The sequence below is a fragment of the Geotrypetes seraphini genome, chromosome 4 (genome assembly GCF_902459505.1).
Source record: "Geotrypetes seraphini chromosome 4, aGeoSer1.1, whole genome shotgun sequence".
Lineage (NCBI taxonomy): Eukaryota > Metazoa > Chordata > Amphibia > Gymnophiona > Dermophiidae > Geotrypetes > Geotrypetes seraphini.
Genome location: NC_047087.1, coordinates 177,252,798 through 177,396,976, shown reverse-complemented (window position 1 = coordinate 177,396,976; position 144,179 = coordinate 177,252,798). Strand labels below are relative to the sequence as shown.

Sequence of the window (144,179 nt, the reverse complement as noted above, 5' to 3'; positions counted from 1 at the left end):
GGGGGGGGTTTCCCCCCAAACCCCCGCAACACCAGTACCAACACTTCTAAGTAAAATCGTGGGTTCCCCCACACACCCCTCAAAGCGCTTTAAAGTTACCTTTTAATCCGGCACGCTAATGTCCTGCGTGCATTTGTCTTTGCGTCTTTTTCCTTGCGTGATTGTCCCGCACACTTTTGTCTATGAACCTTCTGGCTCAGCCACAGGACATGCATAAGAGCCACTGCCCATGGCTTTGTGCATAGAAATGGCTGTGGCTGGAAAGAGGAAGGAACCGTCCAGAAAAGGTAAACACCCGTGGGAGGGAGGCACGTTCTTGGAGCACAGAATGGAGGGAGGGAGAGAAAGAGAGAGAGTGCGTTGGGACTTGGGAAGGAGGGAAAGGGGCGTGTTGGAATACCAAAGGTAGAAAGAGAACCCCCGTTCTTAAGTAAGAGTCTGAAATAAGTCAGAGATTCGTAAAACGGGAACTGCCTGTATTCTGCTCTAAAATTGCATCTTAAAACTGACCTGTAGTTCCCCTTAATATTTCACCAACTGGACCTGGTCAGCACATGCTATTTATGTAGAGTTTCCCCAAATAGGTCAAATTTGCATGATATCTACCATGATGATGCATGAGATACATTTGACTAAGCTGGAGATGTAGTGGGGCATTTTCACTATATATAAATCTGATTTTGGACTTGTTGTAGGACACCAAAGTTTCCCATTTTCAAAATAATAAAATGTTTATCTTGTTATTTCAAAAAAGCACAGTTACTTACCGTAACAGGTGTTATCCAGGGACAGCAGGCAGATATTCTTTACGCATGGGTGACGTCACCGACGGAGCCCTCGGTACGGACCTTTTTAACTAGAAAGTTCTAGTTGGCCGCACCGCGCGTGCGCGAGTGCCTTCCCGCCCGACGGAGGAGTGCGTGGTCCCCAGTTAGGATAAGCCAGCTAAGAAGCCAACCCGGGGAGGTGGGTGGGACGTAAGAATATCTGCCTGCTGTCCCTGGATAACACCTGTTACGGTAAGTAACTGTGCTTTATCCCAGGACAAGCAGGCAGCATATTCTTTACGCATGGGTGACCTCCAAGCTAACAAAGAGGGAGGAGGGATGGTTGGCCATCAGGAAAATAAATTTTGTAACACAGATTGGCCGAAGTGTCCATCCCGTCTGGAGAAGGCATCCAGACAGTAGTGAGTAGTGAACGTGTGAACTGAGGACCAAGTGGCCGCCTTGCAGATTTCCTCGATGGGCGTGGAACGGAGGAAAGCCACAGACGCAGCCATAGCTCGGACTCTGTGGGCCGTGACAGCACCTTCCAGTGAGAGACCGGCCCGAGCATAACAGAACGCAATACAGGCAGCCAGCCAATTGGAAAGCGTCCGTTTAGAGACAGGACGACCTAGACGGTTAGGGTCGAAAGACAAAAAGAGCTGAGGAGATGAGCGGTGAGCCCTGGTACGGTCAAGGTAGTAGGCCAGGGCACGCTTACAATCCAGCGTGTGCAGTGCCTGTTCCCCAGGATGAGAATGGGGTTTAGGGAAAAAGACGGGCAACACAATGGACTGGTTGAGGTGAAAAGCTGAGACCACCTTCGGAAGGAATTTTGGATGGGTACGCAGGACCACCTTGTCATGGTGAAAAACAGTGAATGGTGGATCGGCAACCAGTGCATGCAGTTCGCTAACCCTCCTGGTAGAGGTGATGGCAATTAGGAAAAGCACCTTCCAGGTAAGAAATTTGAGCGAAGTTGTGGCAAGAGGCTCAAACGGGGGTTTCATGAGCGCTGATAAAACCACATTCAGGTCCCAGACGACAGGAGGAGGCTGCAGAGGTGGTTTGACATTGAAGAGACCTCTCATGAACCGGGAAACCAGTGGATGAGCCGTGAGAGGTTTTCCTAGGATAGGCTCGTGAAACGCAGTGATGGCACTGAGGTGGACTCTGATGGAGGTAGATTTGAGGCCAGCATTGGACAGTGAGAGCAAATAGTCCAGGACAGATTCCACCGCTAAAGAGGTGGGATCATGATGATGTCGTAGACACCACGAGGAGAACCTGGTCCACTTCTGATGGTAACATTGGAGAGTGGCCGGTTTCCTGGAGGCGTCCAAAATGAGACGGACAGGCTGAGAAAGATTCTCTGGAGAGGTCAGCCCGAGAGAAACCAAGCTGTCAGGTGGAGCGAAGACAGATTGGGATGTAGTAGAGATTGATGCTGCTGTGTAAGTAGAGTAGGAAACACAGGAAGAGGAATGGGCTCCCTGGAGCTGAGTTGAAGCAGGAGGGAGAACCAGTGTTGTCGAGGCCACCGAGGGGCGATGAGAATCATGGTGGCCCTGTCTTTGCGGAGTTTGAACAAGGTCCGCAACATCAGAGGAAGTGGAGGGAAGGCATACAGGAACTGATCCGTCCAATCGAGCAGGAATGCATCCGGGGCCAGACGATGAGGAGAGAAGAGTCTGGAACAGAATTGGGGCAGCTGATGATTGTGAGGTGCTGCAAAGAGGTCCACCTGCGGAGTGCCCCAGCGAGCAAAGATGGAGAGGAGTGTTGGAGGATCCAGTGTCCACTCGTGAGGTTGAAGGATGCGGCTGAGATTGTCGGCCTGGGAGTTCTGTTTGCCCTGGATATAGACAGCCTTGAGGAAGAGATTGCGGGCCGTGGCCCAGGTCCAGATGCGTAGAGCCTCCAAACAAAGGAGGCGAGATCCGGTGCCGCCTTGCTTGTTTATGTAGTACATGGCGACTTGATTGTCTGTGCACAGGAGAAGAACCTGAGGGCAGAGAAGATGCTGGAAAGCCTTGAGGGCGTAGAACATGGCTCTGAGTTCCAGGAAATTGATGTGATGTTGACGTTCCTGTGGGGTCCAAAGACCCTGGGTGCGTAGATCTCCTAGGTGGGCTCCCCACGCATAGGGGGAGGCATCTGTGGTGATGATCATGGAGTGAGGGGGCAGATGAAAGAGCAGACCCCTAGAAAGATTTGAGGAGTTCAACCACCATTGGAGAGATTGCTGAAGAGATGATGTCACAGAGATGGGATGAGAAAGAAGATCCGTAGTCTGTGACCATTGGTTGGCGAGAGTCCATTGAGGTGTTCGGAGATGGAGACGTGCCAGAGGAAGGACATGTACTGTCGATGCCATGTGGCCCAGGAGGACCATCATTTGTCGGGCAGGAATGGTGGGATGCATGAGGACCTGACGACAGAGGTGGAGCAGGGTCTGCTGACGATCGGAGGGAAGGAAAGCCCTCATTAGTGTGGTGTCCAGAACTGCTCCGATGAATTGAAGTCGCTGAGTGGGAAGTAGATGCGACTTGGGGTAGTTGATCTCGAACCCCAGGAGGTGGAGGAGAGAGATGGTGTGATGAGTAGCCTGTAGCACAAGTTGAGACGTAGGTGCTTTCACCAACCAATCGTCCAAGTAGGGGAACACCTGGAGGTTGTGAGACCTGAGGAAGGCCGCTACCACTATAAGGCACTTGGTGAATACCCTGGGAGATGAAGCGAGGCCAAAGGGAAGCACCTTGTACTGATAGTGACGGTGGTGCACCTGGAAACGCAGGTAGCGGCGAGAAGTCGGATTGATGGAGATGTGAGTGTAGGCCTCCTTGAGGTCCAGGGAACATAGCCAGTCGTGTTGAGAAAGAAGAGGGTAGAGCGTGGCCAGGGAGAGCATTCTGAACTTCTCCTTGACGAAATGCTTGTTGAGGTCCCTGAGATCAAGAATGGGACGGAGGTCTCCCGTCTTTTTGGGTACCAGGAAGTAGCGGGAGTAGAATCGCTGACCCCTTTGGTCTGGAGGTACTTCTTCGATGGCATTGAGAAGAAGGAGGGATTGAACCTCCCTCAGGAGGAGGGGGATTTGAGATGAGTGAGAAGCAGACTCTACGGGAGGGTTGTCCGGTGGAAGAGTCTGGAAGTTGAGAGAGTAGCCGTGGTGGATGATGTTGAGGACCCACTGGTCCGAAGTGATGACCTCCCAACGGCTGAAGAATATGAGGAGACGACCCCCGATTGGTTGTGGAAGAGGTAGCGAAGGTGGAAGACTGGCTATGCCCTGGAGAGAAGAGTCAAAAGGGCTGAGACGGTTTAGCAGGAGGAAGTTGGGTTGAGTGGATTGAGAACGAGCCTGTGTCTGGTGATGTTGCTGCCGTGGCCGCCGAGGATGTTGGGAAGGCGGATTGAGTGGCCTGGCTGAGAATCTGCGCTGGTATGAGGATTGAGGCCTGTAAGGTCGTGCAGGCGGAGCCTTCTTTTTTGGTTTAATCAGGGTGTCCCACCTGGTTTCATGCGCAGAGAGTTTCTGGGTGGTGGAATCCAGGGACTCTCCAAACAGTTCATCCCCAAGACAGGGGGCGTTGGCCAGACGATCCTGGTGGTTAATGTCCAAGTCTGAGACTCTCAGCCAGGCCAGGCGGCGCATGGCTACAGCCATGGCAGAGGCACGGGAGGTAAGCTCGAAGGAATCATATATCGAGCGGACCATAAACTTTCTCAATTGAAGGAGACCAGAGATCTGTTGTTGAAAAAGTGGAATCTTCCTCTCTGGGAGATACTTTTGGAGGGCGGACAGCTGCTGAACCAAGTGTTTCATGTAGAACGAAAAATGGAAGGAATAGTTGTTTGCCCTGTTGGCCAGCATGGCATTCTGATAGAGCCTCTTGCCAAACTTGTCCATGGTTTTACCCTCTCTGCCAGGAGGGGTGGAGGCATAGACACTGGAGCCCTGAGTCTTCTTTAAGGTGGATTCAACCAGGAGAGACTCATGGGGGAGTTGTGACTTATCGAATCCTGGGATTGGGATAACCCTATAGAGGTTATCTAACTTGCGGGGGGCCCCAGGCACTGTAAGGGGGTTCTCCCAATTTTTATAGAAGGTTTCCCGTAGGATGTCGTGCACGGGTAATTTAAGAAACTCCTTGGGAGGTTGCTCAAAATCCAGAGCCTCTAGAAAGGCTTGGGATTTCTTGGAGTCTGACTCCAGAGGGAGAGATAAGGCTGCAGACATCTCCCTGAGAAATTTTGAGAAGGAGGATTGCTCGGGTTTGGAGGTGGTGTCAGGAGCCGAGGGATCCTCATCGGCGGAGGAGAGGTCCTCCTCGGTACCGGGAGGGGACTCTTCCCACAAGTCTGGGTCCCGGACCTCTGGGTGTGCGTGCCGCGACACCGGGGTGGAAGGTTCGGTATGGTGAGTCTTGGACAAAGATTTCCCAGAGCGTACCGAAACGGTACCGGGAGAAGAGGACCGGTGTCGGTCCCGGTCTCGGGAAGAATGGTGCCCCGCCCGGTCCCGAGGAGGATCCGCAGTGGCCTGGGAGTGAACCACAGGATGGGCCTGAAGTTGCTGGGCCGAAAGAATCGGCATGGAGGTATTAATAGGTACCGATGGGGTGGATACCGGTGGCTCGGTACGGGGCTCGGGCCGGTCTGGTACCGAAATGAGCGGTGCCAGGATAGTAGGCAACAGGTGCTCGAGCTGATGTTTCAGCTGGTCTTGCAGTTGAACCTGGAGGATGGCCGCAATTCGGTCATCCAGGGGAGGCACCGGAACCGCTTTCTTTTTCTTCGGTTCCTTAGGTGCCGCTCCACGCCCCGGCTATGAGGAGGCCGATGACGAGGCACTCACCGAAATCGGGGCGGAGCGCTTTCGGGGTCGGCGCGAGGCCGGCAGGGTCGGTGTCGCCACTGTGGCTGGTGGGCGCTCGAGGGAAGGGGGAGGCTTCTTAGCCGGCTTACCTTGCGCCAGCGGCGCCGATGCGGGGTCGGGCGTCGTCGAAGTAGACGGTGCCGATTTTGATGGTACCGCTGTCGATGCCGAGGAGTCCATCGTCGACCCGGCGCTGAATAAAAGATTTCGTTGGATTTGCCGGTTTTTAAGCGTCCGCTTTTTAAGAGTAGCACAGCGGGTGCAGGAGTCCGCCCGATGCTCCGGACCCAAACACTGCAAACACCAATTGTGTGTGTCAGTGAGGGAGATCGGGCGTGCACACCGCTGGCACTTCTTAAAACCGGCCTGCGGGGGCATGAAGGGGAAAACAGCCTCCGCAAAATCGAACCCCGAGGCCTGGATAATGGCAACAGGCCCCGCCGGGGCAAAAACGAAAAAAGGGTAGAAAAAATCAAAGTTTTTTTTTTTTTTTTTTTTGTAAATTAAGAGAAAGGAACCCGAAGGTAAAAATAAAGAAAATAAGGAAAAATTCGCGAGCGGGAAGGCAAAGAAGTGAGTTCAACGGCCGTTGAAAAAACACACGCGTCTTCTTCGCTCCGCGGAAACGAAGAAACTGGGGACCACGCACTCCTCCGTCGGGCGGGAAGGCACTCGCGCACGCACGGTGCGGCCAACTAAAACTTTCTAGTTAAAAAGGTCCGTACCGAGGGCTCCGTCGGTGACGTCACCCATGCGTAAAGAATATGCTGCCTGCTTGTCCTGGGATAATGGCCATATCATAGATTTGTTTGTGCTAAGTATGGCTATCTTTCTGAACCATTTTTGGAAAAAACCCTAAGTTCAAAAAGTGCACAAAACAGGCCATTGAGATGAGTAGCCATATAGACATCCCAGAAGATCAATGGAACCCTAGGGAGCACTGCAGTGAACTTCACATAAAATTTTCCAGGTATACATCTCACGATTACCTCCTTATATTGTACAGTAAGCCCTCCAAAACCCATCCAAAACTAACTGTAAACCACAACAATAACCCTTATGTAGGTACAGCAGGTTTTTGTTGGGTTTTTGAAGGTTCACATTCTACCACAAATGTAGTAGTTCGAGTAAGATATGGACCTGGGTCCTCATCCTGTAGTCCACTGCACCACCCACTAGGTGACTTCAAGGACCTGCTTGCTGCTCTAATAAAACTGGCTTTAAGATCTGAAACAGTCATACATACTAATATGTATTATTCCTTTCACATACCCTGTTTCCCTGAAAATAAGACCTATCCCAAAAATAAGCCCTAGCATGATTTTTAAAGATGTTCCTAATACAAGCCCTACCCCAAAAATAAACCCTAGTTAAGATCGATGCAGAGGGAAGGCCAGAGTGAGGAAGGCTGTGAAGCAACCCGTTCAGAGCGCTGCCACCACTGCTGTTTTTTGATGCCTTGGAGTGGAGGTATGTCAGTCTAATGGTAGGATTGGTGGGGTTCTGCTGCACAGGGAGATGGGAGGGAGACATAGAAAGATGCTGCACAAGGGGATGGGTGAGAGGGGAAGAATTGGGGTAGAGAAAGGAAGGGAGAGATGATTGTTGTACATGCAAAAAAATAAGACATCCTCCCAAAATAAGACAGTGTTTTATATTAATTTTGGGTCCAAAAAATGCATTAGGGCTTATTTTCGAGGAACACAGTACTTGGTGGGTATAAAGGGAATCAGTGACCAGTAGGGAACTGTGAGAGATCCATATCTTTATCCCTACAGTTAACATCTGTTCAGTTTGGGTACCTTTTTAACAATTATTTATTACTGAAACAGATTTAGCCTCAAATGTCCAAATTGCACCCTGGAGATTATCTGCAATGTTCCATTATCACAGAAAAACATCCAAATCATAAGCGTACCCTAGTCCCACTCAAACTATGCCTCCAGCATTCCCCTCCCCTTGAAACTTAGGAGTCCTTTTATCATGCCACACTAGCGGGGTTAGCGTGTCGGGCATTTCATCACACGCTAACCCCTGCGGCCGGCTAAAAAACTAACGTCTGCTCAATGCAAGCGTTAGCAGCTAGCATGGCAAGCATTTTAATGCGCGGTATTACGCGCGTTAAACCCTTACCGCAACTTGATAAAAGGACCCCATAGATGCACTGCAGACAAACAGCTTAGATATCTGGGTTTCAAAAATAGCCATTTGAACTGTTTGGTGAGATAAACCTTTTTGAAAATAAGTCATATTATATTCAAATTAATGTCATGCATATTTATTATGGATATCATGAAAAGCCAGCTAATTCTGGGGTCCCCTGCATGGGTTTAGGCAGCCTGGTATTTCTGGCTTTGTTTGTTCATCTTTTCCTTTGTTCACATTTTTTTTTTCTTCATAGGAAATTAGGGAAATGATAAGAATCACACTTAAAATAATTGCTGAAGATCATGTACAGGTAGCTGATTATGCCCTAAAATCATCAGGTAGGTAAACCCAGATTCAAAATTATTCCAGTTAATAAATTCAAAATAAAACATTTTTTTTCTACCTTGTTGTCTAGACATTTTGTTTTACCATCATCTTGGTCCCAGTTTCTCTTTCTGTTTTTTTGTCTATCTTCTGCTAACTCTCTCTCCAGTGTCTTCTGTCCATTTATTTCTCCTTCTCTTCCCTCACTATGGGCTCCTTTTACTAAGGTGTGCTAGTGGTTTTAGCACGCACTTAGCGTGCGCTACAATACCGCACACGCTAAAGGCTAATGCCTCCATAGAGCTTGCGTATTTTTCGTTTAGTGAGTGCTAAAAACTCTAGAGCACCTTAGTAAAAGGAGCCCTATGTCTATCTCCAACATATTGATTTTTCCCTTTCAGCTTTCGTCCCTTTTTCTTTTCTTTTCTGCGTCTCTCCACTCAAATCTCACCCTTCTCCTTCTTTTTAACTTTTCAGCTACCTATCAATTTTCCATCTCCTCTCATTCTCTAGCTCAGTGTTTTTCTCAACTTTTTCAAGCCAAGTACCCCCTAAGCCTACCAAATATCAACCAAGTACCCCCGCCCAAGCTCCACCCCCAGACCCGCCCAAACTCCACCCCTGACTCCACCCCCAGAATAATAGTACGGTACTAATTGTAATGTCATTTCTTCTATTTATTTTTATAAACAATCAATCTCAGCCAAGGTCTTGGTTTCTTATAAACTTCTTCCATTTCTTTACTTGTACTGATTAGTCACTATGGGCAAGTTATCTCACACACATCCCCTCCCCCTTCCAGTGGTCTGACATCTCCCCTTCCTCCTTTCTGGCTGCCCTTCCAGTCTAATATTTCTCCCTCTCTCATCCCCCGGATCATGTGCAGCATTTATCACCACTGCCCTCCGGCCCCATGACAATTTCTATCACCCCTCTCCAGCACCATTCCACATCTCTCCCTCCATCACTATGTACAATATTCCACCACCTTGCATCCCCTTCAATCTGTCCCTTTGTTCACTCTCCACCACCATATCCAACTCCTCAATTAATGTGTAGAATTTCTTGTCAAATTATCAATCAATGCCATGTCCCTTAACACAAAAGCCACTTAAACCACAGCATAACCAGGTTTGATTTCCATTATGGCTCCTTTTGACTTTAGGCAAGACACTTAACCCTCTATTTCCCCAGATATAAAACTTGGATTGAAAGTCCACTAATAACATAGGAAGTACCTGTATGTAATATAAATATGCAAACCAATGTGTGCTTGGTAGCCAGATTGAGCAGGGGAGAGCCTGAGAGACAGAGTTTGAAGCAGGAGAAGAAGGCAGGAAGAAGCACAGGGCTCGGGGAAGCGGCGAGAGTAAGCTCCGCCCACCCCCACCGCATCAGAGGCAGCGTCGGACTCCCCCTTGAAAAGGGGGCGGAGCCAACAGCGCGCGGCGAAGGCGAACGGCAAAGGCGCTCGCCTTAGCGAGAGCACCTTTGCGAAGAGCATTTGCGGAGAGACAAGGCACTACTATCAAGAACAAACTGAGTAAGTCAGAGGGGTAAAGAAGCGACAAGCACAAAAGGAAAGCACAGAAGGTAAGAAAGAGACAGACACAAAGGGCCAAGCCATTCACACAAGTATACCAAGAAGGCAGCAAGCAGGCAGAGGGAGAGAGGACACCAGCGGCTGGTAGAGAACGAGAGGACACCAGCAGCAGGTAAAGAGAGATACCAGCACAGAACACCAACACAGAGAGAGAGGACACCAGCACAGAGAGAGAGTCAGGGAAGACACCAGCAGCAGATAGGGAGAGAGAAAGGACACAGGGCAGACACAAGTCACTAGTAATCACAAGTCACAAGTAATCTCAACTGGTATCTTAAATTAGGAACAACAATGGAAGCAGAGAGAAGCCAGAAGATGAGTTTTCCAGTGTTCTGCACAGACTGTTATATGTATGACTATCTCCCCTCGGGGAGACAGTCATATGTATGCAGTCGGTGTCAGGAGCTGAAAAGCTTGAAGAAGGAAGTCAAGCGACTAGAGGACAGGATACAGGAGCTAGAAGGTTTTCACATCACGGAGAGACACATTGAGGAGGAAGTCAGGGAACTCGAGAGATTCATTGAAGAGGCATACAGGACGAAGGTGGAAGAGGACGAACTTCAGATGAAAGAAGAAGCTACACGGATACCAACATGCAAGGGAGAGCAAGAAGAAGATTACCTCAAAGATTACACCCACAGAGGACTACTGCAAGAGGGGGAGATTTTGGCTAGTCGAGGCCCAGAAGTGGAAAGAGCGAAGCACATTGAGGACATTGACCTGAGACCGAAGCGAAACCTGAAGAAGGGAAAGTCAGCGATCCTAGTGGGAGACTCAATCCTTAGGCATGTGGACAGCCACATAGCAGGAGGGAGAGAGGACCGACTGGTGACCTGCCTTCCAGGAGCAAGAACCAAGGACATCGCGGACAAAATTGAAATGATACTGGAAGGGGCGGAGACAGAAGAGACCGCTGTAGTGATCCACATCGGGACGAATGATGTCAGCAGGAGAGACTACAAAAGAAGCACGCTACTAGAACAGTTCAAGATTCTGGGAAGGAAGCTGAGGATGAGGGCCCAGAAGATAATGTTCTCAGAGATCCTACCAGTACCGAGGGCAGATGTGAAAAGACAGGAGGAACTACAATCAATAAATGCGTGGATGAGAAGATGGTGCGAGGAAGGATTCCACTTCGTGAGGAACTGGACGGCGTTTTGGGGCAAGAGCAAACTCTACAGGAAAGATGGACTCCACCTGAGCGCAGTGGGAACTAAACTCCTAGCAAACAACGTCAAAAGAGGAATAGACCTGGCTTTAAACTAAGAAGAAGGGGAAAGCCGACAGTTGACCTAGGGTCGACGATTCGGAAGACGATATCCTGTGAAGATACTGAGGGGAAAAATGGCTGGGAAGAAACAATGGATAAATTGCAGGAATCGACTAACCCAGAAGAGGTTACAATGTTTACAGCAAAAGAAAAGAAATTAAGGACCGAAGCACAGGGAAAGGAAAGGAGGACAACAAAATATCAAGATCTAAATTGCATATATGCTAATGCAAGGAGCCTAAGAAACAAAATGGGGGAACTAGAAGCCGTGGTCGATGCAGAAGACATCGACATCATTGGAATCTCTGAAACATGGTGGAATGAGGAAAGCAAATGGGATACAGCACTGCCGGGATACAAGCTCTATCGCCAGGACAGGGCAGGACAAAAAGGAGGTGGAATAGCCCTGTACATAAAAGAAAGCTTACAATCCACAAGAATGGACACAGCAGAGACGACCAACAAGCTGGAATCTCTATGGGTTAAAATACCGGGAAGGAAAGGGCCTGAAATAAAGATGGGCCTATATTATCGCCCACCCGGGCAAACCGGAGATATCGATGAGGAAATGGAAGCCGAGATGAAGCGAGAATGCAAAAGTGGCAACACGGTTATTATGGGAGACTTCAACTACCCCGGGATAGACTGGAGGCTTGGAAGCTCGAAATGCGCTAGGGAGACAAAATTCCTGGAAGCCACACAAGATTGCTTCATGGAGCAGCTTGTTAGAGAACCGACGAGAGGAAATGCCACTCTAGATCTAATCCTAAATGGGTTAAGAGGACCTGCAAAGGACGTTGAAGTAGTGGGGACGTTGGGAAACAGCGATCATAATATGATCAAGTTCAAGGTTGAGGTAGGAGTATCAAAAGGCAAGAGATCCATAACGACAACCTTTAACTTCAAGAAAGGAAACTACGAAGCAATGAGGGAATTGGTAAGGAAGAAACTTAGGAACACTTCCAAAACATGGCTAACGGTAAATCATGCCTGGTCCTTCTTCAGGGACATGGTGAACGAGGTGCAAAATCTGTATATCCCCAGATTCAGGAAGGGGTGCAAAAAGAATCGAACAAAAGACCCGGCGTGGATAACCAAAACAGTGAAGGAAGCGATAGGCAATAAGAAAAATTCATTCAAGAAATGGAAAAAGGACAAATCTGAGGGGAACTGGAAAGAGCACAAGAAGTATCAAAAAGAATGTCACCGTGAGGTTCGGAAAGCTAAAAGAGAGTATGAAGAAAGGCTAGCCAGGGAAGCAAAAAATTTCAAACCGTTCTTCAGATATGTTAAAGGGAAGCAGCCAGCTAGAGAGGAAGTGGGACCGCTAGACGACGGAGACAGGAAGGGAGTGGTGAAGGAGGAGAAGGTAGTGGCAGAAAGGCTTAACATGTTCTTCTCGTCTGTATTTACTAACGAAAACACGTCCAACATGCCGGAACCTGAGCAATTCTTCAACGGAAGTCAAGCAGAAAAATTAACATTCATAGAAGTGAGCATTGAGGACGTTCGCAGGCAGATAGAAAAACTAAAAACTGACAAATCCCCGGGTCCGGATGGCATACATCCAAGGGTTCTGAAGGAATTAAAGGAGGAGATAGCGGAACTACTGCAGCAAATTTGCAACTTATCCCTGAAAACAGGCGAGATCCCGGAGGATTGGAAGATAGCCAACGTTACGCCCATCTTTAAAAAGGGATCAAGAGGTGATCCGGGAAACTACAGGCCAGTGAGCCTGACTTCAGTTCCTGGGAAAATGGCAGAAGCACTGATAAAAGAAAGCATTGATCAACATTTTGAAAAGCACGAACTTCTGATAGCCAGCCAGCATGGTTTCTGCAAGGGACGATCGTGCCAAACAAACTTATTGCACTTCTTTGAAGGGATTAACAAACAGATGGACAAAGGAGACCCCATTGACATCATATATCTAGATTTCCAAAAAGCCTTTGACAAGGTGCCCCATGAACGCCTACTCCGGAAACTAAAGAGCCATGGGATGGAAGGAGACGTACATAGATGGATCAGAAACTGGTTGGAGGGTAGAAAACAAAGGGTAGGAGTGAAGGGCCACTACTCCGACTGGAGGAGGGTCACGAGTGGTGTCCCGCAGGGCTCGGTGCTCGGGCCGCTACTATTTAATATCTTCATAAATGATCTAGAAACAGGGACGAAGTGCGAGATAATAAAATTTGCGGACGACACTAAACTATTTAATGGAGCTCGGACTACAGAGGAATGTGAAGAATTGCAAAGGGACTTGAACAAACTAGAAGATTGGGCGACGAGATGGCAGATGAAGTTCAACGTTGAGAAATGTAAGGTATTACATGTGGGGAGCAGAAACTCGAGGTACAACTATACAATGGGAGGGATATTATTGAATAAGAGTACCCAGGAAAGGGACTTGGGGGTATTGGTGGACATGACAATGAAGCCGACGGCACAGTGTGCAGCAGCTGCTAAGAGAGCGAATAGAATGCTTGGTATAATCAAAAAGGGTATTACAGCCAGAACGAAAGAGGTTATCCTGCCGTTGTATCGGGCAATGGTGCGCCCGCATTTGGAGTACTGCGTCCAATATTGGTCGCCGTACCTTAAGAAGGATATGGCGTTAGTCGAGAGGGTTCAGAGGAGAGCGACGCGTCTGATAAAAGGGATGGAAAACCTGTCATATGCTGAGAGATTGGAGAAGCTGGGTCTCTTTTCCCTGGAGAAGAGGAGACTTAGAGGGGATATGATAGAGACTTATAAGATCATGAAGGGCATAGAGAGAGTAGAGAGGGACAGATTCTTCAAACTTTCAAATAATAAAAGAACAAGAGGGCACTCGGAAAAGTTGATAGGAGACAGATTCAAAACAAATACTAGGAAGTTCTTTTTTACCCAACGTGTGGTGGACACCTGGAATGCGCTTCCAGAGGACGTGATTGGGCAGAGTACGGTACTGGGGTTCAAGAAAGGATTAGACAAATTCCTACTGGAAAAGAGGATAGAGGGGTATAGATAGATTACTGCACAGGTCCTGGACCTGCTGGGCCACCGCGTGAGCGGACTGCTGGGCACGATGGACCTAGGGTCTGACCCAGCAGAGGCATTTCTTATGTTCTTATGTTCTTAATTCAGCGGCAATGTAACACAAAGCTCTGTTTCTAGTAATACTAAGTTAATTATTATCAAACCCCAAACGGTCGCAAAACATTATGTCCCCCTTACTTGTCTGAACTGCACTTGCTCCTCCTTCGGTCCTCAGCCCCTACCAGCACTCCTGCAATAGATGGTGCAAACAGCAACCCACACGCTGCACGTGGCTGACCCAGAAGCTTTTTCTCCGATGTCAACTCTGATGTCGGAGAGAAGGCTTCTGGGTCAGCCACTTACGTGCAGCACCTGAATCGCTGCATGTACTGCCCACTGCAAGGAGTACTGCTGAAGGCTAAAGACTGAAGGAGCGAGTGCAGCTTCAAGAAGGTTGTTGCGGGAGTGGCAGGAGGGCTGGCAGGAATGCAAGATCCCGAGAGCAGCAGCGGTAGATGGACAGGTGGAAATTGGCAGCCAGGCTCCGTACCCCTAGGGTACGCATACCGCAGATTGAGAAACACTCTCTAGCTCTCCCATTTCACTCCTTTTCCAGCCTCCTATTTCCTTCTATCTACTTCCCATTACCACATTTCTACCACTGTATTCGGTGTTCTCTCTCTCATCTTCTTATCCCCCTTTTGACCTCTTCCACCACTCCAGAATCTCCCTCCCTCTCTCTTCAGGCTATAGTTCCCTATCCCTTTTTCTCCATCCCCTAACATCTTTTTATCCCACCTCTCTTCCCTCTTATGGGTCCATCTTTCATCTTCTCTCCCCATGGTCCAACATCTCTCTCTCTCTCTCTCTCTCTGTTCTCTTGTTTTTCTTCTCTCTCTACTTGATGCTGAACAATGGGAGAGAGAAAGGAAGGAAAAAATGATTCTGCATCTCTCTTTCCCTTCCACAACTAGACCTAACATTTCTCCCTCCCTCCCCTCCTTCCATCCGCAGGTCCAATTTTTCTCTCTTTCTCTTCCTCACTGCCCTCCCATCCCACATCTCTCCCTGCCTCCCCCAAGTCCACCATCTCCCCCTTTCTTTTTCCAGCTACCCTTCTACTATATATCTCTCCCTCCCTCTACACCATCCCCAGGTCCACCATCCTCAACAATGACACCTAGATCCTTTTTCTGGGCAGTGACTCGTAACATAGAACCTAGCATCATGTAGCTATAGTTCAGGTTCCTCTTTTCACATGCATTACTTGCACTTGCTTACATTGTCATCTGCCATTTTGATGCCCAGCCTTCCAGTCTCACAAGGCCCTCTTGGCAATTTTTCACAATCCTCTTGAGATTTAACAACTTTGTGTCATCAGCAAATTTAATTATTTCACTAGTAATTCCTTTCTCTAGATCATTGATAAATATGTTAAAAAGCAATGGTCCCAGCATAGAGCCCTGGGGAACCCCATTATTTAAACAAACATATATAAACTAAAAGCTATGAAAAATCTTAATAGTGGAAAAACAGCTTATAGCAAGTTCATAGGAGTTCAGGAGGAAAAGCCTCAGTGCCCCATTAGGGAAGAAGTTCTCTTCTAACTGGAAAGGGAAAATAACCTCACAGGCATAAAAACCTCCGTTTTTCCACAAGGACAAGTGAAATTGATGCACAGACAGTTAGTAAAGCAATCAAAGGCTTCACAGACACTATTCATTCAAAGCAGTCACTGTGCCAACATTAAAGAAGTAACAACAAATTTATCTTGAAATGTGTGTAAGGCAGCCAGGCTCCTATCCCTACCGACGATGGCCAAGCGTTCCACCTTGCAGTGGCAGCACTTTCCAGTTGCCACTCCTGTGCTCTGTGTTGCCATTGTCAGTGGGGATAGGAGCCTGTCTGCCTTCCACACATTTCAAGATAACTTTATTGTTACTTCTTTAATGTTTGAATCCTAGCTGTGTGGGTTATTTGCTATATGTTTTACTGAATCCCATTATTTATCCTTCTCCACTGAGAATATTGATCATTTAACCAACTCTCTGGTTTTTGTCTTTCTACCAGTTCTTAATCCATAACAGGACATTACCTCCTATCTCATGACTTTCTAATTTTCTCAGAAGTCTTTCATGAGGTACTTTGTCAAATGTCTTTTGAAAATTCAAATACACAATATCAACCGGTTCACCTTTATCCATATGTTCATTCACCCCTTCAAAGAAATGCAGTAGATTGTCGAGGCAAGATTTCCCTTGACTAAAACCATGTTTGCTTTCTTTCATTAATCCATGCTTACATATACGTTCTGACATTTTGTTCTTTATAATAGTCTCTACCATTTTACTTGGTACCAACATCAGATTCACTGGTCTATAATTTCCTGGATCACCTCTAGAATCCTTTTTAAAAATCGGCATCACGTTGGCCACCCTCCAATCTTCTGGCACATGCTGATTTTTAAAATATTACAAATTACAAATAATAGCGTTGCAAGTTTATTTTTCAATTCTATCAGTACTGTGATATGTATACCATCCAGTCCAGGTGATTTGCTACTGTTCAGTTTGTCAAATTGACCCATTACATCATCCAGTATTACAGAAATTTGTATGAGTTTCTCTGATTCATCAGAATTGAATACCATATCTGGCACTGGCAACTCCCCTACTTCTTCCTTAGTGAAGACTGAAGCAAAGAATTCATTTAATCTTTCCACTATGGCCTTGTCTTCCCTGAGAACACCTTTTATCCCTCGGTCGTCTAGCGGTCCAACCGATTCTGTACTCAGCTTCTTGATTTTAATATACCTAAAAAAAGTTTTTACTGAGTATTTTTGCTTCCAGCGCAATTTTCTTTTCAAGGTCTCTCTTTGCCTTCCTTATTAGCTCCTTGCATTTGACTTGACATTCCTTGTGCTGTTTATATTTATTTTCAGACGGGTCTTTCTTCCACTTTATATAGCATTCTCTTTTATCTCTAATAGCTTCCTTCACCTCACTTGTTAACCATGCTGGCTGCCATATGGTCTTTCTTCCTCTTTTTTAATACATGGAATATATCTAGTCTGGGCTTCCAGGATAGTTTTTTAAAATAACATTCACCACGCCTGATATATATTTTTGACCTTTACAACTGTACCTTTAAGTTTCTTTTTTTACCATTCTCCTTATGTTATCATACTCTCCGTTTTTAAAGTTAAGTGGTGTATTGGATTTCCTGTGTAGACTTTTTCTAGGGATTATATCAAATCTGATAATTTTATGATCACTGTTATCAAGCGCCCCAGCTCCATTACCTCCCTCACCAATTCATGCGTTCCACTAAGAACTAGATCTAGAATTGCTTCACCTCTTGTCGGATCCTGAACCAGCTGCTCCATAAAGCAGTCTTTGATTTCATCAAGGAATTTTATCTCCCTAGCATGCTCTGATGATATATTTACCCAGTCAATATTGGGATAGTTGAAATCACCCATTATTATGCAGTTTGATAGCCTCCCTAATTTCTGATAACATTTCAGCATCTGTCCGTTCATCCTGGTCAGGTGGACAGTAGTAAGTTTAAGTTAATAGGTGTTTTATATACCGCCTATCAAGGTTTATCTAAGCACTTTTACGATCAGGTACTCAAGTATTTTCCCTATCTGTCCTGGTGGGCTTATAATCTATCTAACGTACCTGGGACGATGGAGGACTGAGTGACGTGCCCAGGGAAAGAGAGCAGTGACTTGCCCCTATCACTATCCTTCTCCCCCTTACTCAAAGAATTTCTACCCATAGGGATTTCAAATAAATAAAACAATTGGGTGTGCAAATAAATAAAACAATACAGAAATCCTTCGCAGTTATGAGAAACCTAAGACAAGTCTGGAAATTCTTCAAAAGAACACAATTCCAGCTTATAGTACAATCCCTAATCCTAGGTCTACTAGATTACTGCAACATCCTCTACCTCCCCTGCCCTGCTACAATGACTAAACAACTACAAACAATCCAAAATACAACTCTGAGACTCATCTACTCATTGAGAAAACACAACCATATTACAGAAGCATACATCAACTCACACTGGCTACCAATCCAAGAAAGAATACTATTTAAATTCTACTGTATGCTATTTAAAACTTTAAACGGAGACAGCCCAACCTACCTGAACAACCGCCTCATTCAAACCACCTTAGTCGGACATAGAAAAACACATACCCCATTCACTCACTCCTCGATCAAAGAAGTAAAACGGAAAAATGGAATTGCTAGGCTAAAAGATGCTGGGAACCAATATGTGGAAAGTGATGAGGAGAAAGCGAATGTGCTAAACAAATACTTCTGTTCTGTGTTCACAGAAGAAAATCCTGGAGAAGGACTGAGATTGTCTAGCAAAGTTACATGAGAAAATGGAGTAGATTCTGCGCTGTTCACAGAGGAGGGTGTTTATGAGCAACTTGAAAAACTGAAAGTGGACAAAGCGATGGGACCAGACGGGATCCATCCCAGGATACTAAGGGAGCTCACAGAGGTTCTGGCGAGTCCTATTAAAGACTTGTTCAACAAATCTCTGGAGACGGGATTGATTCCTGGGGATTGGAGGAGAGCGGATTTGGTCCCTATTCATAAAAGTGGTCACAGGGATGAAGCAGGAAACTACAGGCTGGTGAGCCTCACTTCAGTTGTTGGAAAAATAATGGAAGTTTTGCTGAAAGAAAGAATAGTGTACTTCCTTGAATCTAATGGGTTACAGGATCCGAGGCAACATGGCTTTACAAAAGGTAAATCATGCAAAACGAACCTGATTTAATTTTTTGATTGGGTGACCAGAGAGCTGGATCGAGGACATATGCTAGATGTAATTTACTTGGATTTCAGCAAAGCCTTTGGTACAGTTCCTCATAGGAGGCGGTTGAACAAACTTGAAGGGCTGAAGTTAGGACCCAAAGTGGTGAACTGGGTCAGAAACTGGCTGTCAGACAGATGCCAGAGGGTGGTGGTTAATGGAAGTCGCTCGAAGGAAGGAAAGGTGAGTAATGGAGTCCCTCAGGGATCAGTGCTGGGGCCAATCCTGTTCAATATGTTTGTGAGTGACATTGATGAAGGGTTAGAAGGAAAAGTGTGCCTTTTTGCAGATGATACCAAGATTTGTAACAGAGTAGACACCGAAGAGGGAGTGGAAAATATGAAAAAGGATCTGCAAAAGTTAGAGGAATGGTCTAATGCAGGGGTGTCCAATGTCGGTCCTCGAGGGCCACAATCCAGTTGGGTTTTCAGGATTTCCCCAATGAATATGCATTGAAAGCAGTGCATGCAAATAGATCTCATGCATATTCATTGGGGAAATCCTGAAAACCCGACTGGATTGCGGCCCTCGAGGACCGACATTGGACACCCCTGGTCTAATGCCTGGCAACTAAAATTCAATGCAGAGTAATGCATTTGGGGATTAATAATAGGAAGGAACCGTATATGCTGGGAGGAGAGAAGCTGATATGCACGGACGGGGAGAGGGACCTTGGGGTGATAGTGTCCGAAGATCTAAAGGTGAAAAAACAGTGTGACAAGGCAGTGGCTGCTGCCAAAAGGATGCTGGGCTGTATAAAGGGAGGCGTGGTCAGTAGAAGGAAGAAGGTGTTGATGCCCCTGTATAGGTCATTGGTAAGGCCCCACTCAGAGTATTGTGTTCAGTTTTGGAGACCGTATCTGGCAAAGGACGTAAGAAGACTTGAGGCGGTCCAGAGGAGGGCGACAAAAATGATAGGAGGCTTGCGCCAGAAGACGTATGAGGAGAGACTGGAAGCCCTGAATATGTATACCCTAGAGGAAAGGAGAGACAGGGGAGATATGATTCAGACGTTCAAATACTTGAAGGGTATTAACGTAGAACAAAATCTTTTTCAGAGAAAGGAAAATGGTAAAACCAGAGGACATAATTTGAGGTTGAGAGGTGATAGATTCAAAGGCAATGTTAGGAAATTCTACTTTACGGAGAGGGTGGTGGATGCCTGGAATGCGCTCCCGAGAGAGGTGGTGGAGAGTAAAACTGTGACTGAGTTCAAAGAAGTGTGGGATGAACACAAAGGATCTAGAATCAGAAAATAAGATTAAATATTGAACTAAGGCCAGTACTGAGCAGACTTGCACGGTCTGTGTCTGTATATGGCCGCTTGGTGGAGGATGGGCTGGGGAGGGCTTCAATGGCTGGGAGAGTGTAGATGTGCTGGAGTAAGTCTTAACAGAGATTTCGGCAGTTGGAACCCAAACACAGTACTGGGTAAAGCTAAGAAGAAAAAATAAAAAAATTTAAATTGAATCAGGTTGGACAGACTGGATGGACCATTCGGGTCTTTATCTGCCATCATCTATTATGTTACTATGTATGTTACTATGGAAAAACTATACGATGGCCTCCTAGCCACTCAAGCAGCTAAACTAGATAACCAGATCTCGAAACTACTGATAACTACCCCAGACTACAAGATGTTCAGAAAAGAAATAAAAACTATACTCTTCAAGAAATTCCTGAAACAGTCCTAACTTCACATTTACCGTTCTTCCTCCCTCCCTCTTCCCACCACACAGAAACTACATGACCTACTCTTTACCTCTCTAGAAATGACAAATGATCTTCCATTGTAACCTACCGTTTATAACTCTTTTGTAATCCGCCTTGAACCGCAAGGTAATGGTGGAATAGAAATCTCTAATGTAATGTAAAGTAATTATTACAAAGCGACAAATCGCCAGGTCCGGACGGCATTCACCCAAGGGTACTCAAGGAACTAAGGAATGAAATAGCTGAGCCACTTCGACAAATATGCAACCTATCCTTAAAAACTGGAGAGATTCCGGAAGACTGGAAAATAGCAAATGTCACGCCCATCTTCAAGAAAGGCTCAAGGGGAGACCCAGGAAACTATAGGCCGGTGAGCTTGACCTCGGTCGCGGGAAAGATGATGGAAGCGCTGATTAAAGACAGCATCTGGGAGCACATCGAAAAAAATGGGCTACTAAAGTCGAGCCAGCATGGCTTCTGCAAGGGCAGATCATGCCTCACGAACTTATTATACTTCTTTGAGGGAATAAACAGTCAGATGGATAAAGGGGAATCCATAGACATCATTTACCTTGACTTCCAAAAAGCCTTCGACAAGGTACCCCATGAACGGCTGCTTAAGAAGCTGTGGAACCACGGGGTGCAAGGGGATATCCACTGATGGATCAAACACTGGCTGGCAGGCAGGAAGCAAAGGGTTGGAGTAAAGGGCCATTACTCATAATGGCAAAGGGTCACGAGTGGAGTCCCACAGGGGTCGGTGCTGGGACCGCTCCTGTTCAATATATTTATTAACGACTTGGAGACAGGGACAAACTGTGAGGTTATTAAATTTGCGGACGACACCAAACTCTACAGCAGGGTTAGAACCAAGGAAGACTGTGAAGACCTGCAAAGGGACTTAATGAAATTGGAAGACTGGGCAAGAAAATGGCAAATGAGTTTTAACACTGAGAAATGCAAAGTCATGCATGTAGAAAAGAAGAACCCGATGTTCAACTATAAAATGGGGGGATCAGTGCTGGGGGTGAGCAACCTTGAAAGAGACCTGGGGGTGATGGTGGACACAACATTGAAAGTATCAGCACAGTGTGCGACAGTCTCAAAGAAAGCGAACAGAATGTTGGGTATCATCAAAAAAGGTATCACGACCAGGACGAAGGAAGTAATTTTGCCGCTGTATCGGGCAATGGTGCGTCCACATCTGGAGTACTGTGTCCAGTACTGGTCGCCATACCTCAAAAAGGACATGGCGGTACTTGAGGGAGTCCAGAGAAGAGCGACAAAACTGATAAAAGGTATGGAAAACTTCTCATACGCTGACAGATTGGAAATGCTGGGGCTATTCTCCCTGGAAAAGCGGAGACTTAGAGGAGACATGATAGAAACCTTCAAGATCATGAAGGGTGTAGAAAAAGTAGGCAGGGACAGATTTTTCAAATTATGGGGAACTACAAGTACAAGGGGGCACTCAGAGAAATTAAAAGGGGAAAGGTTTAGAACAAACGCCAGGAAGTTCTTTTTTCACCCAAAGGGTGGTGGATACATGGAATGCGCTACCAGAGGATGTGATAAGCAGGAGCACGCTACAGGGCTTCAAAGAAGGATTGGATAGGTACCTGGAGGACAAAGGGATTGAGGGGTACAGATAGGAGTAGAGGTAGGTTATAGGGACAGGATTAGAGGATTAGAGGTAAGTTACAAAATTAGTCTGGGACCACTGTTCAGGCAATAGGCCTGATGGGCCGCCGCGGGAGCGGACCGCTGGGCAGGATGGACCTCTGGTCTGTCTCAGCAGAGGCACCTTCTTATGTTCCTATATTCTTCTGAGCTTTATTCAAATAAAGAAATTGAGGGGTTAGAATTTTTTAAATTAATTCATGGGCCAAAAAGTTCCTGAGCATATAAATGGAAATCTTGAAGCGCCTATATCACTTAAGGAACTCCAGACAGCATTGAAGTCCCTCAGAACTGGATCCGCTCCGGGTAGTGATGGATTCTGAAAAGGATTTGGTCCCAATTCCTGCCCCATACTTTCTCTGTCTCTGTCATTTGGAAGTCAGGTGCACCCGGGGATATATCTTAAAAACCAGAAATCATCTTTCAAAACATGTCCAATTTTATTGTAAGCTTTACATCCCTTTTATATCATTCTACATGAATCAGTGTTGTCAACATGTGTCAGCATGTGACGTAAACACAAACCATATATGGACACAGATCACATGAAACTTTAAAGACATCAGCATTTTTACTAGCTAGAGACTGAAGTCCACAGAGGGTGCTGTGGTCAACAGAGCTTTTTGCTTATCTAAAGCTGTTTGCAAATATGGCTTTATGAAAACAATTGAAGTCACTTCACAACAAGATAACACACATCTTATCAAACATAAATGTCCTTGTACTATTTTCAGAGAAGGAAAAACAAACAGGGTCTGGTTTTCTTACAGCTTCACAACATTCTATGGAAAACTACAAGACGTGTCCCTTCAATCCCCTCTTACGTCATGAAAATGACGTCATAAATGCACAGCATGAGCTGGAAGGGAGTGGTACTCTAGATATGTCTCTCGAGGAGGGGTTTTAGGAGCTGTAATACGAATAACACAGTACATGAGCAGTCAAGACAAGAGTGCAGATAATAATAGAGATTATAACAATAAAAAGGTCTTTTACCCAACCCTGCATTCAACTAAAGTGCTGATCCCAAGAATTAGATAAACCAGAGTTACATTTGAGCTCAGCAAAGAGGTCTGCTAATTTCTGAATGGCCATAGTAGGACCTATATTGTCAGAAATAAAAATACAACACCATAAAGTACTGGGAAGAATTTTATAGAATTCTTAACTAGAATCATATCTAGGGCCATACGAATTTGAAAACCATCTGAGAAGTGGAGCCTAATTGATCAGCAATACCTTGCAAGGCGTCCCTAGAGTAGGTCACAAAGCGTTGCTGATTATAATAAATTTAACTAATCCGATCAACATTCTTATTAATAGTAATAAAAGGGAATAAGGGACTCAAACCCAGCCTTAACCTGAGCTCGGGCCTTAAATTCATCTGGGACCCCTCTTGGGACCCCTATAGCATCTATGTATACATGTAGATCAAAACAACCAAGGAGATCAGATTTATATTGAGACAGAAAAGAGGAAAAACCATGTGAATAGGAAGGATGCCTTTCAGAAAGAATATGCAGGAGCATGGTAACCTTAGCTAAAGTGCACTGGCCTATCCACTGGCTGGGTAGCTTAACAGGGAGCCAAAAGTCTCCATAGAGCCAGTAAATATCACCTAGGGTGAAAATCTGATGCTGCAACAATGGGGCATACCTATGAGCCAAGACAGAACAATAACCTGGGGGTAAATTACCTACAAAACTACCCTGTGTCAGATTAGAAACATGACATGTGTAATTACCCTTATAGATGGTAAAATATCAAGCTTTTTCTGTCCAGGCAGCAAAAGGTATTTAGAACACCACAGTGCACAAAGGGGATAGGTAAAATTAGAGGAGGTAGATAGATCCCGTAAGAAAACTAATGGGTCGGATAGCTAGACTCACCCTTAAACCACATATCCATAATGTACATACCTTCATCAGTAGGTCTAGGTTTGTCAATAGTAAGAGAAAGCTTAATAATTTGTGCAGGAACACTTTTCCTATAACAGGTTCCAACCTTATGAAGGGTCATACAAGTAAGCAGTGATTTACCATTTTGGTCCACTTTTTTCAGAGTACTTTCTGGTTTATAAACCCAGTCAGTATCAATATTCCACCCTACCGCTCCCCAGAATGCACACTTATCCCCCCAACGTGAGTCAGTAACACATATATATATACATATGTCTTTAGTTTTAGGAATCTCTGAGAACCAATGGCATAGCCTTGGGATATCAATTGATGAACAGTCCACAATGTCACAATACTCAAAAATGAAGGTGGCAACTTGCACACTGCTGGAAGTGTAGCAAAGGGTACCAAAGGGTAGCATACTGTCTATCTTTCTGGATTCCAATTGAAGGACAGCCTTTTTCGAGGGAGTGGTCCAGCTTGACGTCGTGTTCGCAAAGAGGTGCCGGGGGTGCTGTTTACAGCAGGAGTGTCATTTACAGATGGGTATGGGCAGAAAGTGTCGCAGACCCAGAACACATTATCCCTGTAGACCCAGTTAGAAATGATCCATACAGGAAGAAAAACTAGCAGCAGCGTTGCCAGTAAGAGAATGATAAAGTTGGTAGAATGCTGCAATGAGATCATCATGTTGTTCCACTGGAGGAGGTGAAATCTGCGCAGGGAAGACTTGCTTCTGGGGTTTTAGGTTAACCCTCTTCAAGCGATTTGCGTGGATCCAAACAGGAAACTCCTCAGTGAGTGCAGCGGGCCTGGTCACAGCGATCACAGTAGTGGGAAGGCCAAAGGGGAAATCCGTCTGCTTCCGATCCTTGGAAAGCTTCTGGACAATCATCAGACTGGAAAAAATGGGTAGGAATCTGTGGAGAGAAAGGAGAAGTGCAAGACACGTTTCTTTGAACAAGCCCTAATATTTCAATGAGCTTTCGGACGTATTCCTCATGTATCAAGGGAAGATCACTACTCTCAACTATTGAGGGTTTGTCTACCCATGGGGCGGGGAAAGGTCATCCCGTGAGAATCTCAAAAGGAGAGAAGCCAGATGTCTGTGCATACAGAAAGAGATACTTGAAAAGAGATGCTTGAAAAGCATTCCAAATATCATTCAGCAGCTGTACTCCAATGTGATCCAAATAAGAGATAGAAAACAAGAGAGAAACCATGTTGCCTGTACTGAATGTGGCAACATGTGACGATACCAATTCATTTACTTGATATAACTATGGCAAAAGAGAGACAATACTCAGTTACTTAAGGTTCTTAATTGAACAATCCAAAAAGATATGTTTTTGCGTGCTTCATATAACTATTATGGCACTTCAGAGAGACCATACTGATGTACTGAATGTATTCAGAAATATATACTGAATGAATCATATGTAGGGAACACCACGAAATAAACGCTGTATAAAGTAAAACTTTTTCTTAAACATATAACCCCTAACTAAACTATATTCAGAATATAAAAGCTATAAGTAAAAGAACATTGCGCAGTTAGGCTAGTAAGAAGTGGAAAAAGAGCTCTAGAAATGGTCAATGTTATGTATCCTGGGGTACCCACTAAACTAAAACAAATAGACATGACACAGACAAAACATAAAGTTTTAAGCGTGAAGCTATTATTCCATCTGTCAAGTGTGCAGGGCTGAATTTAACTCTGCAAATAAACACATTGATATAAAAAACCAAAACTACAAATAATGTATATCATAACCATCTCCTATTTGGAAAAAGGCATAAAGCTAATGTCTCTTTGGAGCGTCTCTATCTCTGCAGTGATAAAGAGGACCCTTGGAAAACATTAGAAATATCTATGCCAAAACTGATCTGGGATGGCTATGTATACATCCAAATTACTGCTAAGAAAAAGAAAAAACATTTAAAATTAGCAACATCCTAATTTCAGCTAAAACAATAGAAAGGAATTGTGTTTTCCAATTTGTTTTCAATTCACAAACGTGCCAGCTGTAATTATCAAGCTATATATATCTGTATCAAGGAGCAAAAGGTCAAAAATGAAAATATCACTAGCAAGAAGTTAAAATGTCGAGCGAGCACTTCGATACCATGATATTGGACAATGAATAAGGGAGAGCTAGCAGCTGGTATCCAGGGTTTCCCCTCTTTGCACCAAAGTCCGTCCAAAAGGGCGGCTTTGGGCACTTGCCAAATGCCAGGCATCAAGTTCAGAGGGGGGGGGGTAACAAAGGACTGAAACTGTGAAAAAAAAGAGAGGAAGAGAATCCTGTTCACCCTTGAGACCCAGGAGCCCATTTAAAAGAAGGGCTTGGACATCGTGAAAAGTGTGAAGGGTAGTGGGGTGACCAAGGGTCAGAGGAGTAACCCTCTCTACTACCATAGCACATGCAGCCAGGGAACTTGAACAGGAGTGACTATAAAAAAAAGGCAACAGAGCATAACTTACCGCCATGTTCTCCCTTCATGGTGTTACAATGGTCCCAAGCAAAGAGATAAAACATATGGACATAAGCAGGAAGACCCAAACCTGGGCTAGAAACCAAAGCACATCTCAAATGTCCAACATTTCATGAGTCCATCTGATAAGAGCAGTCATTTCAGAAACCAGGGTCTGTCTCAGAATCTGGTCATAGAAGGAACAATCAGAGATTCATTGGTGGCAGTGACCAATCATATCAAGAAAAGTAAGCATGTCTTTCTTGGTAGCTGGGCGGGGCAGACCCAGAACAGCAGCAATGCGGAAAGTGCAGATTGTCCTTTGACCATGAGACAGGACAAAACCTAGGTATTTCACTTCAGATTTACACCAGTGCAGTTTATTTCGTGACACCTTGTGACCACACACAGACAACCATTGTAAAAAGTGCAAACTATCAGCCTGACAGGTCTCCTGAATTATGGAACACAAAAAGAGGTACAGAATGAGGACAGAACCATGAGGGGCAGAACATGACTGTAGAATAGTCCGGAGGACAATGAAGAACACCACAGGGGGGTCAACATAGCCCTGGGGCATTCCACACCAGGTATACTGTTGCTTAAAGGTGAAGGCAAAAAAAGGGCTGAAAAGCCTCACCAACAGGGACAAAAAAAAAAACATTCTTTAGGACAATGACAGAAAAAAATTGGCTGCCGATGGAATGGAGGAGAGGAAGAAACTTCTCAAAGAAGCACTATAGGGGGTACATGAAATACAACATTGTCAGTGAAAGCCCAAAAACCGGGAAGTCTGGGGGGAGGGGCAAAAGCATTCATGCACGGACCCTGATAATGAAAGCAAAGAACAGCATCTGGCAGTCAAAGTGCATTTGTACATTATAGGATTCAGACTGTCAAAATAGAAAAATAGGGCTTTCAGTCAGAAAGAGAAAACCAGAATCGCATTCCTGAAGGTCAGTAACTAGATATCCAAATAAGCACAGAAAAAATTCACAACTGGCTAATCTTCTAAAAACAAAACAAAACAAAACAAAATTTTGCCAGCACAGAACACAAAGGAAGCAGCCGTAGAAGAAACGCACAGAATAAATCAGGATCAAACTATTGTATGTTCAAAAGGAAGACAAGAAATAGTGCTTGTGTACAAGCTGCGAAGGAAAGATCTTAGACTGATTTAAACAGCGCTTGCAATTCATTCCACATAACAGCATGTCCTACCTCAGTGTTAAACATATAAACAGTGCAAACGTATACGGGAAAGGATTGGTGACACAGAGAGATGTGAGCTGAAGGAAGAATGTCATACACACACAGCCGTACGAGTCTCATCTGTCTAGGAGGGGGAGAATCCTAAGTGCCATTATGACTCATTACAAAAACAATATAACAATGCAAAAATATTCGCTTATCTTACCTTATAAGCGAGGTACAGTAATAAGAGACAATAAAATCTTATACTCTATAAAATTTTTAACTTCACAAATGACAGAGTGGGCAAGGGTTTTTTATAAATAATTCCATTCTTCCCGAAAGAATGGCAGCTGCTTATATTCATGAGGGGCGCTTACCGAAAGTACCCCGAGATTTTTCCCAAAAAACTCCATAATAGAACCCAAAGCTTGATCTTAAAATAAAGGGTGGGTACAGGTCACCAATACGAGTGAGTATTAAAGAACAGAAAAAATTCAGAAATACTCACAAAATACTGGTGATATCATCTGCCCATCCCGGGCGTGTCCCCAACTGAAAAGGATTTGGTCCCAATTCCTGCCCCATACTTTCTCTGTCTCTGTCATTTGGAAGTCAGGTGCACCCGGGGACATATCTTAAAGACCAGAAATCATCTTTCAATACATGTCCAATTTTATTGTAAGCTTTACATCCCTTTTATATCATTCTACATGAATCAGTGTTGTCAGCATGTGTCAGCATGTGACGTAAACACAAACCATATATGGACACAGGTCACATGAAACTTTAAAGACATCAGCATTTTTACTAGCTAGAGACTGAAGTCCACAGAGAGTGCTGTGGTCAACATAGCTTTTTGCTTATCTAAAGCTGTTTGCAAATATGGCTTTATGAAAACAATTGAAGTCACTTCACAACAAGATAACACACATCTTATCAAACATAAATGTCCTTGTACTATTTTCAGAGAAGGAAAAACAAACAGGGTCTGGTTTTCTTACAGCTTCAAAACATTCTATGGAAAACTACAAGACGTGTCCCTTCAGATTCACAGTGGAGTTTTTCAAATCATTTCAAATTGTACTATTACCTCATCTTCTAAATTTATATCAATCACAACTAACTAAAGGAAACTACAGGCCGGTGAGTTTGACCTCGGTTCCGGGAAAGATGATGGAAGCACTGATTAAGGACACCATCTGCGATCACATAGAAAACAATGGGCAGCTGAAGGCAAGCCAGCATGGCTTCTGCAAGGGAAGGTCATGCCTCACGAACTTGCTGTACTTCTTTGAGGGAATAAACAGTCAGATGGATAAAGGGGAATCCATAGACATCATTTACCTTGACTTCCAAAAAGCCTTCGACAAGGTACCCCATGAACGGCTGCTTAAGAAGCTGTGGAACCACGGGGTGCAAGGGGATATCCACTGATGGATCAAACACTGGCTGGCAGGCAGGAAGCAAAGGGTTGGAGTAAAGGGCCATTACTCATAATGGCAAAGGGTCACGAGTGGAGTCCCACAGGGGTCGGTGCTGGGACCGCTCCTGTTCAATATATTTATTAACGACTTGGAGACAGGGACAAACTGTGAGGTTATTAAATTTGCGGACGACACCAAACTCTACAGCAGGGTTAGAACCAAGGAAGACTGTGAAGACCTGCAAAGGGACTTAATGAAATTGGAAGACTGGGCAAGAAAATGGCAAATGAGTTTTAACACTGAGAAATGCAAAGTCATGCATGTAGAAAAGAAGAACCCGATGTTCAACTATAAAATGGGGGGATCAGTGCTGGGGGTGAGCAACCTTGAAAGAGACCTGGGGGTGATGGTGGACACAACATTGAAAGTATCAGCACAGTGTGCGACAGTCTCAAAGAAAGCGAACAGAATGTTGGGTATCATCAAAAAAGGTATCACGACCAGGACGAAGGAAGTAATTTTGCCGCTGTATCGGGCAATGGTGCGTCCACATCTGGAGTATTGTGTCCAGTACTGGTCGCCATACCTCAAAAAGGACATGGCGGTACTTGAGGGAGTCCAGAGAAGAGCGACAAAACTGATAAAAGGTATGGAAAACTTCTCATACGCTGACAGATTGGAAATGCTGGGGCTATTCTCCCTGGAAAAGCGGAGACTTAGAGGAGACATGATAGAAACCTTCAAAATCATGAAGGGCATAGAGAAGGTAGACAGGGACAAATTCTTCAGGCTGTGGGGAGCCACAAGTACAAGGGGGCACTCGGAGAAATTGAAAAAGGACAGGTTTAGAACAAATGCTAGGAAGTTCTTTTTCACTCAGAGGGTGGTGGACACATGGAACGCGCTCCCGGAGGCTGTGATAGGCCAGAGCACGCTACAGGGGTTCAAGGAGGGTCTAGATAGGTTCCTAAAAGAAAAGGGGATTGAGGGGTACAGATAGAAGTAGAGGTAGGTTATAGGAATAGTCAGAAACCATGTCGCAGGTCATGGACCTGATGGGCCGCCGCAGGAGCGGACCGCTGGGCACGATGGACCTCTGGTCTGACCCAGTGGAGGCAACTTCTTATGTTCTTAAGGTTGTATTTTAGGTACTATGGCAGAATCTTTAACCATTGTTTTGCCAAAGCAAAATAAAGATCCCATGTTGGTTTCAAACTACAGGCTTATTTCTTTAATAAATGTAGATGGAAAACTCCTGATTAAGCTATTGGCTCTGCGATTAGCCAAGGCTCTCCCTTATATGATCGGTATGCACCAAACGGGTTTCATTGCTCAAAGACATTCTTCAAATAATACCAGATTGGCATTTCATATGCAAAATGTATCTAAATCAATGGAAGATCCGGCCTTCTCTGTTTCTTTGGATGCAGAGAAGGCCTTTGATCGTGTAGAATGAACTTTCATGTATTGGATCCTTCCTGAAGTCTTGGAGCATCTTCCGGACTGGCTGATTTTAGAATATCAACTCATGTCCTCTTTACAATTGTATAGTAAAAACAAGTGGAATTATCCAATAAGAAAAGGTGCAACAAATAAAGATGTCTTTCAACTCATCTGGACAATCAGGTTATCCTTTATTCTTCCAAAAATACTCGACCCGACATGTACATGTTTCGGCCCTACGGCCTGCGTCAGGAGTCTATAGATAATGTATAAAATCATATAAACACATATAGAAACATACAAACACTGTAATGATAAAATATATAGTAATAAAAACATTAGACACATTCGAAATGTTAAAAATATTAAAAAGAAAACAGCAATATGCATATAAAAGTTTCTTTAACCAATGTAGAACAACATATACTTTAATAAAACGATACATAAATGCAAATATATAATAACTAATATCGTATAAATTTATCATATAAATATCATATAGATTTAAAATCAACCATATCAACAAAAATATCATATAAATTTAAAATCAAACGTAATTTAGATATCACAACAAAGCAATCTGAATATTTTGTATATTATTAATAGAAATCAATATATTATTGCTAAAAAGATTATATATTGATAACGAATCAACATGTAAAATAAGGTGATTAAAAATCAATCAATGTATCATCCCTAGGAGTCAATGTATTGTTAACAAAAGTGTAAAAAATGAGAGCAAAAAAATATATATATATATATTGCCACTAGGAAAAAATATATATATTAATAAAAAAAATTTTTTCAAAAAACAGACAATCAATATATTTAGACATCATATAATCAATAAGCAAAAGATAATAAGTATATCTAAACACTGAAAACAACATATAGTATAAATTTTAAAAAATATATAATATGGAAATGTTGAACCAATGTACCAGAGTATATCTAAAAATAAGCCAATAACAAATAAAAAAACAGATATCAATGAACAAAAGGATATTAAATAACTAAAGCATATTGGATAAAATAAGAGCACTGCAATACCTTGAGGATCTTTGGGTATTAATAACCACGAGTGTGGACCACTCTAAAATGCTGTATATATCTAAAAAAAGAAGAAATAGTACACCTGCTGAATAATGTATAACAAAAAGAAATAGGAAAAACTAATAGAATTGAGCCAGTAAAAAAGTGCCACAAGTTGAAATGTACCATGAGATCTAGCATGAAAATGTTATAAAATCTAACATAAGCCCGTTATGCCCCTACTGAACAATGTAAAACAAAAAGACACAGGGAAAGCTAGTAAAAATTGAACCGGTAGAAAAGTGCCACAAGTGGAAACGTACCATGAAATCTAACATGAAACTATTATAAAATCAAACTAAAACCTGTTGTGTCACGAAATTTGACATGGAACTACTGTAAAATCAAACTAAAACCTATTGTGCCACAACCCGATGGACACTAAGCATAAAAAGCAAAAATAGAGAACGCTTACCAAAACGCCGTCGTCTGAATGCTTGCTGTAAAATAATCGGAAAGTGAAGAAGTCGCAAAAAACGCAGTAAATAAAAATGGTGGGGAACGTGATGACGTGAGTGACGTGATGACGTCATCAGTATCTATAGTGGAACGGAAAAAACGTAAAAGCAAAACCATATAGAAAATTAAAGCCATCTGGAAAAATACAAAAAAAGAAATACAAAAAAGACCCAAAAAATGAACAAAATACTCAAAAAGTGACAAAAGGAGTAAAGATAAACAAAAGTAATAATGAAAAAATAAAACAAAGAAGGTATAAAAGTATGTATAAAATGAAAAAGAAAAAAGAACCAAAAAGAAAAAATATAAAAAATATATATGAAAAAATATATATAAAAAAATATATAAAAAAAATATAAAAATATATACAAAATATATATATATAAAAAATATAAAAATACATATTCTTCATCAAAAAAATATAAAGGCTCACATACAAGATCTCAAGTCTAGATCTATGTTAAGACCTTGTGGACTGATGGTGTTGAAATTATGTATAAACCGTTGTTCCTCCTTTATAAGGAAATTATCAGGATTACCACCTCTCCACCTGGTCTTAACGACTTTTAAGACAAAAAACTTCAAATCAGCAATGCAGTGTCCTTTATCATACCAATGTTCAACGATCGGAGCAGATTGTACATTTCTACTAATACAACTTCTATGTTCAATTAATCTAGTTTTAATCATACGTTTTGTTTTCCCAATGTACCATTTATTACAAGGACAAATGATAGCATAAATCACTTGTGATGTCTGACAGTCACTATATTCTTTTAAATTTATTTTAATCCCAGTCACTGGATGTTCATAACTAGTCACCGTCATACTGTGCTTACATACAGAACAATGTCCGCACGGTATGTGTCCAACGGGACCATTACTGACAACTGGAAATTCTGGTAATGCAGATGGTACTAAAATATCCCTTAGATTTCTATTTCGTGAATATGCTATTACTGGTTTAATCCTTTCAAAACAAGCATGAGGCTGTAGAATATGCCAATTTTTCTTGATGATGTGCTGTATATCACTAGAAAGGTATGAAAATCTCAAAGTACATACCAGATCAGGTTTTGGTCTGACTGCAACTTGGTGTAATAGGTCATCTCTATGTTTCATAAGTGCTTTACGATAACATTCGTCAACACACTTTTCCGGATATCCCCTGGATATAAAATTGCATCGCATTGCCGGAGCCTGTTTCTCAAATTCTTCAATATCTGTACAGAGTCTGCGTAATCTTAAAAATTGTGAAAAAGGAAGGTTCTTTTTGAGATTTCTGTTGTGGAAGCTTGTAAAATGCAGATATGAATTCCTATCAGTATCTTTTCTAAATATGGTAGTTTTTAATCCATATGCCGTTTTAAAAATTCTCATGTCTAAAAAAGAGATGGATTCACTATTATGTTCCATCTTAAATCTCAGATTTTCATCACACGTATTCAACCATTGGTGAAAATTATTAAGTTCTTCATTTGTTCCTCTCCACAATATAAAAATGTCATCGATATATCTTTTATACAACACCACATTATTCTGAAAAGGATGTGTTTGTAAAAAGACTTCCTCAAAATCCGCAACATAGAGGTTTGCAATGTCCGGAGCCATGGATGATCCCATGGCCGTACCTTTAATCTGTTGAAAAAATTGGCCTTGAAAACAGAAATAGTTGTTCGTCAACGCTATACTTGCTAATGTGAGTATAAAATGATTGGGTATCCTTTTATGTGTCTCTCTTTTTCTAAGTGTCCTTTCAATAATTTCTAATGCAGATAGTTGTGGAATATTAGTATACAGTGATTCAATATCCATAGTCACTAATATAATATCACTCAACAAACCTTCATATTCATCAATGATATTGATCATATGTGAAGAATCTCTAATATATGACGTAATACATGGAATAAATGGTCTTAGAAAAAAATCTACAAATTTTGACAAAGGTTCTAAGATGGAACCGTTTCCAGAAATGATAGGGCGACCTGGAGGATTAGTGTTAGATTTGTGTATCTTTGGTAACATATAAATGGTGGGAATAGTAGGATAATCAACATTATTATTACTATATATTTTATCATTACAGTGTTTGTATGTTTCTATATGTGTTTATATGATTTTATACATTATCTATAGACTCCTGACGCAGGCCGTAGGGCCGAAACATGTACATGTCGGGTCGAGTATTTTTGGAAGAATAAAGGATAACCTGATTGTCCAGATGAGTTGAAAGACATCTTTATTTGTTGCACCTTTTCTTATTGGACAATTCCACTTGTTTTTACTATTCTGTGTTCTGTGGATTTGTTTCCCCTGTGTTTTGCGCTCTTTACAATTGTGCCATATGTTGAGTATCAAGCTGCCAAGGTTTTATAAGGACAATAGTATTCTTTGTGCCACATGGAAAACATTAAAATTCATTAACAATTTAACATCTATACCAGTACAACAATCCACGTGTCAATCCTTATGGTTGAGCTCCAAGATTCAAATTGGCGAGTCTAAGATCCTCTGGAAGCATTGGCTGTAGGCAGGTATACGTAACGTAACCATTTATTTTTTCATCAAAATGGGACATCTATTAATTGACAGTACCGCCCCCAATCCCGCCCTAGCCCCACCCCAATCCCGCCCCCAATTTATTCCATTCATTTTCCATGTACACATAATATCTTATTAATTCATAATGGTAACCATAAAATTTTTTTAAAAAACACAAAGCACACTAGACATAGAGAAAATGTTAATTATTTATATTTGGGGGGTTCTCAAAGATGTCAAGGTAGATGACTTTAAAATATGCAATGTCACCTCAGTAACTATAGAAAAATAGACAAATATAGTGCAAAATATAGACAGCAAATATAAATTCTCAAAACTGACACATTTTGATCACTAAATTGAAAATAAAATCATTTTTCCTACCTTTGCTGTCTGGTGATTTCATGAGTCTCTGGTTGCGTTTCCTTCTGACTGTGCATCCTTTCTTTCATTTCTGTCTTTCTTTCTGCACTCAGGCCCAATTGTCCCTTTCTATTCCCTCCCTCCTTCCTTCCTATGTCCTTAGTGCCCCCAGTGCTTCCTTCCTATGTCCTTAGTGCCCCTTCCTGTGTCCTTAGTGCCCCCAGTGCCTCCTTCCTATGTCCTTAGTGCCCCTTCCTGTGTCCTTAGTGCCCCTTCCTGTGTCCTTAGTGCCCCTTCCTATGTCCTTAGGGTCCTCAGTGCCTCCTTCCTATGTCCCCCTCACTGCCTTCCAGCCTTTGTCCCACCCCCTCCCCCGAAGCCAGCCAGCCTGCCTACCTTCCTCCCTGCCTCGCCAAAGCCTGCCTGCCTCCAGCGCCTGATTTTAAAAAAAACCTTGTTCGCCGCCACTGCTGCCTGCCTGCTAGCCTCCCTCCTTCTCTCGCTCCAGCGGCGATTCAAACCCCCGCCCGCTGACGCTGCACTTTCTTGTTGCCGCCCAGAAGCCTTCTTCCCGACGTCAATTCTGACGTCGGAGAGGAAGTTCGGCAAGAAGGCTTATGGGCAGCAAGAAGAAGGTGCAGCAACAGTGGGCAGACGGGGGTTTGAATCAGCGCTGGAGGGATGGGAAGCGATTGCCTGTCCTGTTGTCCCGCGCACAGCTTCAGGACACTGTCCCTGAAAACGGGACATTTTGGCATCCCGAAGCAGTGGGTCGGGTCAATGGGACAGTCGGTCCAATAACAGGACGGTCCTATTGAAAACGGGACTTATGGTAACCTTAGTTATACGTACTTTAGATGATGTATTATCAAATGGGAAAATGCTTGATTTTTCACAACTGCAACAATCATTTGGTATTTCAAAGTCTCAAGCATATAAGTGGTTGCAGTTGAAGCAGGCCATTCAGAAGGGGTTCACTGATTGGCAAAATTTACAAAATTTGTATAGCTTGCCAGGTCTATGCTTCCAGACAGATTTGCTAGGGCATCAGGCAGCCAAGTGATATAAATTAATATCTGAATATTTGTACAAGAAACTTAAAACTAGCCTAAAAGATATTTGGAGCATTGAGATTAAGCAGCAGATTTCTGCTACTCAATGGCCACGGATTTGGACTTGGAGGATGAGATGTACAGTGTCAGCATCTATGAGACAAACTTGCTTTTTTTCTGTTACATAGGGCTCCTTTTACTAAGGTGCGCTAGCGCTAAAGATTAGCGCATGCTAACCCCACGCTACACGGAAAATACTAACGCAAGCTCTATGGAGGCGTTAGCGTGTAGCGCGCGCGTGCTAAAACCACTAGCGCACCTTAGTAAAAGGAGCCCAGAGAGTTTGCAGAAGTTAGACAGTTCAAAATCTAATTAATGCTGGCACTGTCATCTTGAAATAGGGACACTGGATCATTTATTGTTCTATTGTCCTTTGATACTCATCTTTTGGAAATCAATATGGGGACAAATTAATTTGATTTTGGAGTCTTTGATTCTGTTATCTTATGAAGTGGTTATCTGTAGTACATTTTTATCACCTAAACCTCCATTAGATAGATATAAAAGTAGACTCTGTACCATAATGACTGGGATAGCCATGCAAATGGTTACTAAAAACTGGAAAAATTGGGATAGACTTAATTTCTCCTTTTGGTGGAATTCTTTATGCTTATGCTATAAATATGAAAAAATGAATGCAGAAACTTCGTGTAATAATAAGATATTTAAATTAATGTGGGGTCCATTGACAAATTTTGTTAACACTGATTAGCTGGATTATCCCCTTATTTCCTATTTGTTTTGCACATCCAGGGAGGGTGGGTGGAAGGTAGGGGGGGTACTAATAGATCAAATGAAAGAGTTTGGGTTCTTGAATAGGGTGGAAGAGGGGGAGGGAAATGTTTTGTAATATTTCTTTGAACGATTATAAGTGCTTTCTTGAAGTTAATGTATGTATAATTCAATGCACTGTTTTTGTATGGAAAAATTAATAAAGATTAAAAAAAAAGGGTGATGAGGTAGAGGAATTGAAAGAAATCTCGGTGAACCTGGAAGACATACTAAGCCAAAATGACAAGTTAAAAGAGTGATAAATTGCCTTGATCAGATGGCATACATCCCAGGGTACTGATTGAAGTCAAACATGAAATTGCTGATCTGTTGTTAGTGATCTGTAACTTGTCGTTAAAATCATCTGTAGTACCTGAAGATTGGAGGGTGGCCAATATTACACCAATTTTTAAAAAAGGTTTCTAGGGGAGATCTGGGAAATTACAGGCCGGTAAGCCTGACCTCAGTGCCTTGAAAAAATAGTGGAAATGATTATAAAAAATAAAATTATTGAGCATGTAGACAAACATGATTTAATGAGACAGAGTCAGCATGGGTTCAGTTGAGGGAGGTCTTGCCTCACCAATTTGCTTGACTACTCTGAAGGTGTGAATAAACATGTGGACAAATGCGAGCTGGTTGATGTAGTGTATCTAGATTTCCAGAAGGCTTTTGACAAGGTTCCTCATGAGAGTCTCGTGAGAAAATTAAAGAGTCTTCGGATTGAAGGCAATGTTCAATTTTGAATTAAGAACTGGTTATCATTCAGAAAACAAAGGGTAGTGTTGAATGGCCATTTTTCACAGTGATGGAGGGTAAATAGTGGCATGCCGCAGGAATCTGTGCTAGGACCGATGCTATTTAACTTATTTATAAATGATCTTGAAATTGGAACGATGAGTGAGGTGATTAAATTTGCAAATGACAATAAACTGTTCAAAGTTGTTAAAATGCATGCAGACTTTGAAAAATTGTAGGAAACCCTTAGGAAATTGGAAAACCAGGCATTCAAATGACATGAAATTTAATGTGTACAAATTGCAAAGTGATACACATTGGGAAGAATAATCCAAATCTTAGTTATCGGATGCTAGGTACAACCTTATGGGTCAGTGCTCAAGGAAAGGATCTTGGTGTCATAGACAATACGCTGAAGCCTTCAACCCGGCGGTGGCCAAGAAGGCAAACAGGATGCTAGGAATTATTAGAAAAGGGATGGTTAACAAGACTAAGAATGTTATAATGTTACAACTCCAAACAATCCAAAATACAGCTTTGAGACTCATCTACTCATTGAAAAAACATGACCACATCACTGAAGCCTTCATCAACTCACATTGGCTTCCAATCCAAGAAAGAATCCAATTCAAATTCTACTGCATATTATTTAAAACCCTACACGGAGACAGCCCATCATACTTGAACAATCGCCTCATCCAAGCACCCACTACCAGACACAGAAAAACGCACTCCCCATTCATACCCCCCCCAATCAAGGAAGTAAAAAGAACAAAACTACACGACGGCCTCCTAGCCACTCAAGCCGCAAGGCTGGACAACCAGATCTCCAACCTTCTAATGACCACCCCAGACTATAGGACGTTCAGAAAAGAAAAAAAAACCACACTTTTCAAGAAATTCCTGAAGCAGCAATAACACCACGACCTCTTAGTAACTCTAAAACTGACATTTGATCTACCCATTACTGCACTAATAATAACAAAAGAACCTCCACTATGACCACCTATTAACTCTTTTACAAACCACCTCTCCCTCAACAACCCGCTAAATGTTTATAAGATCTACAACTTACCTCTCTAGCTAATCATTGTAACTCTGTTTTTTTTTTAAATTAACCTTTTGTAATCCGCCTTGAACCGCAAGGTAATGGCGGAATAGAAATCCCTAATGTAATGTAATGTAATAATTCCTCTCTATTGCTCAATGATGTGACCTCACCTTGAGTACTGCATTCAGTTCTGGTCTCCTTATCTCAAAAAATATATATATAGCGGTACTAGGAAAGGTTAAAAAAGAGCGACCAAGATGATAAAGGGGATGGAACTCCTCTTGTATGAGGAAAGACTAAAGAGGTTAGGGCTCTTCGGATTGGAAATGAGACAACTGAGTGAAGCTATGCTTGAAGTCTACAAAATCCTGTGTGGTGTAGAATGGGTACAAGTGGGTCGATTTTATACTGCATCAAGATTTACAAAGACTAGGGGATACTTGATGAAGTTAGAGTAATACTTTTAAAACCAATAGGAGGAAATATTTTTTCACTCAGAGAATAGTTAAGCTCTGGAACACATTGCCAGAAGATGTGGTAAGAACAGTTAATGAAGCTGGTTTAAAAAAAAAAAAAGGTTTAGACAAGTTCCTGGAAGAAAAGTCCAGAATCTGTGTTTGAGACAGACATGGATCAGTAGCATGGAATGCTGCTACTTTTGGGTTTTTTTGCCAGGTACTTGTAATTTGGATTGGCCTCAACAAAGACAGGATACTGGGCTACATGGACCATTGGTCTGACCCAGTAAAGCTATTCTTATGTTCTTAAAACATATAAGGATATCTTGACATCTCCTGTGGTTGTTAGTGCCTTAGACTGTCTCACTGTTTCCAATTGGAGTGCTGTGTTTGTTGCCAGAACCGTTGCTTTGGCCCTTGGTCATGGTATTACTGATATAACATTATCTAGAAGTTAGATCAGACAATCTTGAATGCAAGTTAGGAGAGAACTTGAATCAGCAGAAGAAAATTAAATTTCCTTTGAAGGTCCTTTTCTTTTGCACTGGGATGGGAAAATGTTACCCAATATTGATGGATCCAAGACAAGTGTTAACCGACTTGCTATTATTGTCACTAGAAATGGACAGGCATTCCAGGCATTCCAAAGACAGAGAAAGAAACAGGAGAACCACAAGCAAAGGCATGTGTTGATGCTATCCAGAAATGGAACCTTAGTTCCAAAATTAAAGGACTTGCCTTTGATATGACAGCAAGCAATACCGGACTTCATAAAGGAGCTTGCGTTCAAATTGAAAAAGCTTTGGTGTACACCCCTAGATTCACACAACTAACCTATTAGGCATCTAACTTAATTAATTTGCTTAATCAGCACCGATAATTAACAATTAACTTGTAATTGACATTAATCGAACTTAATTGAAAGTTAGGTTCACAACTCAGTAGGCATATAATACAAAGTGGTACGCACCTAGTCCAAAGCACCTACCTACAAGTGGACATAGTTAGGGATGGGTTGTGGGCATGTTTTCAGTGTATGTGCTTCTTTTGACTTAGGGGTCTTTGTGCACACAATTTAGGTGAAGGCATCTAGGCCAAGAAACCCCTAGTATAAATAGGGTCTGCCTAAAAGTTAGTATTCATAATGATACCTAATGCCACTTAGGTGGCACTAAGCATGATTCTATATTGTGTGCCTAACTTCTAAAGAATCATGCTTAGTGTCGCACTAGTTGGCACCAAGTATTTAGGCAACATATATGGAATTGGGCCCTAAGTGTCTCACACATAACCAAAAAGGTAAATTGGCTATGGGAGGGGCATTGGCAGATTGGCACAGAATTTACATCAGGTTTTAGCAGGCATTAGCCCTCATGCCCAAAACTGAGCAACAATAATATATGCAAAGCGCTATTCTATAACAGATGCTTAGCCTGTATAGAAAAGAACTTGGCATGGATTTTCCAAGGCACCTATGTTTGCCATTTATAGAATCCACCCCCACCCCCCTTAGCATGCAACATTGCACAAGCAGTTTATAAAATAAAGTCAGTATTTATTCACTCTAATTGATATGCATTGCTGGTAGTATTTATAAGGCTAACTGACCTTAGTCAGCATTTTAGAACAGTGTTCATCAACCTTTTTACACCTATGGACCGGCAGGAAAAAAAATTATTTTGTGGACCGGCAAACTACTAGGACTGAAATTAAAAAAAACCCATTTCTGCCAGCTTGGTCCTCGCAAACCATCTGATCCCATCCGCACAATCCTCAGTTATGATTTTATATTGAATGTATTTTATTAAAGTATAAAAAGAAACAATATTCTGTACAATTGTCATTTTATAAATACAAATAATACAGAGCAAGGATCAACAAAACCCCTGTCTCCCCTCCCCTTCACATATATTCCCTCTACTATCAAGAAAACTGAATAAGCCAAATTATTCAGAATGCTACACAGAAATATCATGCTAACAGAATACCGCAGTCACACATAGCAAGAATAGTGTTAGGGGAGTGCAACTAGGGCAACTGCCCCCTGGTCAAAGAGAGCCCTAAGCCACAGCCTGGGCTTTGCAGTCCCGTTATGTCTAACACCAGCTCTAGCAGGATATATATTTCAAATCTGATATATTCTAATCACAAAATAGAAATAAAATTATTTTTTTCTACATTTTGTTGTCTCTGGTTTCTGCTTTCATCTTCTTTTCACTCTCTTCCTTCCAGCATCTGCCCTCTGTCTCTTCAATCCAGCATCTGCCCCTTCCATCCACTGTCTGCCTTCTCCACCTTCCATATGGTATCTGTCTTCTTTCTATGCCCTCCCCTTTCCATCCAGCCTGTACACCCTCTCCTTTTTATATGACTCATTCCAGCTTCACTGCTCTCTTCATTTTTATCTCTCCTATACCAGATCTAGCATCTTTGTCCCTCTCTATTTCTCTGCTGACCCCCTTCCCATCTCTCTACTTTCTCATGCCTGTCTCTCCCCTTCCCCTTCTCTAATCTCCCTGCCAGCTGTTTCTTTCCTATTTCCTTCTCCCTTCCCTCCTCCCCCTGTCTTCCCTTCCTTCTCTCCCAGCAGCATCTATCCTCCTTCCCTCCAGGTCCAGTAGCAGCTGTCCCTTTATTTTCTCTTGTCCTGCAGCTTCCCAGACTCCTTTCCCTCCTCCCCTCCCAGCAGCATCTCTTCTTCTCCCTCTCTCCAGGTCCAGTAGCTGCTGTCACTTTTTTATTCCCTTGCCCAGCAGCTTCCCAGCCTCCTACAGTGGCTTTCTCTTCTCCCAGCAGCTCTCTGTACTTGCCAGCATAGTGATTCACTAAGGCAGCCTTGGGTCCTTTGATGGGTCGCGCCGCCTCTGAGGAAAGAGTAAGTTGCATCAGAGGCGGCTTCGACTCAGCAAAAGCCCCAAGGCTGCCTTAGTGAATCGCTGAGCTGGTAAATATCGACAGCTGCTGGGAGGGGAGAAAGCCACTGTTGGATGCTCCCCGGCCGATCTCACCGGCCCTGCGCGGACCTGCAGCTCGTCGATCTTGCCGGCCCTGCGTGGACTGGCAGGAAATTGCAGCTGTTGATCTCGCCAGCCCTGTGCGGACTGGCAGGAATTTTCTGTGGACAGGCAAGGATCCACGGACTGGCGGTTGAAGAACAATGTTTTAGAAGATGTGCTTGCAAAATTCATAGTTAATTGCAAGGGGGTGTGGACTGAGAAAGGGCATTGTGGGAGTCAGAGGCAGTAACACGTGTCTTGTGTAACACGTGTTGTAGAATGCATGCAGTTATGTTTGAACTGGCTTAAATGTTTATGCCTAAAATTGTATGCGTTAATACAGACTTACTGTATGTTAGTATTCTTTAATGCCAATTCCAGAAATTCATGTTTTTCCTTTCATTTTGAGATACAAATGACATGAATTGGCATGGGAAATTTTGCTTTGAAATGATTTCACTTCCCTAGTATTTAGAGAAGAATTTTTCTATCCTAAACTTTAATAGAAAGCTGTTCTATAAGGTAGAAACTTTGACTAGCATGTATAGTCCCGTAATAAAGTCGTGGTCATTGTGTCAAGAACTTGGTATCCAAATACCTTCTGCTCAGTTCAGGTCTTTAGATCTAATCTAATCTAAATCTCAGACTTATATATCAAATCATCTCCTAAATTTAGCTTGATTCAGTTTACATAATTAGATTACAGAAAAAGATCAATTAGTATGATTTGGAATACAAAAAGACTTATTAGTACTCTTTGGAACTATTAGCTAAAACAGTGGTCTCAAACTCAAACCCTTTGCAGGGCCACATTTTGGATTTGAAGGTACTTGGAGGGCTCAGAAAAAAATAGTTAATGTCTTATTAAAGAAATGACAATTTTGGGAGCACTTATTGGAGGCAGAGCTTGACTAAGATGGAGGCCTGAGCTGTTCGGGGAGACACCGTCATTGAAGATCTAATAGTCCTTATTGCCTACCTGATGATCAAAAGGAAATCGAAGTTCCAGGATGAATCTTCTTTGCAGATCGGCTCGATGGATGTCTTCGTCGTGCGGGGCTCAACAACACCGCAGCCGGGGTTCTCCTTCGAGGGCGCCACTCTGTCCACAGATGAGCGCATTCCACCGCCCCGCCCCGAGGCAGCGGAAGAAGCGTTGACCCGGGACGTTCCCATGCTGGCTGTACAGAGCGGAGGTTCCAGCTCTGGCTTGAGACAGAAGCTGTCTGGTTTGTTATCGCAGCGCTCGATGGAGGGGAGCCCAGCTGGATCATGAATTTTCAACGGTAGCTGCTCTGGATACAGGTATAATGGTGGCTACAGGGGTTTCAGGAACTGAATTTTTGCCCCTACAGAGATCTGAGGTAATCAATATGGAATCAATCTGGAATGCTATCACTAATTTGCAAGTCTCACTGGGAAACCAAATACAGCAACTTTCTATACAATGTACTAAAGCAATTTCAGAGAATTTAGAATTTAAAAATAAAGTGACTTCTTTGGAAAATAAGACTGACGATTTGGAAATCCGGACAAAATATTTGAAAGCGCAAGCTTAAACTTGGGTTAAAGACAGTGCGAGTCTACATTTCAATCAAGAAATATTGGAAAATTCCATCAGGAGGTGTAATCTGCGGATGATCAATTTTCCCAAAGTTTACCCAATAACTGCTTTAGGATGTCCCATAGAAGGAACTATGGACAACTACTCAGACACAGGAGGGGACGACCACAAAGCATTTAAGAGAGACAATACAGGAGCAAGGAAGGATACCGTGAAGGAACCAGGGAAGACTGCTAAGCTTAAGGAGTCTAAGAAGGCAACACAAAGGGAACTCAAATGTATGTATACGAACGCTAGAAGTTTGAGAAACAAAATGGGAGAATTAGAAGCAATAGCAAAGAACGAAGAACTGGAAATCATTGGCATAACAGAAACCTGGTGGAATGACGAAAACAAATGGGATACAGTACTTCAGGGATACAAACTGTACAGAAGAGATAGAGTGGGGCAGAAAGGTGGAGGTGTTGCACTATATGTTCGTGAAGAAATAGAATCTGTGAGAGAGACTATGACAGAAGAGAAAGAGAAGCTGGAATCCCTCTGGATAAAGATTCCCAGACACAACGGAGTTGACATAAAGATTGGCCTTTACTATCGACCGCCAGGCCAAATGGAAGAAACAGACGTGGAAATGATAGAGGAAATTAAACACGAATGTAAGACAGGTAATGTCATAATCTTGGGGGATTTCAATTTTCCTGGAATAGACTGGAACCTGGGAATTTCAAATTGTGGCAAGGAGGCAATGTTCCTGGAAGTGCTAGGGGACTGCTTTCTGGAACAATTGGTGGGAGAGCCGACAAGAGGAAACGTCACTTTGGACTTGGTCCTAAACGGCATTACGGGGCCAGCAAAGGAAGTAGAAGTCACGGTCCCGCTGGGGACAAGCGATCACAACATGATCAACTTCAGACTCGATGTCGGGAAGGGGAAAAGTACCAAAACCTCAATCACAACTTTAAACTTCAAAAGGGGAAGATATGATAGCATGAGAGCCATGGTGAAACAACGGATCAAGAAAAAAATGGGCAAAGTCAAAACGGTAGAACAGGCATGGTCCCTTTTCAAAAATACTATCACGGAAGCACAAAGCCTCTACATTCTGAGGATATCCAAAGCAAAGAAAACCAAAGGCAAAAGAGAGCCAGAGTGGCTTACTAAAGAGGTGAAGGAATCCATAAAAGAAAAGAAGGACTCCTTCAAAGCATGGAAACGCACGAAAACAATCGAAACTTGGAACAAACACAAGGGTGATCAGAAGAAGTGTCACAGGGCGGTGAGGGATGCCAAAAAGGACGAGGAGAAAATAGCGCAGGAGGCCAAAAACTTCAAGCCCTTCTTCAAGTACGTGAAAGGGAGAAAACCCACAAATGAGGCGGTGGGACCACTGGACGACCAGGGAAGGAAAGGGTACATCAAGGAAGACAAACAAATCGCAGACAGACTAAATTCATTCTTTGCGTCTGTCTTTACAAAGGAAGACACTGCAACAATTCCAGAAGCAGTGAAAGTGTTCAAAGGAGTAACAGAGGACAGCCTTACCACAGCAGACGTGGACTTGGACCAGATATACTGACAGATCGACAAACTCAAAAGCGACAAATCCCCTGGACCGGATGGAATTCATCCGAGAGTCTTGAAAGAGCTAAAAGTGGAAATCGGAGAACTATTCCAAAAACTTGCCAATCTGTCAATCAAAACAGGGCAGATACCAGACGACTGGAAGATAGCAAACGTCACGCCGATATTCAAAAAAGGATCAAGAGGAGTACCGGGCAACTATAGACCTGTGAGTCTCACGTCGGTCCCTGGGAAGATGGTTGAGGCGCTGATCAAGGATAGCATAACCCGGCACCTAGACACACACGACCTGATGAAAGCCAGCCAACATGGATTCAGGAAACGGAAGTCATGCTTGACGAACCTACTTCAATTTTTTGAGACAGTGAACAGACAAATTGATAATGGAGAACCGGTGGATATTATATACTTGGATTTTCAGAAAGCGTTCAACAAAGTTCCACATGTAAGACTCCTCAGGAAACTGCATGACCATGGAATAGAAGGAGATATACTAAAATGGATAGGCAAATGGCTGGAGAACAGAAGGCAGAGAGTGGGCATAAATGGGAAGTTCTCGGACTGGGAAAATGTGACTAGCGGTGTGCCCCAGGGCTCGGTACTTGGGCCCATCTTATTTAATATCTTCATCAATGACCTAGAGGATGGAACATCCAGTGAGATCATCAAGTTTGCAGATGACACAAAGCTATGCCGGGCCATCAAATCGCAGAAGGACAGTGAAGAACTCCAGAGTGACTTGAGCCGATTGGAGAATTGGGCAGATAAATGGCAGATGAAGTTTAATGTAGAAAAATGCAAAGTGATGCACTTAGGCAGAAAAAATAAAGAACACAAGTATAGTATGTCAGGTGCAACTCTGGGAAAATCTGAACAGGAAAAGGACCTGGGAGTATTAATCGATAGGACACTGAAGCTGTCGGTGCAATGTGCGGCGGCAGCGAAGAACGCGAATAGAATGCTAGGCATGATAAAGAAGGGAATCATGAGTAGATCGGAGAAAGTCATAATGCCGCTTTATAGAGCGATGGTCAGACCACACTTGGAATACTGCGTCCAGCATTGGTCTCCATACCTAAAGAAGGATATCATACTGCTAGAGAGGGTGCAGAGACGAGCAACAAAGCTGGTGAAAGGTATGGAGAACCTGGATTACGAGGAAAGACTTAAGAGACTGGGGTTGTTCTCCCTTGAGAAAAGGAGACTACGAGGGGATATGATCGAGACATTCAAAAAACTGAAAGGAATCGACAAGATAGAGCAGAAAAAAACGTTATTTACAATGTCCAATGTGGCACGGACAAGAGGACATGGGCTGAAGCTAAGGGGGGGACAAGTTCAAGACAAATATTAGGAAGTTCTGCTTCACACAACGAGTGGTGGACACCTGGAATGCTCTCCCAGAAGAGGTAATTGCGGAATCCACCATTCTAGGATTTAAGGGTAAGTTAGATGTACATCTCCTTATGAGTTTTAGTCCAATACCAGTGTGTTAATTATTAATTCTAACACCAACCCTCTTCAATGGTAACAAGGTTTAACAAAACTAGGTTGGTATGTTCAAAGGTAAATGGTTTTTTTTGAAATACCTCAGCCCCACCACTCCACCGCTATGTTTACTTCAAAACAGCGGGAGATTTACGTGGTAACTCATCATAGGTATTAGTTTTCTAAATGCTGTGGCAATTTTACGATATTATTATCATTTTTGTAAACTAAAGTAATATATTTATATAAACTAAAATATGTACTTAGCTTTTACACACAGCTGGACCTGGGAGTCTGACCCGACATGTTTCGCACAAACAGTGCTGTTTCAAGGGTCTCCCTATGTGAAAGCAAAAAGAACAATCCTTAGGGAACCGGCAGTAAAGTCTTTCCCTACATACCTCCCCCCCATATGAATTGATTAAAGATCATTTAGTCAAACGCTTACCGAGGCCGCCGTTGTCATCCGACTCACAAGTACAACTTCTGTGAAAGATGGCGCCGGCATTCTCAGGCTGCCTTTAAATTCAAGCCCGGTGGTGACCACTCCCCCCCGGAAATCCCATTGGGTCATTCATCCACCAATCAACGTAACCCAGTCAATCTCTCCATTCAGTCCCCCTGGTTCTACTGTATCTAGAGTGAAAATCAGCCTTTGTTCTGCCTCATTCAGCCTCCGTAAATCCTTCCCACCATCCCTCCCCGTAATCCTTTTGATCACTCGCCATCTGATCTGATCAACCCCATGGTTATATCTCTGCCAGTGGGAAACTAAAGGTGCCTGAATAACATTATTAACAATACGTGATTTATGTTCAGTAAGTCTAGTTCTAATCTTACGATTAGTCCTGCCTATATACACCAATTCACATGGGCATATGATCGCATATATTACGTCCTGTGAAGCGCAGTCAGTAACCGCATTAGAGTAAAGACTCACTGATCTTGCCGGAACCCTCCATGATTACAAAAATGATAATAATATCGTAAAATTACCACATCATTTAGAAAACTAATACCTATGATGAGTTACCACGTACATCTCCCGCTGTTTTGAAGTAAACATAGCGGTGGAGTGGTGGGGCTGAGGTATTTAAAAAAAAACCATTTACCTTTGAACATACCATCTCCTTATGAGTGGCATGAAGTGACATGGGTAGGGGTAGGCTAGATGCACTTCTCTTTACGAGAAGCTTGGAGCGATATGGGGACCAAAACTATGCCAGGGTACACCTGGCGGGGCCTCCGCGTGCGCGGATCGCCGGACTTGATGGACCTGGGGTCTGTTCCGGAGATGGCGCTTCTTATGTTTAAGAGATATATGAATGGAATTTTGAAGGTGCCAGAAACCTCTTATCCACCTCTCTCTAAGATATATTACCTTTCAAAGAGAGTTAAGTCTCAAAGTCCACACCAGCAGAATCTATCTGCTGATAGTTTGGACTTAACTAATTTCCTTGAGAAGTCGGAGATTGAGGTTCAGGCTTCTGCAACATTGTTGGTCCAGTTTGCTATTGATTCTGATAGAGAATGGATGTTAAAGTTGTTTTTTCAATATAAAGATGTTCCATTTTTGACTAATACTATCAGAATGTTTCTAGATGTATCTCGGAGTACCCAGAAAAGACGAAAACAATTTCTTATTTTGAGATCACAGGTCATTCAGATGGGGGCAACTTTTGTTCTATGATTCCCCTGTAAATGTGTATTGGTTTATAAGGAAGGCAGGTATGTCTTTTATGATCCATAGCAGTTATCTAAATTTATAGCTAGTAAAAGTAATTCTTGATTATGAGTAAAGCAGGCTCTTGGATAGCTCAGAAAAAAAGAATAGCTTAAGAGCAATCACACTGCATCTTTATTTTCCTTTTTACCATTTGCATATTACTTCTAAAAATTTTCAGCTTATCACCAGCTTCGCCTTCATTTAAATCAGGGTAGGGAACTCCGGTCCTCGAGAGCCGTATTCCAGTCGGGTTTTCAGGATTTCCCCAATGAATATGCATTGAAAGCATGCAAATAGATCTCATGCATATTCATTGGGAAATCCTAAAAACCCGACTGGAATATGGCTCTCGAGGACCGGAGTTCCCTACCCCTGATTTAAATGGTGGACTTTGTAATATTTTGTTTAAATTCCTATATTTTGATCCTATGCTGATGGTGATTACATTGTATTTTTCTTCATTTGAAATTGTAAAATTCTCAAATGTTAAAACTAATAAAAATTCAAATTACAAAAAAAAAAAGAAATTACAATTTTGCATGTGGTAAAACTCTTTATAGTTTATAAAACTTTCCTTTTGGCTGTTTTAATAATAATATTGTAATTTATAGCTAAAGAGACAAATGATCAAGAAACTGTGATTATGATAAACATACCGAGGGCCTCAAAATGGGCCATATGTGGCCGCGAGTTTGAGACCACTGACTTAAAAGATATTGAAACAAATCAGTTTTTAAAGCTTTATAGAAAATCTGCAAAGACAGGTTCTTATATAAGATATATTTCTAACTGTATTTTGGCTCTCAGGTGCAAGTATTGTTTTAGCTAGAACAAGTGAAAGTTTCATAAGAAAATTCTCATCATTTCCGTGGCACTATTTCAACTTTAGAAACTATGGATCAAACCCTGATTCCATTTTGCAGGTAATAATGTGCTGTAATACATAGGACATCTTAAGGAATGAAATTTTTATTTTACAGATAATTGATAAATCTTTTGATAATTCATAAATCAACACTCACAAATTCCTATTTCCAATTACTCATAATCTATTAGGAAATAGTCTTGTGCTACAATAGGAAATGCTTTTTTCCCTTTGTATGATATTTGTGAAACAGACTTAGATTTCTTATAATACATTTCCCCAATTTTATAATTTCAGTACCTACATTTAAGCAGTTTTGTAGTAAGGATAGGAGACACCCGGGGCGGTGGCAATCCCCCCCATGCCCTCCTCTCTGCCCTTCCCACTCCTTACCCCTCATGCTCCTTTCCCGCTCCCCATACACACTATGCTCGCCTTTCTTCCCCGTACCTCTTTAAATTTTCACCAGTGCGAGCAGCTTCTCCAGCCTGCGGTGTTGGCTTTCCCTCTGATGTCACTCCCTGGCCCCACAAGTAGGAAGTGATTTCAGAAGGGAGCTAGGCTGAAACAGCAAATGTTGCACACCTGTAACAGGTGTTCTCCGTGGACAGCAGGATAGAACAGACACACATGTGGGTGACGTCACAGCTGACGTTGCCTAGTGGCCCTTGTCAAAGAGCTCAAAATGAACTTAAAGTTCTGAGCTCATGCACTAGTTCCCTACCCACCTGTAGTCAATAGTAACAGAACACTCAGAATACCTTCAGTTATATATCATAGCTTATAATAAAAAATAAATTCAGAAAGGGTAGGGTTGGGAGGGCTCGAGTGGCTGTTGTATCCTGCTAAAATGGGTTTGTTAGTTGGGTGGCCATAGGAATGTAGCTTTGCCACTCAGCAACACTATCACTGCATAAAGTTTGGGAGCATCTAACATAACCCATATATGTTGGAATGAGTATAGACCAACATAAATGTATATAAGGATTGTTTCTGCCCATTCACAGGGTGATAGATAGCAGTGCTAGTCTCCTAAAGCTTCCTTAAGTTTTTATCAGCATGCCTTTAGATAGAATTATTCTCTTTGACTAATGTCCCTTTGGATCATCCTAAAATGACAATTTGAGCTGATACTTTCTTGTGTAATGTTCTGCTGTTGGAACTAATGTAAATTTGTTTTGTGTCATGTTCTGATTTCAGCCAGATGTCCACCCAGGCAATTGTTGGTCCTTCCCAGGGTATCAGGGTGAGACGGTAATTAAATTGGCAACAACAATAGAACCAAAGGCCTTCACAGTACAGCACATCCCAAAATCAATTTCACCAACAGACAACCTGAGTGCTCCCCGTGAATTTGCTATCTATGTAAGTAATGAGGAGAAGGATGAAATCAATGTATTACTATTTCTATTTTGCACAACTGCTCACTCTACATGTTTTGACACAAATTTTGTTATGTATGATTCACTTTTGCCACCTGTGAATATCCATACAACTGTCTTGCATAGATTAAAAAGAAATGCCATGTAACCCATTTATGTTATATTTTATTGGTTCTTTACCCTAAGGGACTGACAGACCAAAATGACCCCAAGGGAACCCTTCTGGGCAGCTTCACTTATGACATCAATGAAGACCCCATACAGACATTCAATCTGAAGGTACCATTACAGCAAAAAGGGGGGAGAACAGTAATTTAATCTATAGACATAATTTTCTTTTCAACCAAAAGCAGTATAAAGTAGATCAGAGTATTACAATAGCTAACAGCTGCAGCTGAAAAAGAATCAACATTGCAGAGGAAATGTGACTATTGTACACTGTGGCGGGGCTGTATGAGGCCACCAGGCATTCCTTGTCTCCCGTCACAGGCGCTGGATCCTGCGTCTCTATGGTGTTCCTGTGGTAGGAGTTTTCTCAGTTAAGTTCAGCAACACTCTTGACACTATAAGTTGCAAAAAGAAAAGTGATTTATTTCAGCCCCAAATCTTCTTTTCACAAGTTCACATTTCAGACAGTATTGCTCAAACAGTTCCTGCATTATCTTTATCTGGGCCACATGGCCCAAGAAAGAAAAACAAACTTTCTAACACAAATAGTCCAGTTCTCACCTGAATGAGGCAACTGCCTATAGTGGGCCTGGTCCAAGTATCTCAGTCCTGGCAGCATCTCTACTCTGGGCTGTACTTCACATCCAGGCTTCTGGGCTGGCAGCAAGGCCACCCAGTGCTAGAACCACCTCAAGCGTTCACTTAAACTGGTCACCACTCAGGTCAATACAGCAGTGTTATTCCAGATAGCATTTGAGCCTCTCCTGGCTGCTTTAATACCTGGCCAGAGTGCAGGGAACATTCTTTCCAATTGTTTAGTCGGTTCTTAATTCTCTTATCCAGTGCAGTGGGAAACATAAGATAAAGGCAGGATTTCCCAGCTTTACATTCCCTTTTCCTGTCCTCTGGTACTGTTTCCCTTTAAGCAATAACCCACTACTAAACCCCTTGTGGACTCTCAGGGAACTCTGTTAACATCATACGTCATAGCTGTTTTTACTTTCATACAGCTATTCACATGATACAGAACTTTATTCACTCATACCTCCATATTGTCACCAGCAGCCTCAGGGTAATGGGTCATAGGGCACCAGTGGCAAGAGAAAACTCTTGTGAGCCGCTGTGGGCAGCACAAGGAAGAAAAAAAAAAGTTAATAGAAGTGAACACCGCACACTAGGTAGGTATTGTATCAAGCAATTACTGGGTTTATTCTTCAAACAAAACATTCAAACCAGCTTGCTTGTTTCAAGTTCAATCAGATTCATATTGATAGAAAAAACACAATCTTGTCAGGATGTTCCAGATATCAAATATAACATAGAGTATGACGGCAGAAAAGGGCCGTCGGCCCAACAAGTCTGCCCACTCAAAAGAATCCTCCCCTTACGAGAACACTCTCTCTAAGCAATTCCCTTAAGTGAGCCCACATGTTTATCCCATCGTTTCTTGAAGTCGAGCACGTTGCTGGCCTCAATTACCTGGCTTGGAAGGCCATTCCAACGATCAACCACCCTTTCAGTGAAGAAGTACTTCCTGATGTCACCATGAAATCTCCCTCCCTTGAGTTTGAGCGGATGCCCTCTTGTTGCCATAGGACCCGTAAGAACAAGGATATCTTCCTCCACCTCGGTACGGCCTGTAATATATTTGAACGTCTCTATCATGTCTCCCCTCTCTCTGCGTTCTTCAAGAGAATATAACTGCAGCCTGCTTAGACGTTCTTCATATGGGAGATCCTTGAGTCCTGAGACCATTTTAGTGGCCATTTGCTGAACCGACTCCATTCTTTTCACATCCTTTTGATAATGTGGCCTCCAAAACTGAACACAGTACTCCAAATGGACCTGTACAACGGCTGACAGACTTCTCCGGATGCAACCCAGCATTTGTCTAGCCTTGGCCGTGGTTTTCTCCACTTGGGTGGTAGTCTTCATATCTTCGCTAATGATTACATCCAGGTCCCATTCCATGACAGTTCTTGTTAAGGTTTAACTATTCAGGGTGTATGTTCTGCAGGAGTTACTACTACTAAGGTGCATAACCTTACACTTTTTGGCACTGAAACTCAGTTGCCAAGTATTAGACCATTATTCCAGTAAAAGTAGGTCCTGCTTCATGGTAAACAGTCTCTGGGTTAATGCTAAACAGTCTCTAGGTTAATGTCAGTCAAATAAAGTTCAAAAACACATAATTCAGGCTTTCCCAAAGCTGCTGCTGGCTCTCCAGCCGATTAATAGTCCAAAGTTTCAAAAAACAAAACAAAAAAACAAAAACCCAACAGTCTTTTGGACTGATTTCTCTACTTCAGCCTGCACTAGTGCTGGTCAGGGAGTGTGCTCTGCATGGTCGCAATTCACCAATCATAGGCCCTCAATCCCACCACAGAAAACGCAGAGCATTCCCCACTTCCTGGTAACAGCCCTTCCCCCACCCAGGGGAAAGAACCCCCCCCCCCAAATTCAAAATAGTTATTTTGTAGTTCTTAGAGGTGCCTCCAAGCACCACACCTTCTTCAGGGTTATCACAAAAAAAAACCCCAAACCTTCAGTCAACTTAGTTAAGCAGTGTTTCAGTTAAACATTTAGGCATTTTAAACTACTTGCCTTCAGTCCAACAAACCTCCATTCCATGGCTCAGCATATGGCTCCAGTTCCATATCCTGGAAATCTTGAGGCATGAAGTTGGGTGACTCCAAACCAGCCTCAGACAGCTCTTTACTTTCCAGCTGTTCTCTGCCATTCAGAGCTCTCAACCCTGAGTCTCTGCATTTTCTGTTGCCTTTCCCTCCTGCCTCTCCCTCCTACCTCCCTAACTGTTCAGCTCTCTGGTGTAATAACCTGCAGCCACGCCCCAAACCCTCAGGTGAAAAGGATTTCCTGCTGTTTCTGCTATCTGCTTCCAACCTACCGGTGACTGCTGGGAACTAAACTAGAGCTGTGTGGGGGTTGGGAAACCTGAAAATCTGCTCTCCTGCTCCCTCTAGGGGTCAAGGAAGGAAAGTAATCAAAATGTTCAGTTTGAGGTTTAAATTGAGCTGTTTGTGGAGTGTCTACTCTTGAGCTGTGCACTGCTCTGGGGACAGACCTAGCAGGCATAGGCTGAATACCACAATATGTATTGGTTTCATCACCAGACATCCACTCTATGCCCAGCTCTGGGTCACTGAATTCAGGCTCACTGGTATCCAATTCCATGGAGTAATCAGCTTCTACCAGCTGCTCACTGCTTCTGACTGTGGGGATAAACGGTTGCTCGGGACTGCCTTAAAAGCTCTCCCATCCCCCAGCATGTCTAGGGTTACCAGATATCATTGCATCGCGTCCGCACATGCGGATACCATCTGGGGGCGGGGCTGGGTGGGGCAAAACTGGTCAGTCCTGGGAGCGTGGCCATTGGTCCTGATTTTCCTTTGGGAAAATCTGGTAGCCTTAAGTCAATCTCTTACTGTTATCTTAGGTTTAAGAACCTGCACTTTCCTGGATTGGTTCTCTCTAGAAGCAGAGTTCTTTTGGCATGAAAGAGCATCGACTTTTCTCCCTAAGGAGCTCCTGTGCTGTGTGCTGGTTTCTCTCCTTATCCTGCCTGGCACACTACAGCTGGGTCTAATTTACACTGCCTGTTTAGTGAGCTTTCATTCTGATTGGCTGCGCATGCGGTAGCTCAGATCCCTAGGACACACCTCCTCTGTTAACCCTTTTTGTGTCCAGACTTATTCTCTGGGATTTACAGAGATTCTGTTCAGGGTTTCTACAAATGGAATAATGGGAAGTACAGGGCTGTCTATTTCTGGTAGAAATCTTTTTTGTGTACTGCCCATAGGCAACGGAACACTTTTTTGTTTGGGGGGGCCAAAAGCTACACCCCAGACCTGCCCAAACTCCACCCCTGACTCCATCCCCATAATAATAATACTAATTGTAATACAATTTCTTCTGTCCATTTTTCATATACACACAATGTAATCTTATTAATACATAATGGTAACTACAAAATTTACAAAACACAGCACATTGTATGCAGAAAAAATATTAATTATTTATATTTGGGGAGTTTTCAAAGATGACTTTAAAATATACAATGTCACCTCAGTAACAACTATAGAAAAAATAGACAAATATAGTGCAAAATATAGACAGCAGATATAAAGTCACAAAACTGACACATTTTGATCACTAAATTGAAAATAAAATCATTTTTCCTACCTTTGTTGTCTGGTGATTTCATGAGCCTCTGGTTGCACTTCCTTCTGACTGCATCCAATATTTATTTCTTTCTTATCCAACATTTCTTTCACAGTCTGTCCACATTCCCTTTGGGTCTAGGTTCTCTCTCTCTTTTCCCTCTGCTTAGCCTCCTCAGATCCAGTGTCGGTTCTCTTTTGTACCTACCACCACCTTTGTTCCAGGTCTCCCTCTCTCTCCCTCCTCTGTTATAATCTTCCATCTCTCTGTTCTTCTTCAGAGTCTCTCCCCCCTCTGTCTGCACCTCCCATAGTCCAACATCTGCCTCCTGTCTTCCCCCCTGTGGTACAGGCCTCTCTCTCTGTCTTTCTTCTGCTTAAAGCCCCCTCCATCTCTCTCCCTCCTCTGTTATGATCTTCCATCTCTTTGTTCTTCCTGAGGGTCTCTCCCCCTCTGTCTCTTCTGTCTGCAACTCCCATAGTCCAGAATCTGCCTGTCTTCCCCTTTTGGTCCAGGCCTTTCTCTCTCTGTCTTTCTTCTGCTTACAACCCCCCCTCCTATGTTATGATCTTCCATCTCTCTGTTCTTCCCCAGGGTCTCTCCCCCTCTGTTTGTACCTCCCATAGTCCTGCATCTGCCTCCTGTCTTTCCCCTTTGGTCCAGGCTTTTCTCTGTCTTTCTTCTGTATACAACCCCCTCCCGGTCTTTCTCTGCCTCTCTCTCCTTCATTCCTCCCTCCTTCCTATGTCCCCCTCACTGCTGTCCAGCCTTTGGCCCACCCTCTTCCCCGAAGCCTGCCTACCTCCCTGACGTGCCGCAGCCAACCTGCCTGCCTCCCTCCCGTGCCAAAGCTTGGCCTACCCGCCACCGATTCTTCTTTTCCCCCGGACCGCCGCCGAAGCCAGTCTATCTCCCTCACACAGTGAAGCCTGGCCTACCTGCCGCTGATTCTTCCTCCCACCCCCGCCCCACGGTCCGATGCCACTTACTGCTGCAGCAAATCCAAGAATGGAAGAGACTAGATGCATTCAACGGCACTAGCCCACAAGCCTTCACCTGATGTCAGAATTGACGTCGTGGGAGGGGGCGGCTTGTGGGCCGGCAGCGTACATTTGCTGCACACGCCTGGCCTTTCCCTTCCTGTAGTTACGGCGGCGAACAGCGGTGGCAGGCAGGGAAGCAGCAGCATCGGCTACAGGCGGCGGTCAGCCCACGTACTCCCTAACCTACAGGACGGGCAATTTTTGGGGAGGCCATGGCCCCTGTGGTCCCCCCATTCCGATGTCTATGGCTGCACCTCTCCCTGTCTTCCATCCCCCTCTTCTGTATTCAAAGGATTGTCTCTACTCCCAGGAACTGGGGCATTTTTGACATTGGCAGGGATAAATGAAGAATTTCTACTCATGACAGGCGGTTGGCTGCTAGTCACAACATAAAGAGATTGTATATGGAAGAAAAGAAACTAGGCTCTATTAATTTCATCTTTGGCTCAACTGCTGAGAATAGAATTCTATCATAGCACCATTTAGGAATAGTTCAGTTGCCTATAACAAGCTGAACCCCCTGGCTACATAAACAATGCAAAGGATGGTTATGAAAGATTGGAGGGGGGAGGAATTTAACATCTTTATGAAGTCAATAACTGAATAGTTTTTATTGATACTAAGTTTGAGAAAATATTTTTACTTAGTAGTTTGCACCCGTTTTCAAAGGGAAATTTTATGAGGACCTTCCCTTTGAAAACTGCCATAGATATACAGTAGACTCAGTTATCCAGCACCCATGGAGATTGGTAGATGCCAGATAACTGTCATTTCTGGTTGCTTGAGTTTTCGCTAAAATAGTTTTGCCTTCCTTCCCACCTCACTCTCTTCCCCTACTTGTAGTTCCAGCATCTGTTCTTCTCTCCTCACTCTCATTTCTTGTCTGGGTCACTTCTCCCCTTATCTCCTTCCCCTCCACTTATGGGTCTAACATCCATCCATCATCCCTCCCCCGTCCTTCACCCTTCAGGACCTGCTGGACCCCCCACTTCTGGTCTACCTCCCCCAGATCTACCCTCTCTTCCTCCAGCGGAGAGGATCCAATGCCACGTCCCAATTCCTACCAAACCACACCACCGGGCAGAGACCAAGAGAATTAGAGCAGGCCACCACACAGTAGGAGAAGGCCAAAATCCAGAGGGCCGGATACGAGGCAGAATGAATGCGACCTCCCTGGCAGGCTGAATGTCGCCAAGGGCTGCCTTCTCCGCCAGTGCGCATCCTCCACGATGTGCTGCTCTCACACTGGCAATCTGCGCAGACCACCAAACACCAATTCCTGAGGATTAGTAAGAAAAATCACCCGGCAAAAAATAAGTAGAATGCCGTTGAAGCCGTTAGGCCGTAAAACTAATAGTCACACAATGAATAAGATAAAAATTTAAATCACTGTTAAAATAAAAAAAGAACTAATTATACCAAAAACAAAAGGAAAAGTTAAAGACTAGATAGAAAAAAAATTTGGAGAAAAATGAAAATAAATGAAAATAAACTCAAATAAAAGAAATAAGGGAGGGAGGAACCATCACCTATGATCTATCCTGACGCCATCTTGAAAAAATATTTCTACTTGGATCAGATAAATTTGTATGCACACAAATTATGGGCTCCTTTTACAAAGCCACAGTATAGCTTTCTACCACAGGCCAGTGAGGTAAATGCTTCAATGCTCACAGAATTCCTATGATTGTCACTGCATTTACCTTACCGACCTGCAATAAAAACCTTAGAAAATGTGTATATATTAATAACATGAGTTAATGTATGCAGGTACTTTCCATGGAATAATTGATGTAACATAGCTGGATGCATGCTATGAATGCATGCTATATTAATGTATCGAGCAAACATTATCATTATAATAATGTTTTCTCATTTCTTTCCAGGGAGAAGGCTCGTTTGCTTTTATTCAACTAAAGGTTCTTAGCAACTGGGGGAACAAGGAATATACATCATTATACCGTGTCCGTGTCCACAAGGAGGTGCCCAACTCTCCCATCATCTAAAGTCACATCATCACATTTAGCGGCTGCCAATCACAACGGAACACCAAATAGAAGGCCATAGGCAGAACAAAACCATAATACAAGAGGAGGGGAGGATAAAAATATTAAAATATATTGAAAAAACTAAAAAAATTTAAAATAATAAAAATAACAAAAAATATATAAAAAACAAAAAGTAAAAAAAACATTAAATCTGAAGGAAGAAGGCTAATTTGCTTTTATTCAACGAAAGGTTCTTAGTAATAGGGGTCACAAGGAATATACATCATTATATCGTATCCATGTCCACAAGGAGATGCCCAACTCTCCCATCATCTAAAGTCGCATCATCATATTTAGCAGCTGCTAATGACTGTGGAGCAACAAATAGCCAGGCCATAGTCAGAACAAGACCATAATACAAGAGGAGGGGAGGATAAAAATATTAAAATATATTGAAAAAACTAAAAAAATTTAAAATAATAAAAATAACAAAAAATATATTTGAATATATAAAAAAACAAAAAGCCAAAAAAAAACATTAAGTCTCAGGAGAGAAGGCTCATTTGCTTTTATTCAACTAAAGGTTTTTAGCAACTGGGAGAAGAAGGAATATACATCACCTTACCATGTCCAAGACCAAAAGGAAGTGTCTAACTCTCCCATCATCTAAAGTCACATCATTATTTACCGGCTGTCAATGACCATGGAGCACTAAACAGCAAGACCACAGATAGAACAAGATTATAATACAAGAGGAGGGGAGGATAAAAATATTAAAATATATTGAAAAAATGAAAAAAATTTTAAAATAATAAAAATAACAAAAAATATACTTAAATATTTAAAAAAACAAAAAGACCAAAAAAAACATTAAATCTGAAGGGAGAAGGCTCATTTGCTTTTATTCAACTGAAGGTTTTTAGCAACTGGGAGAATAAGGAATATACATCACTTTGCCATGTCCATGACCAAAAGGAAGTGTCTAACTCTCCCATCATCTAAAGTCACATCATCACATTTACCGGCTGCCATTGACCATGGAGCACCAAACAGCAGGACCACAGATAGAACAAGACTATAATACAAGAAGAGTGGAGAATAAAAATATTAAAATATATTGAAAAAAACTAAAAAAATTTAAATAATAAAAAAACAAAAAATATATAAAAATATAATAAACAAAAAGTAAAAAAAAAAAAACATTAAATATGAAGGGAGTAGGCTCATTTGCTTTTATTCAACTAAAGGTACTTAGCAACTGGGGGAACAAGGAATATACATAATTGTGCCATGTCCGTGTCCACAAGGAGGTGCCCAACTCTCCCATCTAAAGTCACATCACATTTAGTGACTGCCAATGACTGTGGAGCACTAAACAGCAAGACCATAGATAGAACAAGAACATAATATAAGGATAAAAATATTAAAATATTGAAAAAACTATAAAAATTTAAAATAATAAAAAATATTAAAATATATACAAAATAAAATAATAAAATGACAAAAAAATATAAAAAACAAAGTCAAAAAAATAAAATCAAAAAAATAATTTAAAAAATCAAAATCAAAAAAATCAAAAATATAAAAAATTAAAGGATAAAAAATATTATTATTATAAAAAAGATTAAAAAATCTACAAAGTAAAATCTAAAACAATGATAAAAATAAAATAAGTCAAAAAATAAAAAAAATATTTTTAAAAAATCCTCCCCTTATACAGCTCTGAATTTTTTGTTTGAACCTCTTTACTGAAATAAGCTTAATAAAGTATGTAATGTTATGATATTTGTCTTTGCCATTTTTCATAAAATAATCCCCCTCCCCCTTTTTATAAAACTGCAATAGCGGTTTTTAGTGGAGGTCAGCACGTTGAATGCTCTGAGCAGCTTCTGAGACTCGGTGAATCCTGCCAGTTCAGCTGATCAGGGGGAAAATACCCATGCCATGATCAACTGAGCGGCTGCAGCAGGGGACACCCCAAACCCCTGCCACCTTCCCAGAAAGTAACACTTCTGCATTACTGTGTGCTAACTGTTGAGCACACTGTTAATGTGGGAGCCCCTACTATCTCCAAAATAGGAGATGGCAAATGCTCCCATAGTAAAATTTGAAACTGGCTGTATGTTAATGCTAAAATTAGTGCAGAACCATATACTGGAAAAAAAGAAAGATAGCCCTTATTCACAGCCAACTTAAGAATGTGGAAAGAACTGAGTAAGGGTGTGCTATGGCCATGTATTTCTGCAACATAGCACGAGGACCCCAAACTGAGTAAAAATGATCATGGAATAAATACAGAAAGACTCTTGCAAGATGTTAATGGACCATTTACAAATTTGCAGTGATGTTTTTCTAGTTATTCCAAGGTAACTAAAAACTTCTGCATTAACTGTTGGTATCCCCAGCATTTTTCCATGCAGTTAGTATAGAGACAGTATTTTTTGAATGCTAATTGCATTGCAGACTTTTAGGACCTGTTTCTACAAACAGGCGTCCTGATTGTAGGTGGTGATAGGCATCCTACCACAGTCTCACAGCCCTGTTAGTAAAAGTAGACACAATTTTCTACAGGACACTGATGCATGATTGACACATGATCGGTGGCCAGTGAGATCAGTATTCTTGAGATCAGTATTCTTTATGTTGATGGAAACTGCTCTCCGTTTTCTGCCAGTTAATGTATGGTACCAGTTCTGCAACAGTTCCTATTCATTGCTTTTTTTAGCATATGGCTAGTATGTGCACATGCAAATTTACCACAGAACACATGAGCATGCCCTATGGTAAGCCATTTTTTGCTGTGGTAAGCACCTGTTAGTGCTTAACGCAGCTTAATAAAAGGACCCCTAAGGCAGAATTATAAGCAGACTCCTTAATAATACACTACACATGTTGGTAGTGTATATTCTTACTCTCAACACCCAGAAAAGCCCCCCCCCAGGGTTGCCAAGAGAAAATCCGGGCCCTGGTACAAAGGTATGTGGGACCATATACAAAATTCTACACACATGTATATATTATTATTTATTTCTAACAATCGTGATGTTTGTTGGGCTTCAATGGGCCCCCTTGAGCTTCATAGGTCCTGGAGTGATGTACCGGCTGCACCCCCCCTCCTCAGGCCTGCCCCCCAAACAAAATGTTGTTGGGTTTGTTTTTTTTATAATCTTTATTGATTTTCATACAACCAATGACACTGAAGGAGCTGAAGACATCGCAGTATTTGTGAGGAGAAAAAAGACTAGCAGTTTCACGGTCCTAGCTGCTGTTCTATTACAGGAATGAAGAAAATACCTATGTAACGGTAGGAGTCTCTTCGTTGATGTACTATAGAGTATTTTTTTAAAGCTAAAGTCCAGTACGGCTCCCTTGTTTGCTTTTTTTTTTTTAACACAAAATTCGATAACGTTTGGGCTATCTATTTTTTATTTTTTTCTGACTATGGTTCCCGTCTTGTGTAGAAAGTCAGAGAGAGGGGAGAGCTGTGCGGCAAAAGAAAAAACTAACGAACTGAGGGGAGGGTCTCTCGAGGCAGTGTACCCTGCACATGCTCAGTAAGTTCAAAACATTACTATACCTAGGAGAGAGCACTGACACACATGCTCAGTCAGAGGACTTCACCTTCAAGTGTACCTGCATTTCCCCTGCTTGTCTTCGGCGAACGCCATGATGTTGATGGAGCACCGGAAGGAGCCAGAGAGCCAAAATCCAGCAACACCAATATCAAAGCAGATTCCGTCGTGGTTTCTGTGCCGATCATCAAGGAGCACAAAAACTGTCCCTGTTCCATACCTAGGTCTGAAGCCAGATTGACATAGGTCTAGCCAATTACTTTCAATCAGATAGTTGTTGAGTTGAAATTTTGCCAGGAAAGGAATGTTAGAGACTGGTTGGTAGCTTTTGAGCTTGTCCTAATCAAGAGAGCTCTTTTTCAGTAGGGGACGCATCACAGTTCTTTTTAGTTTTGTTGGTAGCTGCCCTTCCACAAGAGAGGATCTAACAATTATAGCGGCCTCTTCAATGAAGCCTATGCTCATTTGTTGTACTATCTTTGTTGGGTAGGAGTTGAAAGGGAAGGTTGCAGGCCACAGGTCTTTCAGGATTTTTTCAAGAGCTCTATCTGTAACCTGGTTGAATGAGTTCAGATGGCTGTGCATGTTGGGGGAGGAGTTTTTGCTTCGTTAGCTGGCGAGAGCTTTGATGGGAATGTCTGTAGATCTGATGGAGAGATTTAATTTTGTTGGCAAAATCATTACTAGTTAATAATGGCCCCACCCAGTCTTAGGCCCCATCAAGCACATCTCAGAATGCACAGGGAAGCCCTGTCTTGAAGAAGGCGGCCTGCTGGCCAGAGGGAGTGGGCATCCCTCTTGCCGGATTTGTACCACAATTGGAGGAGGAATGTGTGCTTGAGCTGACTCCCCCCCCAGCCCACCAGTCTTCTTTTAGGTACTTATTGGTGGGGTGGGAGGGGGCTGGTCTAGGTGGCCCAGATGCACTACAACAGCAGGGTTGCCAAGGCAGGAGTGAGCAATGTATCCCTCCTGTCGCTCTTATTTTTTTGTAGGTTGTCACCATAAGGGGAGGGGGGGGGTACAACTTTTTTAAAAATGGGAACAGGTATTGTGTGTGTAACACACATACATCTGTGCCCATTAAAAAAAGTTTACCTGCCCTGAACAACTGAGCGGCAAGAGGTTGTTTCAGCGCTTTCCCTGCCAGCTCTGTGCATGTGTAAAAGTCGCTTTTCCTGCTACTGGTGGGGTGGGAAAAAGCCAACCTCCAGAAAACTAATTTGCATTAAAAGTTGGTTGAGCATCGTTCACCTTTTTAAAATCAGACAAGGGATCGGTCTACACAGCGACCCACCATTGTTTTAGCAACCATTTTTAGTGCTTCTGGGTCTCTGTCATAAATACTGGGTACTTGACTTGAAGAAGTTGGGAAACACTTATGTACAGAATGGTAGGTCCACTAACACTACATAGAAAGGATAAATAGCAGCAGTGGACGGGACAGCCTGGCGGTGCTAAGAAGACCCGATGCTGACTTCAGACTCCTGCATCCTCCCACCATCCTAGTGCACAAAGAATCAATTCCAGAGTCCAGACCAGGTTGTCTTAGGCTGCCGCTGCCCAAATTCACTACAAGCACCCACGCAAATCCGATTAAGTACTAGTTTTCCGGACAGCAAGGGGCGGGGGGAGGCGGACCTGTAACGTCACGAGCTCTGCCGGTTTAACGAGTCAGGCCTTGCTCACCGCTGTATTCGCTACCCCGCCCCTTTCACTAAAGGAGGGAGGGCGGGCTTTGCTGACCCGGAAACAAACCACGACAGGGGAAGGCTGCTGAGCAAGGAAAGGGATGGAGACTGCATCTGCGGTCATGTATACAGAAACGAGCGACATGTCTATTCCGGAGTGATGTGGCGGGGGGAGGGGGGGGAAAGGTAGTGAAACAGGCTTGAGGGTTAAGGGAGCGAAGGGGGTTCACTTTTCATCGCCTATACCGCAACATGGAATCCGAAGCAAAGCGGCTGAAGGTAGCGCGAAGACTCCGCCCCTTGCTCCTCCCCCCCCTAAATCGAGCCAGAAAAGGGAAACGGAGGAGGGCTGTTAACTGACAAGTGTTGGCCGCTGCTAGCGGTGCTATAGTAAAAGATCAATAATGTGAAACCAGGATGGAAAGGGAGTGGGTGCAGCTAGGAGTCGAGGATCTCTAGGAGGGAGATTGTGTATATGGACCTTAATGGATATTTTGGGGAGGGAGGTGTGCCGCTGATGGCTGTAGGGGGATGGGATTCAGGGCGATGGATCATAACTGGGGATGTGTGTTTGAAGGGAGTGGGGACTGGTGGGATGGTTATGGAAGGGTTGCCCAACCATTAGGCAAAGCTAGGGCGACAGCAAAGAGCAAATGGAGTCCAGCAGAACCATTCCCTGACTCAGGGCAGGATTAATTAATCGAGGGCCCCTAGGCACATAAGTACACTGGGCCCCCAGCCCCACCCCACCATGCGCCCAGGCAGAAACAGGAAGCTGCGTCAGAGGGAAGCTTTGGGCAAGCAGTACCGCTTGCACAAGTACTGTTCCCGTTGCCTTTCTTACCTGCGTTGCTTGCTTGTCTTACTTTCCGTCGATGGGGGGGCCCCGCATAGCCGATCAATGCTGGAGGGGCCCATCGCCGTTTGGAAAAAACAATGTTGATGTCCTCCATTGGGCCCCCATGACCATTTTGGGCACTAGGCACGTGCCTACTTGGCCTATTGGTTAATCCTGCCCTGCCCTGACTAGAGAATGACATGGAGAAAAAATTTTGTCCCCGTGAGCTGGGTCCCCATTCCCGCAAACCATCTGATCCCATCTGCACAAGCCTCAAATAGTTTTATACTGAACTTATTTTATTAAAGTATAAAAAGAAATAGTATTCTGTACAATTGTCATTTTATAAATCAAAGTTCTGGCTGCCGAACTAGAGAAAGATCTTCAGCTTGCAGGGCTTTGTTTATAAATGTTTATCAACACAACTAATATACTACTTTATCCTTGGTTTTAAATTGAGCACAAAGGTTGGTGGTCTGAGCACTTCACTTGAACACATTTTTTAATGATTTATTTTGATAAGTTGAAGATAACCTGTGAAATAAAAGGAATAGTTTTTAAGAGCACAGGCATATTTATAAAGTGGACTTCCACATATTTGTGGATTTAATTAATAATTGCCAAATAGTAGACCATTCTTCTAACCTTTGCAGATTCTTTTTCATTTTTTGACTCCCTCCTGGGTGTCCACTCTGTTACAAATCTTGGTATCATCTGTAAAAGGCAAACCTTATCTTCTAACCTTTCAGCAGTGTTGCTCAGAAATATATTGAACAGAGTCAGCCCCAGCACTGATCTTTGTGGCGCTCCGCTACTCACCTTTCCTTCCTCTGAGTGAATTCCATTAACCACCACCCTCTGGCATCTGTCCGTCAACCCGTTTCTAATCCAGTTCGCTACTTTGGTTCTAAATTAAGCCTGGGTTTTTTTTTGTTTGTTTGTTTTTGAGGAACTGAGTCAAAGGCCTTACTGAAAACTAACCCCCTCTTCTATGAAACTGTGCTAGCAGTTTTTAGTGCAATGAGCCGTGCTGAATGGCCCGCGCTGCTCCCGACTCTCATATTCCTCTCTGTGCTACAAACTACTAGCTTAGTTTCTTAGAAGAGGGGGTAAGGAAATTACATTTAGCGCACATCCGCCCAGTCAAAGAATTCAATCAGATTCATTTGGCATGATTTACCTTTAGTAAAATCATGTTGTCTTAGATTTTGTAACCCATTGGCTTCTAGGAAGTTCACTATCCTTTCCTTTAGCACTACTTCCATTACTTTTCCTACAACCGAAGTGAGGCTTATGAGCCTGTAGTTTCCCACTTCATCTCTGTGACCACTTTTGTGAAGAGGAACCACATTTGCTCTTCTTCAATCCCATGGAACAAATCTTTAAGAGGATTCACCAGAACATATCTGAGCTCCCTCAATACCCTGGGATGGATCCTGTCTGTTACCATAGTTTTATGCACCTTAAACTTTTCAAGTTGTTCATAAACACTTTCTTCCATGAATGGTATAATATCCACTCCATTTTCATGTGTAACCTTAGTTGTCAATCACAGTCCTTCTCCAGGATTTTCTTCCCTGGACACAGAGCAGAAGTATTTGTTTAGCAAGTTTGCTTTTTCCTCATCACTCTCCACAAATTGGTTCATGTCTTCTTTCAGTCTCACAATTCCATTTGTTGCCTTCTTTCACTAATATACCTAAAAAAAATTTTGTCACCCTTTTGTTTACATTTCTCACTATTTGCTCTTCTGCTTTTGCTTGAAGTATCTTTCTCTTGGCTTCTTTCAGTTTCATTCAGTATTTTATTTATTTTTTTAGTATTTATATACCACTTATAGCCTAAGTGTTTTACATTCAGGTATTCAAGCATTTTTCCCCTATCTGTCCCAGTAGGCTCACACTCTACTTAATGTACCTGGAACAATGGGGGATTAAGTGACTTGCCCAGGGTCACAAAGAGCAGCATGGGATTTGAACCCACAAACTCAGGGTGCTGAGGCTGTACCTCTAACCACTGTGCCACACACTCCCCTTCTTGAGGACAAAGAAGAGCTGCTGGTATAGCTCCTATGTTCAAGGTGTAGAGAGGGGTCTCTTTTTTTTTGATCAGGGTGTAGAAAGGGAAGAGATGTTGCTTAAGTCTGTTGTGATCAGAGTATGAAAGGGAGTATTTGTATCAGGTTATAGGATCCCCTGCATGCTCTGAATTCTGCTTCTTGTTTTGTAGTTAACAGGTGATTTTGAAAACCAACAAGGCCTTGCTGCAGGTGACAATACTAGGACCCTGTCAGAGTTTTTAGAATGGTGTGAGATGATGGGAGTGAAACTCAACACAAAGGTAAGGAAGTTTCAAGTTTATTTATACTTGATTTACTATGCATCAAAATCCACCTATGTGGTTTATAATTTTTAAAATGTCAGATTTAAGAAAATAACATATTTACTATCAGAATAGGGTAGATCAGTCATTAAGCTGGAAATGACATGAAAGAAACCATTTCTGGCTGCTCAGCCCTAATCTGTAATGACTTCCCTAAAATCCAGCAAAAATACAAGCTGTGATGCAACAGAAGTGAACCTGTGACTTAAGCAGAAATAATGAATTAATAAATAACATGTCTAACGCTAAGGCTGCCTAAGGGGCACAGAAAGAATTCATGAAAAGTTCTCATAAAAATGTACACAGTTTCCACACATAATAAGAGAACTCATCCATTTAATGAACCTCACAGGTACTGCTGCGGGTGACTCCTTGGCAGCTGCCCAGCACTGAATATTGAGAGATAATTCAGCCAGGGTTTGGCTGATTGAATATTGAGCAGTTATATTCCCAAGTGGCTCCTGTGGGAGAAAGTTATCAAAGCAAGCTGTATTTCCTCTGAATATCTACTTATTGTATTTCGCTGAATGTCCAGCACTCTTGATTGTAAACCGCCTAGAAGTCGCAAGATTGTGGCGGTATAAAAGAATAAAGTTATTATTATTATTATTATTACTTTCAATCTTGAGCAGTCCACACTTTGGTGCTCATAATAAAAAAACCTAAATGGGTACTTGGAAGATCAAAAAGCATGATTGTGCAAGTACCCATAACCAAAGCTGGTTTTAGATGTATCTAAAACCAGCTTAGGCCTTTCTCCTGCCTCTAAACGCATAGAGCGAAAAGAGACATTTTTAGAGGAGGGGAAAGGGCGGGAGGTGGGCCCGCGTAGATTTAGGCGTACAGCAGGTATAACCAAAACTTTAGGCAGGTTGCCTAGTCGGCACTTATACGTTTTGACTTAGACCAAGTGGCTTCATAAAAGGGGGGGGGGTAGGGGTGGTAAATCACAAAGTCCCATTTGTTTGCAACAAATCTGAGAATTTACTGTCCAACAGAAAAATTCTTATTGGATATTCCTTCAATTAAACATATTTGATTAGAAGAATATAGATCAAGGATTTTTTTTAATGTTGAAGGGGCTAAATTGTAGAATGCAGTCCTGTAAAATTTATATAATTTAAAGAACTATCTGCAATTCTAGGAGCAATTGAAGACTTTCTTATTTCCACAAGCCTTCTATTGAAAAATGCATTTGAATTGAGTGTCAGTTGCAGTGAATTTATGATTTTCGATCTCGTGTTTTAATTGTTAATGTTTTTTGTTTTGTATCCTGATTTTATTTTATGTGTTATTTTGTAAATCACCTAGTACTGTGGATAGTGAGATATAGAAGCAGTATAAATTTATAAATACATATATTTTTAGATAAAAAAGTTAAAGTTTATAGATCATCAGGACAAGGAAGTAAAACATACTGTATCTCAAAACCAACCTTGAAGTACAGTATCTACAGGAAAGATAGAAGAAAGTTTGGACTGGCCTTCAGAGTTCTGAGATCTCAGACATACAACAATACATGCAAAGAGACCCAAGAATATTTCTTATCTAAAAGAGGGGAGAGGGAATTTCACATAGGCGCTAACCACGAACTGAGTGGTATTCTATAAGATGGGCATGTAAATGCAAGGGGACACGCACACACACACACACACACACACACACACATATATATATATATATATATATATATTTATATATATATATATATTTATATATATATATATATTTATATATATATATATATATATCAGTGTTCTCCCCAGGGCCTTTCAGCCGGGCGCTCTGCCCAGCTAATTTAGATGAGCACCCGGCTGTAATCTCGATAGCAATCCTGCTGCTGCTGCCGCCTTCTGCTCAACATTTTTAAAAAAAACCCTTCTCACCGGCTTGGAGATTTACCGGGCTGACTCGGCACAGCCTGAATCGCAGGAGCCTGACTTTTTTTTTTTTTAAGTTTTTAACGCCAGCAAGCGACTTGAACCCATGCTCCGGGGCTCTAACATGTGCATGCCGCTTCTCTCCGAAACCGGAAGTCACGTCCTGAGGGGGGAAGAGAAGGGAAGTCGGCATGCATACGCCCCGGAGCATGGGTTCGCTATAGGAGACAGGTCAGCTTACAACTTGCTCTTGCTTGCTTCGGGCTTTCTTCGCTGCCGGATCCTGCCTACTTTCTGTTTCCGAAAGTAGGCAGGACCCGGCAACGAGGAAGGCCCGAAGCAAGCAAGAGCAGCGAGTTGTAAGCTTCCTTCCGTTGCTGACTTATGGAAGATAGGTCAGTGATGGAAGGAAGCTTACAACTTGCCTTAGTCAAGCCCTGCACAACATGCGGCCCAAAACGGATCTCACTGCCGATATGGCTCTCACTCTGCTCTCCTTTGAAGATCAGCTCAGGAGGTAAGATTTAGCCCGAGATCAGACGAATATTAAAGGGCATTTGAAGGCATCTGAGCAGATTGAGGAGAACATGTCCTGTTTTTCCATGCCTAAAAATACCACCTTGTCTAATGTAATCTCTGATCAGATCCTTAAGAGTGATGCAACTATGTATGCTGGACAGTCTCCTCCAGTAAACAGAGCTTTAAAGCCTGCAACCATACAGAACCAGATGGTCAAAGGGCTCCGAAGTGTAGTATTGCCAAGGGATCTGTCTCACAAGTTTCTGACGCTGGCAGATGTAAGCACAGCACAAGAAATAGAGACTTGTGACATTCTGTGTAGAAAGCTGATGCATAATGAATTTACTATTACCCATGTAATAGTGCCAAAGCAGTCTGCTGTACCAGACTACAGTACAGTGATATGGAGAATGTGGAAGAATTATTCAGTGTTCAAGATCAACATAATCTCCTCACAGAAGAAAGACGGAGAGAAAGAGAGAGGCCTAGACCAAAGGGGAAAGACAGGACGCAGATACTGGAGAGGGGGGGGGGAGAAGGGAAGGAGATAGAGATGTCAGACCATGGGGTGGAGTGGGAAGGAAGGAAGGAAGGAAAGGAGAAGAGAGATGCCAGAGCATAGGGGTGGAGACAAAAAATGGAGAGGGGTTGAAGCTGAAATAAATCATGTACAAAGGAGAGAAAGGGCACAGGATATAGAGTTTATTGAAGGGACATAGAAAGAGGGAAGATACCATATGGAACAGAGAGAGGGCAGACACTGGATGGAAAAGGCAGAAAGGGTGGACAGTGGATGCAAGGGGCAGAGATAGGGTGGACAGTAGATGGAAGGGGTAGAGAGAGGGTAGAGGCTGGGTGGAAGGGGCAAAGAGAGAGGACATGTTGCATGGAAGGGAGCGAGGACAAATGCTGAATAGAAAGAAGAGAGTGAAGAGAAGATGACTAAAGCAGAAACGACAAAAGGTAGAAAAAAATATTTTTGTTGCTTTACGTAGAATCAAGTAGTATTGTAACTGTATTGATTAAAATTTATCAATAGGAAATGGAAATAAGGCAATTTTGGGAGGAAATAAACCCCTTTCCTCAGGTCAGGACAGGATACCATAACAGCTGTATACTGTACTGTCTTGAAGAAAGATTTGGCCTCTGAAAGCTAATTGAAAAATGGATTAGTCCAATAAAATGGTATTTTCATATTACTCATTATTTTATTTCTATTTGTTAATTTGTAAAGTGGTGACTTATGTAGAAGTTTTTTTCAAATTTACATCTACTGTCTTTATATTTTGCACAGTATTAGGGGACATGTGTCACTGTTTCTGTGGTGTTGCATTGTATGTAGAGTCTGGTTTCTTGGTTCAGTTTAACTTTAGTCTACATATTTCTATTTTTAGTTTGTGATTATTCCATATTGGGCGAGGGTGTATCTGTGATCTGTGTGTATGAAAAAGACATGGCTTTCTGTTAGCATCGACTACAGGATCAATTGACTGTGTAGGATCTGGTTTGTTTAGTTTTACAATGCGTGTGTTGGTGTTCTAGTGCTCACTGCAGTGTTTAAGATGCTGCCTTTTCCTAGATGCACCCTTATTGTGTGACTCATGGATTATTACTAAAAATATCTTTTTTTATATAGAGGAGGGGGTTGTTAAAAAAAATGATTAGCACTGGCTGTCATATATACTAGGTACACCACTGGATTTAATGACTCTATTCTAACTTTACTGTTGACGTAGGTGTTGTACCCCCCCAACACACAGACACACATTATAAAGAATTAAATTAAAGTTGTATTATCATCAAGTAGCTTTCAAATGACATTATAAGCAAATAAAAATAAAATATTTTTAATACATTGCTAATTATTACCTGCATCTTTACCTATACTGTTTTGCCCTAGCTCTTACTTTGCACTATAGCAAAATAAAAAAGAAGCAGATAAAGATCAATCACACAGGTGCCCTTCAAGGCTCAGTAACACCTCTCCATAAATTATGTGGAAGAGGTCTGGAAGTGGGGATAGCATCTATTTCATATCCTCAGTGAGATCTCAGGAAGGAACCTAGTGATCAAAACATTATTAGAGGTGTTGTACAGCCATTTCTTGTATGACTGGATGAGCTATATTTATCTTTTTTTTTAGTTGTTTAAATTCATGCAGAAATAAATGGTTAGATTGAACCTAATGACTTCATTAACGCATTTCCCTTTTTTAAACCTCTATACTATTTGAAAGAGGGTGAATATCTAATTATTCACTTCTAGACTTGGATACTTCTTAAATTTAGTAAAAATATTCTGCCACAAGTGTCAAACCTTAAAAAAGTAAGTCATATCGAGCATTGGAAAATAATAATAATTAACTAATAAAAATAGTATACATTTAATTTTCCCCACTACCAAATTTCTCCGCCCCACCCGGCTACTTTTTCATGCCACTCAGCTGGAAAAAATTTCTGGGGAGAACACTGTATATAATTCCACTTTTATTTCTGTATTGATAGTTACCTGTCCCCGAGTACCCAGATCTAATTTGTAAACATACTGCAGTCCTTATTAAAGTGCTATAAAAATGCAGGGGAGAGTGTGGCACAATAGTTAAAGCTACAGCCTCGGCACCCTGAGGTTGTGGGTTCAAAGCCCCACTGCTCCTTGTGATCCTGGACAAGTCAACTGATTCCCCCCATTGCCCCATGGTACTTTAGATAGATTGTAAGCCAGGACATACAGGGAAAACTGCTTGGTTACCTGAATAAATTCAAGTAAACTGCTCTGAGTTTTCCTGGGAGAACGGTATAGAAAATAGAATAAATAAATTCATCATTTTTGCAGCAGTTGTTGGCATAGATTAGTGATTATGGTTTGTATCTTTTCCTAGGTGTATATTACTACGAAGGGCACAGTAGCAAATTATGGCATGATGGCCCGAGAGACGCTTGCAGCAGGAGAAACTGTTTTCAGCATCCCAAGATTGGCACTTCTGTCCCAGCATACAACATCCATCAGCTCGCTGATAAATAAAAGTACAGAACCTATGTTTCTATTACCCACAGTGAACAATTACGTGTAGTTTAGAGAGTTGCATGGGACAGAAATCACCCGTCCCTGCTAGAAGTCAAACCAGTCCCCACAAGTAATTTAATTCATCCCCACCCATCCCTATAAACTTCAGAAGTAGTAATTTAATTTGATTATGCTACTGAATTAAAGACTCTGGTAGACCCATTTACAAATAAACAAAGACACTTTATTAATTTGTAAGTATTAATTGGGAAGAATACTTACTTTGTAAATGGGTTTCTACCAGAGCCTCTAATGTAAATGTAAAATATAAATATTCATCTGATGAGGACATCCAAGCTATGTCAGCTGAGGACTTCCTCTACAGGTGGCCGGGGGCCTCCCTTTTGCCAAGCTTGACAGACAGAAGTAGTGTCCCTGAGTCAGATGCTGTCACCTCAGTGGCTCATGTATGCTGCCAGCAACTGCTGCGCTTAGTAGAGGGGAGTTCTGGATGTCTCTAGAGGAGGTCCTCTGCTGGCAATGCTTGGGGATCCCCACCAGCTACAGCAAGGGTCAGCAAGTACTTATACATTTTTCAAAGCTAATATATTGTAGTCAATAAATTCCATTTTTTTACTTTTGTTGTCTGGAGACTTATTTTTCCATCAAGTTGGTCCCAGTTTCTTTTTTCCGCTTTCCCATCTTCTGTAAATTCTTCTGTTGCTGTCCATTGGTTCCTCCTACCATGGTCCAGCATTTATCCCTCTCTCATCCCCGGGACCATGTGCAGCATTTTTCATCCCTGCCCACAAGCCCCATGCCCAACATTTCTTTTTCTATCACCCCTCTCCAGCACCATGTGTGGTATGCAGGGTATGCCTGCTAGGAGTGTCCTGCAGGCGGCAGAGCTGGTTGAGGCTGTTAGAGACATTCTAGCTTTGAGAAAAACAGAAAATCCTGAAACTGGTGTTGTTTTCTCCAGATGCACCAGAGGGAGCAAGAGAGCAGATGGGTCTCAAGTGCATACACATGGAACTGAAAGTAAATATGTCTCCCTCCGTATTCGTGGGGGATGCTTGCGGACCATAGGCGCAATTATGGAAAAACCACAAATAACTATTTATGTGTTATTTGTGGTTTTTTGTAACAGCCAGCGTTTTAACTGTTGAAACCGCGAATAACTAGAGATTCTGTAGCTGAAGGTATCTGGTACGTGAGCAGCTCTCTCTCTCGCTGGCTGGGCTTCGTGCAGGTTCTTCTTCCGCTCCGTGTCGCAATGAGAGGGGGCGGGGCACGGGCCTGCGTGAAAGATGTGTCAGTTTTCAAAGCGCTCGGCCCTTGCGTTTCCTGCACTGTCTTCTTCAGCTCTGTGCTGTGAGAGGCGAGAGAGGCTGGCGGAGGAGATGATGTGCTTATTGCAGTCAAGTGAGCCCTCCAAAAGGCACTGTTTTTTCTTTAATTGCTCTCTGATTAAGAAAAGGAACTAATCATGATGTAAGTTTTTTTGGGGGGGAGGAGTCAACATCGGAAAAATCCGAGAGAGGCAAACCACATCTGTCTGTCCTGAAGAGATTTTTTAGGGCGGCAACGTGGTCTTCTCTTCACAAGTTTGCCAAGTTCTACAGAGTGGATGTAACTGCAAGAAAGGACTCGGTTTTCAGGTCCTAAGGGACAGCGCTGCAAGCCCACCCTAGCTGTTTTGGGGGGGACTGCTTTTGTATTTCCCAGTTGCCTAGAATGTCTCACCTATTGCATTGGAAAAAGAGATTATGTACTTACCCTGGTAAGCTCTTTTCCAGTAGATAGGTGAGACATTCTAGATTCCCTGCCCTGTTCTTCCTGCGCCTGCTTACAGTTTTCAGTCTGTTTATGCTTCTTCAAGCTGATTTTTGAATGTCTGTCAATCCTTGAGGGCTGGGACGAATTTGTATATATGTTCCATTTGTTGGGGAGTAGTTTCTGAGCTCCTTTGAAGCCTGTGTTGACGGTTAATGGTACTACTTGGTTACTTTTGAGCAGAACAATTTGTTTCGCCTGTTCCTTCATGTATATTAGGTGCTCCTCTAGAGAGAGCTAAACAGCACAGTGAAGTACATACACCAGAGGCAGAATGAAAAATCTGGAGTGGATGCCTTCTGCAGCATGCAGGTATGGGGAATAACCCAGCGGTCTAGAATGTCTCACCTATCTACTGGAAAAGAGCTTACTAGGGTAAATATATTATCTCTTTATGTGCTTCGGGGCTGAATATGGGAACTGTTTTGTAAAGGCGCATAGGCATAAGGATAACATAGATGCCTTCTTCAACTTTTGACATAGGCATCATGTAAGATTATACTCTAGAGGTATTTTCAAAGGCAGTTTATCTGGGTACATAGTTTGAAAGATGTCTATCGTGTATTCAAATAAAGGTAATGTGTGTGTTGAGATGGAAAGATTAAGTGGAATCAGAGGTGATACTAAATTGTGAAAGGCAATAATATGCCCTAAATGCATTATTTTTGAAGGAAAAAGTATCCACAGGAAGAGCAGGTGCAAACCTCTGCAGATTCATTTTCTTTAGCAAGTTTCAAAGTCCACTGGGAAGAGTTTATCTGCAAATTTTGCCACTATCGTCATAGTTCTGAAAACTGTTTCTTATAAGATCTTGGTAGGTGTTAGAATCACATTTGCAGTGCCAAATGTCATTTTCTTTCATCACAGATCAGACATCCCTGAAGAGCGACTCTGGCTGGGTGCCTCTCTTGCTTTCCCTACTCCATGAATATAGAAAAGGTGATTCCTGCTGGCGGTCTTACTTCTCACTTTGGCCAGACCTTGGTGCTACAGATCATCCCATGTTCTGGTAAACCTGCAGGACAAACAGAGAGTACTTGCCTTGAAATAGAACAACCAAAACGACCCTCACAAAACAGGCAAGGGAGATGTCTTAAACAACCTATGTGTAAACTTTATTATTGCAATGTCCCAACAAAGATCTGTGTTTTGGTATCGCTGGATGCCTTCATCAGGAGACTCTCAGATGTGATCACAAGGATTGGGCTCAGAGGCGATCACAGAATTTTATTGATGTGCGGGTCATAAAAGCGTTTGTAAGTGAATGAACAACCGCAAAGCAGTTTCAATGTTCAATCGCCTACAAGTGCTCTTACGTCCCGTGCATCTATAAAACTCTGTGATCACCTCTGAGAATCCCCTGATGAAGGCATCTATCGATGCCAAAACACAGATCCTTGTTGGGACATTTTAATAATAAAGTTTACACATAGGTTGTTTAAGACATCTCCCTTACCTGGTAAACCTGCAGTCACTAATGTTTTTTGGTGATTCAGTGACTCTGCCTGCTCTCCTGTGCTATTTGATGGTGACTTATATTTGTTGTCCTGTGTTGGAGGGTTGTGTTCTGTGTGTATCTGTGCTTTCTATTCAGTTCCACATGACAGTGATGGTTATCTCTTTATTTTTCTAATAATGCAGGCCAAAAGATGAGCGAGTGCGCCTACTCCAGGGCACTGGTGTGCCTGAAGTAATAGAGAAAGACCTTGCCAACATACATCTGGAATACTCTGCTATTGTACTTCCATTCATGCGGTTGCACCCTAACATCTTTGACCCAAAGATACACACTCTGGAACTGTATAAAAAGCTGGTGGCATTTGTCATGGCATACAGGTGAGGGGGGGGGGGGTCAGACATAACAAATTAGGCCTGCAAAGTAACCTGGACTTATGTGGGGCTGATTCTTTGATGGGATGAAGGGGATGGTGTTAGAATTTTTCTCAAGTTCTCACAATTGGGTGGTATCATAAAAACTTCTAAAAGCATTGAAAAGTGCCACCACACATGAATCCAACTTTCCACCTCGTAAAGCAGGACATAGAAACATAGAAAATGACGGCAGAAAAGGGCCATAGCCCATCAAGTCTGCCCACTCCAACAACCCTCCCCTAAACTACACTCTATCACTCGTCCCCAAGCTGTCCTCCTCTATGCTACCCTCGTAGGGATCCGATGTGGGCATCCCATTTATTCTTAAAATCTTGTATGCTGCTGGCTACGATCACCTGCTCCGGGAGCTCATTCCAATGGTCCACCACTCTTTCAGTGAAGAAGTACTTCCTGGTATCCCCATGAAATTTCCCCCCCCCCCTGATTTTCAACGGATATCCCCTTGTGGACGAGGGTCCTTTTAGAAGGAAAACGTCGTCTTCCACCTCTATGCGGCCAGTGATGTACTTAAATGTCTCTATCATATCTCCCCTCTCCCTACGTTCCTCGAGAGAGTATAGCCACAACTTGTGCAGCCTGTCTTCATACGAGAGATCCTTGAGCCCCAGGATCATCCTGGTGGCCATTCTCTGAACCGACTTAACTCTCAGCACATCCTTGCGGTAGTGCGGCCTCCAGAATTGCACACAGTACTCCAGATGAGGTCTCACCATGCTTCTGTACAACAGCATTATGACCTCTGGCTTCCGGCTAACAAAGCCTCTACGGATACATCCCAGCATTTGTCTAGCCTTAGATGAAGCCTTCTCCACTTGATTGGCTGATTTCATGTCTCCACTAATGATCACCCCCAAATCCCGCTCTGCTGTAGTCCTGGACAAGGTTTCACCATTCAGTGTGTATATCTTACACGGATTATTGTTACCAAGGTGCATGACCTTGCATTTTTTCGCATTGAAGCCCAGCTGCCAGGTTGTGGACCAATGTTCCAGTAAAAGCAGGTCCTGCGTCATGCTGTCGGACAAATCATTTTTACTTGTGGTGTCACTCACAGTGTTACATAATTTGGCATCGTCGGCAAACAATGCTATTTTACCTTGAAGCCCCTGAGTCATGTCTCCTATAAATATGTTGAAAAGGATTGGGCCCAGGACCTTCTCAGTCTTCATTTTCCTTGAAGCTGGTAAATCATACCTGTTCTTTCACATTTTAATAATGTTTTTGCTTCAAATGTTTGCTTCTTTTCTTCTCTTTAGGTCCCTAGTTAGAGATTTTAGCCACCTTTTACATTGTCCTTTTTCTTTTTTGCATTTGCTCACTTTTGGGTGCTTGATGATTCAGCTAGGCGGCCTGTATTTTCAAAATCAAGTCATTTGATATTGCAGCAGCTGCCCTTTTGGGTGGCTTGTCTTAGAAAAAAGTTTCCAGTGGCTTTACAAAATGTGGGTGGTTTGGCAAGATCATATTTTAATGAATACTCACAACTAGTGCTTTCAGGGACTTGGGCCTAATCATAAACCCTCTAGGTGCCATATGTATTCACAATGAGATATTTGTGGTCATGAAAAACAATGTGAAAAAATTTTTGGGGTTTTAAAATCTTTGTTTCCAGATACCTGTGAGGAATATACCCCCTCCCTTTTACAAAACCGTAGTACAGTTTTTAGCACCAGCCATGGTGGAAAGAACCGTTCTATGGTTTTGTAGTGTTTCAACAAATTGCCTTTTGGAAGGTTTTATGTGATTTTAGAAGAGCATGGGATTGGACTTCAATAAATATCTCAAGTTGTATATAAGATGCAGCTGGTTAGGAAATTATGACCCTTTTTGAATGCAGATCTATTTAGAGCAAGTGGTTCAGACAATGTCATACATTCTTTGGATTATTCTAATGCATTGTTTGTGAGATTACCTGTAAAACTGTTAAGGAAGCTTCAGGTCGCTTAGAAAACAGTGGCATGCTTTCTTACTTGAATCAAAATACGATCAAGTTAGCACTGTTGCTTTATTAGCTGGAGTGGTTAACTATGAAAAGTGGGGGGAATTTTAATGTTTCAATTTAGACTTTTAAGATTTTAAAATGTAGGTTATGTCATTATTATGCTTTCGTATACAGTTACCAAAAAACTGGTAGGCAAACGGTCTGCTAGGTCCCAAAGGAAGGAAATTGTGGAGGCAGACACAATGAGAGAGAGAGAGAGATGAAATCTTAAAATTCTTTATTAATAGTAGGTCAAAATAATACCCGACATGCTGTTTCACCCTACAAGGGCTGTTTCAGGGGCTTAAACTTTATTCTAAAATACCAAATAATATAATATCAATAATAGGTCACAAATACGAAGGCCGTTCAAAAAGTATCAGACCTTTATTCATAACAATCTTATACTAATCTCCTTCAAAGTAATTCCCTTAGGCTGCCACACACTTCTTCCAACAGTTCTGCCACTGTAGGAAGCAGCGCTGGAACGCCTCTTTTGAGATTGCTCGCAACTGGCCCGTCGCATTTTGCATGTCTTTTCTTGACTGAAATCTGGTCCCTTTCGGGGCATTTTCAGCTTGGGGAAAAGGCAGAAATCACACGGAGCCATGTCAAGAATAGGGAGCCTGAGGAATAAGAGGTGTGTTGTATTTGGCCAGGAAACTCCATATCAAATGTGAAGAATGGGCAGGCGCATTATCATGATGGAGCTGCCAATTGCCTGCTGACCATAGGTCTGGTTGTTTGCATCTCACAGTGTTGCGAAGGTGACACAGAACCTCTTGGTATGTTTGTGCCGTGTGGTGCGTACTCGTGATGAACCATGCCACTGGAGTCAAAGAAGATGGTCAGTATGACTTTGACATTGCTGTGGACCTGCCTTGCTTTTTTTTGGCCTCTGGGATGTTGAATGTTTCCATTGTGATGACATCAACTTGGTTTCTGGGTCATACCCATAAACCCAGGACTCATCTCCAATGATGACTTACTGAGGAAGTTGGGATCACTGTTCACAGTCTCCAGCATGTCCTGTGTGATATCCAAAAGGAGTTGCTTCTGCTTGATCGTTAGCAGCTTTGGCACAAACTTTGCTGAAATTCTCCTGAAGCCCAAAATCCTCAGTCAAAATGGAATGAATGGATCCAACGCTGATGTTCTCCTTGTCTGCAACTTCTCTGATCGTGATTTGATGATCCTGCATCACCAGTATCCTCACTTGGTCAATGACGATCTCATTTCTGGATGTTGAGGGCCTACCAGAACGTGCTTCACTCTACACTGATGTGCGACCATCTCTGAAGCGGTTGTACAACTCCTTTATCTGTGTGGTGCCCATTGTTTCGTCCCCGAAGGCCTGTTGAATCTTGCAGATCGTTTCCACTTGGGAATCGCCAAGCTTTACACAAAATTTAATGCAGTAGCGTTGTTCAACTTTTTCTGTCATTTTGTCAAAAACAAAAATCTGACAGTGCTCACTTACACTTCCTCGCTTAATTATCGGCGGTCTGCTGTCGACTGACAGCATCTGTAGGCGGGAAAAAATTCAAGCATGTGCATTAGGGTTGCCTATATATGTGCACCAAACCATGCCTCACTAGCTTTATTTGTTTACGCAAGAAAAATTAAGGGTTGGTACTTTTTGAACGGCCCTCATATTCGTAAATCATAATCACAGACTGTTCAAATCAAATTACCACTAAGATTAAAACAACAAAACAATCAAATAATAATGAATTTGCATAATGGAATAAATCATAAGAACATAAGAATTGCCATCTCCGGATCAGACCCTGGGTCCATCAAGTCCGGTGATCCGCACATGTGGAGGCCCTGCCAGGTGTACCCTGGCATAGTTTTAGTCCCCATATCACTGTATGCTTCTCAAGGGAGATGTGCATCTAATTTACCCTTACCCGTATCACTGTATGCTACTCTTAAGGAGATGTGCATCTAGTTTACCCTTAAATCCTGGAACGGTGGATTTTGCAATTACTTCCTCTGGGAGAGCATTCCAGGTGTCCACCACTCGCTGCGTGAAACAGAACTTCCTGATATTCATCCTGGACCTGTCTCCCCTCAGCTTCAGTCTATGTCCTCTTGTCCGTGTCACATTGGACATTGTAAATAACTGCTTTCCCTGCAGAGAGTCACCCTGCACTACCGTTAAAATTATTTAGAGACACCAGAACATTGAAGTCAGTGGAATAAAACCAGGACTGAATCAACTTGTCCTGAAAATTTGGAGTCAACAGGATATCCTACACATGAGAGAACTGCAGACAGGTTGAAAGAGAGTTGAGTACTCCTTTCAGTATCTTGGCCCTATCAGAACAGGTAGTATCTTATTGGACGTCTAACATTTTCAAAAATGGACCCTTCTGGAAGTCCAATTTTGGACATTTTGTGGGAAATGTCCAAAGTTGAACTTAAGATGTCCTATCGAAAATGCCCCTCCACATTATTAATTTAGTAACCTATTTGTTCTCTTACATTCTCCTCTTTTCTCCAGCTTTCAGGAGTCAACAGAGGAGGATGATGAGCAGCCTAGCTTACCAGTTATGGTACCTGTGGCAGATTTGCTGAATCATGTGAGCAAACACAATGCCCAGCTGGAGTTCACATCTGTGAGTAACATCTGTAAAGGAGGAATGTTTTGAATTTTGAGGCCAGAGAAGCTTAAATTTAGTACCTGACATGAGCAAAGGAATTACCGCTAGGGTTAGTGTTCAGGTGCATAAACTATTGTCGGGTTGAGAAGAGAGGAAGTAGAGAAATGAGCATGAAGGAGAAGGAAAATGTTGGAAGGGGTTAGCCAAATAGTCTCAAAAAAAAGAAAAATAAGCTAAAAAAAAAAAAAAATCCCCCCACCAGAACAGCCTAGAACACAATTGGACATCTCCAAGTTGGTGTGCTGATGCAATGCACTGATCACCAATTCTGTAATAGCATCTGTGCTCTAAGATACTGTTATATGATTGGTTTACGGTCAGGAGAGGTTCAAGGCAATCTGCTGACTAAGGTGAGGGATGAGTTGGTGTTCATGACTCCCTGGCATTCCACGCTCCCTTTCCTCCTCAGAGCTACAAGGTGGTTGGGAGTAGTGCTGCCTGATACAGGAAAATAATTTCGATTCGATTCAGCCTATTGAATCAATTTTTTGATTAGATTTGATTCAATTTTCCTGCCCAATTGGGTGTTTTTTTTTCAAACATCCTGGTGGGATTATTTTATAGTCTCTTCACCCCCTTTGTCCTCTCCTACCCACACTGGCGCTGTGGAGTAAACAAAATAAACAAAAAAGACTTTTCCTCTCTCTGTTAAAACCTAGCTCACATTCGAGGTCTAACACCACCTCTAGCAGGATACACATTTCAAATCTGACATATTGTAATCACAAAATAGAAAATAAAATTATTTTTTCTACCTTTTGTTGTCTGGTCATTATTCAAATCTTGTTGGTCCCAGGCTCTGGTTATCTTCTAATAACTTGCTTGCCAGGGTCTCCTTCATTCTTCTTTCTCCGAGCTAACCATCTATCTTCCATCTCAGTCATAGAAACATAGAAATAGATGGCAGATAAGGGCCACGGCCCATCTAGTCTGCCCACCCTAATGTCCCTCCCCTTCCTTTGCCCTGTGAATAGATCCCATGTGCCAATCCCATTTGACCTTAAAATCAGGCATGCTGCTGGCCTCAATCACCTGTAGTGGAAGACTATTCCAGCGATCAACCACTCTTTCAGTGAAAAAGAATTTCCTGGTGTCACCTCGTAGTTTCCCACCCCTGATTTTCCATGGATGCCCTCTTGTTGTCGTGGGACCCTTGAAAAAGAAGATATCTTCCTCCGCCTCGATGCGGCCCGTAAGATACTTGAACGTCTCGATCATGTCTCCCCTCTCTCTGCGCTCCTTGAGCGAGTATAGCTGTAATTTGTCAAGCCGTTCTTCGTATGGAAGATCCTTGAGTCCCGAGACCATCCGGGTGGCCATTATCTGCACCGACTCCAGTCTCAGCACATCCTTGCGATAATGCGGCCTCCAGAATTGCACACAGTATTCCAGGTGGGGCCTCACCATGGATCTATACAATGGCATAATGATTTCCGCCTTACAACTGACGAAACCCCTTCGTATGCAGCCCATGATTTGTCTTGCCTTGGACGAAGCCTGCTCCACTTGATTGGCAGACTTCATGTCCTCACTGACGATTACCCCCAAGTCTCGTTCTGCTACCGTTTTTGCTAGGATCTCGCCATTAAGGGTATAAGACTTGCATGGATTTTGGCTGCCCAGGTGCATAACTTTGCATTTTTTGGCATTGAAGTTGAGTTGCCATGTCCTAGACCATCGCTCCAGTAGGAGTAGGTCGTGCATCATGTTGTCGGGCATTGAATCTTTGTCTGTTGTGCATTTGCCCACTACATTACTTAGTTTGGCGTCATCGGCGAATAATGTTATTTTACCTCGAAGCCCTTCTGCCAAGTCCCTTATAAAGATGTTGAATAGGATTGGGCCCTGTGGCACTCCACTGATCACCTCCGTCATTTCGGAGGGGGTGCCGTTCACCTCCTACCTCCTCCAAGCCTACCTCCAAGCCAGTTCCCAACCCATTGCGTCCTCCCCGTCCATTTCCCTTTCCTCCCATGGAGGTCTGGCATCTTTCCTTTTTTTCATCTCCATCCCCAGATCCACCTTTTCTCAACTACCCTTTCATCCAGCATCTCTCCCTTTTTCCCCACCACCCCAGGGTCCACCATCTCTCCCTTTCTCTTCCCAACTACCCTCCTATCCAGTATCTCTATCCCCCCTTCCACACCATCCCTTGTGTCCAACTTCTCCATCTCCATCCCCAGATCCACCTTTTTTCAACTACCCTTTCATCCAGCATCTCTCCCTTTTTCCCCACCATCCCAGGGTCCACCATCTCTCCCTTTCTCTTCCCAACTACCCTCCTATCCAGAATCTTTATCCCCCCTTCCATACCATCCTTTGTGTCCAACTTTTCTCCCTTTCTGTTCCTTCCCTCTTTAAATCCCATTGTCCACCATCTCTCTCCCATTCCTCTGTTTTTAGACCCAATATTTCTTCCCCCCCTAAGTCTGGCATATGCACGTCTCATTGATCCCCCTCTTCCCTCCCGGCCTCCCTCCGCCGAAAGCCTGTCCCCCTGAAGGTCTGCACCCCTCTCCTGTACCACCACCCCTCCTGAAGGCCTGTCCCCCCTGAAGGACTGCACCCCCCGAAGGCCTGTCTCCCCCCGTCCTGGAATGCCTGCGTGTTCCCCCTGATCTCCTGCGTCGTTCGCACCCACAATAGCTAATCTTTATATGTCCTGGTTTGAAGAGTCTTTTATCTATACATTGCCTGAGTTTCAACATGTTTCCAAATGGCGCTTTATAGACGATATTTTTGTCATCTGGTCGGGTACTCTACAACAACTTTTTGAATTTGCTGAAATAATAAATCAATGTCATCAATTTATTAAATTCACTATGTCACATAGTAACGAAAGCATTAGTTTTTTAGATGTTTCTATTCAGAAGAAAAATGATGGTTTTGAGACTTCTATTCATCATAAAAAAACCGATAGAAACACGTTATTAAAATTTGACAGTATGCACCCGGCTCATTTAAAAACTAGTATTCTGTTTGCACAATTTCTTAGATACAGACGGATTTGTAATATTAAATAAAGATTTCTACAGGAAGCAAAAATATTGGAACAAAGATTGCTATCAAGAGATTATCCAGCTACTATAGTTAGGAAAGCTAAAAAACGGGCTTTATATAACCCCAGAGAAACATTGTTGGATTACAAAAAATCTCAAGTGGAAGAAACAATTATTCCTTGTGTTATTAAACAAACTCGGATGTCACCACAAATTATTAGGAGATATAAGAGACATCTTCCTCTACTTAAAACCTTGCCTTGTTTTGAGAATAAACGATTTATTTTTTCTCAATCAAGAAATAAAAATTTGAGTGATCTGCTTTGTCATACCGCTAAAGAAAAATTTATAGATGAAGACTTAAGTACCGTATTTTCGCGGATATAACGCGCGCGTTATACGTGATTTTACGTACCGCGCATACCCCTCGCGCGTTATATGCCTGAGCGCGGTATACAAAAGTTTTTAAACATAGTTCCCACCCCGCTCGACGCCCGATTCACCCCCCCAGCAGGACCGCTCGCACCCCCACCCCGAACGACCGCTCGCACGCGCTCCCACCCGCACCCGCATCCACGATCGGAGCAAGAGGGAGCCCAAGCCCTCTTGCCCGGCCGACTCCCCGACGTCCGATACATCCCCCCCCCGGCAGGACCACTCGCACCCTCACCCCGAAGGACCGCCGACTCCCCAACAATATCGGGCCAGGAGGGAGCCCAAACCCTCCTGGCCACGGCGATCCCCTAACCCCACCCCGCACTACATTACGGGCAGGAGGGATCCCAGGCCCTCCTGCCCTCGACGCAAACCCCCCTCCCTCCAACGACCGCCCCCCCCCCAAGAACCTCCGCCCGTCCCCCAGCCGACCCGCGCCCCCCCTGGCCGACCCCCACGACACCCCCACCCGCCTTCCCCGTACCTTTGTGTAGTTGGGCCAGAAGGGAGCCCAAACCCTCCTGGCCACGGCGACCCCCTAACCCCACCCCGCACTACATTACGGGCAGGAGGGATCCCAGGCCCTCCTGCCCTCGACGCAAACCCCCCTCCCCCCCAGCCGACCCGCGACCCCCCTGGCCGACCCCCACGACCCCCCCACCCCCCTTCCCCGTACCTTTGGAAGTTGGCCGGACAGACGGGAGCCAAACCCGCCTGTCCGGCAGGCAGCCAACGAAGGAATGAGGCCGGATTGGCCCATCCGTCCTAAAGCTCCGCCTACTGGTGGGGCCTAAGACGCGTGGGCCAATCAGAATAGGCCCTGGAGCCTTAGGTCCCACCTGGGGGCGCGGCCTGAGACACATGGTCGGGTTGGGCCCATGTGCCTCAGGCCGCGCCCCCAGGTGGGACCTAAGGCTCCAGGGCCTATTCTGATTGGCCCACGCGCCTTAGGCCCCACCAGTAGGCGGAGCTTTAGGACGGATGGGCCAATCCGGCCTCATTCCTTCGTTGGCGGCCTGCCGGACAGGCGGGTTTGGATCCCGTCTGCCCGGCCAACTTCCAAAGGTACGGGGAAGGGGGGTGGGGGGGGGTCATGGGGGTCGGCCAGGGGGGTCGCGGGTCGGCTGGGGGGGGGGGGGGTTTGCGTCGAGGGCAGGAGGGCCTGGGATCCCTCCTGCCCGTAATGTAGTGCGGGGTGGGGTTAGGGGGTCGCCGTGGCCAGGAGGGTTTGGGCTCCCTTCTGGCCCAACTACACAAAGGTACGGGGAAGGCGGGTGGGGGTGTCGTGGGGGTCGGCCAGGGGGGTCGCGGGTCGGCTGGGGGACGGGCGGAGGTTCTTGGGGGGGGGCGGTCGTTGGGGGGAGGGGGTTTGCGTCGAGGGCAGGAGGGCCTGGGATCCCTCCTGCCCGTAATGTAGTGCGGGGTGGGGTTAGGGGATCGCCGTGGCCAGGAGGGTTTGGGCTCCCTCCTGGCCCGATATTGTTGGGGAGTCGGCGGTCCTTCGGGGTGAGGGTGCGAGTGGTCCTGCCGGGGGGGGGGATGTATCGGACGTCGGGGGGGGAGCATCAGGCTTTCAGGATGGGGACAGACCTTCAAGGGGGGACAGGACTTCAAGGGAGGACAGTGCACGGAAGTCAGGGGGGGTGAACGGAGAGTCGGGACAGCGCACGGAAAGTCAGGGCGGGCGAAAGGAGAGTCGGGCAGCATGCGCGTTATATGCCTGAGCGCGGTATAGAAAAGTTTTTGTACATATCATCGCGATTTCTGCGCGCTATACCCCTGTGCGCGTTTTACAATGGTGCGCGTTATATCCGCGAAAATACGGTACTACACTAGGACATAGACCATGTGGCCATTGTTCAAATTGTAATATTATGGCTGTTGTCTCTGATTTTGTTAATCCTTCTGACGGGAAGAATTACATGTTACATCATACATCTTCATGTCAATCTACAAATATAATCTATGCAATTCAATGTCCATGTGACCTATAGTATATAGGTCAAACATCACGGACTTTAACCGTCAGAATAACTGAACATAAAAGTTGTCTTAATACTCGAAAACTAACAGCGCCTATAGTAGCTCATTGTATCCAGTGTAATCATAGATTTGAAAACCTGAGCTGTTGGGTGATTGAAAAATTGCCCCTGACTCAAAGAAGAGGAGATATTAGAAGAACATTGTGGCAGAAGGAACAACGATGGATCAACAGGTTACAGACTGTGGAACCATTGGGTTTGAATACAACTTATGAATGGCAACCATTTCTTTGAACCAGCAGTCTTTCTTCTCAGTATTAATGACAGCTATTGTGGTGTTTGTCTATGTGCCGTTGTTTGGCCTATCACGCATCACGTTTTGTGATGACGTCATGACGCCCGGTTCGTTTTTTATTCGAACCGGGCGCGTCTCACAGTCCTAACTCCATTTTGAGAGGAGCCAGCTTTATTTCCAACGGATTGTAAGAAAGAAGGAGACACCTGAAGATGGCATATATCCCCTGAAGTAGCCGGTTTAGGCGAAACAGAAAGTCTTTTCTGTCGGGATTAGGAGCTGAAAGCCTCTCTTGAAATTTCATCTTTTCAGATGAGTGTATTTCTTCCTTAATTGCGATTTTTTGCATTCTGTGCCTCCGAAAATACTTACACAATTGAAACTGAGCTGTAGCCTTCATTACTAATGTAGTTAAGTTTGGGGTTCTGGTCACGAATTTATGACAGACTCATAGTTGCGATTACATTTATATAAAAAAAGTTTTTGAAAAATGTGACTATGAATGAATGAAAATCCTATTTATATATTTGTATACGGAGTTTTTTTATAAACCCGTGATGATGTGTTGAGGGCTGGGCACTTGTGTAGTCCCAACCTCTCACAATTGAGGTTTATTTTTCTCCGTGTTATTATTATTGTTTTGATTTTCTATATATTCTATGTGACGTCAATGCTTCTTTTGTATGCAGCTTGAATGAGTCCCTGCTAATAACTATATTCAACAATACGTACCGAATACACATTTATTTTATATCCAACCATATCTTTATATGCCTCTCTCAAGGAGATATGCATCTAGTTTGCTTTTGAAGCCTAGGACTGTCTATTCCGCAATAATCTCCTTCCCTCTTCTGTGGTCCCGCCCCTCCTCTGACATCAGAGGCAGGATTGCGGCAGAGGAAACAGCTCTGGAGGCCGATGGCAACCTGCAAAGATCGCTAAAGTATCGGCGATCCTCTCTGCAGGCTGCTCCGCTGCTGGAATTAGGTAAATAGATGCGCTGGAGGCCAGGGGGGAAGCTGGACACCAGCACTTCCCAACTGACCTTCGCCTTCTAAAGCAGGAGCGGCAGCGGCCAGCCAGAAAGAGGCAGCGTTGCTGCTCCTGCTTGATGGGGGAGGGTCAGTCACCAAATCGGGAGGACAATTTTTTGGTTTTTAAATCGATTCAAATTGATTCACTCGAAGTGAATGGGTGACTTGATTCAAATCGGGCAGCACTAGTTGGGAGTGAGAAAACTACAGGCTGATCAAAGCCAAACAATTAAGGGCCCTTTTTACAAAGCTGCTGTAGCAATGCTGTCACGGTAAATGCACCAAATCCAATTCAATTCCTATGGGCTTCAATGCATTTACCACTGCATCATCACTTTTGTGCCTTTGTAAAAGGGACCCTAAGTTTATTACAAAATCATGAATATACATAAATATATATATTTATATATTATATGTATATAAAACCAAAGTCAAACAACCTGATGGAGTCAATCCTCTGACAAAAGAAAAAAGTCCAGTTCATTCCACCAGGGTTTAACTCTCTGGTGCTGGCAGCCGCCAAGACTTAGCTGCACACCTTCAAGGCTTGGGGGTGAGGAGCACAAATTCAGAGAAATCCATTGTTTGTAAATTATATGAGTATAATTAAAACCCTGTCTAACAAATTATGTAAAAGCGATGCTTCCTTCTCTGCATTGTCATCTACTAAGAGCTTTATGCTTTCTGAATGATCAATGCTTTTATATTCCTCCCATTCATACAGTTCATTATGAGCGTAGAGAGAGTCTTTTTTCGCATTTCACCATCCCTCTGAAATTCACTTCCTAGCACAGTTTCACTTTGAATCAACATATTTGAAATTCAGAACCCTACTAAAGACATATCTTTTAGAAAAAGCATTTTCTATTCAGTTGGATTCCTCTGGGGATGTAAGGGCCTACTAGTGGTGTAGTCTGCATAGTATTTTTTTTGTTTTGTTTCGCCTTTACTTTCCTTTTAGATTCAATTTTGTAATTCCTTTCTAAATTTATGTTTTCATTGTAATTTGTGAACCGTCCTGTTATTGCCTAAGGAAGGGCAGTATATTAAATAAAACTAAATCTTAAATCATTCACCGACTAAGTGATTGAGACATGAGCCAGTGCCACCTACACCGGAGAAGGCCCAAATGACTTTGCTTCTGTTATAAAAACATGACACTGTAACAGAAGATCTAAAATCTCTAAAAGATCTTATGGAATAAAATCTTATAATTACCATCGAAATTAAATCCGAAATTGTAGCGATATTTGCTCAACTCACTCAGTTAAATGCATGGATGGAATTTCTTAAGAGTATATGTCAGCACATTATATGCAGGCAGCAGAGATTCAGCAGCATCTAAACAAATTAGACCTGATGCAAAAGAAACTGAAAGACATGCTAAACAGAATGAAGAGGAACAACATTAGCTTATTGGGCCTCCCTGAGACATCAGAAAGTACAAATATGATCCTGCACAAAAATAAAGATTTTTATCCCAGGACAAGCAGGCAGCATATTCTCACATGTGGGTGACATCATCCATGGAGCCCCGGTATGGACACTTTAAAAGTGCATTGCCACTTTAAGATTTTTATTATGTTATTATTTTTTATTTTCAAGTTTTACATAAAGTGTACAAAATATTAAAATACAATTGATGAATACACAATATCACTTTTATATCTAATACATCATATTCTAAATATATTTTTATCCCCTCTCCCTCCCTCCACCCTTCTATTACTTTTCAATCATACATTACATATTGTATATTATATTATATCATATTATGTAAAAATTATTTTCACTACCCCCCTCTATGTGTGTCACAAAGAAGATATTGAAAAGAAGAAGAAAAATCCAACTATTTATTAATTGCAATATTTTGTCAATGGCCCCCATATTTTTATAAATTTAGTATATGTCCCTCTTTGTATTGCTATTGCTCTTTCCATTTTGAATATATGACATATTGTATTCCACCAAAATGTATAATTTAGGTTATTATAATTTTTCCAATTGTTGGTTATATGCTGAATGGCAACCCCTGTCATGATTAATAAAAGCTTGTTATTTTCTGGTGAAATTTGACTTTTTTTTCTCATCATCATTCCAAATAACACTGTATCATATGATATTGCTATATGATTTTCCATCAGTTTATTAATTTGTGGCCAAATTGCATTCCAAAAACTTTTAATGTAGGGACAATGATACAGTAAGTGATCTAACGTCCCTGGTTCCAGATTACAGTGCCAGCATTTATTGGACTTAGAACTATCTAATTTTTGCAAACGTGTAGGGGTCCAAAAAGCTCTATGTAGTAAAAAGAACCAAGTTTGTCTCATAGATGCTGACACTGTACATCTTATTCTCCAAGACCAAATTAGTGGCCATTGAGATGCATTAATTTGATGCTTAATCTCAATGCTCCAAATATCTCTTAGACCATTTTTTGGTTTTTTATTCAAATATCCAGATATTAATTTATACCACAATGCGGCTTGATGTCCTAGGAAGTCTGCTTGAAAACATAAGAACTTTAAACTATATTGATTATTCAATGTTTTCCATTCAGGGAACCCAACCTGAATGGCCTGCTTCAATTGCAACCATTTAAAACTTTGTGTTTTACTTATACCAAATCTATGTTGCAATTGTGAAAATTCCAGCAGTTTACCTTCTGAAATAACATCATCTAGAGATCTAATGCCTGCAATAATCCAGTTCTTCCAAAGGATTTGAGCTCCGCCAATTTTGATCTTGGAGTTTATCCATAGAGACTGATTAGTTGACTTATTTATTGGGATAGGTGTTAATTTACTAATAAACCTCAATGTTTTCCAAGTATCCATTAATATTTTATTTTCTCTGTATCTTCTAGGTATGTTAATACTTGGAAGATGAACTAAATTTAGGGGAAACATAAGGCGCCATTCCAAATACAACCAATCTGGTGCATTATCTATAAGTTCTGGGAGGATCCAATACATACCCTGACGTAGAATATAGGCTTGATGGTACCTATAAAAATTTGGAAAATTTACCCCTCCCTCCTTAATTGATTTTTGCAAAGTTACTAAAGCTATTCTAGGTGTTTTACCAAGCCAAAGAAATTTTGTTAAAATGCTATTAAGCTTTTTATAAAAGGACCCTTGAAAATAAATAGGTATCATACTCATTTGATAACAAACTACAGGCAACATCATCATTTTAATAGTTTGAACTCTCCCCCACCAAGAAATATGTAAAGGGTTCCATTGCTCGCACAATTCCGTAACTTTTTTTAATATATATTTTTCATTCTCTTTTACGGTATCTTCAATTGTATTTTTAACTTGAATGCCAAGATATTTAAATCCTTCTTCTTTCCATATGAACGGAAAAGCGTCAAATAATCCTTTTACACAATGAACATTTAAAGGTATTATTTCAGATTTATTCCAATTAATTTTATAACCTGAAAATTTGCCAAACTTAATTCCAATAAAGAAGATAAGGTAGACTCTGGATTTCTCAAATAAAGTAAAATATCATCAGCATAAGCCGAAATTTTATATTCCATATCTGAATATGGAATACCCTGTATCCCCCTTGCTTGCTGTATTGCTAACAATAAGGGTTCTAATACAACATCAAATAACAAAGGAGATAAAGGACAACCCTGTCTAACTCCCCTCTGCAATTGAAAACCATCAGATATCATATTATTAATATTTAATCTTGCAATCGGGAAGCTATACAAAGTTTTTACCATTTGTATAAATCCAGAACCTATACCAAACCATTCTAAAGCCTGATACATAAATTTCCATTCTACCCTATCAAACGCTTTTTCTGCATCCAAGGAAACTGTAAAAGCCGGTTCATCCATTTTTTTTGATAAATTTAACATATGAAACAATAATCTAGAGTTATTAGAGGAATGTCTTTTAGCAACAAAACCCGTCTGATGCGTGTCTATAATATGTGGGAGAGCTTTGGTTAATCTCAAAGCCAAAATTTTCGCCAAAAGTTTATTATCCACATTTATTAAAGATATAGGCCTGTAGTTTGAAACCAAAGTAGGATCTTTATTTGGCTTAGGCAAAACAATTATTATTGATTCAGCCATAGTACCTTTAATATCACCTTTTATAAGTTGTGTCTGATATAAATTTAGTAAATATGGGGATAGGACATTTTGAAATGTTTTATAAAATTCTACTGTATAACCATCACCACCTGGAGCGGATCCAACTCTAAGAGATCTCAATGCTGTTTCTAATTCTTTTAATGATATAGGTTCATCTAAACTCCGTTTTATATGATCAGGAATCTTAGGTCCATTAATAGAATCTAAAAAATTTTTACCATCTTTTTGTCTCTCCAAATAAGGCTCGGAAGAATACAGGTCCTTATAAAATTTTAGAAATTGTTTTAAAATTATATTTGTTTGATTTGTTATTATACCATTATCATCTTTTATCCCATTTATATTAGTTCTTCTTTTTTTTGCTTTAAGATAATTTGCCAATAATCTTCCCGCCTTATTAGAATTTCCATAATACATTGCTTGCTTGGAAAACAAATCTCTTCTTATCATTTTTGAATTTAATTCATTATATTTACCTTTTGCTTTCAAAAGAGCTTGCAAAACCTCATGTTCCCATTGACTTACCAATTTAGCTTCTAATATTTTAATTTCTTTTTCTAATTCTATATATTGCATTTTAATCTGTTTCCTAACAAAAGCTGAATATGATATAATATTACCCCTCATAGTTGCTTTAAAAGCATCCCATACATTCTCAATAGATGTATCCTCCACTAAATTTATTTGAAAGAAATCATTAATTTGTGTTTTAAAATTTTCCAAAAATTTGTCATCCACAAGCAATGCATTATCAAATCTCCAAAGAGGTCTACCATTCTCCAATTGATCCAATTGTAATTCAATCCATACTCCCGCATGATCCGAAATAATAATAGGATCTATGGAAGCTTTAATCACCTGTTGCACCTTATTTGTTGAAACAAAAATATAATCTATTCTTGAAAATGATTTATGAACCTGTGAACAAAATGAAAATTCCTGATCATTAAAATGAAGAATACGCCATATATCCTTCAAATCACATGATTGAGCCAAATTATCTAAACCTAAAGATTTTATGCTTTTACCTGGTTTTTTATCCAATAATGGATCCATTACAGCATTAAAATCTCCAGCCACCACTAAATTAGAAGCAGCCAGTGGTAACAACATACTCTGTAACTTTTTAAAAAATTCTGATTGATTCGAATTAGGGGCATATATATTAAACAACGTCAGGGCATTATTTCCCATACTTATATCAATGTGTATCCATCTTCCATGTGGATCTGAATTTATTACCTTAAAATTGGCCATACATTTTTTATTTATAAGAATTGCTACCCCTGCTTTTTTACCTGCTGCTGGAGCAAAAAAACATTCTTTTACCCACCCATCCTTTAGTTTTTTTGATTCCTTTATATTCAGATGAGTCTCCTGCAAACAATAAACATCCGCGTTTTGCTTTTTTAAAAATGCTAATACCTTTTTCCTTTTGATTACATGATTCACGCCATTGACATTAATAGAATATATCTTAAAAGACATTATATATTTTAAAACTTATCATCATAATCTTTTTCCTTTCTTCCTTCATATTTAAAATCCAAAAAATTTTCTCTATGACACACATTTTTACCCCTGAAGTATCCAATCCCTTATTAATCTTTTCCTTAATCATTCTAGTAAATCCCATCTTTTTCCCTCCCTTTCCCACCCAATATAATGACTGCTTAAGGACACACATTGGTACAGCAACCCGAACATCCCCCTCCCCTCTAGGCAACCAATATTTAATTAATATCCCCTTCTATCTATCTATATTAACCTTTGATATTATTAATCATATTTTACTCCTAACATTTCATTAATGTATCTTTATTCACTCATCAATTTTTAATTTATATTTCCCCAGTATTTTAGTTTATATCATAAAATTTTATCATAAACATATATTTAATATAGTAATGATATTTTTCCTATATCTTATACCTTCTATTTCATCAATTCTTATCAACCTTTAATATCTAAAAACAAATATCCATATCTTCATATATTATTTTAAAAGTTTTTAGTATCCTTTTTCTTTTTTGCATTCTTCTTTTATCCAATTTTTATTGTTATCTGGTGCATTCTTTTTTTCTTCTGCTTTTGTTTTTTATTCAAGTTTTTATTTCTTTCTGATCATTCTTTACTCCAGCCATCCATATTTTACTCTTTTAAATTTAGTCTCTTGAGTTTTCATTCTGTCTTTCTTGTCTATTACTTCTTTATATTTTTTATTGTCTTTTCTTTAGTTAATTTTCTTTCCTGTTCTTTATTTCATATTTTTCTTTCTTCAGTATTCCAAAGTCTCATAGTTTTATATTTTTTTCACAATGTCATCAAAACCAGTCTTGGTATTTTATGATCAATTCAACATCCATTATGTTAAAATGACATGGGTTCTGATTTTGAAAGAAAGGTTTTTAGCTTTTCTGGATCTTCAAAATACAAAGATTTATCTCCAGAAGATACCCTCATTTTTGCTGGGTAATACAATCCGTATTTATATCCCTTTTCTTTTAATTGAGGTCTCAAGTCTAAGAATCTCTTTCTTTTATTAGCAAAATCCGGCAAAAACCATATTTTGGATCCTTTGTAATTTAAATTTTTGTCTTTCTTGGCAGCATTTAAGATTTCTATTGTTTGCTGGTATCTAAGCATTTTGAATATTAATGGTCTTGGTCTGCCTTGATTTTCTATATTTTTTACTGGGATCCTGTGCGCCCTTTCTATTTCTAATGGTTGTTTTAAATCCAGTTGCAGTATTTTTGGAATTAAATTTTCTAGAAATTGTATGGCATTTTTCCCTTCCAAATTTTCCTGTATTCCAAAAAGTTTAATATTCTTTCTTCTTCCTCGGTTTTCATAATCTTCCAGTTGATTTTTCAATTTAGTCAGTTCCAAACTGTCATTTTTGCATCTGTTTCCTTCACATTCTAAGACCTCCATTTTAGTTTCTAAGTCAGTTGTTCTTTTATTATTTATTTCCATCTGTCTGTGGATATTTAGTATTTCTTCCTTCATTTCAGCCATATTACTCACAGTCTCTTTAAGCATTTGTTTAATCTGTCTCAGTTCCTCCATAACTTCTGCTTTACTCAGTACATCAGGTTCTTCAGCAGGAAGTGGGATCTTACTTGGTGTAATTTGATCCTGCTTCTGCCTTTTTGCTGACATACCAGCTTCATTTTTATTTTGTCTGATGCTTGCCATGTTCCTGAACCTATTTTTATATTTTTACAGATTTTACCTTCTCCACAATCTTTAGGCTCAGGAAGATTTCTGTCCGCCACAGTATACAATAGCCCTCCTTCGATGCTATGCCGTTGAGGAAATAACAGACTTTTTTTTTTTTTTTGGATCCCTTCCCTCAGGGTTCCTATCTAGTTTCGGCGGTGGAGGGTAGCATCAATTGCCACAATTTTCACCGATTTCACTTTTCCACAGTTATTCTTGATGTCACACAGCACACACAAAAAAACCGGCTCCTTACCCCCAGGACTTCGCTTCAAAACCGGCGGGGGAGGGCTACATCAAACTGCCATAGTTTCAGACTGACAGGCACTAGCCCTCCACCGAAATCGGTCCAAAGGGGGAAGCTTTTCTCCTTTCCTTTCTGTCGTTGGCTAGTTCAATGCCAGTTCACCGTGATCTTTAAGCTCTTTTTTTTTTTAACTTCTATCATTCACCTCGTCAGAAGCTCAGCCCTCAATACCGCATCGCTCCAACACAGAGAAAAAACGGCGCTCTTATTTTTTGGCTCTTATTCTCTCAGGCTTTGCTTCAGTTTCGGCGGAGGAGGGTAATATCGATCTGCCACAAGTTCAGCATCGACGGTAATTATTTCTTGATGAAATCGGCAAGAAGGGGATAATTTTTTTATTAATCGTTGTCTAGATGAAGAGGAGCGTCGCGATCACACGTCCATTTGTGTTCGCGTTAAGCCACGCCTCTCCCACTTTAAGATTTTTAGAAAGTTTGCTATAGCCCGCACCGCACATGCGTGCGTGAGTGCCTTCCCGCCTGATGTAGGCACGCGGCTCCAAGAAATTGAGTTTATGAACGTTGTTCAATTTTTTTGCCTTGCCTTCCCGCTCACGCATATATTTTATGAGTATTCTTTATACTCATATTTCATATGTGTTTTATTTGTGTATATAAAAACCCCCCAAAACCTTTAATAGTTGAGGTTATTTTTTCCTCACTATTCTTCCCTCGTGGGCTTTGCCCATCGAGGCCTCCCCCTTTTCCTCAGTCATTGAATTTAATTTGGCTGAGGTGGTTTTTCCATCAATGTCTTGGCTGTTAACTGGTTTTAAAAAGTGTTGCAGATGCCAATGGCAAATTTCTATCATGGACCCACATAGTTGGTGTTTACAGTGCCTTGGCCCGAAACACCATGTTGAATCCTGTGCGCGGTGTTCTATCCTGCAAAAACGTTCAATCAGGCGTCAAAAACTTCAACAAGAAAAGTTGTTTGGCACAAATATGGATATCGAGATGACATCCAACCTTCAACATCAAAAACATTGACATCGGCGTCAGGGGACATTGCTCCTTCGGGTAAGCCAGCTAAAAAGCCACCAGCTTCCCAACAGGTCTTGCAGGTCACTATTGCATCGAGTCGCTTGATGCCGACCAAGCGACAACCTCCTTTTCGTCTGGCCTCTCCTGCATCAAGGTGTGCATCCTCTTCACGGTCACCCTCGCCGAGGCCAGACAAGGCACCAATGGTACCGGCAGAACGCCAAGCGATACCAGTGCCCTCCTATCATGAAAAGCTTGAAGCACTTTTCCAGATTAGTGACATGTTCAAGCTTCTTGCTCTAATACTGGCTCCATCGGTACCGGCCCAGCCTGAGCATAAGGCCATCAGGTCCTGCGGTACCGATACTGGATCTCCGATATCACGCTGATGTTCCATGCATAAAAGCAGCATATCTTATCAACGCTCTTCCTCACGGTGTTGATCCAGCTCTTCAAGACATCAGCGTTCTTCATCATCTTCTTGACAATCCATGTCTGATCAGCATCGTTCATCTTCAGCTGCTTCAAAGCGTAAACACCGCATTCCTTCCCGCTCTTCTAAGCATAAAAATAAATCACATCATACATAGTCTTCATCATCAGATCGACACTAGTCTCGACGTCATCATCGATCCCGACGTACTCCTTCACCAAAGGACTTTTATGATTCGGACTTCCTTTTCAATTAGTAACTTAGGGAGAGAAACATTCCTTTTTCTGTCTACGTGCAGAAAACTGCATATGTTACCCTGAAGGCTCTGAGGTTGGTGTATGCACATTTGATTGGCCATCCTGGTCAGGCCCTGTCCCACTTGAGCTAGACAGAGCAGGGGTATAACTGTAAAAGGTACAAGACTAGTGGGAATCTTCCCTCATTAGTGATCAGATGCCACAATCTGCCACCTTTCTTGAACATCCTGACCTAGTTTGGATTCTCATGGACATATGGGAGGTGTCTGAAGGCCCCTTAAAATGTGCTAAGGCCATATCTTGGCTCTATTCTATGACGGACGCATTTAACCAGCATTTCACTTCCATGAAGGTAGATTCCTCGGTGACACAGGCTATCAAATGCACTTCTCTCCTCGAAGGGGGGGGGGGAGGGAATGGTCCTGAAGAGGATGTTCAGGACCATAGAGTGGATTTCATTCTCAAGTGCCTGTTTGAATCAGCGCAGCCACTGTCCAGGGCAGTGGAGCATGTAACAGTTCCTGCTGCGGGCTCCAGTGTGAAATCAGAACATCCTGCAGCGGGCACAAATGGGCTCTGGCTCAAGTGACAACATCGTTTGTTGCCACCATGGTCCCCAGAACCTGGAAATACTTCCAGGCCATCAGAACCGGGGTGACCAGGAAGTCCTTGACAACCTGTCGGAGTTTCTCCTGATGCATCACGGGCAGGAACACCTGGTTCCAGCCGTGTGAAAGTGAACCCCCAGGTATTCCAGATCTTGCGTCGGCTCAAGGTGACACTTCCTGAAGTTGATCACCCAGCCCAGGTGCTGAAGCAACTCAATGACCCAGTGAACTGCCTGATGCCCCTTGGACTCTGACGGGGCTCTGATCAATCGTTCAGATGATCAGGAAAGGCAGCAAGTTGCAAACTCTGATCACTCATGAGGGAACATTCTCACTGGTCCAGGAATAGAGTGTGGATTTACAAGAAAGAAGATTAGCAAAGGTAAGAACCTAATCTTTCATTAGAGACTGCCATGAATATTGTCCATCTGAAACCAGAAGCTGGGTGAGCTGATCATTTTGCTGCTGGCATATTAAAGGTATCCTGTTTCCTGGGTGAATGTGTGAATTTGTAGTCTATGCACATTTGTCATCTGAAAATATAAAAGAACCCACAGGTGCCATCTAGATTAGTGGTAGACTTAAAAATATCATCGAGAAGTGCTTTTTCACAGAGAGGATAGTGAATACCAGGAATACCTTCCAAGAGAAGGTGGCAGGAATGAAAACTGTGACAGAATTCAAAAATATGTAGGATAAACATAAGGATCCCTATGTAGATGAATCCAGAGACCAATGGGATAGCACACATCTACCAGCAGGCGGAGATAGAGAAACTGATTAACAGGTGGTCCTATTGGCTGGCACTCCTCCTGTATCTTCAGTATGCTCTATCTCCCAGCAGGTGATGGTCGCTATTCAACTAGCTCCTGAATTCTGGCTGTGACTGGAAAATTATTTTCTCCTGTTGAGGTTTCTCTTCAGTGAGACAGGGATGTCCGGCTGAACAGTGCCTCCCCAGGTCCCTGCCTCACTTTCCCTCCATTGCTAGAGGGTCTGACTGGGTCTCAAATTTTTCTTCTTTCCCTTCTCTGTTTAAAAAAAAAAAAGGGAGACCACAGTAGCTACATTCTGCCCTCTTAGTGCTGCACAACCAGCTCTTACTGGCTTCAACCGGCCCTAACAACAAGCTTGTGAGTATATATGTATTTTTTACTGTTGTTTGAACTTCAGGTTCTGTTTGGGAGTCTTAGTACTGTTTAAAGAATGGATATTTTATTGAGGATAAGTTTTATGACTAGAAATCCGTTGAGGAAGCCAGGACTTTCCCGCCCTTTGCATGCAAGCACTTGGTTTCCTTGTTGGTTACAGCGCGGCAGCAGCGGTGTGATTTCATGCTCGCACTTATTCTCGTTGGGTTTCAGTGCAGCAGTAGTAGTCCTGTTTATTCCGAGGCTCTCTTTCGTCAGTATTTGTCGCGGCCATGTGCAGCTGATTGTGCAGGTGCCGGTTTATAGCAGCGCGCATGAGATGGGACATGTTTTTTACGGCGCTGTGGGAAGCACCGCACCGTTCTTCTAGTTATTCCCCGAGTCTGATTTTCTTTCTATGCAGGCCGCGGCAGGGTAAATTTTGCGTGGCTTGAATCCGACTATGTTTCTAGGAGCGTTGATGCAGCGGCCACGTGTCGGCGAAAATCAGGCGCACGCTTGGGTCTCCGGCGATGGCGGGAGAGCTGCAGTATTCCAGTAGTTTATTTCTAGCTGACTTTGGTCAGGGTATGCTGCGGCTTCTCTCCTTTCTGGTTCAGACAAGCTGTACATGTTTCACCAGCTTTCAGACAAGCTTGGGCAGATTTATATGTCTATGTCTGTGTTCCTGCTGTATTCACTTGAAGGAAGCTGCTAGTTTAATCGGACTCTGGGGTTAGCACTCAAGGGGATTACCAGAGAGACTCTGACCTGTGCTAGGTCACCCAGTCTCGGTTTATCTCCGGACTGGGTTGACATACGGCAAATCACGGCACAGTGAGATCAGCAGTAAGATAGTGCCCTGTATTTCACATTGTCTCTCTTGGGGTCCCTGCAGATTGAGCCTTTGTCTGTTGGTAACTGTCCTTCTTATTTGGGCCTCTGTGCTGCGCTGCATGTGTCTAGTAGAGGCATAGGATATATATGCCTAAAGGTAGTACAAACCATTTCCAAGTTCGGGCTGTCTCTATGGGCATAATGACACTTCGCATCTTCCTGCAGCCAGGACTCTCTTTCTCTATTTATGAGGGGGCCTGGACTTCAGATTTCCATGCTTATCACGCTGGTTTCTCCTGTCGCCATTTTCTCATGGCACATGCTAGACGGACCCCCCGACCAGACAGGAAGGGCTGTACAGCTCCTTCTAACCAGGAGCCTATTCTATCAAACCCGCAGAGGAGCACGCGCTATGTGGCTGTTAGCCTCATCCCTGAAGCTCTCATTAGCGATATGAGCTTTGTCTGATACCTGTTAGGATGCTGTTGTTTTCCACGGGGTGGTAGATGCAGCATCTTGATTGCGTCTAGTACGTATTCACTTTAAAAGACATACGTATTTCGCTCACGTTGCATGGAGTTAGTACTGTTTTCATGGTTCCAGTATACTCCTTTTTACATTGCGAAACTTGATTTTTCCTAGGAGAATTTCTTTCTTCTTACAGATCCTACAGTTCTCATCCTGCCATTCCCTGCCATTCTGCACTTCATTCTGAGGGGATCTTGACTTCTTCCAATGACTCTTCAGGCTTTCTCATGAGGAGGAAGACGCTATAATGTCAGGTCAGGGGACTGTGAACATTTTTCAGGATGCTTGCAACTTTGCATCCTCCTCAGGTTTCCGGTTCGTTCTTGCAATCTCTATGTTTTGTGTTTCCCTTTTAAGTGTTACTGGTCCTCAGGGCAGTTCTTGTAGTTCTTCAGGAACTAAGGGACGTTGTTCCACTTACTGCATTGTGCCCAAGACGGGGGCATTGGGCAGGCTGGATCCCATTCTGCTGAATTAGTTTCTCAGGGTTACACATTTCTGCAGAAAAACTGGGAGAATATTTACATTTTCACTATGGACTCTGAATCGGCACTAGGTTTGCTTGCCTCTCTTGGAACAGCGCTTTCGGTTTTGGCACATGCCATTTCGCCTACCCAGGGCTTCACGAACATTTTAGAAAATGTGGGCAGTGGTACCGTTTTGGCACTACCAGGCGATGCACCTACTTTCTTCTTGACTGACTGCTTGATTCGGACGTCTTCCATTCGGGCTATTTGACTGACACGAAAAGGGTGGTTTCTTTTCCTCAATTCTTTGGACGTGAATCTTCAAATTTGCACAGAACTCTTTTCTCCTGTACTATTTATAGGTATATCGGGGAGATGTTTTTATTCATATAGGAGAGAAATGTGTTTCTTCCCAGAGACTAGAGCGATGGGTCACAGTCTCAGGTTTGCATTCTTCTTCGGTCACCATGACCAAGAGCAGGGGTGCCCACACTTTTTGGGCTTGCGAGCTACTTTTAAAATTACCAAGTCAAAATGATCTACCAACAAAAAATTTTTTTAAAACACAAAGCACACTGTATGCATAGAAAATGTTAATTATCATTTATATTGCGGGTTTTTTTCAAAAAGGTCAAGGCAGATGACTTTATGCAATGTCACCTCAGTAACAACTATACAAAAATAGACAAATATACCCCCTCCCTTTTTACTAAATCGCTATAGCGTTTTTTAGCGCAGGGAGCTGCGCTGAATGCCCCGTGCTGCTCTTGCCGCTCATAGGCTCCTCGCGCTAAAAACTACTATTGCAGTTTAGTAAAAGGGGGCCCTAGTGCAAAATATAGACAGCAGATATAAATTCTCAAAATGGAAACATTTTGATCACTAAATTGAAAATAAAATCATTTTTCCTACCTTTGTAGTCTGGTGATTTCATGAATCTCTGGTTGCACTTTAGTCTTCTGACTGTGCATCCAATATTTCTTCCCTTCTTTCAGTCTGCTGTATGCTTTCAGACCTCATTCCCTCCACCAACTTTTTCTTCCTCTCTCCCTGCCGTCCTCCCCTTTCTTTCTTTCAGTCTTTCTTTCTGTCTTTCTCTCTCCATGCCCCCTTTCTTTCTGTCTTCCTGTCCCCCCTTTCTTTCTTTGTCACCCTGCCCCTATTTCTTTCTGTCTGTCTTTCTCTCTCCTTGCCCACTTTCTTTCTGTCTCCCTGCTCCCCCTTCATTCTGTCTCCCTGCCTGCTCCCAAGCCACTGCCGCCATCGAGGAACAGGCCTCCAAACCGCCGCCACCATTGTGGACCAATGCCTCCAAACCACCATCTCCCCACCTCCCCCTAGGAATCACAAACACTACCTGTCGCAAACTGCTGCACGGAACGGGAGTTTTCTGCATGTATTTGCAAGGACGGTTCCCCCCGGGGATATCAATGAAGCTGAAGCCAGACCGATGTTATCAACGTGTACAAGTGTGCAAACAAGCATTCGATTGGTTCTCTCCCCCCCCTCCGCACCCCGAATCCGTCCTTCCTCCCGCTTTCACCATTTGCACTGCCGTCTCCGAGGCCGCTCGCGATTGACCCCCCCCCCCCGGAGCTCGCTCTCTCTGCCGCTTCCTGACCCCCAGTCCCCCCCACTTGATGAAACTTCCTTCTTCCGGTGGGGCTTCCCGTGGCAGAGGGGAAAGCTCCAGGGCTGGCCTGGGAATCCCTGAGAGAAAGTAGGATGGGGGGAGGGGAGGGAGGTTGACTGACAGACTGGTGCCATTCCGTGCAGGTAGTGAGAGGAGCTGCCAGGCATGCAAGGACCGACAGGATGCTTTGGATCCGTCTGGCTCTTGGGAAGCAAATAGAACGCGAAGGCAACGCGATCGACTCGTGTTGCCTTCACGATCTACCGGTTGATCGCAATCGATCTTTTGACCAAGAGTATGGGATTCTGTACAGGTTCTAGGATCCATGTTGCTGATTTCACTGGGAACTTCAGCTTGCTTTCCCATTATAACGCTACAGCAGTCACCTTTGTTCCGGTGGTTCCCGGTATCTCAGGGTTCCAATTATTTGGTAGGCTCCTTAAGCATCGCTTTGTATGATTTGGTGGCTCAGTGAGATTTCTCTTTTCAAAGGCATGCCTCGGTCTTTGCTGGACTAGCTCATTGTCACCAAACATCCCAGGCTGTCGGGTTGGGGGACTCGGTGCCTTCCATCCTCAGCTCCAGGAGTCTAGTCTTAAGAGGTGACTCAGTACTTGTTCATTCTTCTACTCTGGAGCATGGTCAGGCTACCTTTCTGGAGCTTCAGACCATTCTTCCGGAATGACACTGAAGGTCTTTTCAGTCAGTATTATGATGGGGTATTTCTCTACAGCCTGGGCAGTAGGTGATGTACTCAATTGGCGGGTAAAGTTGTGGTTCTACTTCAATGGGTGGACCTTCATCTTCCTCTTCTGTTGGCAGATCATTTTATGGATCAGGAAAAGAGTTTGGATAGACTTTCTTTCCGCGAAATCTGAGCATGGCCCATTTATTGTATGTTACAGTGTACAGCACTGTGTACGCTCTAGAAAGTGTAAATGTTAGTAATAGTGAAATCTTCTACATCCTGGATATTGAGAATTTTGGCTCAGGCGTTCCAGCTCTTTTTATGGAAGTGAGATCTCTTGGAACTAGACCTCATGGCCTCGTCTCGAAATTCTAAGCTTCCTAGCTTCTTCGGCGGGCACAGGGAGTGGGAGTCAGAGGGGGTAGCAGCGTGGCTTCTTTCTCGCCTCTGGTTTCTCTTTTTTCAGTGTTTTCCCCTGGCTGATGATGGCTTGGATTTGCCATCTCAAGCTCGCTTTCAGGGCACAGTATTTGTAGAATCTCTGGATTGGCTGCGCCATCCTTGCTATATGGATCTGATGAGTCTTTCGACAGCCAGACTGTTGAGTTTCCTGGTATCTCCGGATTTGCTCACTTAGGGTCCGATCAACATGGATATTCATACTACTTTGGTATTACGTCCTAGCTTTTGAAAAGTCATGGCTGACTTGTAAGGGTTATGCGAAGCAGGTTGTTTCTTCTCTTATCCAGGCGATACAGATGTCTTCACCTGTGGCTTCTGCTTCCTTTTGGAGGTGTTTCCTTTCTTGGGTACTTCTCAACATTTGCACCCTTCCAGAGTTCTTTTTTGGCACAAGTGTATTGCCAAGGGCTTAGCGTTCAATTCCCTTCAGCTTCAAGTGCCATTCTTAGCTTGTTACAAGAGCTAGATATATTGCTCTTCGCTTACTTCTCAGCTTCATGTAGTTCAATTCCTAAACGGAGTTCGGTATATTCGTACACCTCTTAGAAAGCCCTGTCCGGAGTACAGTCTTAAGGTACTTCTTCGCAGTTTACCGAAGGCTTCATTTCATCCTTGTCTTTTGAGACTCTAAAGGGCTATGCCGTTGAACACGGGGTTTCTTGTGGCCATGGCTTCAGCTCGGCGGTTTTCTGAGTTGCAGGCCTTGTTCGGCAGGGATTCCTATTTCTGATTTACAAAATCTGGGGTGTCAGTTCGGACGGTACCACTATTTCTTTCTAAAGAGGTGTCATCCTTTCTTTTATCACAAACAGCAAACAAGGAACAATAATAGTTATTAATACAGTTTAAAAATGGCGTTTAGAATCCAAAAGTAGAGTAAAATAACTCAGCATAGGGAAAAACCCTTTTATAAACTTTCATAGAATCAGTCATTGCACCATCTTGTTAGAATAAATGATTTTTGAATAAATGATTTTTAAATAACTTCATAGATTCATAAGTAATTCTTAAATCTCCATAATGTGAAAATAAAGTCCAAAGTCCAAAGTTTTGTGAAAAGCTAATATAAGTAAACAGATTTAGTTTCAATGTCTCTGCAGCGGTGACCCAGCGGGGTTCTGATGCGTTTCGCCGTCCTGGCTTCCTCAGAGAACCCGCTAATGCTGTGTGTGACAGACTTGTCAGTTGGGTACCTAATTCAAAAGGGAAAAGAAACTTCCTCGTGTTCTATGACATGAATGCTCTGCTGAGCACCCTGTACTCAGCAGAGCATTCATGTCATAGAACACGAGGAAGTTTCTTTTCCCTTTTGAATTAGGTACCCAACTGACAAGTCTGTCACACACAGCATTAGCGGGTTCTCTGAGGAAGCCAGGACGGCGAAACGCATCAGAACCCCGCTGGGTCACCGCTGCAGAGACATTGAAACTAAATCTGTTTACTTATATTAGCTTTTCACAAAACTTTGGACTTTGGACTTTATTTTCACATTATGGAGATTTAAGAATTACTTATGAATCTATGAAGTTATTTAAAAATATTTATTCTAACAAGATGGTGCAATGACTGATTCTATGAAAGTTTATAAAAGGGTTTTTCCCTATGCTGAGTTATTTTACTCTACTTTTGGATTCTAAACGCCATTTTTAAACTGTATTAATAACTATTATTGTTCCTTGTTTGCTGTTTGTGCTACATTTCCTTTGGAACAATATTCAATTTATTCAATTATCCAGTTGTATTATATTGGGCACCAAATCCTTTCTTTTATGACACTCTCACTTTTCCTTCCTTCTTCCTGGGAGGAGAAATGGGGAGACTTGCTTTTATTCACTGCATTTTTTGAAAGTGTGTAGCGTTCTCTGCGAACTAGGTTTCTAATGACTTTTAATTGTTTAGATCACCTTTTTGTATTCTTCAAGGGACACCTCAAATGTATGGCGGTGTCCAAAGCCTCTATCGCTCAATGGGTCCAGGAGGACATTATTTACGCTTGCTTGATGGCATGGAAGCGGTTGACGAAAGAACTTCATGACCATTTTGCCAGAGTGATGGCTACTTCTTGGACTCGGTCCAGAGGTTTTTTCCTTGGAGGAGTTTTGTCTCGCAACTACTTGGTCTTCTGAAAGTGCTTTATCTCAGCATTACCGGTTGGATGTGGGGGCGCATGCAATGGATGCGTTTAGTGCTTCGGTTGTTGCGGAGGCGGCATTTGCTTCCCACCCAGATTGAGGATTGCTTTGCTACATCCCATTGGTCTCTGGATTCATCTGTTGCTGTTGCTAAGGAAAGAAAAATTATGTTCTTACCTGTTAATTTTCTTTCCTTTAGATGCAGCAGATGAATCCAGAGCCCCATCCTTTCTGGATATTGTCTGTCGGTTGTTTCTTTTGCAACTTTCGAAGTTTGTTATTATTGATGGTTACGGATGCTTGGGCAAGGAGCTATACTGAAGATACAGGAGGAGTGCCAGCCAATAGGACCACCTGTTAATCAGTTTCTCTATCTCCTCCTGCTGGTATATGTGTGCTATCCCATTGGTCTCTGGATTCATCTGCTGCGTCTAAAGGAAAGAAAATTAACAGGTAAGAACATAATTTTTCCATATTGTCTTTATCTGAAACAAGTAAAATTTATTTATTTATTCAATTTTCTATATCGTTCTCCCAGGAGAGCTCAGAACTGTTTACATGAATTTATTAAGGTACTCAGGCATTGCTCTGTTGAAAGCAGTCTGTCCTGGAGTACATGCTAGCTGAACTGGTTTCTCTTTCTCATAGATGTGTTTGAGAATGGTCACAACTCAGTGTATTGCAAAAGGGCAGGAGGTATTTAACACCTACGGGCAGATGGCAAATTGGCAGTTGATACACATGTATGGATTTGTGGAGCCATACCCTGGCAACATCAATGAAACTGCAGATATCCAGATGATGACTATGCGTAAGGTAGCTTTGCAGGGTGAGTCTCTAACGTTTCTTCTCTGCCTCCCCCAACACATTCCTCCCTCATTTTCTAGATTAGAAAGTACCCGCTGCGGGTTAAGCAAAATATGTTTTAAAATCTCTGAGCCAAAAGATACTCTTTCTACAGCCCTGAAGTCCAGAATCACAGAAGGAAAAGAGAACAGAGACATACAACGTCTTGAGTTAGTAGCTCATATATTAGCCCCAGAGGGTTTCAGAATGACCTAGTAGTTCATAGAGAAGCTGAAGGAACTTGAAATAGGAAGTTTGTCTTTCTATGTCAGTTCCTGTTCTATTTCATATCAGTCTGGATCATTGGACACTCTGCTAATGGTTGCAGGCTCTACAACGTTGACACCAGTTTAGTGAGAATTTTAAGGCAGAAGGTATCAGGTGAGACATTATGTAGTTTAATGAAAACTATTGAAAAAGCTTACAATTGATACCAACCCTGCACCAATATCAAAAACATAACCAGCCAATAAGAGAGGGAAAAATCAGATTAGTGGGAAGATTTCTAGGAGCTACATAATTGAGAGATATTCTAGGGTTGGGGCTTAAATCTAGGATGAATAAAACTAATATATAAGGTATGTAGATTTGTGTGTGATTTGTTTGTGAGGTTTTAAATTTAATGTTTAGAGTTTTAAACAGTTTCCAATAGAAATCAAAATATATCACAAAGAAAAATACCAACCCAAATATAAAAGAAGGCACATATAATTCATATTCCAGTGCAATAGGTGAGATATTCAAGACAAGTGGGTCAATGGCCAATGGCTGCATGCCATATGCAGAAGGAATCCACTCTGGATTTTTGTGTGACTCTCCTGTACTTCACTGGGAGCTATAGCACTACCTACAGTTTTTTCTTTCTGCAGGCATGCCTGATGGAGTGTTTCTGTTCTGCTCTCCCCTTTTTCTTAATTTATTCAGTGTTTTCATCCCTTTTTTGGCTTTCTTTGTGCTCACAGAGTGATTCTAAAACTGTGCATTGAGAGCCCAGAGACTTAGGTCTGCAGCTGACAGGCTGAACCTAGTGGATACCTTTTAGTCAGTCTGCATTGGTTTCTTAGGTGCTTGAGGCCGTCTCCGTATTTTTTTCTACCTACTGCTGAACTGAGGTTTGAGCACAGGCTGTTCATACCTAGGAGACTCAGTGTGTCCTGCAGAGTGCCAGCTGCGTTTTTTTTGCCTCTGCCCTTTCCTGTCTATGTCCGTCGACCCATAAGGGCGAAAGTACGGTCAGACACCATGTCTGACTGACAGCCAAAAGTGTTGAAAAGGCATTCCCAGCATGAGGCAGTGATTCTACCTACTGTAAAAGAGCTGAGGTAGGCGGCAGCACAGGTTACAGTGAGTAAGGCTGTCACAGCCTGTAAGGTGGATCGGGGAGGGGTCTGAAGTTGGTAGTTTTTGAGGTTTCTGCATGTCTCCCTGTGTTCCCCCATCTGAAAAATCCTAAAATCGCTGGTTTTCCTTTATCTGAAAAATATTGTGATTTTGGCGTGAATTTTTTGATGGTGGTCATCTTGGATTTTTAGCGATTTTTTTTTTTTTTTTTTCCAAAAGCTCCCTGCACTTTCAAAACTGCAAATTTTGCCTCAAAACATGTTGGGTTGGAGTCCTTGGGCTCCCTTAATTTAAATTTTTTGCCAGGATAGAACCTCAGGAGCATCCTTGTACCACGTGCCGCAACTAGGGTAGGCAGCAGCGCAAAGCTTAGTCTCACCCCTGCTTAAACAAGTGTCCTTCTCAGTTTTCGGAGCTCGGCATGGACCTTCCACATACCAAGAAACGTAAAATGAAGTCATCTAAGGGTGACTCTATGCCCCAGGGTCTGGAGACTTTCACAGATTTGATTAAATATCTGTGGGATTTGTTTCAGAGCAGCAGTCCTTAGCCTGCACATTCCTGCTTCATCTCGGACTTATCCTTTGCTGGCACTGCTCCTGTGAACATGGCCTCATCGCAGTCGGCTGCTGTTCCTGGGCAGGCTGCCCTTGACCTGGGGGGATGTGATTCGCTTTTTGAGGGTAGCCAAATTGCTTCAGCCTCCAGTATGGCCTTCGGTTCCGCCTGGGATCTCAATCTGGTCCTGTCCGTTCCCAGTCCCCAGTTATGTCTAGCAGGATATATATTTCAAATCTGATATATTCTAATCACAAAATAGAAATAAAATTATTTTTTTCTACCTTTTGTCGTCTCTGGTTTCTGCTTTCATCTTCTTTTCACTCTCTTCCTTCCAGCCCCTTCCATCTACTGTCTGCTCCCTCCCCCTTCCATATGGTATCTGTCTTCTTTCTATGCCCCTCTCTCGTTTCCATCCAGCCTTTGCCCCCTCTCTCCTTTTTACATGATTCATTCCAGCTTCACTGCTCTCTTCATTTTTATCTCTGCTACACTAGATCTAGCATTGTTGCCCCTCTCTGCTTATTTCTCTGCTGACCCTTTCCCATCATCAATCTTTCTACTTTCTCATGCCTGTCTCTTCCCTTCCTCTCCTCTAATCTCCCTGCCATCTGTTTCCTTCTTTTTTCCTTCTCCCTTCCCTCCTCCTCCTGTCCAACAATAACTCTCTTCCCTTCCTCCCCTCCCAGCAGCATCTCTCCTTCTCCCTCTCCAGGTCCAGTAGCAGCTGTCCCTTTTTTTCCCTTGTCCAGAAGCTTACCAGACTCCTTTCCCTCCTCCCCTCCCAGCAGCATCTCTCATTTTCTCTCTCCAGGTCCAGTAGCAGCTATCCCTTTATTTTCCCTTGCCCTGCAGCTTCCCAGCCTCCAACAGTGGCTTTCTCCCCTCCCAGTAGCTCTCCTTACTTGACAGCGTAGTGATTCAGGAAGGCAGCCTCGGGTCCTTTGTTGGGTTGCACTGCCTCTGAGGAAAGAGGAAGTTGCATCATCAGAGACGGCTGCGACTCAGCAAAAGCCCCAAGGCTGCCTTTGTGAATCGCTGAGCTGGTAAGTATCGACAGCTGCTGGGAGGGGAGAAAGCCACTGTTGGAGGCTCCCCATAATCTCTCTGGACCAGCGCAGACCAGCTGGAAATATCTCATCAATCTTGCTGGCTCTGCACAGACCAGCAGGAAATTGAAGCTAATCAATTTCACCGGCCCTGCGCAGACCGGCAGAAATTTCCTGCAGACTGGCACCGGTCCACGGACTGGCAGTTAAAGAACAGTGCCTTAGAAATGCTGCAAGACCACCATAGCATGAGACATTCTGTTAATGCACAGATAACACATTCATTCTTTCATAGAAAGCACTGGAATTTTATTCTGCTCTTATGGAATTATATGCAGTTGCATGACCCATTTCTGAACTATGATGAACCTGCTCGTCTTGAGAGAAAATGTCTCCTTTCCTGGCCATATTAATTGCAACTTTTTTTTGTGTCATTATAGTGATTGTTCTACTTGTATGAAGAATTTTTCTTTTAATAACAGCAGCACTTGTTATAGTGCAGAGTTTTAGCAGCTTAGGCTGCGGGTTGTGATACCTTTGAATGGGCTATTTAACTGTGTAGCTATATCTGCTACTCATGTTTCAAATGTTAATCCAGACCAAGATTTACCATTTTCTTATTTAAGCTAGTAAAGGCCAGTACTTACTTCTAGGTAAAGGCGCTCTTGTTAATCCTTAGGAAACTTGGTTTGTGGCTTAGAAAGTAGGACTGGCTAAATTGGTGCTTCTGACCAACAGCAGAGATATGTGCATTAGAGAATGACACGGGGAAAAAATCTGTCCCCGTTACTGCACCGTCCCCGGCCCACCATCCTCTGCACCGCCCCGTCACCACCATTCCCTTCACCGCCCCGTCACCGCCACTGCCATCCCATTCACCGCCCCGTCACCGTCCCCACAGCATCCATATAAGCCTTAGTACTGCAATATTTAGCTTATTCCTTTCTTATAAATCAAAGTACCTGCTGCTGAACTAGAGAAAGAGATGTTCAGCTGGCAGGGCTTTGTTTATAAATTTTTATCAACACAACTAATATACTACTTTATCCTGAAGCAAAAAATAAATAAATAAATATAATTTTTTTTCCTACCTTTGTTGTCTGGTTTCTGCTTTCCACATCTTCTCATTCAATTCCTTCCATCCACTGTGTGTCTTCTCTCTGCGTCTTCCATTTGCTGTTACTGTGCCTCTCCCTTCACCCCCTCCCACAATTGGTCTAGCACCCATCTTCTTCCCTCCGCTCCCCCATAGTGTGGCATCTGTCTTCTTCCCTTCCTGCGTCTTCTCCCCACTCTGCCTTCCACATTTCCCTTCAGGGTCTGTTCCTCTCTACCCTCTTTCAATGTCTGTTCTATTCCTTTCCACCACCACCCTTCCCTCCCTCCTTTACCATCTGTTCCTTTCTACCACCCTTCTTTCATATCTTCTATCAGTCCCCCACCATCACTAGCAGTCTCTCTTCTCTCTTACCACGAGCAAATAGAACTTCTGAAAATTGTATTGCTGAGGCATTATTTCTAGTACGCCTTTTTTTCCAGATGGATAATGACATCAATTTTATAATTCTAACTGTCTGCTCTGATTTCATTCACAATTTGGTTTGTGTTTTGTACCTGAGGATTCCATGAGGCATTTAACCTTTTCCTGTCTCTTCTGTGATTTCAGTTGATTCCTTCAATAATGGAGTCTCAAGGCAGTAGCAGTTTTCTATTTTGGGCTCTTTTGACATTGTTTAAGGGATTTCTTGTACATTTGGTGCTGGTCTTCTTTGATGAGGTCACTTCAGAATCTATTTCCAAGGAAGAGAAACTTTTTCCCTTTCACCCCCTCCTTCCTTGTGTGAGCCGGAACACGCGGTCCCCGCAGCCCCCACCCGCACGCCGGCTCGATCGTTTAACCAGCTTCCTCTCTCCAGCTCTCCTTAGTTTGCCAGCTTTCTTTTTCGGCGACCGGCACGCTTTCAAAGAGCCGCGCATGCGCGGCTGCTCAAAGTTCAATCTTCCGCTCTGCTGCAACTTCCTGTTTCCGGTTGGGTCAGAGCAGAAAATTGAATACTGAGCAGCCGCGCATGCGCGGCTCTTTTGAAAGAGTTCCGGTCGCCGAAAAAGAAAGCCGGCAAACTAAGGTGAGGTGGAGAGAGGAAGCTGGTTAAACGATCGAGCCGGCGTGCGGGTGGGGGCTGCAGGGATCGCACAATCCTTTATGCCTCATTGTGGTGACAGGACCATTCACCGCTCCACGGGGCGGTGATGGCCTTGTCCCCGTCCCCGCAGAGGCTGCTAATTTTCATTCCCCGTTTTTGGCGGGTTACCCACGGCTAAACGCGGTAGCCGCGGGTAAACCGCCACCGTGTCATTCTCTAATGTGCATTGTAATGATAAACGCACCTTCTTTTTTTAAAAAAATTTGACTGAAATGGTGTGGTGGCCGTGTTAGTCCACTCTTCAAGGTAATATGTAGAAATAAAACAAAAACATAAAGGAAAAAAAGCCTTTTTTTTTTTTTGTTTTAAATCTTTATTAAGCCATATAAAAGCAGTACAAAATCAGAAAAAACATGACAAGAAAACCGCAAACACAACAGTGGGGTATAGAAAGCATACACTAATGCACCCATATTCTTTGGTATATACTTATAGAAAATTGAACAAAACTACACCCCCCCACCAATCCCACCCTTTAACCCTCACCCCCCAGGAAGAGGATGTGTGTATCTGATTAAGCCATAAACCACCCAAATAAGTCCACTCAAGAAGGTAAGAGTCCAGAATCAGTCTGTGCTTGAAGCCAAGTTTCAAATGCAGACCATATCTTGCAATAATTCTGTAAGTGATTGCGCCTCAGCAGTCAGTTTAGACATTTGTTAAAAGTATTTGAGCCAAAGGAAGAGTCAGCTGCTTCCAAGCTGAGGCCAACAGCCGGCCAGACATTTGAACCAGATGGACCCATTTCCGTTGACGACCAGGCAAAGTAGTCGGGCCAACATTCAGTAAACAACACTTCATAGATTTAAAGATATCCTGGCCCAACACATCCCCAATAAAATGCAACACAGTATCCCAATATGATTGAGCCCGAGAACAAATCCACCATATATTCTCGAAGGTGACCCCCCCCTCACCTCCAGTACTCAACTGAGCTACTACCATAAATCGCCTGAAGGTGCACTGGTGTATATACCAACAATAAAACATCTTATAGCCATTTTCTACCATATTGCTTGCAATAGAAACCTTAAAGAGCGATAAATATTCCCCCCATTCCTTTGCAGAATAACTCTTGCCCAAAATCCTCTCCCAATGCTGCCTATATTTCAGAGGAGGAGGAAGGTGCGCTAATTGTGCATGATAAAGCTTGGTAATACTTCCCTTACCACTACCCCCCGTCACAGCCTTCCCCAAGGACAATTGCTCAGAAGAGGTCAGATCAGGAAGAGCCCTACGTCTAAGAAAACTTTCAATTTGTCTGTAATGGAAAAGATCCCTGGGCAGCAGACCATATTCCTCCATCAAAACGGGGAAGGGGACCAGCTGCCCATCCTCAAGCAATTGTCCCAAGGTTCAAAGCCCCTTCCTACCCAAGATCGAAAAGCTGGGTCAATCTCCCCTGGAGTAAAGTGGGGGGCATAAGTAATGGCCATCCCCAAGAAGTAAATCTGCCCACCAAAGCATCTAGTGTGCACCCCATAATAGCGAAAATGGGGGACCGCCATACCCCCCCAAGTGGCTAGATTGATAGAGCATCACATGAGCCACCCTTGGAGTCTTATTTTTCCAAATATACGCATACATCCTCTGTTCCAACCGAGGAAAGAAATTCTGCGGCACAGATATAGGCAAAGCAGAAAAATAATAGAGAAATCGCAGGAGCACCATCATCTTCACTGCATGTACTCTACTAAGCCACGAAATATTAAGATGTTGGCATTTCTCCAAATCCCTCCAAATAGAGCCAAGGGCAGCTGGATAATTAGCAGCATACAACGAATGTAAGTTTGTGGTGAGATTAATTCTCAAATAGCATAGAACCCCCGGTGCCCATTGAAATCTATAAGTAGCAGAGATCAACTGTCAGTCTGCCCCAGTCAGAGTAAGATCAAGAATTTACGATTTAGACATATTAATTTTAAAACCTGACACCCGACCAAAGCTATCCAAAATCCCTACTACCGCTGGCAACGACAAGGCCGGGTTCTTTAAGGTAAAAAGAATGTCATCCACAAAGAAGAGAAGCTTGGTTTCCAGACCCCCCCCCAAAAAAAATACCGTTTACTAGCTGCAATTGCTGGACCAGTTGTGCCAAAGGCTCCATTGCCAGTGCAAACAACACAGGCGAAAGCGCACAACCCTGCAGAGTACCCCTACCCAAGGCAAAACTAGCCATATAACCTCCATTAAAATTAAGTGCAGCCAGGGGTGCCGCATATAACGCCCGAAGCCAATGAAGAAAAGTCCCCGTTATACCTATTTTATCCAAAACCTGAAACAGATAGGGCCAATAGACCCTATCAAATGCCTTCTTGGTATCAATTCACAATATAAAAGTAGAATCCCTCCCCCTATTAGCCTCCCAAATAAGATGGCACACGCGTTGAATATGGTCAAACGTTTGACGGCCTCTAACAAAGCCCGACTGATTATCCACCACTAAAGCGTTTATAGTCAATATTAAGGAGGGATATGGGCTGTTAGGAGACACAGGAGACGGGTCTTTGCCAGGCTTCAAAATTAAAGTGATACCTACCAGGTGCCAAGAATGTAGTAAAGCCTCCTCCGCCATTATCCCATTCAAAAACCATAGGAGCGGTGGTGTCAAAGCTTTATGGAGGATCTTAAAATTTTTTGTAGTAAAGCCGTCCAAACCTGGTGCCTTACCCACCACCGTATCTTTAATAGCCCATGTCATTTCATCTGCTGAGATGGGCAGTGATCGTTCATCTGCTTCCCCCGGTGTAAAGTGGAGCAAACAAATCTGCTCCAAAAAAGCCTGAATATCCAGGACAGAAGGCCTATGCTCAGGTTGATACAGGGTCTGATAAAATTGTGTAAACACCCGCTGGATTTGCTCAGATGTAGTGCAATTTTTCCCAGCAGCCCTCTTAACTCGAGTTATCACGTTCCGAAGCTTTTTCAATTTATGGGCCAGCAATCTACCTACTCTATTAGCTGACTCAAAGTATTCTTGTTAAAGGGATTGCAATTTAATGCTAATAGACTCCAATTCAAGCCCTTGCAAATCCAGCTTAAACTGTTTCAGTCTAGATTCTTTGTCTTGGGGAAGTCTGCGACCCTTACGCTCCCACTCTAGGGCATAGATTTGGTCCCTAAGATCCCCCACCTTCCGCCTCTGCGTTCACACATGAGCCCCTGACCCTATAAGTTTACCCCTCATTACTACTTTTAAGCACTCCCACAGGGTCTCAGATGAAGTGTCAGGAAGATCATTAAATTGAAGATAATCCCCCAAGTCTTTTCCCAATTGTTGCACATTAGTTGGATCAAGGAGGAGACCATCATCCAGGCGCCAATATCTCTGGCCCTTCAGTGGAGGCTGCATAGCCAGACTAAAGCAAATGGGCTCATGGTCGGACCACTCCCGGGTTTCAATATTAGAGGAGCAAATTTCAGAAATTAAATCTTTACCCACCAACCATAGATCAATCTGGGAATAAGAGGAATGCACCTCAGAGTAATAAGTATAAACTCTCTCTCCCGGGTGTTAGTGTCTCCACACATTAATAAGATCCCAGGCCTCCAAGAAGAAGCGCAACTGACGCCTCTCTGATTTACCATATTCCACCTCCAGAATGGAATTGTCCAAAGCTACATTCAGGGTGAGATTAAAATCTCCCCCAATAACCAGATGCCCTTCAGCATGTCAAAAGAGCCCCCATCTTTTGATAGAAAAGACCTTGGTCTGAATTTGGGGCATAGACATTCAAAAAAGTATACAGTTGCTCACCCAAATAAGCCATTAGTAACAAAAATTGCCCTTTGTCCTGCACTACAGCTTGCACTTGAACAGAGAGTGTGCTAGCAAATACAATAGCTATCCCATTAGTCTTAGACTTTATCTTATTAGATGCAAAGAAAATATCTCTGTAGCGAGCATGAGAAAAAACTTTTTCATGAGCAGACAATAAATGAGTCTCCTGCACAAAGCCTATAGCCATATTTAATCTCCCCGCCTCTTGAAAATAGAGTTGCCTCTTATGGGGCCCCGGACATTCAATGACATACAGACCAAAGGAATTGCTGGCAGATCTGCTGCATCAAGGCCTCAGCATCTTGCTCCTGATCCTTATCGGGTACTCCTTGGGCTTGAAGATTACTCCTCCTTGAGCAATTCTTCCCGTCTTCAATTTTGAATAAGAGATCCTAACACTTGACTTCCAAATTCTGGCATCGCGCCTGCAAGTCCCCTATATCTTGATCATTCAATCTCTGCCCCATCTTATCAATTTTATCATGTAGGCCGCCAATATCCGCTCGAAGTTCAGATTTCAAAGTAGTGAGGTAGGTCTGCATCGCTGCAAATCTGCACGGCTAGCAAGGGACGCTTCGGCTCCACTCTCTTGTAAAACAGACCCTGCTGAGCCTTCCGCCGTTTCCGACGATTCAGGGAGGTCCGCCATTACTATCGCCACGCAGAGCAGGATCAGGATTGTAAGCGAAGGCTTGCAGGACCACTCTTGTTTTTTCCCCCACCATACTGCGATGACTCACTCGCTCAATCTGGCCACTCGGAACAGCCGCTCTCACTCTCTGATGCCGCTAATTTTAGCTAATGAAGCTGGAGTGAAGGAGAGACTCACAGTCAAGCTGCCATTGCAAACAGTGACGTCACCAGAAGTCCTTATTGGACTAACTTAATATAATTTATGATTAGCTTTCGAAGGTAACCCTTTCTTCCTCAGATCAGAAATTTGAAAGTCAGGGTAATTTCTTTATATAGTGCATCTATTAAGATGTTTCTTTTGTGACTTTATGCTACAAAATAAACCCTATTGGGACTGTTAATTGGTTTGATCTCTGCTGCTTCACTTGCCTTGAGCTCCACAGATCATCATGAGAATTCTTCAAGGATAGCATTGTCTGAATTTTTAAGGCCACATAACCTCTTCCTTCCTGACCACACCTGAAAAAAGACCTATCTGGTCTGAAAATCTCAAGTATACTTTATTATCATTGGATCATTCTTATGCTGGTTCAATATAAGGTATCACAACCTTTAAGGCATTCATATGCTCATAATTCAGATGTTTGATTGTAATCTACTGAGAATTGTAAGATTAGGGAGCTATAAATGATTTAAATAAATAAAACCTTTATTGGTCTTGTCACTTGTTTCTGCTGTGATGCTCTCTAGAGCCAAGGGGGAATTTCCGAGAATAGAAGCTGGAAATATCATATTAAATATTTTATTTACATAAACAAGAAAAACTCCATGCATAGGAAGCACATTGAATGTCTATAATTAAAAAGAAAACAAAACCAGGCAGAAATCATCCAGTTGACCAACATTAGCCTGGGAGAGGGGTGGAGAACAAAATCCAGGAAATCAAAAAAATCAAACCATCTGAGGGTTTCAGCGTTAGGCAGGGGTAGGCAATTCCAGTCCTCCAGAGCCGGAGCCAGGTCAGGTTTTCAGGATAGCCACAATAAATATGCGTGGGATAGATTTGCATCTCAAGGAGGCAGTGCATGCAAATCCATCTCATATATATTCATTGTGGATATCCTGAAAACCTGACCTGGCTCTGGCTCTTGAGGACCAGAATTGCCTACCCCTGGGCTAGAGCAAGTGGCATTGTAGCACCTAGCTCTTCCACAACTTTCAAGAAGGCTACCAGCTCAGAGATTTCATAAATGTATACTCGAGTAGCCAACATTTAATAACACGTTAAAAGGAAACTTAAGCTAAAAGCAATCCATCAGTTCAAAACTCTAGATCTTAAATTAGTTAATTATGTTATTTGTATATTTATATCCTTTTCTTGTTATCTTTTTCTACCTTCCTCTCCTCAACCACAAAATATTCCCAGGAGCAAAGACAGAGCAAGAGCATCAATTGGTGGTTGAGAAATGGGATTTCCTCTGCCAGTTGGAGCTGGTGAATGAAGAAGGAGCCTTTGTGATTGGTTTGCAAGGGGTTTTGACAGTGGAAGAACTGGTAGCCACGTTGAAGGTCAGAGGCCTAAACATATCTAGGCAGAGAACACTTTCTGAGCTTTGTAGTCTTTTCTCTTTTTCCATCTAAAGAAGCATACCTTGGACAGCTAGCTAGTACCTTGAGTGTACTAACCAATAACTACACAGAAGCCATCATATCTCATTGTAGCAAGCTGGGGCTTTAGGCTGTGACTTCACATTATGCTAGTTTCTGGCACAGTGAATAGCCAGTCTAGTTTTTGGGGTCTTCACAATGAATGTGCATGAAACAAGAACATAAGTGCCATGCCTAGATATACTAATAGCCTATCAAGCACAGCAGCCTTTCCCTAACAGAGGCCATTCCAGGTCACTTGGATATACCTGGTGGATTCTGATGGAGGTAATCCCACCCCCTTTTTTTATTCCTAGAAATAAGGAATGGTGGTCTCCAAGTTTTTGTCTAAACTTTTTTTTTTAAGCCTGTCCATACTTACTATGAAAAGTGTACATCTTGTAGCCCTTGAAAAGTGATGAGCAGTAATAATATTAGCATTCATAAATGTGGTTCTTACACTCACTATGTACAAATATAATTTTTGGATATCTGTTGTCAATATCCTCAAAAAAGCAGACTTGGGTGGGCAAGGGGCAAGAATTTGATTGATAATTGCAGTATATAGCACAGCTGGGCAAGGATCAATAGCCAGTTACTAAAAACATTAATTTTGGGGATCTAGTAGTTTCCCAGTTCATTCTTAGCAAGAACTGGGATCCATGTGTCATTAGCCTTCATTCACAACTACCAAATAATCCTCCCTCCCAGTTTCATGTTGCCCATGCTTTGCCTGTGTTGCTGGGTATCATTATGCAATTTGGATTTTAGATTGATTGTTCTTCAAATTCAAGTGCAAGGCAAATTGAATATTCATGTATATGAGTTATTTCCCTGCCCAAACTGATTTAACTTGTTTCTTAGGCAGTGGAAGATGAAATACATTCTTTGACCTTGAGCAAGTTTAAAAAGGAGAAACAGATTTGAACTCTGACTTCCCTAGTTTATACCACATATTTTACTAAAAACTCCTCCTTGGACTCTCTTTTCTTTTGTTCTCCCTTCACACACCCCTCCCCCACCGACTGTCATCCTAATCCGTGGCCTGCCAAGGAAATAAAGGATTTCATCCTGGAATTTAACTCGGGATTTCTGCCTGGTAGTGCACAGCACTGCTAATGAACAACTTGGCTAGTCCTCAGCCGATAACATTTTATTTAGAGGGGTTTTATTGTTCCTCATGCCCAGTGAGCAGTTCATCTGAAATCTCCTTCTAAGACATTGGTTTTCTTCTCCGCTGTAGATTAGCTGATGGCCCTATATTTATTTAATTAAAAGATTTCTCAATCGCCTAGGCCAGTATTCTTCAACCTTTTTACATCCGTAGACTGGCAGAAATAAAAAAAAATATTTTGTGTACCGGCAAGCTACTAAGACTGAAATTTTAAAAAACCATTTCTGCCCCGTCTCCGCGAGCTCGGTCCCTGCAAACCATCTGATCCCATCTGCATAAGCCGCAGTTATGATTTTACATTGAACGTATTTTATTAAAGTATAAAAAGAAACAATATTCTGTACAATTGTCATTTTATAAATACAAATATACAGAGCAAGGACCAACAAAACCCCTGTCTCCCCTCCCCTTCACATATATCCCCTCTACTATCAAGAAAACTGAACAAGTTATTACAGAATGCTACACAGAAATATCATGCTAACAGAATACTGCAGTCACACATGACAGGAATAGTGTTAGGGGAGTGCCCTCTGGTCAGTCTGCAGTCCCCAGTTATGTCTCTAGCGGGATATATATTTCTAATCTGATATATTCTAATAAATTTTTTTCTACCTTTTGTTGTCTCTGGTTTCTGCTTTCATCTTCTTTTCACTCCCTTCCAGCGTCTGCCCTGTCTCTTCAATCCAGCATCTGCCCGTTCCATCCACTTTCTGCCCTCTCCCCTTTCCATCCAGCCTGTGCCTCCTCTCTCCTTTTTAAATCATTCATTCCAGCTTCACTGCTTTCTTCATTTTTATCTCTCCTACACCAGATCTAGCATCGTTGTCCCTCTCTGCTTATTTCTCTGATGTCCCCTTCCCATCATTAATCTCTCTACTTTCTCATGCCTGTCTCTCCCCTTCCCCTCCTCCTATCACCCTGCCAGCTGTTTCCTTCCTTTTTTCCTTCTCCCTACCCTCCTCCTCCTGTCCAGTAGTAACTCTCTTCCCTTCCTCCCCTCCCAGCAGCATCTCTCCTTCCCTCCAGGTCCAGTAACAGATGTCCCTTTTTGTCCCTTGTCCAGCAGCTTCCCAGACTCCTTTCCCTTCTCCCCTCCCAGCAGCATCTCTCCTTCTCCCTCTCCAGGTCCAGTAGCAGCTGTCCCTTTTTATTCCCTTGCCCAGCAGCTTCCCAGATTCCAACAGTGGCTTTCTCTCCTTCCAGCAGCTCTCCTTACTTGCCAGCGCAGCAATTCAGGAAGGCAGCCTCGGGTCCTTTGTTGGGTCGCGCTGCCTCCGAGGAAAGAGGAAGTTGCATCAACAGAGACGGCCGCGACTCAGCAAAAGCCCCAAGGCTGCCCCAAGGCTGCCTTCCTTAGAGACAGAGAAACATGATGGCATATATAGCTCAAATGGCCTATCCAGTCTGCCCATCCGTAGTAACCATTATCTCTTTCTCTCTCCGAGACATCCCATGTGCCTATCCCAGGCCCTTTTGAATTCAGACACAGTCTCTATCTCCACCACCTCTTCTGGGAGACTGTTCCATGCATCTACCACCCTTTCTGTAAAAAAATATTTCCTTAGATTACTCCTGAGCCTATCGCCTCGTAACTTCGTCCTATGCCTTCTCATTTCTTTCAAATGAAAGAGACTCAACTCATGTGCATTTATGTCATGTCTCTATCATATCTCCCCTTTCCAGTCTTTCCTCCAAAGTATATATATTGAGATTTTTAAGTCTGTCCTCATGACCATTCACCATTTTGTAGCCTTCCTCTGGACCAACTCCATCCGTTTTATATCATTTTGAAGGTGTGGTCCCCAGAATTCCACACAATATTCTAAATGAGGTCTCAACAGAGTCTTCTACAGAGGCATCAATACCTCCTTTTTCCTACAGGCCATACCTCCTCCTATGCACCCTAGCATTCTTCTAGCTTTCACCGTTACCTTTGGCCACCTTAAGATTATCACATACAATCACACCCAAGTCCTGCCTTTCTGTAATGCGCAAAAGTTCTTCACCCCCTAAACTGTACTGTTCCTTCGGGTTTTTGCAGCCCAAATGCATGACCTTGCATTTCTAAGCATTAAATTTTTGCTGCCAAATTTCAGACCATTCTTCAAGCTTCACTAGGTCTTTTTTCATGTTGCCTTCAGTCCTGTAATCCACCAGATTCCAGAAACTTCTCCATTCTGTATTTTAAATGTTTCCATTAATTTGCTTACCACAGAAGTCAGACTTACTGGCCTATAATTCCCTATTTCATCCTTACTTCCACTTTTGTGTAGAAGGACCATATTCGCCCTTCTTCAGTCCTCCGGTACCACTCCCGACTAAAGAAGCATTGAAAAAGTCAGTTAGCAGAGCCACCAGAACGTCCCTAAGTTCCTTCAGCATGCTTGGATGTACACCATCCAGCCCCATCACTTTGTCTACCTTTAATTTAGCTAGCTCCTCTCAAACACAATCTTCTGAAAATAGATCAGGGTCTACCACTACTCCATCCCTATTCGTTTTTGTCTTCTGCGGTTCTGCTTCCAGCGCTTCAGCCATGAGCACAGAACAGAAATACTAGTTAAGCAATTCATCCTTTTCTTTATCAGCTTCTACATATTTCTCCCCTTCCCTTTTGAGTCTCACAATGCCACATTTGCACTTCTTCCTATCACTGATATATTTAAAAAATAAAAATGTTTTGTCTCCCCATTTTATGGTATCAGCTATTTTTTCTTCCATTTGTATCTTTGCTTTCCTTACTACACAACCAGCCTCTCTTAGCTTTTCTAGATATTTTTGCCTCTTTCTGCGATCTTTTGTAGTTTATGAAACCTAACCTTATTCCTTACTTTCTCAGCTACTACTTTTGAGAACCAAAATGGCCTTCTTTTCTCTTACTTTTACTTATTTGCCTCACAGAAAGGTCTGTTGCTCTTACAATTACTCCTTTCAGTTTTGCCAACTTCATTTCTACTCTTTCCAGATGTTTCCATCCAGATAACAATTCCTTGACGTAAACTCCCATATGAACAAAGTCTAGAATATTTACTTTTGAATGAGCCTTCTCTATACCCGTCTCAATATTAAACCATACTACGCAGTAATTACTGGATGCCAGATCATCCACTGTAACATCAGAAACACTTTACCTGTTTGTAAGCACTAAGTCTAGTATGACCCCATCCCACTTGGGTTCCATTACCAGTTGCTGGAACAGTTCTCCTTGTAGAGAATCCAGGATCTCCCTGCTTCTAGTGGACCCCACAGTAGGGATATCCCAATCAACATCCACCATGTTGAAATCACCTATTAGTAAAACTTCCTCTTTGTAAGATATATTCTGAATGTCTACTATTAAATCTGTTCACTTCTTCCATCTGTAAAGGAGGCCTCTATCATTCTCTCTTTCCAACTTGATCCACAGTGTCTCTTCCTTGCCCTGCAGATTCTGCAATTGTGTAGCTTTAATATGATCTTTAACATATAATGCTAAGCCCCCTCCTTTTCTTCCTGCCCTGTCTTTCCTGAACAGATTATAGCCTGATGTAACTACATCCCAGTTATGATTCTCCGTGATCACCACTATATCCAACTTATCATCTCCCATCACAACTTCTAGATCCAGCTTCTTGATCCAGAATCTTGTTTCCCGTACTTTGAACATTGATGTTGAACGAGAGCAACAGTGCCAAGTAACAGGCATTTGGAGATGCAGATCTCCCAGAAGAGTCATAGAAGACACATGTTGCTTCTGAGCAACAATGCCAAATAAAGGGTTAAATTAAAATGGGTGGATTTTTTTTAAATTTTTTTTTTTCTGGACTTTAGACCTTAGAAGTCTTCCCGGTACTGTCCTTAGGTTCTAACTACTGGAGTTGCCGTTGAAGCTCACTCCAGCCTATCCAAACCATCTCCTTTACTGGATTCGGACTTTGAAAGTTTACTCATTTATATTCTAATTAATGGGGGGGAGGTAAATCAATATACTGTACAAATACATAAAAATGAAAAGAATGCATAACAGGCACAAAAGGAGACAAAGGCTTAAATGGTTAAAAGCTTAATAAGAGAATATAAGGAAGGGATATCACAAAAGGGACATAAAAACATCTCTCAATCATTTAATTGCAAGGCAAGGTCATGTGCAGACTGAAAAGCTGCTGAAAAGTAGAAAAAGTTTAACAGTGATTTGAATTTATTGAGGAGGGTTCTGACTTGAGAAGACTTGCAAGAGAAGACTATTCTTTAGGGTAGGGGCAGACATACTAAAACAGGATTTCCTGGTAGTTACAAAGCTGTGGTAGCGAGACCCTTGCAGCAAATGCGATGCAGTCCATTCAGTTCCTATGAGTTTCGTCGCATTTGCCGAGCCAGAACTTGCTACCGTGGATTTGTAAACGAGGCCCTTAATGAAAAAAGAGGATTGTCAAAAATGTTGATGTAAAGAGCAGAGAGTTCTCATAGGTGAATATGGTATTAGAAAGGTAGACAGGAGTGCAGAAGACCTGAGGATTAATATGTCCACATTACTGTCTGAAAATTGCACTTTATTTTGCAAAAGTGCACATGGGCTTTGGGACTAAACTAAAACTTACTTTTATAAACCAGGTCATCAGCCAATTTGTAGCTTGATTTGGTTAACATAAAGAGGAAATTAGCACATGTATATGTTTTCCAAAAATATGCAAGCTGTTAGCCATTCAGACAGTTAGTTTCCCTTTGAAAATAGTACCAACTAGATAATTACTTTTTTAAGAGTGAGCATACATATGCATCTCTGTGGTGTATACACTTTGCAACCACATAGGATATTTGTAGAGTGCCACCTTAATAAGGAAAAATTATGTTCTTACCTGTTAATTTTCTTACCCTTAGACGCTGCAGATGAATCCAGAGACCAATGGGATAGCTCACATCTACCAGCAGGCGGAGATAGAGAAACTGATTAACAGGTGGTCCTATTGGCTGGCACTCCTCCTGTCTCATCAGTATAGCTCCTTGCCCAAGCACACGTAACCAGCAATAGGCATAGCATGTAAAAAACTTTTTTCCCATAACAAATCTCAAAATGCAATAATACAGAAAACAACCTGCCATAATAACAAACTGCGAAAGTTGCAAAAGAAAAAACCGAGAGACAATATCCAGAAAGGGTGGGGCTCTGGATTCATCTGCTGCGACTAAGGGAAAGAAAATTAACAGGTAAGAACATAATTTTTCCTTCCCTAGCAACAGCAGCAGATGAATCCAGAGACCAATGGGATGTAGCAAAGCAATCCTCAATCTGGGTGGGAAGCAAACGCCGTCTCCGCAACAACCGAAGCACAAAACGCCCCTACCGCATGCGCCCCCACATCTAAGCAGAAATGGGGAGAGAAAGCACGCTCGGAAGACCAATTAGCCGCGAGACAAATCTCCTCCAAGGAAAAAAAACCTCTGGGCCGAGCCCAAGAAGTAGCCATCGCTCCAGCGGAATGGTCATGAAGTTCTTTCGCCAACCGCATCCCTGCCAGCAAGCAAGCATAAAGAATGTCCTCCTGGACCCATTGAGCGATGGAGGCTTCGGACGCAACCAAACGTTTGAGGCGTCCCTTGAAGAATGTAAAAAGGAGATATAAACAACTAAAAGTCGTAAGAAACCAAGCTCACAGAGAACGCTACGTACATATCAAAAAATGCAGTGAATAAAAGCACTGCTCCCAATTTCCCCTCCCAGGAAGAAGGAAGGAAAAGCGAGCATGACATAAAAGAAAGGATGACACCCCCCTAGCAAGAAATAATGGTACCATCCGAACTGATACCCTATATTTCGGAAATCAGAAATAGGAATCCCCGTTGAACAAGGCCTGCAACATAGAAAACTGCAGAGCTGAAGCCATGGCCACAAGAAACCCCATGTTCAACGGCACAGCCCTTTAGAGTCCCAAAAGACAAGGATGAAATGAAGCCTTCGGTATACTGAGAAGAAGTACGTGAAGATTGTACTCCAAACCGGGCTTTCTAAGAGGCGCATGAATATACCGGACTCTGTTTAGGACCTGAACTACATGAAGCTGAGAAGTAAGCGAAGAGCAATATACCTAGCCCTTGTAACAAGCTAAGAATGGCACTAGAAGCTGAAGGGAATTGAACGCTAAGCCCTCGGCAATACACCTGTACCAAAAAGGAACTCTGGAGTTGTTCAAACGTTAAGAAGCACCCAAGAAAGGCAAAACCTCCAAAAGGAAGCAGAAGCCACAGGAGAAGACGTCCGTAGCACCTGGATAAGAGAAGAAACAACCTGCTTCGCATAATCCTTACACGTCAGCCAAGATTTTTCAAAAAACTAGGTCGTAATACTAAAGTAGTACAAATATCCATGTTGAACGGACCCTAGGCGAGCAAAGCCGGAGATACCAGGAAACTTCTTAGTCCGGCTGTTGAAAGACTCATCAAATCCGCAAAGTAAGGATGGCGCCGCCAATCCAGAGATTCTACAAATACTGTGCCCGGAAAGCGAGCTCGAGGTGGCAAATCCAAGCCATCGGAAAACACTGAAAAAGAGAAGGCAGAAGCGAGAAAGGAGCCATGCAGCTACCCCCTCTAACTCCCACTCCCTGGGCCCGCCGAAGAAGCTAGGAAGCTTAGAATTGAGAGACGAGGCCATGAGGTCTAGGTCAAGCAGATCTCACTTCCATAAAAAGAGCTAGAACGCTTGAGCCACAAATCTCAATATCCAGGATGCAGAAGATTACACTATTACTAACATGCACACTTTCCAGAGCGTACACAGCGCTGTACACTGTAACATACAAGAAATGGGCCATGCTCAGATTCCGCCTAGAGAAAGTCTATCCAAACTCTTATCCTGATCCATAAAAGGATCTACCAACAGAAGACGAAGATGAGAGTCCACCCATTGAAGCAGAACAACTTCACCTGCCAATGAATACAACACTTACTGCCCAAGCAGTAGAGAAATACCCCCATCCTAATACTGACCAAAAGGACCCTCAGCGGCAATCCGGAAGAATGATCTGAAGCTCCAGAAAGGTAGCCTGACCCTGCTCAAGAGCAGAAGAATGAACAAGTACTGAGTCGCCTCTGAAGACCAGACTCCAGGAGCTGAGGATGGAAGCCACGGAGCCCCCCAACCCGACAGCCCGGGATGGTCGGTGGTCATGAGATAGTCCAGCAAAGACCAAGGCATGCCTTGAAAAGAGAAATCGTGCGGAGCCACCAAATCATATAGAGTGATGCAGGAGGAGCATACCAAATAATTGGTGCCCTGAGATACCGGGAACCACCGGAACAAAAGCGACTGCTGTAGCGTAAGAAGGGGAAAGCAAGCTGAAGTCCCCAGTGGAGTCAACAATATGGATCCCAGAAACTGTACAGAATCCCATACTCTTGGTCATGGTAAGCGAAGAAGAATACCAATCTGAGACTGAGACCCCACGCCCAAGTTTCCGGAAAGAAACACATGTCTCTCCTATATGAATAAAAACATCACCCCGATATACCTATAAATAGTACAGGAGAAAAGAGTGCTGTGCAAATTCAAAGATGCACGTGTAAAGAACTGAGGAAAAGATATCACCCTTTTCATGTCAGTCAAATGGCCCGACTGGAAGTCGTCCGAATCAAGCAGGCAGTCAAGAAGAAATTAGATAAATCGCCTGGTAGCGCCAAAACGGTACCACCGCCCACATCACCTAAAACGTTCGTGAAGCCTTGGGTAGGCAAAATGGCATGTGCCAAAACCGAAAGCGCCGCTCCAAGAGAGGCAGGCAAACCAAGTGCCGATTCGGAGTCCATAGAGAAAATGTAAATATACTCCCAGGTTGTCTGCAGAAATGTGTAACCCCGAGAAACTAATTCAGCAGAATGGGATCCAGCCTGCCCAATGCCCCCTATCTCGGGCACCATGCGGTAAGTGGAACAACGTCCCTTAGTCCCCGAAGAACTACAAGAACCGTCCTGAGGACCAGTAACACTGAAAAGGAAACACAAAACATAGAGACTTCAAGAACGAACTGGAAAACCTGAGGAGAATGCAAAGATGCAAGCTTCCTGAAAAATCTTCACAGCCCTCTGACCTGACATTATAGTTTCTTCTCCCTCATGAGAAAGCCTGAAGAGTCATTGGAAGAAGTCAAGATCCCCTCAGAATGAAGTGCAGAAGGTCAGGGAATGGCAGAATAAGACTGTAGGATCTGCAAGAAGATTCTCCTAGGAAAAATCAAGGTTCACAATGTAAAGAGGAATATACTGGAACCATGAAAACAGTGCTAACCCCATGCAACATGAGCGAAATACATATGTCCTTTAAAGTGAATACGTACTAGACTCAATCAAGATGCTGCATTTACCGCCCCGTGGAAAACAACAGCATCCTTACAGGTATCAGACAAAGCTCACATCGTTAATGAGAGCTTCAGGGATGAGGCTAACAGCCACATAGTGCGTGATCCTCGATGGGTTTGATAGAATAGGTAACTGGCTCCTGGTTAAAAGGAGCTGTACAGCCCTTTCTGTCTGGTTGGGGGGCCCGTCTAGCATGTGCCATGAGAAAATGGTGACAGGAGAAACCAGCGTGATAAGCATGGAAATCTGAAGTCCAGGCCCCCTCAGAAATAGAGAAAGAGAGTCCTGGCCGCAGGAATATGCGCAGTGTCATTATGCCCATAGAGACAGCCCGAACTTGGAAACTGCTTGTACTACCTTTAGGCATAAATATCCTGTGCCACTACTAGACACATGCAGCTCAGCACAGAGGCCCAAACAAGGACAGTTACCAATAGACAAAGGCTCAATCTGCAGGGACCCCAAGAGAGACAATGAGATACCTGTGTGAAATACAGGGCACTATCTTACTGCTGATCTCACTGTGCCGTGAGTTGCCGTATGTCGCCCCAGTCTGGAGACAAACCAAGACTGGGTGACCTAGCACAGGTCAGAGTCTCTCTGGTAAACCCCTTGAGTGCTAACCCCAGAGTCTGATTAAACAAGCAGCTTCCTTCAAGGGAGTACAGCAGGAACACAGACATAGACATATAAAGCTGCCCAAGCTTGTCCCAAAGCTGGTGAAACACATACAACTTGTCTGAACCGGAAAGGAGAGAAGCCCCGGCATACCCTGACCAAAGTCAGCTGGAAACAAACTACCGGAACGCTGCAGCTCTCCCGCCATCGCCAGAGACCCATGCGCACGCCTGATTCTCGCTGACACGTGACCGCTGCATCAACGCTCCTAGAAACATAGTCGGATTCGAGCCCCGCAAAATTTACCCTGCCGCGGCTTGCATAGAAAGAAAATCAGACTCGGGGATTAACCAGAAAAACGGCCCACAGCGCCGGAAAAAACATATCCCATCTCATGCGCGCTGCTATAAACCGGCACCTGCACAATCAGCTGCACATGGCCGTGACAAACACTGATGAAAGAGAGCCTCAGAATAAACAGGACTACTGCTGCACTGAAACCCAACAAAGAGAACAAGTACGAGCATGAAATTGCATTGCTACTGCTGCGCTGTAACCAACAAGGAAACAAAGCACGTGCATGCAAAGGGCGGGAAGTCCCGGCTCCCTCCATGGATTTCTAGTCATAAAACTTAGCCTCAATAAAATATCCATACCTTAAATGTATGATGACTGAACCCACAGTACTAAGACTTCCAAACAGAACCTGAAGTTCAAACAACTGTAAAAGCCAGACATACTCACAGCTTGTTGTTAGGGCCGGTTGAAGCCAGTTTGCAGCAAAAGCATGGCAGAATGTAACAACTGTGGTATCTTTTTTTTTTTTTTTTTAACAGAGAAGGGAAAGAAGAAAAAATTTGAGACCCAGTCAGACCCTCTAGCAATGGAGGGAGGGTGAGGCAGGGACAAGGGGGGGCCCAAGTGTAACCTCTAAAGCCGGCACCGTTCAGCCGGACACCCCTGTCTCACTGAAGAGAAAAATCTCAACAGGAGAAATAGCATTGCCAGCTCACTGAAGATAAAATCTCAACAGGAGAAACAGAATGGCAGTCTCACTGAAGAGAAACCTCAACAGGAGAAAATAAAGTTCCAGCCACAGCCAGAATTCAGGAGCTAGTTGAATAGCGACCTTTTCCTGCTGGGAGATAGAGATTACTGATGAGACAGGAGGAGTGCCAGCCAATAGGACCACCTGTTAATCAGTTTCTCAATCTCCGCCTGCTGGTAGATGTGAGCTATCCCATTGGTCTCTGGATTCATCTGCTGCTGTTGCTAGGGAAGTAATAATATTAATAAACAAAATTTTATACATCATTATTTCTGTTTAGCTCAATATAGTCTACAGTAAAAAAACAAAAACCCAAAAAACAACCTAAGAATATCTTGCATGAAGAAGCACTATGCTTAACATGTATATACTTTCAGGTGCTGTGCATGTCAGCTGACGAGTTCAGAGAGTATAAAAAGAACGATGGCTGGCAAGAGGACACTGAAGATAAAGATGATATGGTGCTGTCTAATGAGACCATCCAAAAACTTCAAAAATCATGGAAGGACTTTCTTCATAGCAGCATAGTGCTGACCCTACAGGCCTATAGTTCTGACCTTGCTGCAGATCAGTGCCTCATTGATGACCCAGTGGCATATTCTAAGCTAAGCCATCGAGAACAACAAGCTCTGCAGGTACGATATGGACAGAAGAAGATCCTGCAGCAGCTGTTAGAGCTGACCAGCTAGCACCAGCTATGGATGGATCTGGACATAAAAAAATAGAACTGGTGCCTAGGGACTTGAACTACTCCTCTTAAAGGATGGATGTAGGGGTTCTGTGTAAAGCTGACTTTTTACAGTTTACTCAGGAGTAAGGCTCAGCCAAGATAAATGGAGCTGTAGAATGTAGAAGATAAAATGTGCTATCACAGTTTCAAAGTGATACATGTACAATCAGGAAAAAGTTGGAGGATGCGCTGAAGCCATTGATTATAATTAGAATTACTAAATGTTTTATGTACAACTTCTGATAAAAGCTTCATTTAGTGATGTCAGGTTCCAGGTTTATCTACTGCCAGAAGCATTTAACACTTGGCTGTCTGTGGATTATACCTTCATGTGTTACTTTGGCTCAATTTACACTGACTATAAGGGGGAGTATAAATTTGAACAGTTAATCATAAATATATTAAATAAAAAGTATCACTTGAAGCTGATCTGTTGGCTTATGTTGAGTAATGTAAAGAAATGTCTTAATTTTATAAATTAGACCTTGAAACTAGAGAATGACATGGTGGCTGTTACTAAAGAATGACACGGGGACTGTTTACTGCGGGTCACCGCAGTAAATCCGCAGGAATGGAAACATTTGCAACTGGTTTACCTCAGGTTTCACCCCATGGGAGCGGTGAAAAGACTTACTCCTGTGGTAAAAAAAATTGTGCATCTTCTCCCCAGCTGCTCATGCGCCTATTTTACCTTCAGGAGCCAGCCATGCCACGATGAAGATAGAATGAACCTAAAACCAAGCCTGAGACCAATGTAATTTGAAGAATAAAATTACCAGACAACAAAAAGAAAAAAAATAAATTTATTTTATATTTTGTGATTAGAATATTTCAAATTTGAAATATGTATCCTACTAGAACTGGTATTAGACATAATTGGGGACCGCAAAGTCCAAGCTGTGCTGCTTTAGCTTCCAGCTGGCTTAAGGCTCTCTCTCTGACCAGAGGACAGTTGCCCTAGTTGCACTCACCTAACATTATTCTTGCTATGTGTGACTAAAGTAATCTGTTAGCTTGATTTTTCTATGTAGCATTCTGTAGTAATTTGGTTTGTTGAGTTTTCACATTAGTGAATTTGTGAAAGGGAGGGGAGATGGCTTTTGTTGAACCTTGCTCCGTTTTATTTGTGTCTATAAAATGACAATTGTCAGAAGAGAAGCTTCCCCCAACACACACGTGACTGCAGGGCACCACAGGCAGGCTTCGCCAGCATCAGCTTCTTTTCTAAAGCACCACAAAGATAAGGAGGAGGGAGGGAGATAGATTTGGCCGGAGCGAGGGAGGGAAGGGGCCGTGCGCGCAATCGGTGACCACACGTCTTCCCTCCCTTAAGTTTCTTTACGCTGCGAAGGTAAGGGGGAGGGAGGGAGATTCTCGGGCTGCTGAAGGGCGGTGAGGTGGCGAGAGGGAAGGGTGGATGCTACGGGGACGGGGCGGTGGTCTGGTGACGGGGCAGTGACAGGGACAGATTTTTTCCCCATGTCATTCTCTAGCTGTTAACCCGCCAAAACGGGGGAGGGGAAGTGCTCACTGTGGGTACGGGGACAAGGCCATCCACTGCCCTGTGAAGCAGTGAATGGCCTTGTCTCCGCAGTTAAGGGAGGGAATGTGCACATCACCGATTGCGCGCAGCCCCCTCCCTCCTTCCTACCTACTGGCCGCATCTATCTCCCTCCCTCCCTCCCTTCTTGGCGCGTTAGTGTAATTTGTGCAGGCCGCATAAGTCACGTGCGTCTGGGGGCAGAAGTTGCATCAGACACACGCAACTTCAGGCAGGCTCTGGTGGCCTGTACAAATTACACTAACATGCCACGAAGGTAAGGGTAGGGAGGGAGATGCTCGGACCGCGCGAGTGATGTTGAAGGGGGGTGGTGAAAGGGAAGGGTGGTGGTGGAAAGGAATAGAACAGACCCTGAAGGGGTATGAGGAAGAGAGAGTGGGAAGAAGATGCTGATGAGACATGGGGAACAGAGAGTGGGAAGAAGAGGCTGATGGGAAATGGGGACAGAGAGTGGAGAGAAGACTCTGGAAGGGAAGAAGACAGAGATGCCAGACTTGGGGGGGGGGGGGAAGGAGTGGATGGAAGGAATTGAATGAGATGAAGAAAGCAGAAACCAGACAACAAAGGTAGAAAAAAACATTTCTATTTATTTTATTTGCTTTAGGTTAAAGTAGTATATTAGTTGTGTTGATAAAAATTTATAAACAAAGCCCTGCCAGCTGAACTTCTTTTTCTCTAGTTCAGCAGCCAGAATTTTGATTTATAAGGAAGGAATAAGTTAAATATTGCAGTACTGAGGCTTATATAGATGCTGTGGGGTCAGTGGTCACGGAGACAGGGACAGGGACAAATTTTTTCCCTATATTATTCTCTACTTGAAACCATAACACAACTTTCTCTGGAAAAATACCGCAGTGTAGGACATGCTAAAGATAGGTCAATATTTAGCTGTAGCACCAAGTAAGTTATGGAATTCTCTATGCTATTGTTCATGATTAGAAACCACAAAGCCGTTTAATATATTTTATTGTGTTTTTAAAAGTCAAAGGAAGAAAACCAACTACACTCGTTGGTGACAGAAATAGATAAAAAAAACAGAAACAACAAATTTTAACCCAAAGCGGTATATTATTTTCATTGTGTTTGTTAGGAAGATGGACTGAAAATATTATCAACATAACATAACATAAAACTCACTTGTATACCGCAAATACCATTAAGTTCTATGCGGTTCACAAAGACTAGTAATACAAATGAATAAAGAATAATTTTTTTTATCCCATGCTGGCCATGGAGTTAAAAAAAAAAAAGTACCTTATAGGCAACAGGACCAAATATACATGGAGACCGACAGTTATAGATACAGCAGTGATATTTCAGCCATCATCCCCCAGATTCTATATAGGTGACCATACGTCCTGTTTTCAACGGGACAGTCCCGTTTTTGGACCGACCGTCCCATTGTCCCGACCCACCGCTTCGGGACACCGAAATGTCCCGTTTAGAGGGATAGCGTCCCGAAGCTGTTCGCAGAGACACCAGGATGGGCGATCACTTTCCCTCCTTGCTGCGCCGATTCTAAGCCTGGGCCACCGCTAATGCTTCTTCCCGACGTCAATTTTGACGTCGGAGAGGACGTTCCAGGCCAGCCAATCGCTGCCTGGCTGGCCCGAACTTCCTCTCAGACATCAAAATTGACGTCGGGAAGAAGCAGCAGTGGCGGCAGCCCAGGGTTTGAATCAGCGCGGCAGGGAGGCACACAGCGGTGGTACACGGGTGGACGGACTGGCGGTTTGAATCTGTGGGGTGGGGATGAATCTGCAGGGGGGGGCTTGAATCAGGTACGAGGGAGGGAAGAAGGTAGGCAGGAAGTTTGGCTTTGGGGGAGGGACAAAGGCAAGGGAAGACATAGGAAGGAGGCACTGGGAGCACTATGGACATGGGAAGGAGGCACTGGGGTACTATGGACATGGGAAGGAGGCACTGGGGTACTATGGACATGGGAAGGAGGCATTGGGGGCACTAGGGGACACAGGACAGAGGCATTGGGGGCACTAGGGACACAGGACAGAGGCACTGTGGGCACTAGGGGACACGGGACAGAGGCACTGGGGGCACTAGGGACACAGGACAGGCACTGGGGGCACTAGAGACATGGGAAGGAGGCACTGGGGCACTATGGACATGGGAAGGAGGCACTGGGGACACTAAGGACATAGGCCCAAAAAATTTCCCTTTCTATTCCCTCCCTCCTTCTTTCCTGAGTGCAGAAAGAACAAAATGAAAGAAAGGATACACAGTCAGAAGGAAACACAACCAGAGACTCATGAAATCACCAGACAGGAAAGGTAGGAAAAATGATTTTATTTTTAATTTAGTGATCAAAATGTGTCAGTTTTGAGAATTTATATCTGCTGTCTATATTTTGCACTATATTTATCTATTTTTCCATAGTTACTGAGGTGACATTGCATATTTAAAGTCATTTGCTTGACATCTTTGAAACCCCCCAAATATAAATGATAATTAACATTTTCTCTGCATATAGTGTGCTTTGTAGTTTTTTTTAATTTTAAGGTTACCATTATGAATTAATATGAAGATATTATGTGTACATGAAAAATGAATGGAAGAAATTGGGGGCGGGGCTGGGGCAGGATTGGGGGTGGGACTGAGAATTAATAGATGTTCCCTTTTGATGGAAAAATAAATGGTCACCTTCAGTGTTCCCTCTAAGCGGGCGGGTGTTGTGAGCAAACTTTTTTCACCGTGAGCCAAAAATATCGGGCGCCAGCAAGTTATGAGCCAACTCGCCCGATTCTCCTCTCGCCGCCCTGCCATCTGCCGTACGCCTCTTCCGATCGTGCGCTGTGACGAGAAACGTGTGTGCTGCGATGTAATATTTTGTGCGCCAGCGCACGCCAGCGCAGCTTAGCGGGAACACTGGTTCAAATGGTTTTATTTATTTCCCCAAATTTATTTTTGTTATACGCATTGAAAATATTTGATATTGCGTTTAAATCAAAATCTCAATAAACTTGAAACGAGTGCCCGTGAGATTGTGGGAGGGTTAAATACTCAAAACTTAGAAGTTTTTGCTACGCCAGCTTTCTGGTATCTTTACATACAGTGGCGTACCTAGCATATGTAACATCCGGGGCCCATCATTTTTTGGCACCCCCCCCCCATCTGTAAGAAAAACATGATTTTTAGTAACAAACCACACGTCACACATGAGTACCTAGGAAAAGGCAGCATCTTACATATTGCAGTGAGCAGTACATCAATACACCCATTGTAAAACTAAACAAGCCAGACCAGCACAGATCAATCCTACACCGTCAATCCTAACAGAAAACCATGTCTTTCGAACACACAGAACACAGAAAACACCTTCGCCTAGTAAGGAATATGTAATCACAAACTAACCCCTCCCTCTTTTACAAAACTGTAGTGTGGATTTTAGCTACGGAGGTAACAGCTCTGATGCTCATAAAATTCTGAGCATCAGAGCTGCTACCACCAAGGCTGGTGCTAAAAACGCTTCACAGTTTTGTAAAAGGGGGGATAAAATAAAAATACATAGACAAAGGTTAAATTGAACCAGCAAGAAGCTGGACTCTGCATACAATGCTTCACAGAAACAGTGACACATGTCTCCTAAAGCAATAAATAAATAGAAATTTTTTTCTACCTTTGTCTTCTGTGGTTTCTCCTTTCCTCATCTTCTTGTAACTCTCTTCCTTCCATCCACTGTCTGCCGTCTCTCTTCCCCTATATGGCATCTTCTCTCCTTCTATGCCCCTTCCAGAAACTGTATGCCTCCCCCTTCCATCTCTCCTTTCACCCCATTGGTCTGGCATCTCTCTCCTCGCCTTCCCTCTCCCACACCTCTCCTCATAGTCTGGTATCTCCCCTTCCCTGATTCTCTGGCATCTCTCTCCTTTCCTTTTCTTCCATCTTTCGCTCCCCCTCCATGCTCTCACATCTCCCCCTTCCTTTTCCCTTAGACTGGCATACCTTCCTCCTACGCTCCAAGCCCTGGCATCTCCTTTAATTCCCTCCCTCATCTTCCTTCTCCCTCCAGCTGGGTACCGCAACACTCTTCCCTGCAGCTCTGCACTTCCCCACAATTGCCATGCTTCGGTTCCTCTTCTTCCTTCCTTCCTCCCCCCCCCCCCCGCGGGACCCTGCGGCACCATCAACTCTTACTCCCTCTAATGTCGGCCCTGCAGCTCCAGACTTCCTCGCACCTTCTCCCCTCCCCCTTTGGATCGCTATTATTTTAAATGTTATAGCCGCGGAGCTGTATCCATCAGTGGAGATGTCTAACCTCGGCCTGCCCCGGAACTCTTACTGCAGCAGACGCCCGTCTAGGCAGGAACAGGAAGTCACTGTTGCAGTAAGAGTTCCGGGGCAGGCCGAGGTTAGACATCTCCACTGATGGATACAGCTCCGCGGCTATAACATTTAAAATAATAGCGATCCAAAGGGGGAGGGGAGAAGGTGCGAGGAAGTCTGGAGCTGCAGGGCCGACATTAGAGGGAGTAAGAGTTGATGGTGCCGCAGGGTCCCGCGGGGGGAGGGGGGGAGGAAGGAAGGAAGAAGAGGAACCGAAGCATGGCAATTGTGGGGAAGTGCAATCCCCCCAATGCGTCCCCTTACCTTACCGACGCGTGTGTACGCTGTGAAGAGAAACTTTGCGCTGCGATGTAATATTTTGTGCGCGAGCGCAGGCCAACGCAGCTTAGCGGGAACACTGGTCACCTTATATATAGGTCACAAAAACTTAGGTGCATGAATTTATGCATGCAGATCAATTAGTTAATAAGGTGTTAATCAATAATTGGATTTAATTAGCAGCAATTGGGTTTCCATGTGCATCTGCCTTAGGTGCTAGTCTATAATATCCATGCCTAATCTAGTTCACAACTCAAAAGGGTCATGGCAACAGGAGGAGAATGGACAGATCAAGGGACATTCCTAGAATCTAGGCATGATGTTATAGTATACTATAATTTGCACACTCAACTCCGGAAAACTAAAGTTATTCAAGAGATGCTATACATATGTAAAGATTAGCTGAGAGACATGGAGGGGTTTTTTTTGGAAGGAAATCCCCCCCTATACCACCTCACCACACAATCATTGCTAGATCTTTCATACTTTTAAGCATCTTTCATACTTTTAAGCATAACTTAGTGCCAAATAAACTTCAATCAAAACAATTTCAAAAAGTTAAAAATTTCTTAACTTGGAAGATTATTGGCAAATTATTTAAAAGCAAAGAAAAGGAAGGAGAAAATAGGCATAATTAAGGATGAGTTAGGAAATTCTCATTCTCAAATTAGAAATATATTAAAACAATTTTTAAAATATTATAAGTCACTGTATTCTTCTGAGTCTTATTTAAATAAAGAGAAAGATGGGTTGGATTTTTTGAGTTTAGTTGAAGGTCCTAAGGTTCCTGATCATATAAAAGGAAGTTTAGATAAACCTATATCATTTAAAGAGTTACAAATGGCATTGAAATCCCTTAGAGTTGGGACCGCTCCAGGTGGAGATGGATTTACAGTAGAGTTTTATAAAGAATTTCAAATTTCCCTTTTACCGTATTTATTAAAACTATATCAGGATCAACTGAATAAAGGTTGTATATCAGGCACTATGGCAGAATCTTTAACTATTGTTTTGCCAAAGCCAAATAAAGATCCAACATTGGTGTCAAATTACAGGCCTATATCTAATAAATGTAGATGGTAAATTATTAGCTAAGATTTTAGCATTAAGATTGGCTAAAGCTCTTCTGCATATAATAGGAATGAATCAAACTGGATTTGTTGCTCAAAGACACTCTTCTAATAATACTAGATTGGCATTTCAGATGTATTATTTAACAAAACAAATTAATGAACCGGCTTTTTCAGTATCACTAGATGCTGAGAAGGCTTTTGATCGTGTAGAATGGAATTTCATGTATCAAGCTATGGAGTGGTTTGGTATTGGATCCGGATTTATACAAATGATTCAAGCACTGTATAGCTCCCCAACTGCTCGTTTATATATAAATAATAATTTTTCGGATGCTTTTAACTTGCAGAGGGGAGTTAGACAGGGTTGTCCATTATCTCCTTTGCTCTTTGATATAGTTCTTGAACCCTTGTTGTTAGCTATTCGACAGGCAAAGGACATACAGGGTATTCCATGTGCTGGAGTGGAATATAAAGTATCCACTTATGCAGATGATATCTTGCTTCATTTGAGGAATCCGGAAACAACAATTCCATGTCTACTGGAGGTAATAGATACATTTGGAAAATTCTCAGGATACAAAATAAATTGGACTAAATCAGAGATTTTACCTTTGAATGTGCATTGTACAAAAGGTATACTTGATTCTTTTCCTTTTATTTGGAAAGAGGAGGGAATAAAGTACTTAGGTATTTGGTTAAATAAAACACTCGAAGAGACAATGAGAATAAATGAAAAATTTTTATTACAAAAAGTAACAGAGTTGTGTGAGCAATGGAATCCTTTACATTTGTCATGGTGGGGAAGAGTTCAAACTGTTAAAATGATGATTTTGCCTGTGGTTTGCTATCAATTGGGAATGATACCAGTGTTTTTTCAGGGGTCTTTCTATAAAAAATTAAATAGTATTCTGGTTAAATTTATTTGGCTGGGTAAAATTGCAAGAGTGGCTCTAGTGTCTTTGCAAAGGCCAATTGAGGAGGGTGAGGTAAATTTCCCCAATTTTTATAGGTATCATCAGGCCTATATCATGCGCCAAGGTATGTATTGGGTCCTCCCAGAGCATTTGGAACAACTACCAGAATGGTTTTGGGTGGAGAGATCACTTATATTTCCACTTAGGCTTAATCTTCTGCTTGGTATAAAAATGCCTAGAATACGTAAAGACAATAGAGTATTAATGGATACTTGGAAAACATTAAGACTTGTAGACAAATTAACTACTGATTCCATTTTAAAATCGACACATCAATCTATTTGGGTAAACTCCAAGATACAAATAGGCGGGTTTAAGGTTGTCTGGAAGGATTGGATTAAAGCAGATATAAGATCCTTAAAAGAAGTAATTGATAATGGTAAACTGCTTGATTTTTCACAATTGCAACATAAATATGGTCTGAATAATAAACAAAGTTATAAGTGGTTGCAGTTGAAGCAGGCTATTCAGGTGGGGTTCCCTGAATGGAAATCTTTAAATGATCATTACAGCTTAGAATTCTTATGTTTCCAGGCAGATTTTCTGGGACACCAGGCCGCAAAGTGGTATAAAATTATATCTAATTATTTGAATAAGAAACCTAAAAATGGATTAAGAGATATTTGGAGCATTGAGATTAAGCATCAGATTAATGCATCTCAATGGCCACATATTTGGTCTTGGAGAATTAAAGGTACGATGTCGGCATCTATTAGGCAAACATGGTTCTTTTTGTTGCATAGAGCATTCTGGACCCCTACTAGATTACAAAAATTAGATTGCTCTAAGTCTAATAGATGCTGGCATTGTAAAATTGAAGTTGGAACTTTAGACCATCTTTTATTTTATTGTCCATGTATTCAGGCATTTTGGATATCAATCTGGGATCAAGTTAACCTAATGATTGAGAGTCATGTGGCAATGTCCTATGACACAGTGGTTTTTGGAATGTGTATGAGGGCTAAATGCCAAATATCTGCAGCAAACAATAAATTACTGATGATTCTTACTGGTGTGGGAATTCAGCAAATAAAGACTATTCTAGACTGAATTGTAGTTTCTGGTGGAACTCAGTTTGTCATATGTACAAGATGGAAAGATTTCTTGTAGTACAGAGGGGGTATTTTAAAAGGTTTCAGGAGGTGTGGAGGCCATTAATTGAATATTATAATGATTAAGGTTTATTCTTTTTCCTTAGGGGATAATTTGTAGAAATGGGGGTGGGGGGGGGGTGAGGATAATCTAATTAAACAGTGGTATATTTCAACTGATTAATGCAGGGGTGTCCAATGTCGGTCCTCGAGGGCCGCAATCCAGTCGGGTTTTCAGGATTTCCCCAATGAATATGCATGAGATCTATGTGCATGCACTGCTTTCAATGCATATTCATTGGGGAAATCCTGAAAACCCGACTGGATTGCGGCCCTCGAGGACCGACATTGGACACCCCTGGATTAATGGATATAACAAACATGGTATATATGTATGAATAGAAAAGGGGGTAAATTTATTGGAAATATGTTGTTATGAAATATTAGGGGATATATGTAATATGATGAGATATATTTGTTGTGCATTAATTTATATAATAAAATGAGCAAGGAGTTTGAGGAAGAAAGGGTGGGGGGAGGGATAGGTTAATGTAAGATTAATTGTATTATGAAAGAGGGATGTCTAAGTATGTATATGTTTGGATAGATTATTTTGTTGATATGGGGAGGGATGGGAGGTGGGTGGGGGGGAATTAAAACATGTATAATAACATTGTTTAAGAATGTCAAGTGAGTTATGTGAATTAATTGTAATAATATTGTACACTTGTTGAAAGAAATAAAAAGGAATAAAGATTAAAAAAAAAAAAAAAAATTTTCTTAACTTAAAGCTTAGTTTCTTGGTTTCAACCTGAACACGTTTCATGCTCCTGTCTCAGGAAACCAAACAATCTAAAATTCAACCGCACTGAATAGAAAATGCTAGGTGGCAATAGGTGATTGGAATCTTTTGACAACTTGTATATTCACAGGACACTCCCGCAACTTGACACTAAGTTATGCTTAAAAGTATGAAAGATCTAGCAATGATTGGGTGGTGAGGTGGTATAGAGGGGTTTTTCCTTAAAAAAAATAAACCTCCATGTCTCTTGAGCTGATCTTTACATATGTATAGCATCTCTTGAATAACTATTTAAGTGAAACTAGGTGTAGTGTTCTCTTTTTACACAAAAATGTATTTCGCTACCTTTTTTGCAATATTATTGATATACTAGCTGATGCCCCGGCGTTGCACGGGTATTTAATTATAGCAATAACACTGTAAATGGATTCAAATAAAGATACTTTATAGTGGTGAATGAAATTATTTTTTTACAGCTTAATAAAAAGTACAATATTCAAATAATAATGTGAAATATTTGACAAAATGAATACAATACAACTAACGCAAAACGTGATTATAAACAACATTTTTAGTTTCACCTCCTGGAGCAAGAACATATAAATTCTTGGGTGAACCCACCCTTGAGCAAGCAACATAGAGTTGTGGGCTGCGAGACCCCCAGAACATATCACCCCAGGTAGTGAGGGATCTGCATACCAAGTTTCGTTCAAATCGGTCAAGCCGTTTTTGAATTACAGTGAGAATGGCAGCTTTTTACATTTTTTCCATTGACATGAATGGGTGAAATCTGATTTTCTGTTTTTAGCTCCGCCCACGTGTGCAGGTGGGCCGCGAGACCCCCAGAACATATCACCCCAGGTAGTGAGGGATCTGCATACCAAGTTTCGTTCAAATCGGTCAAGCCGTTTTTGAATTACAGTGAGAATGGCAGCTTTTTCCATTTTTTCCATTGACATGAATGGGTGAAATCTGATTTTCTGTTTTTAGCTCCGCCCATGTGTGCAGGTGGGCCGCGAGACCCCCAGAACATATCACCCCAGGTAGTGAGGGATCAGCATAGCAAGTTTCGTTCAAATCGGGCAAGCCGTTTTTGCGTTGGCAGCTTTTTACATTTTTTCCATTGACATGAATGGGTGAAATATGATTTTCTGTTTGTAGCTCCGCCCACGTGTGCAGGTGGGCCGCGAGACCCCCAGAACATATCACCCCAGGTAGTGAGGGATCTGCATACCAAGTTTCGTTCAAATCGGTCAAGCCGTTTTTGAAAAACTGTGAGAATGGCAGCTTTTTACATTTTTTCCATTGACATGAATGGGTGAAATCTGAATTTATGTTTGTAGCTCCGCCCACGTGTGCAGGTGGGCCGCGAGACCCACAGAACATATCACCCCAGGTAGTGAGGGATCAGCATAGCAAGTTTCGTTCAAATCGGGCAAGCCGTTTTTGCGTTGGCAGCTTTTTACATTTTTTCCATTGACATGAATGGGTGAAATATGATTTTCTGTTTGTAGCTCCGCCCACGTGTGCAGGTGGGCCGCGAGACCCCCAGAACATATCATCCCAGGTAGTGAGGGATATGCATACCAAGTTTCATTCAAATCGGTCAAGCCGTTTTTTTTTGTTTTTTTTAACTTTTTATTTATAGAATTTTCATTCTTTCAATACATGAATCACATATTATAAAATGTATAATAAAATATATATGTATGTACAAATTCATATCATAGATATTCATCCCTTTCCCCTATTAGTTGTTTTTCCATTTTTCTTTCATATTAATATCTATATTTCCCACCCTAACCCTATATTACTATTATCAATGTGTTAAGATATCTGATCTCTAGAATAATTAGTCAATGGATCCCATATTTTCTTAAAATTTTTAATATTTCCTTGTTGTAAAGCCAAAATTTTCTCCATTTTGTAAATGTGACACACCGAGTTCCACCAGAATGTATAATTTAGTTTGGTAAAATCTTTCCAATTTTGTGTGATTTGCTGCATGGCAACTCCTGTCAATATTAAAAGTAATTTATTATTATTTGCTGATATTGGACTCTGTGTTCTCATTGCAGTACCGAATAATATGGTATCATATGAGAGTCCTACGTGATTTTCTAGTAATATATTTATTTGGGGCCAAATTAAATTCCAAAAAGCTTTTATACAGGGACAAAAAAAAATTAAATGATCCAATGTCCCTACTTCTATTTTACAATGCCAACATCTATTAGATCTAGTATTATCTATCTTTTGCAAGCGCGTCGGGGTCCATAACACTCTATGTAATAAAAATAACCATGTTTGACTCATAGATGCTGACTTTGTTAATCTTAATCTCCAGGACCAGAATTTTGGCCATTGAGATGCAGAAATTGTCTGTCCAATCTCAATGCTCCAAATATCCCTAAGTCCAGTTTTCTTTTTTTTATTTAGAAATCCATTTATTAATTTATACCATTTTGCGGCTTGGTGACCCAAGAAATCCGTCTGGAAACATAAAACTTGCAAACTATATTGAGTATTGAGAATTTTCCATTCAGGGAACCCTACCTGAATGGCTTGCTTCAATTGCATCCATTTAAAAAATTGTGTTTTATTTAGTCTAAATTTATTTTGCAATTGTGAAAAACTAAGCAAGGAACCTTCTGATATGACGTCATTTAATGTTCTTATTCCTGCAGTTATCCATTGTTTCCAGACGATTTTAAATCCGCCAATTCTGATCCTGGAGTTTACCCATATTGATTGATTTAGGGATTTAGCAATTGGTTCTGGTGTCAGATTATTTATGTATCTTAATGTTTTCCAAGTATCTAATAAGATTCTGTGTTCTTTGTATCTTATAGGCATTGATATAGAAATTAAGTGTTCTGGATTTAAAGGGAACAGGAGCCGCCATTCTAAATACAGCCAATCTGGTACATTTTCTAAGAGATCTGGGAGGATCCAATACATACCCTGTCTTAAAATATAGGCTTGATGATACCTATAAAAATTTGGAAAATTTACCCCCCCTTCCATAATTGGTCTTTGTAATGATACTAAAGCGATTCTTGGTCTTTTCCCACACCAAACAAATTTTGTAAGAATATTGTTAAGTTTTTTATAAAATGACCCCTGAAAAAATATTGGAATCATACTCATTTGGTAACAAACCACAGGCAATATCATCATTTTAATTGTTTGAATTCTTCCCCACCAAGAAAGATGTAATGGATTCCATTGCTCACACATTTCTGTTATTTTTTTCAATAAAAGTTTTTCATTCTCTTTGACTGTGTCTTCAATTGTATTTTTGATCATAATTCCTAAGTATTTTATTCCATCCTCTTTCCAAATAAATGAATATGGATCAAATAATCCTTTGGTACAATGAACATTAATTGGGAGGATTTCAGATTTATTCCAATTAATTTTATATCCAGAAAATGTACCGTATTTTTCTATTAAATTAAGCATACATGGAATAGTAATTTCCGGTTCTCTTAAATATAATAATATATCATCTGCATATGCAGATAATTTAAATTCAAAACTGGTAAATGAGATTCCCTTTATTTCCCTAGTTTTTTTTATTGCAATTAATAAAGGTTCTAGGACAACATCAAAAAGTAATGGAGACAAAGGGCATCCTTGTCTAACTCCCCTATGCAAGTTGAATTTAGTTGATAAATTATTGTTAATATATAATCTTGCTCCAGGAGAGCTATACAATGTCTGAATCATTTTAATAAAACCGGATCCTATACCAAACCAATGTAAAGCTTGATATATAAAATTCCATTCCACTCTATCAAAAGCTTTTTCTGCATCTAAAGAAATTAAAAAAGCTGGATCATTTATATTTTTTGCTAAATTTAATGAGTGGAATGCAAGTCTAGTATTGTCTGATGAATGTCTTTTAGCAATAAATCCTGTTTGATGTACATCAATAATGAAAGGAAGAGCTTTTGCCAATCTTAATGCTAATACTTTAACCATTAATTTATTATCCACATTTAATAATGAAATAGGCCTGTAATTTGAAACCAGAGTAGGATCTTTGTTTGGTTTTGGTAAGACTATAATTATCGATTCTGCCATAGTACCAGATATATTTTCATTCTTTATTTGATATTGAAACAAATTTAACAGATATGGTAATATGATATTTTGGAATGATTTATAAAATTCAACAGTATAACCATCTCCACCTGGAGCGGATCCAACTCTAAGAGACTTCAATGCTGTTTCTATTTCTTTTAAAGATATAGGTTCTTCTAAACTTCCTTTTATATGATCCGGAATATTCGGTCCAATAAAAGAATTTAAGAAAGTTAATCCGTCTTGTTCTTTATTTTTATAAGAATTAGAAGTGTATAATTCCTTGTAAAAATCAAGAAATTGTGTTATAATATCTTTTGTGTTGGTATGTGTGTTACCTTGTATATCTTTAATTGCAATAATCTTAGATTTTCTTTTCTTTGCTTTAAGAAAATTTGCTAATAATTTTCCTGCTTTATTTGAATTGCCATAATATTGTACTTGTTTATTGAAAATATCTTTCCTCACAATTTGAGAAGAAATCTCATTATATTTAACTTTTACTTTTAACAACTCTTGTAATGTATTGTTTTCCCATTTTGTAATTAATTTATTTTCTAAAATTTTTATTTGTTTTTCCATATCTTCATATTGTTTTTTAAGTTGTTTTTTTAATAAAAGCTGAATATGAAATTATATTTCCTCTCATTGTTGCTTTAAAAGCATCCCATAAAATTTCTATATTAATGTCATCAGAAGTATTAAATTGAAAGAATTCTTGCATTTTTGCTTTAAGATCTTCTAAGAATTTCGAGTCTGCTAATAAATCATTATTAAATCTCCATATTGTATTAAATTGATCATTATTGTAATTCTGAAGGTTAATCCACACACCAGCATGGTCTGAAATTATAATGGGATCAATTACTGCTTTTGATACATGCTGTGCTATGTTATTATTTACAAATATATAATCAATTCTTGAAAAAGATTTATGGACTTGAGAA

The 144,179-nt window shown here is 42.4% G+C and overlaps 1 protein-coding gene across 1 annotated transcript; it reads left to right on the top strand.

The window, feature by feature from the left end:
- The first annotated feature begins 63,555 nt into the window (after nucleotides 1–63,555).
- On the top strand, nucleotides 63,556–129,451 carry SETD6 (SET domain containing 6, protein lysine methyltransferase). The gene is made up of 9 exons (XM_033941970.1): nucleotides 63,556–63,788; nucleotides 66,577–66,687; nucleotides 72,007–72,151; nucleotides 74,835–74,976; nucleotides 75,609–75,803; nucleotides 80,351–80,465; nucleotides 105,711–105,891; nucleotides 116,901–117,043; nucleotides 128,670–129,451. Exons 1-9 carry the CDS (start codon nucleotides 63,762–63,764, stop codon nucleotides 128,979–128,981), a joined length of 1,371 nt encoding a protein of 456 aa, XP_033797861.1. The 5' UTR covers nucleotides 63,556–63,761; the 3' UTR covers nucleotides 128,982–129,451.
- The last annotated feature ends 14,728 nt before the right edge of the window (nucleotides 129,452–144,179 follow it).

Excerpts from the sequence above, each read along its gene's own strand:
- SETD6 (XM_033941970.1), top strand. The coding sequence starts at position 63,762 with ATGGAATCCGAAGCAAAGCGGCTGAAG. Across the intron at positions 63,789-66,576 it reads CCGAAGCAAAGCGGCTGAAG|TTAACAGGTGATTTTGAAAA; the intron begins GTAGCGCGAAGA and ends CTTGTTTTGTAG. Across the intron at positions 105,892-116,900 it reads GCGTAAGGTAGCTTTGCAGG|GAGCAAAGACAGAGCAAGAG; the intron begins GTGAGTCTCTAA and ends AAATATTCCCAG.